General features: G+C 36.3%; 1 protein-coding gene and 1 long non-coding RNA gene across 2 annotated transcripts; one reads left to right on the forward strand and one right to left on the reverse strand.

The window, feature by feature from the left end:
• Nucleotides 1–53,727: 53,727 nt before the first annotated feature.
• LOC147834035 (cholinephosphotransferase 1-like) lies at nucleotides 53,728–121,174 on the reverse strand. Its single transcript, XM_087280957.1, has 4 exons — nucleotides 121,059–121,174; nucleotides 66,298–66,404; nucleotides 54,429–54,585; nucleotides 53,728–53,765 (listed from the first exon to the last, which is right to left on the reverse strand). Exons 1-4 carry the CDS (start codon nucleotides 121,060–121,062, stop codon nucleotides 53,728–53,730), a joined length of 306 nt encoding a protein of 101 aa, XP_087137083.1. The 5' UTR covers nucleotides 121,063–121,174.
• LOC147840900 (uncharacterized) lies at nucleotides 97,536–101,965 on the forward strand. The gene is made up of 2 exons (XR_015508076.1): nucleotides 97,536–99,778; nucleotides 101,237–101,965. It is a non-coding gene; the product is annotated as an uncharacterized LOC147840900 (long non-coding RNA).
• Nucleotides 121,175–131,715: the final 10,541 nt, after the last annotated feature.

The following is a 131,715-nucleotide window of genomic DNA, read 5'->3' on the forward strand; positions in this document are numbered from 1 at the left end:
GCTGAGATGTAGGTGCAAAGTTACTCAGTAAAACTGTTTGTAAGTGTAAATACAAAGTGTTAGCTTATAAATATAACACTTTTATAAGTGGTTTAAACACATTTGTGTGGTGACAGTGTGTGATTTTTAGCCACCCTCTAATTGTTGAAATTAAGTAATTCTATTTTTTATAATCACACTTTATAAAAACTGCAGAAACACTTTGATTGACATTCTCTCTTTGTACATGTCATCAGAGGGGGAAAGCCCTGCCCATTAGTGGCGATTTCTCCCTCATTAGCATAAACAGACCTGAGTGAGAAGACGTCCACCATTTGAGTTTTGAATCTGTTGTGTAGCTCCACCTTCTTTTAAAAAGAGCCCAATCTCATTTAAATTTAAAGCGACTGTCGCCAAAACTATACAATTTGGGCCAAACCCCGAAAGGGGCGGATATTAAAAATGATTTGTGTGGTATATTGAAGACACTGCTCGCTGCAGAGCCACTTAAGCTCCAGCGAGGTTGAGCTTGAGCTCCAACTCCTCCTCCTATAAGCTGTTTTAATGCATACAACCATCCCATCCCTAACCCAAACCCCCAGTGACATCACTTGTAGAAGAAGTGCAAGGAAGGAGGAGCTGGAGCTTAAGCTCCCCCTTGCTGGAGCTCAGCTCTGCCCAAATTGCTCTGCAGTGATCACCACTTAGTATTTTGAGCTGATACATACACACTCTAGGGACATCAGGGAGTTATTTTACATTTTGTGAAAAGGGTTCCCTTTAAAAATGTAGTTCACCCAAAAATGAATATTCTGTCATAAATTTCCCTCATGTCTTTCTTCTTTCGTTCATCATCAGAACACAAATTAAGATATTTTAGATGAACTTTCCATAGGCAGCCAGAATAAAAGAACCAAAAACATTTTCAAAACATTCAATTAAATTGTATGAAGAATGGCAAAAAAAAAAAAAAACTACTTCGTTTTTTGTGTCAGATTAGGGTGTTCAATACTACGGCAATACAATACTTGCCTGTAGCACTACTAATGGCAATATGTCACACTGCTGTGGAAGAAAAGACATGGTCAAACAAAGTCATTTTTTACATTTTTTGTTAGCATATAAATGTGTTCTATAGGAACTTTGTATGTTTGCGGCTGAACCACTAAAGTCACATAGAATATTTAGCTGTCTTTGGAGGATGGGAGATCTCTTAGATTTTATCTAAAATATGTTAATTTATGCTTTTAAGATAAATAAAGGTCTCAGGGGATGGAAACGGCATGAGGATGAGTAATTAATAACAGCATTTTCATTTTTGAGTGAACTAACCCTTTAAGACTTTATTTTAATGACTTCATTTAGACATTTTGTTGCCCTTATGTCACCTAGCAGTCACTAAAGTACAGTTTATGGACTTTCTGCTTAATATCTGCTAAATGATACCTGACATATTGTTGCATAGTTAGTATTAAAATGCATTTTCAGATTCTAATTGTCCACATGGTTCCAGAGGTAATCCTAAACACATTTGCCTGGATTGAATTTGTAAAATATTGCATTTGTTTTTAACAACACCAGTAGCTAATTTAAGTTCCCCAAAAAAGCTGGTCATGCACAAATGACAACACAGGCTTTTTGTAAAAAATGTGCCCTGTATACATTTCTGGAGTTCGCCAGATTTATGTGGCCAGAGCTATGGCTGCATTTTATCTTTAAAATGAATGCTACAGGTTGGTATGACGCTGCCGGAGGCTTCGGTTTCTTTTTGCGCTACCAGCTGACTGCTTACCTTCGTGTGGACGGCTTTTCAGCTGTTGCTAGTTTGCCCAGTAGCTTATTATTTACATCGGCGGACTTGAGACACAGAGAGGAGTTGACCACAGTGAAGGGGTCGAGTTCAATTGGTGCTTTTGCAAACACTATCGGTTGGGTTTAAGGAGAAAGTGGGTGAGCGAATTGGTTGGTCGGTCAGTCAGTCAATTAGTCTCAGTCGAAAGTGGCCTCTGGTGGATTCAGCAGGCGTGAATGGCACTTGTGAAAGAAATATAAGATCTCAAAATGCAGACACATTGGCCACTGGTGGATTCATGAAAACAGAAACTGCAAAAAAAAAAAAAATACCTCCTGGTATGTATTTGGCGCTCTCCAGAAATGTATATAGGAGTGCATATCTATGAGGACCCTGGGTTGACAAAGGAACAAGAGGAGAGGATAATGCAGGTAATCTTACAACACTGAAGCTGGAATTGATCATCGTTTCAGCTCTGAATAAAATAAGATCTGTTTCAGAATGCAATATCTCAATGTATAAGTTAATATGGATAAAAGTTCAGCAATCACCTAACATTCATCATCATCAGAAAAAAAAAATCAAGAGACTAGTTCAATCTACTTGGGTGCAATGTTCATTAATAAAAAAGCACACCAAAATAAGTTATTCATACTATTAGTATTCATGCATTGTAACACTAATTTCAATCACAATTATGGTTGCTTCTGCTTATTTGTAAACTGAAGAGCATCAGTTTGTTTATTTAATAGCATTTCCGCATTGTACTTTCATGCACAATTCATGAAAGTGATATAAAGCATGACGAAATTAGAGGGAAAGGCCTTAATGAAATCCAAACACCAGTGTTCATAAAACATGCATTTGAACATGTTAATACCAGGTGGAAATAAAAAAGCATCTCCGCTGGCCACTTATTATCCAATCACTGAAAATGAATGTTAATCCCAGACAGAAGCGGAGCTTGAATGTCTAAACAGGGGCATAAGAATAAAGTGTAACCAGTGATTCTGTATTATATGGTGAATTTGTCAGCCCTAGAAGCAGGAAAACAAATGCGATGGAAATTATTTGGAGAAAGTCAGTGATGAAAGCTAAACACTGCAAGTTAATTTTGTGAGAAGTGATTAAATGAAAGCCAGACTGACTGTCCTGTAACACGATCTATGCCAGTATAACAAACCCTCCAACATCCAGCAAGTGTTGAAAACTCTGCCACCTACACAGAATTTGCATACGGCTCCCTGTTTCCTTCCTGTCAGAGTCCTTGTGCGCTCTCATGAGATTGTATAGACACAGAAAAAATATATGGATCCTGTGGGAAGTCCAATCTAACCACAAACGGAGCACATTTCAAACTCAATTAGCCATATAACACTCCTTTTAAAGGAGTCTGAGCACAGCAACGGCATTCTGATCATCGGTATAAAGCACTCAAATCTTATAGACCAGAAAAAAGGCGAACATATCCACCCTATGAGAGCAGCAGGTAGGATCTATTTCTCCTGCCCACAGATATAAACACTTGAATCAGCAAAAGAAACGCTGCCATGAATCACCTTAATGTGTGGTCAATTACATAACTGAAGAGCAGAACTCTTCCACCCCCTCCTGTAACCCCGCGAGGCCCATTTCAGCCGTATACGTTTTAATTCGTACGGTGTGCTCTAACGTAATTCACATATCATTACACCCCAGTGGGTTACAACAATCTCATCTTTTGGGTAAAACTGCTTTTTTAATTTGTGTTCATTTGTTCATGAAGTTTGTAGGCCTAATGTATTATTGGAATGGTTATATTACTTTACTCGAGTTCAAAGAATACGTGATGCTGATTGGTCAAACGCTATTGGTGTGATGAAAGCTAAATTGTCTATTTGAATATTTTAACATGCTGGATATACACTCACCGGCCACTTTAATAGGTACACTTGATTTGTACAGGGCTAGTCCCCCTTTTGCCTTCAGAACTGCCTTATTCTTTCGTGACATAGATTCAGTAAGGTACTGGAAATTTTCCTCAGAGATGTTGCTCCATATTAAAATAATAGCATCACGCAGTTGCTGCAGATTTGTCAGCTGCACATCCATGATGTAAATCTTCTGTTCCACCACATCCCAAAGTTGCTCTATTGGATTGAGATCTGGTGACTGTGAAGACCATTTCAGTAAAGTGAACTCATAGTCTTGTTTTAGGCCCATCCGCCTTAAATTTTGAAGTGTTGTGTGTTCAGAGATTGCAGCGCTGCCACATAATTGAGGTATGCTTTCTGTTATGTTCATTAAATGTGTGAATAGGCCTGGCAGTAAAGCATACTCACGGTTCTTAAAGCTCCGAATATACAAATGAGTAATGGACTTTTATTTTAGATTCTTTATTTTGAAGGGATGAGGTGAGGTGAATGTATCGGTGTTCTATTTCCTGTTCTGTTGATCTTTTTCTATATATACACATTCACATAACATACTCACCACAAGGGGGAGATGGAGGGCACCTGGACATTACTCACAGTGTCATCTGAAGAAGTCAGAGGAGCACATGGAGTAAGAGGGTGTTTCTCAATTCCAAGAAAGCAGAGAACGGACTTGCGTTCTTGTGGAGAGCGGTCTTGCCAGGTGTCCTCGGAAAAACGAACTCAGGAGACAGCGAGGGCAGAGAACGCGTTTGCATAAAAACATTATAAATATACTCTGCACAATATAAATAAAACAGATTTTAATACGAATTTTAGCAAACAAACAACCCTTAATGTGTTTATTCCTTTATTAAGATGTCCATGGCAATGTTTACTTTCACCGTTTCATTTAGGGAAACTCCTGAGGTAAATAAGTGATATCTCTGACCTTTAACATTAAATCTAAATAAAATGCTGCGCTTCCCACCTCCAGTCACAATGACTTCTGGGACTTCCAGAGCGAGTTTGGTGCTCAAGTCTGCATCAGTGCGTCCTCGATATCAAGAACACATCCGGGAAGTTTCACGCGTCCTCCGTACTTGCGGTCTTGAGTATTGGAACTGAACTTTGGCAGCTGATGATGACGCTGCACAAGAACACGAGGACGCAAGACCGCTGAAGAACGCATATTGAGAAACAGCCAGAGTTTGCCAAGGTCTACCTTTTTTCTTGTTTTCGTGTGCGAAGGACAATCATTTGTGTGGATTTTTTGCCCTTTTTGGACTTGTTAGTCTTTCAGGTCTGAAGTAAAGACTATCCTAAGAGGACACTTGCAACTTAAGATGGTACAATTATCTGGACTCAAACTTTTCTGGTGAGAACAATCCATTTTGCATATACTGTCATCCACGGACTTTGCACATATAAATACATGCATACACACACACCCTCACTCACCATTTTTGTATTATGTTATTGTATAAATGTTGTTTGTGTTTTTGTTTCATTATTAGGACTTGTTCAGAGACATTTGTGGTTCTATTACATAAAGTATCTCTCAATCCATGATAAAATTTGAATACAGAAACTAGAGATTTGAACCATATCTTTTATTTTTTTCTTGTGTATCCCGTTGATTTAAAGACGAGTGTTACAAGATGCTTTTCTGCATTTATTTGAGTTACTGTTGCCTTTCTATTAGCTCAAAACAGTCTGGCCATTTTCCTCTGACAAGTCATTTCCGCCCACAGAACTGCCGAGCTACATGCCTACATACATGAATACATGCCTAAATGCATTGAGTTGCTGCCATGTGATTGGCTGATTATAAATTAGTGTTAACGAGCAGTTGGACAGGTGTACCTAATAAAGTGGCTGGTAAGTAAACTTTGATGTTGTACTGCTCTGTAGACACATCTTTCATTTTAAAAAACAACGTTTGGTGATTGTTCAAACTATGATAAGCTAAAACAACACAATTCTTGAAGTTTTTTTTGTGGACAACTCGTGTTTTTATGTTCAATTCACTTAAATTTGTAAAATTAATAAGTTAACTTAATTCCTTCACGTTGACTCAACACAAATTGATTGTGTGGAACCCAGTCATTTTTACAGTGTTCAACGCGAGATTTAAAAAATATATATTTTAATATGAACAAATAATAATGATCATTCTGTAGAGACAGGGAATTATAAATACAAGATCTTGAACCATATACAGTAGAAAATTTTGAGAATGCAGTACTGTTAAAAATGAACAATGAAAATGTTTATGGTGTTACAAAGATTTCCATTTGAAATGAATGCTGTGTTCAACTTTGTATTCATCAAAGATTTTTCCAAGATGTTTTAAACAATATTAATACATTTACATCTATGAAATTGGCTGACAGTTTTATCCAAAGCGACTTGCACATATGGAATGCACACATCCAATTTTTTTAAGAATAAATTATACAATTTTAAAAATAAAGTAAAAGATCTTAATGAGGAAGTTCTTAATAATATAGTTATTTAATAAATTATAAAAATATATACAAACACAGAAAATCTATAAAACACGATACAAAAAATTATTCCTAAAAGATTATGTGACTAATATCTAACACATTATAATGCAAGAGGAAATCTGATGATGACAAATATTTCATTTTACCAGTGAAAAATGGTCTTATAATGTTGTCAATGACAAATGACAAGCATTTATCTCAAAAATAATAATTTAACTTCAGAATTATGAATAATTATATTCTGATCATCACTTTACTGTGAATTAACCAGGACATTTTAAAAGTCTATTCAAGTCCACCATTCAAAGTCTATTTAAAATTTAGAATGTTAACCAACAGTAGACCCACACACAGGCCTAATATTAGAATTGTTGTTTAACCATATGTTTGAGAAACAACAGTAATAATAGGCTACCTTTATTTAACATCTACATAATCATGAAAAAATCGTGATCTTGATTTTAAGCAAAAAAAAAAAAAAAAAAAACTGTGATTCTCATTTTAGCCAGGACCCTGAAGCCCTAGTAGCCAGAGGAACGTATTGTGGTATTTCATCTTTAAAACGAACGCTACACGGCGGATTGTCGCCGTTCCTTTTTCGTGCTTACCAGCTGACTGCTTACATCTGTATGTACAGCTTTCCTGCTGTTACTAGTTTGTCCAGTGGCTTGTTGCAAACGTCAGCAGACTTGTGATGTGGATCTGAGTTGACCGTGACTACGGTGTTCGAAAATCAGGTGAGGGCTTTCTTTTTTAGATTGCTTTTTAAAAAACTATGGGTTGGGTTTAGGGTAGTTGGTGGGTCAATCGGAGCTTTTGAAAACACTGTTGGTTGGGTTTAGGGAAGTGGGTGGGCGGGTTCAATAGGTGCTTTTGAAAACACTATAGTTTGGGTTTATGAAAGAGGTGGGTGGGTCAGTCAATCAGTGAGTCAGGAAATGAGTCAGTTGAAAGCGGCCTCTGGTGGATTTACGCAAGAACAATAGGCGTGAATGGAACTTGCCAAAGAAATTTGAAATCTCAAAGAGAGAACCTAGCGGCCTCTGGTGGATTCACGAAAACAAAAACTGCAAAAAAAAGAACCACCTGGGGCATATTTCGTCATCTCTTAAAATAAATACAGCCTGGGTTGGTAATAACTGCTGAATATTTTACCTAAATTGAAGTTATATTTAATTTAAAAAAAATGTAGTAATATTGCTCCGTAATGTTTCCCAGTGATGGGTTGCAGCTGGAAGGGCATCTGTTGCATAAAACATGCTGGATAAGCGTTTCATTCTGCTGTTGCGACCCTAGATTAATAAAGGGACTAAGTGGAAAAGAAATGAATGAATGAATTGTTCTGTATTTGTAGTAATATTTCAATATTGATATTCTACTGTGTTTTGACTAACAAATATAGTCTTGGTGAGTATAAAATCTTATTTCAAACTCTGATTTTACAATTAGGTAAAATGTGAATTTTCTTTCTTCAAGCCTAGTCTTGTAATATTTACAGATATACATTTCACTGACACCTATGCAACCTTTATCCATTTTAACTGTTATACTACATTGTACATTGCGAAAGGATTTAACCTTGTATTTTCTTGACTGTCTAAAGCTTTGTAGCGTAGAGGCATTTCTTTTAAAATCCTTTCAGTATTATTTATTGACTGTCAGACATCTATCACAGCAGGCAGTCTATAAGAACACCTCACAAACAGAAACCACTATTTGTCAGTCTTTATTCCTGAGCCTTTCTTAAAAAAAAGAGAAGAAACACTCAAAGTTTCCTCGTCCCACCTTCATCTCAGAGTCATTGTGTATGGCAGGTGGACTAAAAGCAAATGTCTGTGAAAGTAAGGAACCACGGGCAGGCTTGACACCGTGTCGTTTGTGATTTCTCCTCTACGTTCGCTTCGACATATGCAGGCGCTTCAGCGGGGAGGCACTTTTAAGGTCTGGAAATGCTAAGGACAGCATGCGAGCAAGACCAAAATTATAGTGGTGTTTTTCCGCAGCCAAATTGTGACAGGGATGAATGAAGACAAAAAAGGCCTGGGTAGGGAAAAGGGAAGATTGCGGAGCAGCTGTTACAGGGCACGGGATGCTGCCGGATGAATCCTCTTATCTGTCAGTCGCTCTTTCCAATGGAGATGTGAAACACTCTTGCTGTGCCATTTGTCATCCAAAGCAGCCATTAAATGAGTTTGCATTTGGTGAGTTTTGAGGGCGCGGGCGAGTTGCGGATTGTTTTGGCTAATTGAGTTAACTCTCCTTCTCTGTGTGTGTTTGTATGTGTGTTTTTTTCTCTTTCGCTAGTTCACTCCATTTTGTCCCCCCACCACGCATCCATCATTCGTTCTGCTCACAATGTTGTTTGCCATCACAGCCGAGGATGTTCTGCATCAGCATGTTTACACCCCTCCCCTCCCACAAACACACGCAAGCATGCATACGTCAAATTGTCTATAGACAGAACTTAACAGATATAAAGGGCCCAATCATACAGCGGGCGCAATATGGCACAATTAGTTGATATTTTCAGACCAGCGCAACAGTATTTTTCATGTTTTGTGTCGCATTGTTTAAAAAGCAAATCCATTTACACTGCTTTGTGGACTCATGGGTGTGCTGGTCTGAAAAAGAGGTGTGTTAATGCTAATTGTTGGTTATTTGCTATTTTAATTAACTGAAATAGGTGCCGGTCGGGCGACGCAGTGGCGCAGTAGGTAGTGCTGTCGCCTCACAGCAAGAAGGTCACTGGTTCAAACCTCAGCTGAGTCAGTTTCTGTGTGAAGTCTCCCTGCAGACATGTGGGTTTCCTCCAGGTGCTCCGGTTTCCCCCACAGTCCAAAGACATGCGGTACAGGTGAATTGGTGAGGCTTAATTATCCATAGTGTATGAGTGTTAATGAGTGTGTATGGATGCTTCCCAGAGAAGGGTTGCAGCTGGAAGGGCATCCGCTGCATAAAACATGTGCTAAATAAGTTGACCGTTCATTCTGCTGTGATGACCTCAGATTAATAAAGGGACTAAGTCAATCTCATTGGTATATAAGCTACAATTTCATTCACACACATACACTATGGACAATTTAGCTCACCCATTTCACCTATAGCGCATGTTTTTGGACTTGTGGGGGAAACCGGAGCACTTAGAGGAAACCCAAAACGAACATGGGGAAAACATGCAAACTCCACACAGAAAGGCCAACTGACGCAGTCAGGGCTCAAACCAGCGACTTTCTTGCTGTGAGGTGATTGTGCTACCCACTGCGCCACCGTGCTGCCCTACGGACAATTTAGCTTACCCAATTCTACCTATAGTGCATGTCTTTGGACCCTTGGGGAAACAAGAGCACCCAGAGGAAACCCATGCGAACACAGGAAGAACATGCTATTTTTACACAGAAATGGCTACTGGACCAGCCGAGGCTTGAACCAGCGACCTTCTTGGTGTGAGGCGACAGTGCTACCCACTGTGCCACCACGCTACCATTTTACAGTATTTTATCATTTCTATTTTCTAAAGAAAAAAAAAATTCTGTATTATTTATGAGCCTTTTTAAAAATGTTGACATGGTCAATGTAATACCTATGCCATTCTCATGTCATTATAAAAATGTGTATCCTTATAAGTCACAAAAGCAAGCACGCACACACACACTGAGAACTCCTCTTAGTGTCGAGCCTCTCTTTCTCAACACTGGATATAGCTTAATTATCCCCCCTCTTAATTAATTCAATCGATAATTAATTCAAATATACTTTTAGAATTAATTATTGTTGTATTCATGATAATTAACTCTTTTAATTAACCTAAAATTCTAATTCCTCTGTGCTGATGAGGAGCACTGAGAGCACTGTGGACTTTTGTTTACCACAAACCATCATTAGACCCTCAATGCCACATTATGTGTGAATGTGTGTGCGGCTCAGTGAATCATTGCGTGGTATAGATCACATTTAACTTGCGGAATCTGCATAATGAGAAGATTTAAATGTACAAGTGCACTTTACATTCATTAGCATATATATACATTTACATTATATTAGTGCTGGATTTGATCACAATTAATTCAACCCAGGCTCATTCTGAAAATGTACCGCTATATACATTTTTGGAGAGCATTAAATACATCCCAGGAGGTATGGATTTTTGCAGTTTTCACAAATCCACCAAAAGCCTCTGTGTACACTTTTTAGACCTCAAATTCCTTTCACGAGTGCCGCTTAAATTCACCAGAGGCCGTTATCGACTGACTAATTGACTGACCCACCCTCCTCCTTCCCTAAACCGAACCGATATTGCTTTCAAAAGCAATCCAGAAAAAGAAAAGCCCTCGACTGGTTTTTACCACCTTTTCAGATTTTACCACACTCTCACCCTGTTATTTACGTGTTTATTTTATATTTTGCCTTTTGTATTTGTCTTACCTGCTTTCTGGAACCATTATTTGCTGGATTCAAACCCTGTCATCGCAGTCAACTAAGCTCACTGTCACAAGTCTGCCGACATACACGGCAAGCCACTGGAGAGACTGGTTACAACAGTAAAGCCGTTCATACAGAGATAAGCGGTCAGCTGGTAATCTCAAAAAGGATAGGCCATTTGTACCTCTGGCTACATAATTCATAATCTCCAGAAATGTATGTTGGGCTACGTTTTCAGAATGAACACGCATGCACGCACGCACACACACGCACACACACACACACACACACACACACACACACACACACACATAAAAAAAAACATTTTAGCAAATATATGCATGTACTACCAGAGACTACAGATGTAAATTAGCTTTATAGCTAACTTTGGAACAACATGTCATGTTGTACATTGTCCCTGTATAAATAAATAAATAAATAAATAAATAAATAAATGTAAAAGTGTATTTATATATTCATATTAAATATACACACTACACACAAATTGCAAGTCAAAACAAACTTTTATTCTGGATGTGATTAATGGTGGTAATTTTAAAAAATATAAAAATATATCTAAAATGATTTGTTCATTTTGAAAATCATCTGGATGAAGTGAGTGAGAGAGATCATTTTAGACAGAAAAAATGGCTTGTTTAAACTACACCACTTGGCAAAAGTCTTGTCATCGATCCCAGTTGTAAGAGCAACAAATAATAACTTGACTTCTAGTTGATCATTTGGAAAAGTGTCAGAAGGTAGATTTGTTTGATGAATCATCTATTGAACTGGATCCCAATCATCACAAATATAGCAGAAAACCTACTGGAACCTGCATGCACCCAAAATTCTCTTAGAAACAGTCAAGTTTGGTGAAGGAAAAATCATGGTTTGGAATTACATTCAGTATGGGGATGAATATCAACACCAACAGTCTAAAGTATCAAGACATTTGTGCTGCCCATTAAATTACAATTCACAGGAGAGGGCAAATTCTTCAGCAGGATATAGCGCTCCTCATAGTTCAGCCTCCAAATCAAAGTTTCTGAAAGCAAAAAAGATCAAGGTGCCAGCCCAGTCAACAGACATGAACATTATTGAGCATGTTTGGGGTAAGATGAAGAAAGCATTGAAGATGAATCCAAAGAATCTTGATGAACTCTTGGAGTCCTGCAAGAACCATTTCTACCACTGCTATGCTGATGATACCCAGCTATACCTCTCTTTTCATCCTGATGATCCCTCGGTTCCAGCTCGCATTTCAGCCTGCCTGTTGGATATTTCACACTGGATGAAAGATCATCATCTTCAGCTGAACCTCGCAAAAACGGAAATGCTTGTAGTTTCTGCCAACTCGACTCTACACCATAACTTTTCAATCCAGATGGATGGGGCAACCATTACTGCATCCAAAATGGTGAAAAGCCTTGGAGTAACTATTGATGACCAACTAAACTTCTCTGACCACATCTCTAGAACTGCTCGATCGTGCAGATTCACACTCTATAACATCAGAAAGATCCGACCCTTCTTATCTGAACATGCAGCTCAACTCCTTGATCAAGCTCTTGTTCTCTCCAAACTGGATTACTGTAACTCTCTACTAGCTGGGCTTCCAGCTAACTCTATCAAGCCTCTTCAACTGCTCCAGAATGCAGCAGCACGAGTGGTCTTCAATGAACCTAAACGAGCACATGTCACTCCGCTGCTACTCCGTTTGCACTGGCTGCCAGTTGCTGCTCGCATCAAATTCAAAGCTCTGATGTTTGCCTACAAAGTGACTTCTGGCCTTGCTCCTTCTTATCTGCTCTCGCTTCTGCAGATCTATGTGCCCTCCAGAAACTTGCGTTCTGTGAATGAACGTCGCCTCGTGGTTCCATCCCAAAGGGGGAAGAAATCACTTTTGCGAACGCTCACGCTCAATCTGCCCAGTTGGTGGAATGAACTCCCTAACTGCATCAGAACAGCAGTCACTCGCTATTTTCAAGAAACGACTAAAAACTCAACTATTTAGTCTCCACTACACTTCCTAATCTGTAATTGCCTCTCTGAATATCACACTAACTGTACAAAAAAATAAATAAATAAATAAAAATACTAATACTACTAATACTTCCCTTCTTAGACTTTACAGACCTGAAACTTGCTTATAGCACTTATTCATTGTTGCTCTTGGTTGTGTAAATTGCTTCCTTGTCCTCATTTGTAAGTCGCTTTGGATAAAAGCGTCTGCTAAATGACTAAATGTAAATGTAAACCATTTCTTTGCTATTCCAGATGACTTTATTTATAAGTTATTTAAGTACAATATTAATTCTTTTTTCCACTGCACCATGACTTTATATTCTATACTGTACATTATTTATACTAAGTGACAAGACTTTTGTCTAAGCAAAGTCAGGCCTCACTGTTCTAATTAAATAATTAAGGCATGATCATATTTTATTTGGGTAAAATAAGCATAATCTAGGCATTTTCCTTTCATATAGGCCACTTCTAATACCAAATGATCAACTAGAAGAAGTTATTATTTGTTGGTTCTAAAACTTGGATAAGCAACAAGACTTCTGTCAGGTAGTGTAGTTATTTAAATTAAGTTGAAAAGGGTTCTTTTGTGAAAACATAATTGTTTTGTGTTCAATCCACTTCAATTTGTAAAAACTATTCAGTTAACTCAATCCGATTTGTGTTGGGAAAACATAAAGGAACAGCATTTTTACAGTGTAAATAAATATATATGTAAAAATTGAGATTTTATTTTGTCAATCTGACAATTGCACTGTATTGGTTGAGGCATGCTGTTGTTGGGCTGCTTAAACTAACATTTTCAAAGCGCCACAGACAAAGAGAGTCACTTTTGTAGGATTCAATAAACATGGCTTATTTATTTTTGTATCTGAACATCTAGAAAGGATTTTAATATAAAGAAAATACACAGTTCAGATATCTAACATCGATTCAGTTTCAGCTCATTTAATACAAATCCAAGCATGCATGAACAGACATTTAGGCCTGTTTTTAATGATCTAACTAAATGTTGTGTTCATATGTAAATGTCAAGCACAGCGCAGCGTCTCCGAAACACCGTAAATGCTTTCATCTTTGACCTCTTTTTAATTCCTGAGGTTGTCCATATAATGATGGTGGAGGCACAAACAAACACAGCACCAAAGAAAGAGCAAAGAGCCGCATTAATGAGAGAAAAAAATAATAATTTCTATTAACCTGCCAATTGTCTAAATACACAGGCTGTCCTTCAATATGCGCAGGGTTTGTGTATGCATGTGAGCGCAAGTATCCATGAAGCGTAGCAAAAACCAGGCTGAATTTAATGACATGTATGACAATTAACGTGCCGTCCAAGGAAAGAGACACAAATTTAATAAGCCACTGAGTTTAGTGTGTGCGCGTGTGTGTTCGTTACACTCGTCTCATCACAGTGCCTGTCTCGAGGGCTGCCATTGTAATCTCCGTTTTTTTTTTTTTTTTTTTAGCCTTACGCCATAATAGGAAACATGCTTTTAATTAATTTAATAAGGTCAGAAATTATTACCTCCATACAAGGGATTTCGTCTTGCCAACTGCTCCCATCATATATTTTATTTTTTAATTGTGTGAGTATTTTTAAAGGTATTTCTCTGTAGATGGCTCTGGTGCTCCGGTGGGATGCTTTTTAAATGAAGGTTGGGTCCAGGTGGGGCCCGAGTTAAACTGCTTGGTGGTTCTGCTCCAATTACACATCCACACTTGTTCACACACATATCTGTCAACACACCTGGGATGGAGGCCCAGGGAGAGTCTAAAGCTACTTTTCTCTGAGTGGAGAACATTATTTTCGGATTCAGGAGTCCGGTTTAAATGAACTGAAATCACTCAAGGCGGCTCCACTGCAACTTCTGAAGGTATTTTTAAAACTCTGCAAAGTGGTACTGTTGTTACCTAAAACCAAAACCATGATAAACGTCTTTAACTCTTTATTCATCAATTGATGAGATATTGGTGACACGGTCGTGCAGTGCGTAGCACAGTCGCCTCACAGCAAGAAGGTCGCTGGTTTGAGCCTCGGCTGGGTGAGTTGGCATTTCTGTGTGGAGTTTGCATGCTCTCCCCGTGTTGGCTTGGGTTTCCTCCGGGTGCTCTGGTTTACCCCACAAGTCCAAAGACATGTGTTCTAGGTGAATTGGGTAAGCTGAAATCTGGCCGTAGTGTAAATGTGATTGTGTGTGTATGGGTGTTTCCCAGTGATGGTTTGCAGCTGAAAGGGCATACGCTGCGTAAAACATATGCTGGTGGCGGTTCATTCCACTGTGGCGACCCCAGAAAGGACTAAGCAAAAAAGAAAATTAGTAAATTAATGAATTAATGATGAGATATCGCATCAATTAAGAGACAATGATTTCTTTTTTTATGACTATCCAACACATGCTTACTGGTACTATGTGCTCCGGGCTTCTTATTTGAGAACCACAAAATATGTACATATACACACAGGTTTTCTGTATGTATGGTGAGCAGATTTCTAAGGGTGCTTTCACACATGTGAATCGATTCAGTTGTTCCGATACAGAGATTACAAATTGTTACTTTGTTGCTCTTTGCTCTTGGAGCGGTTCGCTTTCACACTGCAAAGTTTCTTATCGGACCAAAAGAGCTAAAACAAGTCATGTGCGAGTAAACTCTCCTTACATTGGTCAGAGTGTCAGGGTTTATTTTGCAGCGTCCCGCTAAGCTGTCAGGAGAGGTGGTGGTTTGGTGGTGATTGACAGGGTGCGCTCGTGTGATTTGTCTGAGGAGAGACGCGGTGGGGAGAGGTGAGAAGGGTGCGCGACAATGCCTATTTGAGGACCAGGAGGAAGAGACGCGAGATTACCGGGAGATCATCACTCGTTTGCGGGCATCAGGAGGCTCGCGAAACTTCCCACCCTACTCATAATTCTCTCTTCATATAGCCGTAAGCCTATTACATATCCATAAAACACTGTGATATAACCGGATTGGATCGGATCACTTTCTCACTGCAATCGAATCGCTCCAGGGTTCGTTTCAATCGAGCCGAGACCACCTCATTCAAGTGATCTTGGAGCAATTACTTTGGCGCGGAACAGATCGCGATTGCCCTGTTCACATATGCCAAACGAACTGCGCTAACTGGGAAAATGAGATACGTTCCGAAACAAAAGTGTAGGTGTGAAAGCACCCTTAGATTCAGGGACATCATAGTGATAAAAAGTAAACAAATTGAATCATTACAACTATCTAAGAATAGGGACATATTTATATTATTATAGAGGATATTTTTATTTTTAATTAAAAAAAAAATCTCCAGAAGGACAAGATAACAAAAAACGGAACTGTCACAGATAAAGTATTAAAAGTTATAAAAGTTGTTGCTGTTTCACTGCTGTTATTGTGCATTTCAGCTGAAAACGGTTGCAACACAAATGTAGGTAGATGTGTGTAGAAATAGTGAGCATGGCAACTCACTACCTGATCGCTGATGGAAATCTCCAGCCCACACTCTTAAGCTTAACAGGCAATTCCCATTCGAACCCGTGAGAGCTTTATTGACTGCCTCGGCATACACACTGTCACCTGACATTTCCCTAAGCTGCTGTCAAGCACTCAAAGGTGTTGTGTCACCCGTCATGAGCCACAATGTGTCAGAGCGCCAACGATCACGCAAAGTAAATATTGGGGTTTAGATATCGCTCCATAAAGTATCTTAAAAAGTCCAGCTTGATTCTGCCTGTCCGACCGGTGATGAAGATCTGATGTGCTGCTTGGACACGTTGCTGACATTATCATGTCCGGAGGCTGATGAGGAGTGTGAGAGAAACGGTGGACTAACTGTGGCTGAAGCTGTCAGGTTAGTTGATCAGACGTTCTCACTGCGGGCCACTGGAAGCTGAATTAAAGCTGAAGAAATGAGAAGCGACAGAGCGATGAAGTTGTTGGTAATAAATACAGCTGGATTATACAGCTCTCAGGAACGTGTCATGTTTATCTTGATCAAGAACACATTGCCTTGTGCTGTGGTGAATTTGGTTTTTGATACTAAAAGGGACTGTTCATCAAAAATATCTGATCCATTCAAGGATATTTGTGACTCTCTTTGTTTGGAGCAATTGATTAACTCCCCAACCCTGACAAATCAAATAAATCTACGTTAATTAATATTATTTTAACTAATTCTCCTTAAAGATTTACTGCAACAGGGAAACGCAGTGGCGCAGTAGGTAGTGCTGTCGCCTCACAGCAAAAAGGTCGCTGGTTTGAGCCTCAGCTAGGTCAGTTGGCGTTTCTGTGTGGATGTCCCTGCATTCGCGTGGGTTTCCTCCAGGTGAAACTTTTTGTGCTGCCATTTTGGCAGGACCCCCCTGGTAGAAGAGACGCATAAATTAATATGAAATTCCTGTTAAAATAAAAGATAAACAAATAAAAATAAACAACTAAATGAATAAAAGAAGTTCGAATGACACACGGGTGAGGCAGTGGCACAGTAGGTAGTGCTGTCGCCTCACAGCAAGAAGGTCGCTGGGTCGCTGGTTCGAACCTCAGCTCAGTTGGTGTTTCTTTGTGGAGTTTGCATGTTCTCCCTGCCTTCGCATGGGTTTCCTCTGGGTGCTCCGATTTCCCCTACAGTCCAAAGACATGTGGTACAAGTGAATTGGGTAGGCTAAATTGTCCGTAGTGTGTGTGTGGATGTTTCCCAGAGATGGGTTACGGCTGGAAGGGCATCCGCTGCGTAAAAAACTTGCTGGATAAGTTGGCGGTTCATTCCGCTGGGGTGACCCTGGATTAATAAAGGGACTAAGCCGACAAGAAAATGAATGAATGAATGAATGGATGACACACAACCTTAGTTTGCTGTGGATCATAATTCATTGCACGTTTTTCTGTTTTCAGTTTTAATTGTTTTACTAGTTTGTTAGTCTGTTTTCTGGGATGAAAGGCCTTATGAAATGGTAATATATGAAAATATACTGGAGTGCACACTACTCACTAGTTTACTTACCAGAGTAAACAAAACAAAACAAAACAAAACATGGAATTAAATTAAAAAATGTAATAAAAATTCAATAAAATACAATACAATTAATGCAATTTAATACAATTAAATTAAAAAAATAAAATAAAAATATGTATTTTTTGTTATTATTAACATTAAAACAATTATAGAATTATAATGCAATTATTAACATTAAAACAACACAGTATATTATGTAAATATATTCATTTAAATTGAAGAGGAAAGAAGCTGAAGAATATTGTATAGTTATTAAAATAGTTCAGAAGAAAATACAATTTCTTTAATAAAAAAACACATTTAATTCAGCTAAAGTCTGTCTGTCTGTCAATCTATTTGAATATTTATTTAATAAATTCATTCATTTTATTTTATGGTGTAATAAATATATCTAAATACATATAAATAAGCACCATAATCTATAAACTCACTGTGAGAAGAGTATGAGGTTTTACTTGGGATCAGAGTGTGTATTACTGTGTCCTGCTCGTATTCGAGTCTATCAGGGGGTGTGAATATCCAGTCCCACTCATGTCTTGCCAACAGTGTTTCACGCTCGCCTCCTCTAAACACAGACCAAGGTCAAACACAAATGTTATTGAAATGAGAGGTAATCTGCAGTTGGTGTGTCCAGAGGTGTCCAGTGACTTTGCATGTGTATTTGACATTCAAACGCATGGCTGAACCACATCCTAATGGTGTGCGGTCATGGGTTTCACAGCTTCAGCGCTGCTCAAAGCCAAGTATCAGTGCTGTTTTAGAGGAAAGGTGGATGAGATGGAGGAAAAAGGACAATCATTATTATTATTGTTGTTGTTATTTGTTTATTTTTTCATTGTTTACTTTTTGCTATTTCCCATTTATTTAATTATTTATTACATTTGTCATCATAATGTATTATTGAAATTAATAACTGGCTTCTATAGCTTACTATTTCAGAAACAATCTCTCTCTCTCTCTCTCTCTCTCTCTCTCTCTATTATATATATATATATATATATATATATATATATATATATATAATTTTTCTTAGGCAAATAATATTGAAAATATATTTCAAATCGCTATTATTTTTGTTGTTTACAGAAAATGGTTGGTGTTGTGGATCTTCTTAAACAAATGTTTGTTTTATTAATAAATTTTAATATTTAATATTTTACTTCATTCCTATTAAAATTCATTCCTAATAAATTTAGTAAACTATTAATAGTGACAGCTATATATATATTATTTTTTTGTCATCAAAAATAATATTGGAAGTATAATATTTCAAATAACTAATATTTGTTAAAATTTAACGCTAATTTATTTCTTTTCAAAGATAAATCTCACTAATATTAGAAATTTTAAAAGCGAATTATTGAAATTTTTATCATCATTATAATTATTATTACTAATTATGATGATGATGATGATAATAATAATAATAATAATGATTATTATTATTATTATTATTATTATTATTATTATATTTAAAGAGAAACACTATTTGAAGCAAAAATTCAAATTGATAATATTTTTCAATATTGAAATCTAAATTATTATTATTTTTCTTCTCAAAGACAAGTGTCCTTGCATATATTTGAAATAGTAAAAGCGAAATTATTATTATTATTATTATTATTATTATTATTCAACTTTTCCTGTGTTTTTGGACATTTAAACACATTAACCAAATGGTTACGGGTTTCTGCATGGGTTTTGCAGTTCAAGGAAAAGGTCTAAATTATTGGTCAGCCCGATTCACTTGACACCTGTTGTATTTTTGTTTGTTTGTTTCCGCTGTTTGTTGTCAATAGTGCGTAAGTGATAAACAAGGGTGAAGTCTTACGCACATGCTTAATCCATATCCAGCAGTGGCTCTGTGAGTCTGGTCATACAGACAGAGGTGAATGAGTGAGTGACAGACGAGACCCTGCTCCTGCTCCTCCTCAACACCTGTCAATCACTCTAATGACTGTCACTGTCCGGCTCGCACCTGTCATCAAACTGCCATCAGCACATCCAGGGAATAATGCTGGGAATGGGAATTTCATAGAGTGAATGCATTTATTTTTAGTTGACTTTTTCCCTAGTGTTTTATATTTTTGCATGTATGCATTTATTTATTTTTTATTTAAAATTGACCCTGCCTGTTGGCTTTAAAAAAGGATGCACAAAAAACAGGACAAACATGTGACACATCCATGGTCAGTCTATTCATTTTTTTTTAAATGTGTGTCTTCATAATATTTTATCAAAATTGAATAAGTGACTTCTTTTATATGATGTAATGGCTCCAATATCATAAGTGAAATCCATCCATCCTCTGAATTCATTTGGATGAATTAATTATGATTAATTATGGATGAATAATGAATTGTGATTTTAGTATTATTAGTAGTTCTAGTATTTAGTAGTATTAGTAGTATGAAAACCTATTTAATGTATTTGTAAAAAATATAAATAAACTGTTTGCTTTTTAAAATGTTCATGGCTAATCTATTTTTAAATGCTTCCACTTGAAATCACCAAACATCAATATGTATATTTGTAAAATACAGCATACCAGGTTGGACCCCCTATCCTCCAGAACTGCCTTAATCCTTTGATGTACCACCTCTACCAGCCTAAACCAGCCTGTTTTCAGTCTTAAATTGTTTCCTGTTCTTAGCTAACAGGAGTAGCACCCGGTGTGGTCTTCTGCTGCTGTAGCCCATGTGCCTCAAGGTTCGACGAGTTGAACGTTCAGAGATGCTCTTCCGCATACCTCAGTTGTAACGAGTGGCTATTTGGGTTACTGTTACCTTTCTATCAACTCAAAACAGTTTGGCCATTCTCCTCTGACCTCTGGCATCAACAAAAAACTTCCGCTCACTGGATATTTTCTCTTTTTTGGACCATTCTCTGTAAACCCTAGAGATGGTTGTGCGTCAACATTCCAGTAGATCACTAGTTTCTGAAATACTCAGACCAGCCCGTTTGGCACCAACAACCATGCCATGTTCAGTCACTTAAATCGCCTTTCTTCCCCATTCTGCTGCTCAGATTGAACTGCAGCAGTTCGTCTTGACCATGTCTACATGCCGAAATTCATTGAGTTGCTGCTATGTGATTGGCTGATTAGACATTTGCATTGACGAGCAGTTGAAAAGGTGTACCTAATAAAGTGGCCGGTGTATGTACCATCCACTCAATTTATGCTGCTAGCTTAGTAAAGAAAGAAAGAAAGAAAGAAAGAAAGAAAGAAAGAAAGAAAGAAAGAAAAAGAAAGAAGTAGGAGTATGTTTTCAAAGTGATATAGTAGTGTAAATTGTACCGTGTGTGTCTATAAGTGTATGTGTTAGCAATGCACACACAGTGGACAGTGGACTTGGTGGCTCTGGTGAGTTTGTGCATCGCCCAAAATTCTCGCCACTAGTTTATTCACTTTTTAAAAAGTTAAACACTCACCTATAGAAAAAAACAGACACACATACTTGTGTTTCTTTGCTTCTGTGTGCCGAAAGTGTCAAAATGTCACATGCATTAATCAGACATTCTGCTTCCTCTTTCATAGAAAAACACAAAGACAGACACACTGCATCACCTATTAATTAAACTTTACTCCCTGTCACTGCCGTTGACAGTTTTCTCTCTCTCTCTCTCTCTCTCTCTCTCTCTCTCTCTCTCTCTCTCTCTCTCTCTCTCTCTCTCTCTCTTTCTCCTCCTGTGCTGAAGGATGTGGCCTGGTGTAGAGTGAGGGATAAATACTAATTTCCTGGTTGTGTTTTTCCACTCTGGCAGGGTATACAGTATATATGTTCCAACTGCCTCAAACGTGAAACAATGGGGACCAGGTAAATTGAACAGAGAAATAGGCATAATTAATAAAATAATTTATAGTAAGCAAAGGGGTGTAACGGTTCACAAATCTCACGGTTCGGTTCAATACGGCACAGTGATGTTACGGTTCAATATGTTTTCGATACAGCAAAAAATGAAAAAAGACAGAGGATTTCTCTGATTAAATTTTTGTATTAACATTATAAAATTAAAACTAACTTTCTAAAAGTATGACCTTGTTTTTTCTTTTACTTTAAACAGCAGTGATAGAGCTATACTTCTGGGGTTTCTGCTCAGCAGCAAATTAAACAAATCCTTCATTATACACAAAACCAAAAAGCTGCTTATAAAGAAAATAAATATAATATTCAAGTAGTTTAACAAATATAAAGAAAAGAACAATTTAGTTTTTATATAGAACTCAGTTTCAATCAATTATTAAGTTTTTTTATTTTATTTTCAGAAAGATGAGTGTCCACCTTTTCTTCAGACAGCACAGATCTGCCACTTTAGTGGATCTGAAAGCAGGAATTATCTGACTGAAATGCACGTATGAGGGAATAATGTAACCGGACTCTATTACATTTAACATTTTCTTGAAACCCAAAATGTCCACCACCGATTAAGGTCTTATATCCACAGCTATAAATGTACCGATCGCCTCAATGATTTGTTTTGAACTAAAGCCATTATAATCAACAGCAAATCAGCCAGCAGAGTATCAATAACAGACTTTTATTGGTCATTTTTGTAAATTGCATGACTTATACCTGTTAAGTTTCGTGCCAGTAATCTGGTTTGCTCTTAAATGCAGTGAAGTATTGTGTGTATGTGTGTGTGTGTGTGTGTAGGAGGGAAACTGTATTTCTGACAGCAGATACATGAACTAGGAAAAAGTTTTCCTTTGAACTACACCTGACAGTTTATAACGGCTTTAACACACAATTTTCAAAGTTGTGTGTCACAAAACACTCTGTAATCCACTTAAACACTATTGAAACCCATTTTCTGATCGCAAATTACGAGTTGCAAACGCTGTAAACAAAAGTTCTAAACATTCTACTTGAAGACGCTGGTGGCTATGGCGCCCTCCATGCAGCTGCCAAGAAAAAGGTCCATGGGAGGATTATATTAATGTTACTAGCTATTTTGTGAACAAATGCAGCGCGTGCCTGACTGGAGTTGTGTTTGGAGGTGGGCAGGTGTGGTGATACGTGAACAGGTTATTGAGATTGGCTGTTCTGTGTCTGGGTCCAGGGTTGCTGGGATGTATCGTTTCACCCTTAATATATATACAACACATATATATATATATATATATATATATATATATATATATATATATATATATATATATATATATATATATATACACACTCAACAGTTCTGTCTGGTTCTTGAATCTGATTGCCTGATAGCCGTGCAATATTTTGCCAGTAACACCACACAAAGGCACAAAAAGCCCTTGCTCAGTTAGTTCTCTTGAGCACGAAAAATGATAGCCTCGTGTTTTTTAAGGTGGACCGGATAGTCAATAAGAAGCTGCGAATAAGAAGCTGGATTCAGCCTTGTCCCTCCTTATCGCAAACACAACAGCAGTCTTGTGAGAAATCTCAGTAGACGGATGGCATTTCATGTCACATTCAGCATTTTAATCTTAAAATGGGAGCAAAATTTGCTGTTTTGTCATCACCTTAAGGGGGTCACACACCAGAAGTGCCGCTTCTCATTACGCTAGAATCATTCAAATACTAGCTCTAAAGTGACGTTGGTGAATTAGTAACGGCTTCTGCTGTTCTGACGTCAGCTGTAGATGTGAATGAACAGTGGAAGAAAGTAGTTCCTAATACAAAAGGGTTTTAGACTCTCTGTGTTTCTTTTTTATGTACAAGATTGTGCCATCGAACTGTTGTATAAACGCAATATCACACTCGTAGCAGTGTGCTATGTATATCAGCACTTGTGGGGCGCTAAGGCACTCGGCCACACGCCTCCCACCAGTGCTGATATACAGCCATAGCACACTGCTACTCGTGTGATATTGCTCATATCTATCTATCGATCTATCTATCTATCTATCTATCTATCTATCTATCTATCTATCTATCTATCTATCTATCTATCTATCTATCTATCTATCTATCTATCTATCTATCTATCTATCTATCTATCTATCTATCTATCTATCTATCTATCTATCTATACATACATACATACATACATACATACATACATACATACATACATACATACATACATACATATATATATATATATATATATATATATATATATATATATATATATATAATAAACACTATCCTAAAGAAACACTATAAAGCATTGTCATGTTGTTAAAATGCTATCTTGTGTTAATGGTTAACATGCATTGTAGTTAAAAACCATTATTAGATCTTCCTGTGTTGGTTTCTATTGTTTATTTAAGCTGGGATGAAGGTGACAAATGAAGCATTAACCCTTCAGCTCCTCTCATCAACTAATTCCTGAACTATACAACAATGGGCACATGAACCAAAGTAATCAAACATCACCACAGTCACGTATGCTTCCTCAGCTTGGGTTCAACAATTTGCACATGATTTCATTTAGAGATGTGTTTCTTTATCCGCCAATGAGCTATTTGTTTTGGTCTGAGCAGCATCTGTGTGCTGGTGTGAGTGTGTGTCTTTCTGTGTGTGTCGGGAAATGGGGCTCTTATTGCTGCTCGGATGAAGAAAAGCAGTGTTTTAATCGGAGGCTCATTCCCATTACAGAGTTGACGGGATTCATAACAGTTAAGCGGAGAGAGCCTGGGGGCCGGCCGAGGCCTGATGGCTCCTAAATTGGCTCTTTTGTTGGACATGCATTAAGGAGGACGGCTGACCTTGCCTGCGCCGGCTGGAAATAGCGGTGAGAGACACGGCCTTTGTGTTGCGAGTGAGCCCGAAGGTGCAGCACAAATCACACTGTCAAATTCGGCACATGTCAAGAGAAAAGTGGCACACGGAACCACAGACATGCAATTGACACGCACTTACATAGCACTCAAGAAACATGTATAGAAATACACCTCCATAAAGGAGAGCGATCGAGAAGCCAGACATCAGCGCTGTGTAGAAATGAAAGCTGGAACTACAACTAGAAGTGTGTTTCTGGTGGTTAATCAACTGGTGACTTCATTAATAAATGATAATTAATAATTATATTAATGATGCCTTGTGATGATATTTTGTCTGAAAGGGCTGAGAAAATGAAAACGAATGGTAGTACATTTTCTAGAGGATTTGAGATCCTAAAAGTTACAGATGATTGAAGTCAGAACTATTAGCCCTCCAGAATTATTAGCCAGCTGTGGATTATTTTTCACCAGTTTAACGAATAGAAGATTAATTCAACACTTCTCTAAAACATAGCATTTTTAATAACTAATTTCTAATAACTGATATTTTTTATCTTTGCCATGATGGCCGTACATGATATTTGATATTTAAACGCTGAAGTATAAGACCACCTAGTTTTTTTTTGTTTATGTGATCGCTAAATCCAACACAAAACCAACAAAAAGTCCCAAAATTTTAAGATACTGCAAAATTCTTAATTAAATGCAAAACAATGGCAAAAAATGTAGATAATTTCATAAAACATCCAATCCCAAACCATCTAATCAAATTATATTTATTTCAGTTTGCAATTATTTGTTTTACATGAACAAAACCCAGAGAGTGAGGAAAGGATGGAACGTGAGATTGACAGGCGGATCGGTGTAGCGGTAGCAGTAATGCGGTCAATGTACTGGTTCGTTGTGGTAAAGAAGAAGCTGAGCCGAAAGGCAAAGCTCTCGATGTACCGGTCAATCTATGTTCCTACTCTCACCTATGGTCTTGAGCTATGGAACATGACAGAAAGGACAAGATCTTGGATACAAGTGGCCGAAATGAGTTTCCTTCAAAGGGTGGCAGGGCGCACTCTTATGGATAGGGTGAGGAGCTCTGACACCCGGGAAGAGCTCGGAGTAGAGTCGCTGCTCCTCCACATTGAGACAAGTCAGCTGAGGTGGCTTGGGCATCCATTTCGGATGCCTCCTGGACGCCTACCTAGGGAAGTGTTCCAGGCATGTCCCACCGAGAGTAGGCCTCGGGGAAGACCCAGGACATGCTGGAGGGACTATGTCTCTCGGGTGGCCTGGGAATGCCTCGGGATGCCCCCGGAGGAGCTGGAGGAAGTGTCTGCGGAGAGGGAAGTCTGGGGTTCTCTCCTGAGGCCCCGTTTACACTAATGTGTTTTAGTTTGAAAACGCATAAGTTTTGCTACGGTTACGCCAACCGTCCACACTACACCGGAGTTCTCGAGCGCCGAAAATGGAGCGTTTTGGAAACGCTGGAGAGGCCGTTTTCATTCTGAAATGCTGCTGCTCCGTCTCAGTGTGGATGAGCAAAAACGGAGACATCTGCCGACATTCGCCTCTCTGATTGGGGCTTTTCCTCAATATTAAGTAGCCTAACACACACAGTTCAGTCCTGCATCTTCTCCTTGTAAGTTCAGACTTCGCAAGTTTGATCAAGGCTGCAGTCTCTTCTTTTCAGTTTGATATGGAAAACAGACTATACCGAGGACACGGGTAAATCTTCAAAGGGAACAGTGTACTTTATAACTTCATTCATCCTGGCAACGTTGTTTCACTTTCTCAACAATAAAATATAAACATGATTTAATCAACTGCCTATTTTCATTTTAACATTAGCAACTTAACAGACAGCAGAAATGTTGAGGCGTCGAGCTGTTTAATATGAGGGTCATCTTCACTGTGTGGATATTTATAACAAAACGGAGCCGATAACAACTGCCTCCTTTCAATTTCAGTGAAAATACGAAACCCTCTCTTTTGCTGAATATCAGTTTTAATAATCGATAATGGCCATTATAAAAGTATAACATACAATAAGTTTATACATTATAGGAAATAAAGGCAAGCGATCAGTCAATAATACAGAATAGGCTACGTGGTTACATTAATTATTAACTTATCCTTGCGCTCAGCCAAAACACGTTACCTGAGAACAAGTAGGCTAATATATTGCAATGACCAAAGTCAGGGAATATGTCGTTAGATAAAGACAACCAGACGAATGAAATATCCCGTTTAATAAATATAGTGAAATTAGATCCAGCTGGAGATGCTTGATGAGCAGTCCGACTAGCACAGCTCTCATCTGAGTAGATTGGCTCCAGCGCTTGCCCGAGAGTGTGTGTGTGGTCACATGATGTGCGTTTTCAGCGTTTTGGTGTGGACGGAGAGCTGTTCAGAAACGCTGGGTAAAACGCGAGTGTGGACGCGGATCGTTTTCATTCTAAAACGCCGTTTTAAAACTAAAACGCACTAGTGTAAACGGGGCCTAAGACTGCTGCCCCCACGACCCGGCCCCAGAAAAGCAGCAGAAGATGAATGAATGTGTCTATGGATGTTTCCCAGAGATGGGTTGCAGCTGGAAGGGCATCCGCTGCGTAAAACATGTGCTGGATAAGTTGGCGGTTCATTCTGCTGTGGCGAACATGGATTAATAAAGGGACTAAGCCAAAAAGAAAATGAATGAATGAATTCTGAAAGTGCCTCACACAGTTGCGTATGCATGACAAACCACTTGTAAAAAAACACTTTTTTTATCACTCTTAAACTTTAACCGACACTTGCACCAGTCACTTTCTTACAACCACTCCATACAAAAAAAAAAACACCCTTGACAAACCACCTATATGCACACTCGCTCTCTTTCTCTCAACACCACCCACACTTCCATTCCTAACTCTAGCACTTCATTCTCTGAGCACAAACAGTTCATTTGTATAATTATCATTTCTTGTGTGTATTGCCTCTTCTTGTTGAATCACTGAATGCCTCCTCAGTTGAAAGTCACTTTAGACAAAAGCATCTTCTAAATGACTAATAATAAATGTAATATTATTAATAATTCATAGTAAAATACACAGTGTTCTATGTTTTCAGCACTTTGTTTTTTTTTCATTTCTGATTCATTTCAGCGTCAGCTACATATGATTCCATAAAATAATAATAAAGTTGCAAACACAAAACCTGACACAACAAATCTAGAGCACTTTCATTGTAATCAACAAAGCTGTCTCCATTTATATTTCTCCATTTTTATAAGTATGCTATGCCAGTTTTGTCAAATCACTTGCTGGCAGTGTCAGCGTGGTGCTAAGCAAACAAAGCTCTTGTTAGGCTTTTATATTCTGCTCTTGAATATTAATAACTGAAAATTGTGAATACATACAATGAGACTGCATTAAATAAACAAAGTAGATAGAAAATAGCAGATCAAGAGGCTGAATGTGGAGGAAAAAGTATGAGCGAACACAAGATAAAAGATAAAGAAATGGGTTAGTGGAGAGGAAGGATATTAGAGAGGAAGAGGATATGGAGCAATTTGTCATTCAAAAATACGACAAATAGAAGAGAATAGCTCTTAATATAGCTGATTTATAGTGTTTGTCATGCGGTATTTATTTCAGGACTCAACTTTACAAAAGAAAATAGAGAATTACACTGCATTTGGTGTCCACAAATAAAAGGCAAGTGTCTTCTCCACCTTTCTCTTCTTTTTATAAGCTGAAAATTTATTGATTATGTAAGTGTGCTATTGAATTTAAGCAATTTAATAAAAAAAAAAAAATTTAATACTGCTTTTTCAGAGTTTTTTTTTTTTTAGTTTAATTAAATATAAAAATAAATGTAAATATACATATACTCACCTGCCACTTTATTAGGTACACCAAACTTCAAGGGAATCATTCTAAATAAACTTGAAAAATAATTTTGAGTCTTATTTTTACCATACAAAAATGGAATCCATTTCTTTAAAGACAATTTAAGAGAGAAATTGTGGCAGGAGCAATAACTGATTCCTTTAATGGAAAGCAGCAGCTCATTTGCATTTAAAGGTACTTGCTTCCACTGAAAAATTGGCCATAAAGCATGATATAACACTGGGGTTCCCAAACTTTTCAGCCCGCGACCCCAAAAATAATCATATCAGTGGCTCGCAAGTTTTCAAGGTGGTTGTACTGTAAATATGTAAACGTTGCAGACACAACTATAGGCAAATATCAACATGAGCTTATTGACAACACAAAAATGCAACAGTCTATTAGCCATATAATGTTTTTTAAAGTCATTTATGGATTTAATTACATTTTGCTTTTAAAATTAAAGGCTGATGGCTGATTGTTATTTTTATATACTATATTCTGTCGATTATGAATAAAATATGGTAATTCTAATAGTTTAATAAAATTTATTTGAGTTTTGGATATCACCAAGCGACCCCTTGTCATTGTCCCGCGACCCCCTAGGGGGTCCCGACCCCCACTTTGAGAACCACTGCAAATAATTTGTGCGAAATTATGAGCTGAAACTTCACAGACACATTGTACAGACCTGAGGTTCCTATTACATCTTGTCAGAAAGGGATAGAGTGGTTTTAAATATGCAGCACTCCCATTGAAAACGCTTGAAAATGTAAGCTTAAGAAAAAGACTTTAGTGGACTCATGACCCAAGTGTTAAAGAATGTACCACATCATTTATCGATTGAAACACTGGAGCCAGTTCTGTACTGGATATGGATCACAAGTGGCCAAAACTTAGAGTCTTTTTTTTCTTCTTCATTATTTGAGATGTAATTCTACAACTGATGGAAGGCTGACAGGCCTGTGCTGCAGTTCTGTGAATGTTTTGCCCTCCAGGTCTCTGTACCAGTCTCTGAGTGAAAACTGTATGAACTTTATACTTATCTACACATATCGAATGTGGTCACTACAACAGAGCAAAAAAGAAAAAAAAGAAAAGTAAAAAAGGTATAGAAAACTAGCGACTTGAGTTCAACAAGGCCTGTGATGTCAAGTAGATTAGTTTATTTTTGTCTAAAATAATAATAATTAGACAAAAAGAAACTTTAAGGATGAGATATACTAACAATTTGCATCCATGCAAACTCTTTTAAAAGATTACAATTTAAAGAAACACATTCTACAGTAAAACATTAGCAGTCAATAGAAATCCACAAGGATTTTTGTTGCTCCCCTTGTTAAATTGAAACTTTCTCTTTCGGGTGCAAAATGTATGGGAGGACAGTTTTTAAATGAATCACACAACGTAAATTTCTATGGTTGTCAGTCTACCGTACTTGACATTTTCAATAGACATAAATTTAATAGGTAATGTTATTAAATATCTAATAATGCATAAAAAGCATTGCTATAATCAGATTACAAACCTTAAATGCTTTTTAAAAATGGAGTAAATAACTAATAAAATTCAGTTCTATATTTAAACTAATATTAACATAGTAGCTAATAAACCTGGCTTTTTCTTACTGTTGATTTTCATTAATTAATTAACATTTACTAATGAGACTTAATTGTAAGTATTACCTATTCTACGTTATAAGGCTTTTGCAATTTAAATTGGTTGCAAACTGGAAAATGCATGCACATTGAAATACATTAAATATTTTTAATTGAATTTAATTTATTTTTATTTTTTTGCAGCTTAGGTAAATATGACAGTAATACCGTATATAATGATAAACGCTTCAGGAATTAATCCATTATACTTTATTAAAGTAACTTTTTTGCAGCTTAGGTCAATAATACAGTAATATCATATACCTTGTTAAAAGCTTCAGGAATTAATTTATTACACCTGTTAAAGTAACTTTTTCGCAGCCATAGGTCAAAATTACAGTAATATCAAATCCTGTGATAAAGCTTCAGAAACTAATTCATTACACGTTTTAAATTAACTTATTTAGGTCAATACTGCGATAATACCATATACCATGATAAAATCTTCAGGAATCAATCCATTATATCTGATAAAGTTTTTATAATTACTTTGCAGCTCAGGTTAATATTACAGTAATATAATATATCATTATAAAAGTTTCAGGAATTAATCCATTACACCTGTTAAAGTAACTTTTTTGCAGCTTTGGTCAATACCGCAATAATACCGTGTACCATCATAAAATCTTATACCAAATAAAGTTGTTTTTATTGCAGCTTAGGTCAAAATCATGATAAAATTGTAAATCTTGATAAAAGTTTCAGGAATTAATCCATTACACCTGTTAAAGTAACTTTTTTGCAGCTTAGGTCAATATAATGATTACATGGGACAATAACCGTTTTCAAGGTATACTGTGGTTTGGAAAAGTAAAGGTTTTAAAAAAGCCAAATTTTCTGCTGTACCGTTCCTAAGGTATATGTAAGATTTACGTAAATTTTTTTAGTTTTTAAGACAGCATTATCTCTAGCTGAAAATATATCTGAAGATGCCGTTTTAAATGATAAAGAAATCAGTGTTTTTGAAATTAATGAAGACAGCAGGAGTTAATGATTTGTTTGAATTATTTAGCTTGACATGTTTACTGTTACAAAATATTTTGTGTTCAGATGGGAAAAAAAGTTTTACCCCTGGTTTCACAAACAAAATGTTTAAGGCTAATCAAGATTAAATTGCATGTTTGAGCTGTCTCAACTCAAAATAACTTGTATGATATATGCCAGTGTCATTTTTTTGTCTTCAGGTGCACACCAGTAATACTTTTCAAGGCCATTTTTATAAATGTGTCTTTAATGGCCTAATTTAACTAAGGCCTAGTCCGGGCTTAATCTAAGCCCTGTTTGTGAAACTGGGCCTTAGTTTTTACCCAGACATTTAAATGGGATATATTTTAGAGCAGTGAGCACAATACCGTGATATTGATAAGGTTATCATACCGTCAGAATCTTATACCGTCCCATACCTAATAATGATAATATCATATACCATGATAAAATTTTCAGGAGGTAATCTATTACACATGGTAAAGTTATTATTACTTTGCAGCTTAGGTCAAGATCACAATAATATTGTACACCTTGCTAAAAGTTTCAGGAATTAATCCATTACACCCGTGTAAGTAACTTTTTTTGCAGCTTAGGTCAATATCGTGATAATACCATATATCAGTGGTTCTCAAACTGTGGTACATGTACCACTAGTGGTACGTGGGCTTCCTTCTAGTGGTCTGCAGATGAATGAAATATGTCATATGTACATACTACATAAATTTAAATAAATTATTAAAAAGGATTTATATATGAATATTATGACATAAAGCCTATATTTATGAGGTCCAGGTGCTGATAAACATGGTGTTTTTTCCTTTTTTTTTTTCCTTTTTAAGAGCAGTAACCTACCATTTAACTTTTAAAAGCACATTTTAATTTAAATGTTCTTAATATTAGGAACTAATATGCCTCGTTTTTACACTGTACCGAGCTTTAGCTGCTTTACTAGACCTAATACACTATTGTATTTCAATACTACTCATTATGGTGGTACTTGCAAAGACAACTTTTTTCTAAGGTGGTACTTGATGAAAAACGTTTGAGAACCACTGCCATATATCATTGTAAAAGTTTCAAAACTTAATCCCAGCCTGATCTCACGAGGAAACGTAACTATTTTACATTTTGTCAGTCTAGTGGCTAATCCAGTTTAGATGTATGAAAATGTACAATTTTTAAAAAGAAGGCGTGGCATCCAACCCCGCCCCTAAACCCATCATTGAGGGATGAACAAATCAAACTGAATTGTGCGAATGAGATGGTACAAATTAATATGAATTAACCACAAAACCAAAAAGTTACGAATTACCGTAAGATTGTGTTGTAATAGCATATACCAATAAAAGCTTCAGGAATTAATCTATTATATTTGTAAGTATTTATTGTAGCTTATTCATAAGTGTTTTTTGTAGGTTATGTCAATACCGTGATCATACTGTACACCATGATAAATGCTTCAGGAATTAAATGCAACAAACAAATCTGATACAGTCATATGCCTACTTGCAACCTATTTGCACGATGCGTTAGTCATTAAGAAAATGAGTTGCTGATTCGGTGTTCTCTCTAATTAGATCAAGTTGACAAAAAAATGTTCCACTCTCACTGGCACCTTTATAAGACTGGGGACTCGCACTAATTTGCCCTGTTTAGTAAGTCTGGCTGTAAATCTTCAAATTGACCTTTGAGGAGCTTCGAGTTGATCTGTGTATTGTGGTGTTGATCTGGGCAGGGGTTTTTTGTTAGCCGCGTTCACAAGCTGTTGAGAAGCATCATCGGGATGCAGGTCGTTCTCTCTGCACGGCAAACTCTTCTGATGAAGAGCGAATACAAATCTCATCACTCTAGATTCCAATCCCCCTCTGCTGCTCCCAGCATGTTAAATCTATCATTTTCCATCAGGTAAAAGATGAGAGGGGAAAAAGAAAGAAAAGAAAGGAAGGATGGAGAGAGGGGTTGAATGAAACTTGGATTAACCCTTGAATGGCATGCTTTCAATGCAAGTCTGTGCGGAAGCATCATTCATGCAGGGAAATCTTTCTTTCTTTCTTTCTTTCTTTCTTTCTTTCTTTCTTTCTTTCTTTCTTTCTTTCTTTCTTTCTTTCTGTCTATATTTCTTTGTTTGTTTGTTTTCTTTGTTTGTTTCTTTCTTGTCTGTCAATATTTATTTGTTCTTTCTTTTTTAAAACTTTTTTCTTTCATTCTATAGTTCTGTCTGTCTATATTTTCTTGTTCTTTCTTTCTTTTCTTCTTTCTTTAATTCTTTATGTCCTCATTTCTTCTTGCTTTACTTATTTCTTTCTTTCTTCTTTCCATTTTTTTCTTGTTTTTTTTTTTTTATGAAATATGTGACCCCAGACCACAAAACCAGCCATAAGGATCACTTTTATTTATTTTTTATTTATTTATTTTTTTTCATCTGAAAGCTGAATAAATAAGCTCTCCATTGCTTTTATGGTTTGTTTTGATAGGACAATATTTGGTCACGTTACAACAGCTGAAAATGATGAGTCTGAGGGTTCGGTCATATTCCAATTATACACTATTTTATTGCATATAAGACATTCTCCAACTCATAAATGTATTTTTTACTACTCCCACTTATATACCCACAAAATATAAAGCAAGATTTGTGCTTCAGAATCGCATATAATAAAGAGTCAGTTCACCAAAAAAGTTACCTCGTCTTTATTTATTCACCCTCATTTACTTAATATATTCTACGATATTTTTATTAAAAGAAGAACTCTTTTGTTGATTTGATGTGTAGATAAATATACAAATAAACAAAAGCACATAAAATTTACATAATTTAAAATTAATTTATATAATACATAAAATATTTTTCACATGCTTCTTTTGAATAAAGACTAAACAACCTTAAAATAATAATAAACAGTTTTTCTTTAACAAGTGTTCATATTATTATTCATTCATTCATTTTCTTTTCGGCTTTCGACTCTCTCACTCATACACTACGGACAGTTTAGCCTATCCAATTCACCTGTACCGCATGTCTTTGGACTGTGGGGCAAACCGGAGCAACCGGAGGAAACCCACACAAATGAAGGAAGAACATGCAAACTCCACACAGAAACGCCAGCTGACCCATCTGAGGCTCGAACCAGTGACCTTCTTGCTGTGCTGCGCCACCATACATATTATTAATATAATACAAAACATTGACATATTGTGTAACTGACGGATCTTTAAAGACTGAAATATTGTCTACCAACAATTCATCTCTGCCATCATATAAATAAATAGCATTTTAAAACATATGCAAACAGCAAGGATTTACTTTAAATCATAATAATATTTTACAGTAATTTGTTTTACTGTATTTTGGTACAAGCATTCACAGTGAGCATAACAGCATAGAAAAAATGGCTCTATTTTATATTTAATATGCAGAGTACAAAACAGTGGCTCTGACATTCTGCTAATTATCTAATTTCACCAAAATTGCATCATTATTTACTTTCAGCTTTGTTTAGAATATAAAGGAAAATATTTATGCTTGTTCTTGTCAATACAATGAAAGTCAATTAAAACCACAAACAGCTTGGCTACCAACATCCTTGAAACGACGTGAGGGTGAGTCAATTATGAGCGCATTTTCATTCATAGAGTAAATGAACTCTTTCTTTACCCATTGAAAGTAGCTGCAAATAGCAAGGTGTAAAATTATAGCAGAAAACGCATAGAGTGTCAGCGAGGAACACACAGAGAGAGTGTTGCATTGAGATGCTCTGTCACCATGAGGTGAACTCATCTCCACCACAACAAACAACGGGTCATTAACGTCCACAGAAAAATGCTCCAATCTCCCATTACCCAGCCAATCATCACTCTCTCTCTCCCTCTTTCTCTCTATCTCTCTCTGTGTGTTGTGAGGAAGGGAGTCAGTGCGTGATGATGTGAATGAAGAGCCATTGTGTTACTGTCAGACTAACTGCAGCTTTCTGCTAGACAAAGAGACTTTCATTCCCAAACCAAAGGGTAAAAAAACTAAGAAAAAGAAACTGCTCGCCCCAACTTAAGCTACATTTACACTGTTTTCGCTTTAACATGAAAACGATCATTGTCCATACATGTCTTTACACAGCGTTTCAAACAACAATCAATCTCCTAACAATACACAACCAAAAACCCATGTCGGAAACCAAAACACCTGCTATAAAATTATAGTACAAAATTATAGCTATATGCAAATATATTAAACTAAAACAAACTTTTTAGGGGTTTGTTATACCAGAATAAAATTGCACTGTGAAAAAAGTAGATATCATATGTTAAGTTAATATAAGAAAATACAAGTAACCATTTATTTATAGTACAATTGTATAAAACACAAATTCTATTTGTTAAAAAAAAAAAAAAAAAAACGTAGATCTATTATCACTAGTATAATTTCACTGAGAAAAAATGTCTAATATAACCAATATTCAGTAAGATTATTATTATTATTAGTAGTAGTAGTATTATTAGTAGTAGTATTAGTATTAATATTATATTTGTATATGTGTGTGTGTATACAAAATTAATTTCTGGTAAATAAGGTTTGTGGATGCCAGATATAAGCAAGGGTTGTGCAATTAATTATTATTATTTTTTTTAAGAATAAAGATTTCACGTTCACGCAGGTTTCCTCTAGGTGCTCCGGTTTCCCTCACTAGTCCAAAGACATGCACTATGTGAATTGAATGAGCTAAATTGTCCATAGAGTATGTTTGTGAATGGAAGTGTATGGGTGTTTCCCAGTGATGGGTTGCGGCTGGAAGGGCATCTGCTTCGTAAAACATATGCTGGATAAGTTGGCGTTTCATTCTGCTGTGGCGACCCAAGAATAATAAAGGGACTAAGCCGAAAAGAAAATGAACGAATGAATGAACATTTCATTTAGAGGTTTTGTCTTTTATGTATTCCTTCAATCTAATACTGCTTAAAATCAAACACAGACTTAATTTAATGTCATTTTTACGTACTTTAAATAACTACTTAGCATTAATTTTGACCTATTACAGTTAGTTTAATTTAATAATGCTAAAAACAACAAGTGTCTCTCATTTGAAATGAACATGAAGGTTTTCATTATATATGTGTAATCAAATGTAATTTTATTGATTGACTGATTAATATATACTTACTATTTTTACAAATACAAGGCTTTGTACTACATTTGTCTTCCCATCTCCTTTTAAAACATTTGATATCGTTTCAATTGAGCAATGTATCTTTTACAGCAAGGGTTCTCAACCTTTTTCACTTCGGGGCTTTCTCTTTCTCCGGTTAATTTTTGATGGCCCATTTGACTGATATTTTCTCTAAAATGCATGTCTACATAAAATCCTAATTTTAAACCTTTATATATTAACAACAGCAACAACAACAAAAATGCACAGATTCAAGAGAACCACATGTCAACAGGGAGATTGCAAAAGACCAGCTTCTGCTTTAAACTGGACTGCCTGAATATCTACTATAAAATATCTACTATTCACAAATGTACAGACAAATGCAAAATACAGTAAAACACCCAAAATCGGTTGAAGCGCGTTGATCTGATGGTGGTTGTTTGCAGCTGGATATTATTGGAAGATCAATAAAAGGAAAAAATTAAGCAGCTCTGCCTGAGTGCGTCTGAAGCTAATATGCAAGTTTATTTTACATTCTATTGCAGAAACACCACTGAGCCTCACTAGATCCTCCTGTATGAGCACACGTCCATTATAAAACACTCACAGGACATTTATTTGGACAACTATGCTGATATATTAAATTCATTCATTCATTTTCTTGTCGGCTTAGTACCTTTATTAATCCGGGGTTGCCACAGCGGAATGAACCGCCAACTTATCCAGCAAGGATTTACGCAGCAGATGCCCTTCCAGCCGCAACCCTTCTCTGGGAAAATATAATAAATTGTTCACACAAAAACGCACAAAGACAGACTTTCACTTCACACAGTTTGTAAATCATAGGTCGCAGATGCGATCATGAGGCTGTTTATGCACCGAGTTTGAAGTAATCAATCACAGAACACGAAGAAGTCCATTACTTCGATCATTTTAATATAGCATATTAATAATGAAACCAAAAAATTATAGTATACACTGTAAAAAATAAATCCGTAAAATTTACGGTAAAAAAACGGCAGCTGTGGTTGCCAGTACTTTACTGTTAAAAACATGGTACAAACCGTAAAAGTAATTTTACATTTTTATGGTAAATTACCGTATTTTAGTAATTTATAGAGGTAAAATGTCTGTATTTTGACTGATCAACATCTACACATCTTTTGTTACACAGTTAGACACGTTAGCACACCCACATTCAGGTGGTGATGAGAAAGTTACATAATGAGCCAATGCTCATGACAATCAACTTCTCCCACAAATCAGCAAATAGACGGTGCTCAGTGTCACTGACACAGCTACAAAACACCAGTATGGTAACACGCATAAAATTAAAGTCATGAAATAAACATTGTTTATCAACATTAGATGTAACATAAATCTCTAATGAACATAACTGATGGGGAAACAGCTAAAAAGATCCACATTAATGTCAACCAAATGCATAAAAAGTTATTTGCCATGCAGGGATTTCTGGGAAAGTCAATTTACGGTTATTTGCCGTATATATTAAGGAAACATACCGTTAACCAGATTACGGATTTGTACTGTAGCATTTTTACAGTTTTTTACCGTTGAAATCACGGCCATTTTTTACAGTGTAATGTTGAAAGTTCATTTTAAGACTTTAGTTTTCTCGCGACCCACCTGCAGGATTGTGGCCCACTGTTTGAGAATCTCTGTTTTAAAGTAGAGTGGTCTCTCGCTTTAACATAATTCACTTTTTGCGTCCTCCCAGTTTTAGCTGATTTTTTTCATGTGATTTTTCATGCTTTTTTTCTACAGTGCATTGTGTTCTGCGTCCTGATTGGCTGTAGATCATTATCGATCAATCTCCTCCATGTCATGTCTCCTGTACAGTACAGAATGCATTCAGCTTATCAAATTTACATAAATCTTCGATCAATAGCAGTGTGACTCTGAAGTGCTGTACAGTATGTTTGCAAGTTTTCTCCCCAACACACCACATAATGTCGACGAAACGCTCTGTGCTGTCAAAAGGCACTTGCGGTAGCACCCAAAAGGTGGAGGAAGATACTAGCCATCGCACATAAAGTTGAGCTTCTGGACACGCTAAAGGAAGGTAGAAGTTACATGGCTGTAGGAGGCCATTACTGAATAAATAAAGATCAAATGGTTTGTATCTTTGGTTTTATTCTATAGCACTGGACTTATATTTCTTTGAAGTTTGAACTTTGTGAGTGTTAAAACAAGTGAGAAAGGTCTGAAGACATTAATGCCTCTTTGAGAATAGTGTAAAGTGTGTAATGAGTTGTTTTACAGACTTTAAACATCTATAACAATTGTTAAAAATGCGAGCTACTTGAACATGGATTTTGCCTATTGCGGGTAATTTTTAGAACGTAATTCCCACAAATAACGAGGGACCATTGTATATGTTTGTTTATTTGCAAGCTGCTACGATCAAGCAGTGTTCTGATATGTTGCTTGCATGTGATTTTTAACTATAGTGCATTTAACTTCATTTTTATAAACTTGGTATGTGTTTTCCACCATTTCAGTTACTTTAAACTTGAGGTGTTGCCTTGTAAAAATAAAACAACACTCAGGACAATGGTCATATGACAGGAGCTTGACGAATCAGTGAAGGATTTGCAGTGATCCAGAAGGGCCAATGTGCGCATTCATGCCTCCGCTTTCAAAAGCCTCTGTTTTGGCCGATCTACAGTGAAACACTACTCCAGTTTTAGCTAACCCAGTTTGCAACATTATTTGTTGCCATTAAAACAGACTGAAACAGAGCAAGCAGCATTTCCAAAAGGATGTGGATGCCAGGCATAACCAGAGCAAAAGTTGTGCGTTTTAAAATTAAAATGTACTACACTGCACAAAACAACTACACTTGTCTCGTATGTAATATATCTAAAAATTCTTAATTAAAGAAGCACTTTCCAGACAAGTTACAATCAAATCCAGTCTTATTCTGATTATGTACCCCTATATAAATTTCTAGAGAGCAAAATATGTCCTAGGAAGTACGTTTTTTGCAGTTTTTGTTTTGTTTTTTTTTTTTTTTAAATCTACCAGAGGCCGCTGTGTATGCAGATCTCAAATTTGTCTGGCGAGTGCCATTCGCAACTGCTGTTTTCACGTAAATCCACCAGAGGCCGCTGTTGACTAACTGATTGACTGACCAACTGACTGATTTCCCCACCCTGCTCATTCACTAAACCCAACCAATAGTTTTTTTTTAAAAACCACGATTGACCAGCAGCCACTTACTTCCCTAAACCCAACCGACAGCATTTTCAAAAGCAATCCAGAAAAACAAAAGCCCTGGAGGCCGACTGATTTTTGCCACGTTTTCAGATTTTACCACATTCTCACCCTGTTATTTACTTGTTTATTTAACTTTTTTGGCTTTTGTTTTATTCTTACCTGTTTTCTGGAACCGCTCTTCACCAGACTCGAGTCCCATTGTTGCAGTCAACTTCACTTTGCATCTCAAGTCCACTTATGTACATGTATGTGTCGAGCTACCAGACAAATTGGTAACAGCAGAAAAGCCTGTAAGGTAACCGGTCAACTGGTAAGCAAGAAAAGAAACCACGTCTTAGCACCCTGTAGCGTGCATCTTATGTTTCTGGCTACATAATTCACAATCTCCACAAATATATATAGGGCTACGTTTTCAGAATGAGCCTATGTTGTAACAATTATTGTCTTGTTTTCAGAAAAAAAAATTAAAATGATCAAAGTTTCATCTCACAACTAGACAGCAATTTTTTAGGATTATTAAGTGAGTTTGGTTACAATTTGGAATAATGGTCCATTAGTTAATATTAGTTAATATGTTTATTAACATAAACTAAGTATAAATAATCTTGTAAAGCATTTATTGATCATAGTTCAACATTAACCAATCAACATACGCTCATTCTGAAAACATAGCCCTATATACAATTCTGGAGATTGCGAATTATGTAGCCAGAAGTATGAATGGTTGCATTCTGTCTTTAAAACATACGATACGGGGCGGTATGACACCGTTCCTTTTCATGATAGCAGCTGACTGCTTATCTCTGTTTAGACATTTTTTTCACTGTTACCAGTTTGTCAAGTGGCTTGCAGCGTACATCGATCATTGTTGCCAACTATTTCCAATGAAAAATAGCTAAAAAAAAAAAAAAAGTTGCTAGGGTTGTGTTAAAAATTGCAAAAATTAGCAACAAAATTGCTAAGTTGGCAACAGTGACATCGGCGAACTTAAGATACAGAGAAGAGCTGACAACGACGACTGGGTTCAAGCCTGGCGAAGAACAGTTCCAGAAAGCGGGTAAAGACAAGAGCAAAAGCCAAAAAATAAAAACAAAAAAGTAAATAACAAGGTGAGAAAGTGGTCAAATCTGAAAAAGTGGTAAAAATCAGGGGCTTTTGTTTTTCTGGATTGCTTTTGAAAACACAATCGGTTGGGTTTATGGAAGTGGGTGGGTGCTGGTCAATCTGTGCTTTTGAAAACACTATTGGTTGAGTTTAGGGTAGTGGGCAGGTCAATTAGTGCTTTTGAAAACACTATCGGTTCAGTTTAGGGGAGGGGGTGGATGGGTTTAACGGTTGGTTGGTTGGTTGGTCAGTCAGTCAGTCGACAGCAGCCTCTGGTGGATTTATGCAAGAAGAGCAGGTGCGAATGGCAATTTGAGATCTCAAAAAGCGTACACAGCGTCCTTTGGTGGATTTTCGAAAACAAAAACTGCAAAAAAAGTACCTCCTGGGAGGTATTTGGCACTCTCCAGAAATGTATATAGGAGTACGTTTTCAAAATGAGCCTGGGTTGTAACTAATGCATTATTAATATCTAATGTTTTGCTAGTTATAATTAGCTAATGCACTCTGAGTTAACATGATCTAATGGTATTTAACTTAAATAATATTAACCATCATTAACAAAAGTAAATAATTACCACAATAAATGTATTAATAATTATTTGTTCATGTTAGTAAACATATTAATTAACATGAACTAATATACCAATATTTTAAAGTGCAACTGAGAGTTTTTTTAATTATTATTATTAGTATTTATTTATTTTTATTTTTGCATTGCAGCGAAATCATAGCCTTACATGGCAGATTGAAAGAAATATGACGTGAAGCTGAGCTAAAAAAAAAAAAATAATAAATAAATAAAAGAAGTGAGGTTTAGATGACACGAGGCCGGAGTGAAAGGGTAATTTGCTTTTCTTATAGAGGCATTAAAGTCAATGCTTGCCAAATGACATTCTCCTCCATCTACTTCTTTGGATATATCAGAACCCCTTGACTAGAGTTTCACAGAGATAAACAAAGAGAGATAGATAGAAAGAGAGAGTGGGAGCAGTTGGGAGGTGAAGTAAGAGATAAACAAGATAGATTGTGAAACAATAAAAGGGAGCAAGGGACAGACGGCGAAGGGAAAGTGTGCTGGGGACAAAATTAGCTGCTCCATTTGCATTGGTAAAAAAGGTTTACTTATGTGCGTGTGATAACAAGTCTCAGCACAAATAAGTCATCAATTATGTGCAGGAAAAGCACTTGAGAGAAAGGAGGGAGGGGGAAACATTAGCGATAGCATGCTTGTAGCCAAAACACCTACTCATATACTAGCTTTGGCTCACAGTTTTTGAACACATCTCTTAAATTTTCATTTTTTCACAACTAGAAAGGCTCACTATAGAGCAAAGTCTTACAGCTGTGAATCTGTGCTGTCTCAAAGGAAAATGGTGTCATGTCACCATTATCTGTCTCTCCATGTGTGCCTTTGAAGGAAAAAAAAAACAAGCTACTAAACACTAACAAAGGCTGTGTTCTATCTATCTATCTATCTATCTATCTATCTATCTATCTATCTATCTATCTATCTATCTATCTATCTATCTATCTATCTATCTATCTATCTATCTATCTATCTATCTATCTATCTATCTATCTATCTATCTATCTAAATGGGTGTAACAATACATGTATTGATCTGTCTGTCTGTCTTAAATTAGGGTGTAACTGTATTGATCTGTCTGTCTGTCTGTCTGTCTGTCTGTCTGTCTGTCTTACTTAAATTAGGGTGTAACTGTATTGATCTGTCTGTCTGTCTGTCTGTCTTACTTAAATTAGGGTGTAACTGTATTGATCTGTCTGTCTGCCTGTCTGTCTGTCTGTCTGTCTATCAGTCTGTTTATCAAACTGTGGTGTAAAGATACATGTATTGATCTGTCTGTCTGTCTGTCTGTCTGTCTGTCTGTCTATCAAACTGGGGTATAACAGTACTGATATATCAGTACTATATAACACTATAACTATATAACAGTTCTGTATGTCTGTCTGATTATTATTGCAAAATTGTTGCAAACAATTCATATGTGCTATATATATTTGTATATATATATATGTGTGTGTGTGTGTGTGTGTGTGTGTGTGTGTGTGTGTGTGTGTGTGTGTGTGTGTGTTTTGGGGTGGGTGACACGGTGGCGCAGTGGGTATTGCTATCGCTTCAAATCAATACGCTTGTTGGTTCAAGCCCTGGCTGAGTCAGTTGGTGTTTCTGTGTGGAGTTTGCATGTTCTCTCCATTTTGGCGTGGGTTTCCTCTATAGCTCTATAATTATTACAATCTATAATTAATGCTGTTTACACAGTTTTAAAACTGTTTATAGTATCGTTAAATGTGTTATGTAAAATGTGTTTTACTGCCTGGATCTTGTCTGACTCTGCAATTATGGATAATTCCACCAATAGCACCAACTAAAGAAGTAATCTGTAATTTGAGTAGTTTTTATGAAGAGTAATTTGTACTTTTACTTAAGTACTTTTTAACACCAGTACTTTTACTTGTAATTGAGTACAATTTCAGCAATGTAACAGTACTTGTAATTGAGTACACATTTTTGGTACTCTTACCACCACTGGTGCTGAATTAAAAAAAATAAAAATTAGTAAGGCGACACGGTGGCTCAGCGGTTAGCACTTTGGCAAGAAGGTTGCTGGTTTGAGTCATGGCTGGACAGTTGGCATTTCTGTGTGAAGTTTGCATGTTCTTCCCATGTTGGTGTGGGTTTCCTCCGGGTACTTCGTTTTCCCCCACAGTCTAAAGACATGCACTAGGTGAATTGGGTAAGCTACATTGGCCGAGGTGTATGTGTGTGAATCTACAAGTGTATGGGTGTTTCCCAGTATTGGGTTGTGGCTGGAATGGCTGGATAAGTTGCCGGTTTATTCCGCTGTGGCGACCCCTGATGAATAAAGGAACTAAGCCGAAGGAAAGTGAATGAATGAAATTTAGTGATGTTCGACTTATTTTTGTTTGTTTAAATTGAGCTCAAATAAATTGTTTACAACCACTTCACTTAAAAAAAAAGTCAATCCAAGGAATCATTTTTGATTTTTTTTTCAGTGTGATTTATCTGTTTGTCTCTCTCCTTGTGTATTTCACATTACAACAAGAGTCTGTGTACAGCAGATTAACCTGGATAAGAATGAAAACAATAATTGCAGTTTTTCAAAGAAAAGCGCAGTGCACTCCCACTTTGCACGATGCATGTTTTATTGTAAAACCTCACAGTTTGCCATGAACAATGCCTTTTCAAGCATTTGTGTGCATGTGATTGAGAGTTGGTCTCCTGAGACGAGGATGAAAAGAAAGTGAAATAAAACATGGTTATGCTCAATTTTCCTCCCATAGTTATGAAATATTTCATTGTTGTGACAAATGAGATTTATATGAACTCGGCTCTGTGCAGAAAGTACAAATTGACTGAATTGCTTTGGCACTCACACGTATCACATGCACAAAGAGAAATGTTGGAATGAAGAGCCTGGTTTTTCTCCTGAGGGTTGGTTGTGATGAGTTCATATATGTGCATCAGCGCAGATATTGATCACATGTGCCGCTGCGCTCATGATTAGTGGGATCATTGAGGATGAGGGAACCAGCGTAATGTCAAGAATATAGATCAACTATATCTTTCAGATGTATCATTCTGATGCCTCAAAGAACTTGGGGGAGGGGTTATTGACGATATGCAACTACAAGTTGCACTTATATATTTATAGTTTATATATAGAATAAACATACATGTAGTTTATATATAGAATAAGTGAAATTACAATGTATAATGGAAAATATATATATATATATATATATATATATATATATATATATATATATATATATATATATATATATATATATATATATTTAAAAATATTTATTTATTTATTTACTTATTTAATGAATTATTTAATTATTATTTTTTAAAATCTCTTTTGCTCACAGAGCCTGCAGTTATTTAATCAAATGCATGGTAAATTCTTCCAAATATTATTGTAATTTATAATAATAATAATAATAATAATAATAATATTAACAAGTATATTATTATTATTTTTAAATAAATAAATAATAATTATTAATGTCATTATTATTAATTATTACCATTATTATTATGAAATATTATTATTAAAAAAATAACAATTTCTTCTACTAATACTACTACTACTACTACTACCAATAATAATAATAATAATAATAATAATAATAATAATAATAATAATAATAATAATAGTAATAATATTATTAATAATAATAATAATAATAATAATAATAATAATATTGATAATAATAATATTGATAATAATAATAATAATAATAATAATAATAATAATAATAATAATAATAATAATAATAATTTATGTTATTATTAATAATTAATAATACTAATAATAATAATTATAATAATAAAAATAATAATGTTCTATTTTGTACAGTGTACAAAAAAACAAATATGACTTTATTTCTAAAAAAAAGCTGTTTTATTTTTCAGTTTTGACTAATTCTTCATTTTTTTATAATTACTTTTTACTCTTCATGTGACAAAAGGCTTCCATATAGAGTATTTGTTTTGAACATGAACATGTTTACAGAATGTAAAAATGTGTTTTATATAATTTTGTTTACACTAAAATCAACAACAACAATGACAATAATAATAATAATAATAATAATAATAATAATAATAATAATAATAATAATAATAATTATTATTATTATTATTATTTTTATTATTAAAATAAAAATAATTTCTTTAACAATAATAGTATTTTCCTTTTTGGCACAGTGTATAAATTACTGCTGTCACTTTGTATTAAATAAATGTGTATGTGCGGATTAAAATAGCAAATTAAAGATACAAGAATAATATAATATTAAATAAAAATATAAGAATAATATTAAATCAATAATAATAAAAAAAAATAGATGAGGCAAACAACTTACAAAATGTTGCCTTGCATTTACAGTTACAAAAACAAAAGACAAATATGACTTTGTTTCTCATATTTCTGAATATATTGCAAAACAAAAAAAGCGTTTTTTTTTTTTTCAGCCGTGACTAAGTCCCAATCCCAATTCTATTTTTATTTCAAAGGGTATCTAGCCCTTTCCCTTAGTCCTACATCTTCAAGCGGAAGAGAATTAGAACACCCCTACCCTTTCAAGTGAACACGCAAAACAAGGGGTAGGGATAAGGGGAAGGGCTGAGGGGTAGAATTGGGATTGGGCCTAATTCTTACTTTTTTATTTTTCACATTTACTTTATTCTTCAGGTGTCAAAGGGCTTCCATATGCTGTATTTGTTCTGAACATGAACATATTTACAGAATGTAAGACACTTACTGTTTGTATCATTTTGTTTACACTAAAATCAAAACAGTCACACCCAATCAACAAGAATCAAAACATCTTTGTGTGCTTCTAATAAGACCCACATGTCAATAATGACGACAATAATGACAACAATAATGCTGATGACAATCATTTTCATAATTGCCATTGTTGATTACGCATTGTTGATTGTGATTATTTCTCCTAGCGGCAACGGCAAATCATTGATCGCCCAACAATCTTTAACTCTGTTTGTTTTTAAATGATGAAGTGTTCAAAGAAAATGTTCAAACTCACTAGGATACAAAAACATACACTTTTAAATTCATGCAGTATTGCTGTTGGAAAATTGTCCAAATGGAATCATGCCCTATGTGTAATCAGTCTGCAATATCTATTAAGGGCTTTTCATTTTCTGTATAAATCCTAGGACAAGCCCTTTGACATGCACGCTCACACACACACATACACCTCAGCTTTCTATCCTTTTTTTCTTGATGAAACTGAAATCAGTGAAGCTCACAGTTGAATATTTCATCACCGGTCTTTCTCTTCGCCCTCTAAAGTACATGCAGTTTGTGCTGTTTCTCTTTCAGAGCCAGAGTCTTCAGTAAAGCCTGGCGAGATTTTCTATCTGAAGCTGTATGTTTATGTGTCAGAAAGTAAGAGAGGTCAGTGACAGAAGGTTAACCATGGTGACGGTGCTAATAGCTGTCAAACGGCATTTGGGAGCTGTTAACCCTTCACACTTAACTGCACATCACAAAGAGGACAGCTAATCAAGTCAACTTACATACACTGTAAACTGTCTCAAAGCAGCTTTATAAAAGTAACAGGCGATAGTCAAAAATCAGCTATGACATTTCATAAGTGCCAGATTCATTTACAGAATGCAGGTTAGTTTAACTGACTTATTGGTAAACCCCTCGCCTTGAACATGTACCAGTGTGCAGCATCCACCTGGATGACGCGACGGCAGCCGTTTTACGCCAGACCGCACACCACACCAGCTGATTGGTGGAGAGGAGAGACAGAATGATGAAGCCAATTATGATATGGGGATGGTTAGGAGGCCATGATGGACAGAGGTCAGTGGGCAAATTTGGCCAGGATGCCTGCGTGAAACCCCTACTCGTTTTCGAAGGACATCCTGGGATTTTTAACGGCCACAGAGAGTCAAGACCTCAGTTTAACGGCTCTTCCGAAAGACGGCACTCACCGAGCAGCAAAGAGGTCGGGTCGCAGGCTCAAGTTCAAATGCTGGGTCGCAGGTTCAAGCCTCGGCTGGGTCAGTTGGCGTTTCTGTGTGGAGTTTGCATGTTCTCTCTGCGTTCGTGTGGGTTTCCTTTGGGTGCTCCGGTTTCCCCCACAGTCCAAAGACATGTGGTACAGGTGAATTGGGTTGGCTGAATTGTCTGTAGTGTATGAGTGTGTGTGTGTGTATGTGTGTGTGTGTGTGAGTGAGTAAATGTTTCCCAGAGATGGGTTGCGGCTGGAAGGCCATCCGGTGCTAAAAATGTGCTGGATAAGTTGGCGGTTCATTGCACTGTGGAAAGCCCGGATTATTAAAGGGACTAAGCCGACAAGTAAATGAAATGAAATGTACCTAAGCGACTGAGAAAAAACTGTAAGTAAAATCAACTTGTTGCTTTTAAGGCAACATGTTCACACACTTAAAAAAGTACCTAATCATTTTATAACATACATAATAAACAGTATGTGTGTACATAATGTACTCATAAACATCCTTTTAGGACAGAAAATCAGCTTGTATGTTGAAATTAGCAACAGTAACTAAAGACGCTTACTTATTTGCCAATTTGAGGATGTGTTCAGTTCAAAAGAAATCTTATTATTGAAGAGAATTCCACTGTAGGGCAGCTCTACTGACCCTAACTAAACAAGCTAAAGGTGAAACCAAAACTCCACCAACTGAAATGGAGAGGAAGAAAAAAAGCACACAATTCTCCTCTGGCCAAATAAATGAGAGGCAGAGCTGCAGTAAAGTCAGAAGTGGATGACTGCCTAATGGGAAGAAAGCCTGTAGTGTGACGGTGATCTGAGTGTAATTGTCCAATTTCAGGGTTATAGTCGTGTTAGTCACTTCTGTAATGTCATTGGTGTGTGCCACCCAGCTTAGTTAGCCTGACACAACCAAACACAACTGTTCAGATAGGACACAACCCTGTGTTTTTGCCACAGTGGTTTTGAACATTAGCTTGAAACATGGGTATGGGGATGTTTGTGAAATGAGGGGTCAAGGTTTAGCTTAGATAGCCCCTGGTGGTAGACAGCATAAGTACACCATCTGGCTGAAAAGACCATGTGCCCCATCATACACCTGGCACAATGTGGCACCAAGCACGACACAACATTTTTTTCCCATCCTGCGCCACGTTATTTTATTCGCTATTTTAAGGCAACAGAAATAGATTGCACCAAAATCTGGTCAAAAATAAATGAAAGTTAACACCCGCAAACCCGCCAAATGCAGGTAGATTTCTAGCCACTTTGGCAGGTTGGAAATAACTACTGTTAATAACTACTGTTAATAGCGACTGTTTAAAGCGTGCGCGCTCCCGTTTACTTGCGCTTTCTTTCCGTTCACTTGCGATCGGTTCTATTAGGAAAAAGACTTGACAAAAAATGATGCTCGTGTAACCACAGTCCTGCTGCTTTTAAGAGCTCAAGATTGAAATATATATATATATATATATATATTTGTAAGCAACAACAGCAGTCACTGCTTTTGTTTTAATTATTCTCAGGCACGTGATCATCCTTTTATTATCACTTGTATGTTTTTACCTGCTTTCTTTTGCTTTGACAGAGTATTTTTGTTAATATAGATTAATAATCCCTAACAATAACATTTCTTTTGTATAGTAACTGCTGATCTGGGACAGCACAACATCTAAATCAAGTCATTTTAGCGTGTCAAAGTCACATTTATTTATATAAAATATATTTTCCAAACAACAAAATTGTGGCTAGTGAAAATGGCAAGTGGCTAGTAATGTTGGAAATCTACTAGTCACAGTGGCTGGTGATTAAAAAAGTCAATGTAAAGCCCTACTTATATATATATATATATATATATATATATATATATATATATATATATATATATATATATATATATATATAATGAAAGAAAAAAGTAAGTGTACATACACTTAACCATATGAAATTAAGATAAAGGCTCTGTGGTATTTGTTTCACCACTTCTCTTCACATCCTGGCCTTAAGGCGATGGTTAAGCTGAATACTAAAAAAATTAGGCCAATATTAGCCTATATATTCTGTCTACATGATTACTTTCTTTCGATAATTAATTTAATTTCTAAGTTTTATTACGTTATATAAAACATAAACACTTGTTTGATGTCATAGAACACATTTTTACATGCAGTTTTCCCAATCAGGTTGCACGATTTGATTAACATAATGTATCCAAATACTTTATAAATAATGTTATAAAATAATAAAATTATAATATACTCTTCCGTTATTTATTGTTTTTAGGAAATATCTAAAATCTCTTTTTCAGAAAGGCCTTTGTAAAATTAAAGTTATAAATGGCTTAAAACAGTTTCTCATTTATATTATAATGTATATTCCTAAATATTTTTAGCTTTTGTTTGTTTTATATTGGTTTATTTAATGTTTTTATTATATCCAATATTTGTATATCTTTAATTTCAGTATATTTTAATTTCAGTATCACTGAGGCTATTTTATCTAGATCTATAAAAAATTGTGTTGAGCATATAAAAATGTACACGTAATTTGTAAAGTTTTATGCCTGAATCAAGTGCTCTTTTGCCCGGTCTCTCACACACAAATACAGTACATGCATCTAAACATGCATGTTTCATGCACAAACACACCTTTTAAATGTGACAAAAATTATTGACAACTGAGTTAATGGAAAAGCAGTTGTTCCTTGTGCCTCTGGATGGCTATTGCATAAAGCACAAAAATGTTTGATTTTTTTAATGAAAAGGCTGCCTTGGCTGCTGCAGCACTACGCGTAACTGCATGTGACAAATTGCAGCACTGCATGTGAAGAAATTCGCGTTCTCAGTAGCCACATCTGTACATACTCCCAGAGCCATTTATATCGAAGTTTACATTTGGCCGCACCATGTTGGTGTTTTGTAACATCTCATTTTTACAAGGGGGGTCGTTAGCCCAATGCTCAACCCCCCAACCTGGAGGACCAGGGTATACACACATACACTATGAACAATTTTGCTTACCCAATTCACCTTTAACACATATCTTTGGACTTGTTGGGGAGACCAAAGCAGCCCACGCGAACACGGGGTAAACATGCAAACTCCACACAGAAATGCCAACTGACCCAGCCAGGGCTCGAACCAGCGACCTTCTTTCTTCTTGCTACCCACTGCACCACCGTGCTACCTCACACTTTACATGCCATGTGTAAAATTTTAATAACACTGAGGATTACATGCTGAGTAACAAATCATACATCTTTATTAACCAACTCTTGACCAATCTGCATTAACAGCAGCTCTCATTCACTCATCAGGTGTGTAATAATGTAATAATTGTTGGTTAAGGTTATGTTTAATATTAGAAATATCTTTCAACACTACTCATTGACCACTTGATTTCCAACCTGATAAAATACATCCATGGAGCAACATAATAAAACATTACTACTCACGTGGCAACATTGAACATACACTTTACCACCATTACATGCAGAACCTACGTGAAATATTCGAGAAGCAAGGTACTTTAATTTTTGGAAAAATTTCACCACAGTCATTTTTATATAATTGCATGCTTGTTTGAATCTGTATAGTACATGTTTACTGCATTTATTTGTACAGTGTGTGTATTTATAAATGGAGGGAATCGAGCTCTGTTGGATGAGGCTTGGCAGGTAAAGTGATTTGCCTGATTTGTGCATTATTCAAATAGCTCTTGCCACAATTTGCTCAAGTGTGGTTTCTTTTCAAACTAATCAAAGTGTTTGGTAGGAGATAAAGCGAGAGAGGGAGAGCAAAAGGAGAAGAATAGAGGGAGGGATGAGAGGCTTTATGAGAGAGGAGTCATTATGTGTATCCTGCACTTGATCTCAAGTAGGAAATGGTAATTCATCATGTCTGACCTTTGATCTTCAGGTGGTGTGGATGAGGGATTTAAAAGGATGACAGATTGCATTTGCTCAATCTGTTGTTGATTATAATTGACGTTAAGCAAGATTATAGTCATCATTAAACAGTGATACATGAAACACATAGCTAAATACAGAAGAAACAGAGCAGGTTTCCTTTTTTTCCACTTCAACCCATAAATAGAGTCCACGGAACCTCATTATTTTTGTCAGTATTCCTAATAGAAAATGCTATCCGTGCCTTAGTGTAAATGATGATGGTGCTTGCTGCAGGTAATTTTGACTTGCTGTAGACTTCAGATGCTGATCTACTGGATCTAAACTTTTCACCCTGAAATTTCCTGACATCCCACACAGATTTGACTGGAACATGATGTAAAATGCGTTCGCTGTCAACATGTTTCTTGTACATGCTCAATCGCAAACAGCAAATTATGGGTAGAGTTGTTGTTTGTCAGGGAAGGTCAATTTACTGTAACGCAGTCAGATGCAATGCTGGATGTTCAATGGTGACAGCACAGTAGGCAGTGAGAGTTTATTTATATATATTATTTGTTGTTGTTGTTGTTGTTGTTATTTTTAAATATTGCATTAACATATGTACATTAGAATATGCTTTTATTCAAAGTAAGCCATTTACAAATGGGAATAACACTATAGCTTGCAATGTGTGATGAGAGAATAATGGGAAAGAGTAATTATTGTTGTGAAGAAGAAAAGTGTGAGGGAGATGAAGAGCACCGGTGTGTTAATCTACCTGTCTAGTGTCTTTTATATAACAAAAAAGATTGAAAGAAAAACAACACATGAACTGTTTACTTGCCATTTAATGGAAATTAATGCATTAACACATTAACTATAAAAATATACATACTTTCATGTAATAATCCCTTTGCTTGATGATGTTTACTTTAAACTCAGTAGATTGTCTTGACTGCATTTACACTACATGTCTAAATTCATTTAATTGTCATGCGAATGGCAGATTTACATTAACATGCATTTGAGCAGCTACAGTATGTCTGTTGTAATTAAGTGGCTGTAATGTGTCCGTTAATGTAATGTGCTTGCATATTTTGTAACAAAGTGGTCCCCAACCTTTTTATCAATATAGACTGATCAATGTTCAACAATTTTACCAGGGACTGGGAGAAAGGTGGCGGTTCGTAGATTGCTAGGCGACCATTAAAGCACTGGTACCTCTGTAACCGGTATGCATCGGACTGAATCAGCATATGAATTTCAGTGCCTAATTCCGGTGCCACTGGTGCTGCAACAAGAACGTAAGAAGTATCAAGGGGTGCATCAAAGGCACACATAAGTACCCGTTGTGTCACACCATCTCTAAATGTTTAATTCTAAACAGCTTTGAGGGATACGGACACCGTCAGTGATGTCGGGCGTTTGTTCTTGTTGCTTATAGAAGGCAAAGTGTGTAGTACGGTGCATGCGGTGAGCAACTCCCTTAATCAACATGCATGATCCCATTCATCTAATTTGCTTTAACTAAGCATTCTACAGTATGGCTATGCATTCTAAAAGCATTCTAAAGCAAGGATTCTAACACACCAACATGCAGCAGATGCTTTACAAAGTTGCGTGTAAGGGGGGAAACACGTCAAACTTATGAAATTTGAGGGCTTTGACAACTAGTGACATCATCGCATCGTACGTATACATACTCGAGAGGCTGCTGTGCTCGATTTTTTACGTCTCGAACACCTCCCGCGAGTGCGCGCCATTCGCGCCTGCGCTGTTCTTGCTTAAAAAGGCTGCTGTTGAGCGACCGTCTGACTAAATGACCGAACGATTGACTGGGCGGCCGTCCAATCGGCCGACCCAGCCCCCCTCCTCCTCCTAAACCCAAGCGACGATTTAAAAAAGCCGTCCAGAAAAAGAAAAGTCTTGTTCGATTTTGACCGAGTATTCGGATTTCACAACATTCTTGCCCCGTTACAAACTTGTTCGCTTTATTTTTTGGATTCTGTTTTTTGTCTTACCTGATTTCTGGAAACCTCTCTTCCCAGGACTCGAAGCCGGTCATCACCGCGGCCAGCTCCTCCTTCTCCAGGCCTCCGCTCTGGCGATGTAAAATGACGAGCTTACCGGACAAACTGGTTGTGAGCCGTCAACTGGTATACAACAATATAAAATATAATTATATTGTTCAATGATAATGATTAAATTATATATATATATTTATAGAAAGAAAAGATTGACGCAGCTTTTCCTACTGCAGCAAATTCCGTTTTTACTGTTGATGTTTGGCGCCAGTTAATCAGGAAGTGGCGATTTTGCTCGCTTTGACTCGTTGGATGGAAACGCTGCTGTCTTTTATGCAATAATCCAGTTTTGAGCATAAAGTTCATTCACATTTTTGGATGAAAACATAGCTAATAATCCAAAACACAGCCAAGGAAACTCAAATGCTTTAAGAGAAATAAAATCAAGCTGTATCCCAGCCAATCACCTGACCTGAATCCAACAGAAAATACAAATAAAAGATCAGATTTGATAGACAAGTACCACAGAACCATCAAGATTTTTACACTCAAGATTTTTTAAAGTCTGTGATGGAAAATCACATCTGAGCAATTCATACTTCATTCTCCATAAAAGAAGCGTATTTAAGCCGCCATAACAAATAAAGAGTTAAATGTGTTTCAGTAGTTTAGTACTTTCTCCTAGTGTTATTTCATTGTTATTACACAACACATTTTTCAGATTTTTTAAATGTTTGTATTGTTTGGGTTTTTACCAAAATCTGGTTCAATTCCATGTCAACAGCTGCTTTAAAAATATTATTCCCACAAAAACATAACGTGTTCAATACTTATTTTCACCGCTGTATAACTGGATATACCATTTTAATTCTGTGTTTTTGCCAATTTATTCAAACAGTGGGAGTGGAGAAAGGAAGCATCAGGAAAAGGAGTGGGAGGGGTTGAGATCAGAAAATGTCACAAGCCCGATTTTTAAGCGGGTCGCCTGCACATAAGTGTCACAGTGCAAAACAATGGAACACAAGCGCTACCCTCCAGGCTATGTCTCAGATGTCAAATATGCATTTTGTCTGCCTCCACCTGACTTCTGGGGTGCAAATATCTGTGCTTTGTTGGCTGTTCTATTTATGCGTTGGAGCAAATAGTCAAACGAATTGTTTACTCACAACATTATAAGCGCATTCAGTGAAATACAAGGGAGGTATAAGGGATAATCCATCCAATAATGAAAATTGCCCCATCATTTGTTCTTCTCATGAGGTCTTAAAGCTTTATTACCTGTATTAGGGTGGTTTTAAACCTTTATTCATATTAGAATTTCTTTCTTCTGTTAAACACTAAAAGTAGATATTTTGAAGAATGTTGGTTGCTTTTTAAAAATAATTCTCTGGAAGTCAATGGGAACTATTAACAGGCATTTTTCTAAATATCTTCTTTGTGTTCAACAGAAAAAAGCAAAACAATGTCAAATAGGTTTTAAACAAGTGAAGAGTGAGTAAAAAATAATAAATAGGGACTGGACAAGGACTTCCTACTGAAATATACTTAGAGATTAAATATAAACAATATTATTACTGTTGTTATATTAAAAACACTGCAGAAAACTGGTCCAATCTATTTAACGAAAGATTATTTGGTAGTTTCTTACCTTCAGAAACAGCATATGAGCCATGATCAGTGATCTCCCCCAAGAGCTGAGCTTGTATTGGTCCGTCTGGCCTGTTTTCCATCTCTTGCATCCAGTGATTGGTAGATGAGTAGATGAAGAGTCCTAAGGTGCTGAGATAGAAGGACCAACCTGGAACCTAAAAAGGGTAGATATAAATAAAAACTGGTACACAGACATTGATCATGTCTAACTTCTATGAACTAGATGTTTGCACTGAGTTAATATTGTAATTAATTTCAGACTGAAACAGAACATTGGGTAACACTTTACAATAAGAGTCCATGAATAATGATGTGTTAATATGAATGAATTCTTGATATAATTTCTTGTGAATCATGTTGTAGTTAAAGTTAGTTTATTATTAGCTCATGCATTAACTTATCATTAATTTAAGGTAATGTTGAGTTTACATATTATTACGTCTTTATTCATGTACTATTATTGTAAAGTGTTACTGAATATTGTTATTAATATTGCCATATTAATATCTGCAGATAAATGCTTTTTTATGTTATCTTTATTGGTAAAAAAATGTCAATTAAATTAGCAGCGTACACTAGAAAACTATAGTAGATTTTTTTAATCATTATTTCTCTTTAGCAGCTTGCATTTGGAAAAATAAAATATACCCAAGTGGTCATACATACTGCTAAATGTCTTACTATCGCATACTGGCTGTTTTTTAATACCATCTTTCATTCGTATTGCAGTCAGCATAGCGTCGTAATCTTAAAAATAAACAAAGCAAATCAGCAAGTAGCAGAATCATCATGAGCTTTCTTTGGCACTGCTGCGAAAACTCTCTGGTGACCTTTCAGTGACCTTTCTCTAAAGAAAAAACAATTTGGCCAAATTAACAGGCTGCAAATTCTCAAACTGCAGGGCACCAAGCCATGATTTTTCCTGCAGTCTTCTGTTTGGTAGGCACAGCGAGCAGTGACACTGCTGTGAAACGGCATTATTGCTGTTTATTTGCCTATATACTTGTTTATGGAGAAATAGCTCCGCAGTCTCAGGAGATTTCCAACAGACACATCAAGATACAAAACATTTTGTTAGTCACTGAAATGAAATACTCTAAGGAGGAGAACCTGCCATGTGTATGCACTCGCTTCCACAGAGTGGGCAGTAAGATAATATATCTATCTATCTATCCATCCATCCATCCGTCCGTCCGTCCGTCCGTCCGTCTGCCTGTCTGTCTGTCTGTCTGGGCAATTAAATATTTTATATCCATTTACCCATCCATCAATTTATCCATCCATCCATCCATCCATCCATCCATCCATCCATCCATCCATCCATCCATCCATCCATCCATCCATCCATCCATCCATCATTCCATCATTCATTTGTCATCCATTTATTGTATGTCTATCCATCCATCTGTCTTTTTATCATACTGTAGATGCTAGACAATTATATAATTTCCATCTATTCATCCGTCCATCCATTCACCCCATCCATTCACACATCCATCCACTCATTCATCCATCCAGCCAGGCAGCCAGCCAGCCAGTCAGCCATCCATACATCCATTATTTGTCATTCATCCATCCATGCATCCATACAATGGATGGTGGACAATTAAATTTGATTTTTATCCACCCAACCCACCCACTCATCCACCCAAACATCAACCCATCCGTCCATCCATCCATCCATCCATCCATCCATCCATCCATCCATCCATCCATCCATCCATCCATCCATTTGTGAATCTATTGTATCTGTTTATCTGTCTGTCTTTTTTAACATGGGTGCTGAACACCTAAATTATATTTCCATCCATCCATCCATCCATCCATCCATCCATCCATCCATCCATCCATCAATACATTGTTCACTTGCTAACCATGAGTCCTCAAATGTAGCTCACAATTCTGTCATTCTATCTATTAATTCATTCATTCATTCATTTTCTTGTCAGCTTAGTCAAGAAATGACTAAGAATGAACCGCCAACTTATCCAGCAAGTTTTTTACACAACGGATGCCATTCCAGCCGCAACTCATCTCTGGGAAATCTATCTATTTATCTATTGTCAATTTCTTGTTCTTTCATCCATCCATTTATTTCATGTGAAACTGATACTGTATGATGCATGTAAAATGCACTATACAGAAATAGTCAAATAGTCACTTCTATTTCAATCGGCATCAATTCAAAAGTGAGGTGTGTTGCACATATTTAGTCAACATTTAGCCAACAACCCTATATACAGTACATTTCTGGAGATCGCAACTTGTGTAGCCAGAGGTACTTATGGTTGCATTTTGTCTTTAAAACGAATGCTACGAGGAGGTATGACGCCGTTCCTTTTTGTGCTAGCAGCTGACTGCTAGATGACATTACCACTGTTATCAGTTTGTTCAATGGTTTGCCGCATTTGTCGGTGGACTTGAGATGCAGAGAGGAATTGACCACAACGACAGGGTTTGAGTCTGGATAAGAACAGTTCTAGAAAGCAGGTAAGATAAAAAAAAAAGCCAAAAAAATAAAATATAGAAGTAAATAACAGGGTGAGAATGTGGTAAAATCTGAAAAAGTAGTAAAAATCAGGGGTTTCACATTTTTTGGATTGCTTTTCAAAACATTGTTGGTTGGGTTTAGGAAAGTGGGTGGTCTGGGTCAATCGGGGCTTTTGAAAACACTATTGATTGGGTTTAGTCCGTCGTCCTCTAATTCAGTCAGTAAATCAGTCGACAGCAGGATTTATGCGAGAATAGCAGGTGCGAATGGCACTAGTAATAGAAATTTGACATCTCAAAAAGCGTACACAGTGGATTCGCGAAAACCAAAACTCGAAAACTATTTGGTGCTCTTCAGAAATGTATGTAGGGGTAATGTTTTCAGAATAAGCCTGGGCTGTGTTTAGCTTCCTGGATATTAATGACATTATAAGTTGCTAGACAATTAATCAATCAATCAATCAATCAATCAATCAATCAATCAATCAATCAATCATAATTTCCACCTCAAAAGTTGATTATTTTCAAATTATAATCCTAATTTTGTACTTTCCATTTGGAAAACCAATAAAAACATAAATAAATAGATATTTTGCCAATCTCAATTTAGTTTTGAATGTTACGTAAAGTCCATTAGCTTACAAACATGCTAGCAACAAACTTTACAGAGAGTCACATGTTTTTCTCGTAAAGAAAATAGCTTTGGTGCAGTATCAATAAAAAAACTACCAAAAAAAGAGGTATGGTGTATTTTAACAAAGATTTACTAGGAGAAAGTGAGAATGAAAGTTCTTGTCTGCTAATCGCAGTTCCTCATATCTGCCTATTATCCGAGAAAGAAGGATTGTTCTGATGCTGAGTCACATTTGATGAGCTTAACAAATAACATTTATCAGCTGTTTATTATGATTCATTCAATGACACTCTACAGTCAAATGTGCATCTCTCTCACTCTCTGAGTCACATCCAAATTAATTACACAGATCTTTTAGGGCTTCTTATTGTTTGCTCCACTTCCAGTGAATCTTTCATTCAAAGTTCTGCTTCTGCCACCATCCCTTGTTCAATAATGCAGTGTTCTGGCCCACGATGATGCAACTTTTTCTACATGAGGTGACGGACTGGCAGAAAATGAATATATGCACATGACTCTTTTTTTAAACAGCAGCGGCTATACGCACATTGACATATGCTGCTGAGAACACGTGCCACATCTGAAAGAGGGAAAACAGGAGGGAAGGACGGAACAAAGAGAGAGTGGGCAGATGGCATTTCAGATCGAGTTATGGCTACGTGGCATTGCGGAAAGTCCCTGTTGTTGGTCAGGCTCTGTTTGAAAGGGTAGACGGGTCACTCGGGGAGACAGTAAACGGCTTTTTAAGAAGAATGATGCAGATTTGTGCTGACACACAAACGGAAACAAGAGGGTTTTTTGTATGTTTGGAAATAGGACAGTGCCGCGTGGAAGTCCTAAGAGAGGTTTTAATTATGAAGAAAACGAGAGGCTGTTTTTTTTTCCCCTCTCATTTTCATGTATGGCTGTATTTTGTCAAGCAGGGTGCTTTCTTATTTAAAACCATATTCATATTTAAAGGCCAATTGAACCCCAGCTGCTCATCACCATTACTTCAGATGTTCTTCACTACAGATCTCAGACTCCAGAGTGGTTGAATTATGCGGGAGGAAAACAACAACAAAAACATCTCAGAAACGACCAAACTCCAAAAATTAAAGTTAAAAAAAAAATGTATCTATTAACTACCAGTCGCTGGAATATTTAGTAGATATTTAGCAGATCACCTGTATAAACAAAATGGGTAGATCTTATTGGATCTGTTCATAGGACAAAAGCTTATTGACTCAAATGATCCATTCAGAGTGAGTCTGCATGTAATGACTCATTGGTTCATACTATCTGTTCGGAGTGAGTCTACAGTTAACGACTCACTGATTCCATTGATCTGTTCAGAGTGAGTCTATAGGTAACTACTCACTGATTCAATTTCACTTGTCAGAGTGTTTCGTAAAGTCTCGCTGATTCAAATAATCTGTTCAGAGCTACATAGGCTCATTCTGAAAAAAATTCTGAAGATCGCAAATTATGTAGCCTGAGATACGTATAGCTGCATTTCATCTTTAAAATGAACACTATGGGTTGGTATCATGCCGCTCCTTTTCACCCTATATCAGCTGACCATACTTCCGTATGGATGGTTTTCCTGCTGTTACCAGTTTGTCTGGTTAGCTCACTATGTACGTCGGCAGACTTAAAACACAAAGAGAAGTTGACCATGACAACAGGGTTTGAGTTCGGTGAAGAACGGTTCCAGAAAGCCTGAAATCTGAAAACATGGTAAAAATCAGACGAGCGCTTTTCTTTTTCTGTATTGCTTTTTTAAAACTGTCAGTTGGGTTTAGGGAAGGGGGTGATCAGGTTAATCAGTGCTTGAAAACACTATTGATTGGGTTAAGGGAAGGAGGAGGGTGGGTCAGTCTATTGCTCAGTCAGTCGACAGCAGCCTCTGGTGGATTTGTGTGAGAACAGCAGGTGTGAATGGCACTGAATTTGTGAATGGCAAATTTGAAATCTAAAAAAAATGTGGATTCGCAAAAAAAAGAAAAGAAAAAAAAACTTAGCTCCTGGGCCATATTTGGTGCTCTCTAGAAATATGTATAGTGGTACATTTTCAGAAGGAGTCTGAGTTGGTTCAGTGTGAGTTTCTAGATAAAGACCAGCTGATACAAATGATCTGTTCAAAGTGAGTCTACAGCTAATGACTCACTGATTCAGTTGAACTTGTCAGAGTGAGTCTCTAGATAAGAACTCCCTGAAACAAATAATCTGGTCAGAGTTAGTCTGCACTATAAAAATATAATAGTTTTCCATATATTGGGATTTTGGTCTTAATTCTTTCCATAAAGCAATTCTTAACTGTAAATCAAAGTGATCGCACAAAATGGAAACAGTTAACAACTCACTGAATCTTATTATTAGGTCAGATTAAGCTTATATGTAACAGAGGCCAGTTAGTGAAGTGCTGTGCAGGTAAACCTCATCCTCTGAACCCGAAACGCTGCTCTAGCGAAAGATGCTAGAGTCCATGGCCTTCAGCCTCCATGTTACAGCAATAGGCTCCCATGCGGAGAATCGCTAGTTTGATCCTAGCTTGGAGTGGGTTGGGTGGTGTAGGACTGGTGGGTTACATTGGTGCTGTGACCCAGATGGGAGTGAGGTTCAGGGGGGTGAGTGTAACAAAGGCAAGCTAGCGAGGTGCTGTGTGGTTAAACCATACTTCTGTGAACCTAAAAAGGTGCTCTAGAGACAGACGCTAAAGGCCATGATCTTTAGCCTCATTGTTAAAGAAACCGACTCCCATCCAGAGAATCCTCAGTTCGATCCCAGCTCAAAGCAGGTTGGTTGGTGTAGGACCGGTGGGTTACATTGGTGTCGTGACCCGAGTGGGAGTCAGGTTAAGGAGGTTGAATGTAACAGAAGCCAGCTAGTGAAGTGCTGTGCAGGTAAACCTCACTCTTCTGAACCCGAAAAGGGTGGTCAAGAGACAAACGCTAGCCATGGTCTTTAGCCTCCTTGTTAGAACAACCGAATCCCATGTGGAGAGTTGCTGATTCAGAGCGGGTTGGGTGGTACTGGACCATTGGATTACATATAGTTAGACTATATACTAAAGTAATGACAGTTCACAATTACGTTATCACTAGTTATAGTGTAGACTATCCCTATGATTACTAGTGTATGAGAAGTTTTTATTTATAATACAATATTACATTGTTTTGGTATATACAAGCATTAGTAAACATACTAGTATATGCATCAGTACTTTGAAAATCAAGTGTACTTTCCCTTAAAAAAAAAAAAAAAAAAAAAATATATATATATATATATATATATATATATATATATATATATATATATATATATATATATATATATATGTGTGGATGTTTCATCCACTCTATTCTAATTAACTAAGATTAATTAGAATTAGAATAATTAATTAGAATAATTACAATTAATTAGAATTAGAATTAATTAGAATTAATTAGAATAGAGTAAGATATTCTAATTAACGGCTTTAAGAAAGGCCACTCAACTGAGACTGCCCTGCTCTCGGTCGTGGAGGATCTCAGACTGGCTAAAGCAGACTCTAAATCATCAGTCCTCATTTTGCTGGACTTGTCAGCTGCTTTTGACACTGTCAACCACCAGATCCTGCTATCTACGCTTGAGTCACTGGGCGTTGCGGGCACTGTTATACAATGGTTCAGATCTTACCTCTCTGATAGGTCATTCAGGGTGTCTTGGAGGGGAGAGGTGTCCAACCTACAGCATCTAAACACTGGGGTACCTCAAGGCTCTGTTCTTGGGCCACTTCTCTTCTCCATCTACACGTCATCTCTAGGACCAGTCATCCAGAGACATGGATTCTCCTACCACTGCTATGCTGATGATACCCAGCTATACCTCTCTTTTCATCCTGATGATCCCTCCGTTCCAGCTCGCATCTCAGCCTGCCTGTTGGATATTTCACACTGGATGAAAGATCATCATCTTCAGCTGAACCTCGCAAAAACGGAAATGCTTGTAGTTTCTGCCAACCCGACTCTATACCATAACTTTTCAATCCAGATGGATGGGGCAACCATTACTGCATCCAAAATGGTGAAAAGCCTTGGAGTAACGATTGATGACCAACTAAACTTCTCTGACCACATTTCTAGAACTGCTCGATCGTGCAGATTCGCACTCTATAACATCAGAAAGATCCGACCCTTCTTATCTGAACATGCAGCTCAACTCCTTGTTCAAGCTCTTGTTCTCTCCAAACTGGATTACTGCAACTCTCTACTAGCTGGGCTTCCAGCTAACTCTATCAAGCCTCTACAACTGCTCCAGAATGCAGCAGCACGAGTGGTCTTCAATGAACCTAAACGAGCACATGTCACTCCGCTGCTAGTCCGTTTGCACTGGCTGCCAGTTGCTGCTCGCATCAAATTCAAAGCTCTGATGTTTGCCTATAAAGCGACTTCTGGCCTTGCTCCTTCTTACCTGCTCTCACTTCTGCAGATCTATGTGCCCTCCAGAAACTTGCGTTCTGTGAATGAACGTCGCCTCGTGGTTCCATCCCAAAGAGGGAAGAAATCACTTTCCCGAACTCTTGCATTTAATCTGCCCAGTTGGTGGATTGAACTGCCTAACTGCATCAGAACAGCAGAGTCATTCACTATTTTCAAGAAACGACTAAAAACTAAACTATTTAGTCTCCACCACTTCACTTCCTAATATGCAATTGCCTCTCTGGATATCACACTAACTGTACCCAAAAAAAAAAAAAGTACTAATACTTTCCTCCTTAGACTTTACAGACCTGAAACTTGCCTATAGCACTTATTCATTGTTGCTCTTATAGTTGTGTAAGTTGCTTCATTGTCCTCATTTGTAAGTCGCTTTGGATAAAAGCGTCTGCTAAATGACTAAATGTAAATGTAAATGTAACTATGAAATTCAGTTGCAAAGTTACTTATAGTATAGAGGAGCATCAAAATAAAGTGTTACCAAGATTTTTCTCTTAAAAATCCTTGGCTTTAAACATCAAATAACACTGCAATTGCAGTTTGCTCTCCTAATTACTCATTTATTAATTGCTGCAATGTACAATCAGCATTTGCTTTTCACTGCTGTCTGCAAGCCTATCTGAAGTCACCTGTGACCTATTTTTAGGTTAGTGACCTATCATAGATCCAAGTGAGATTTCTGGGCCTTGTTCTCAGGAGAAAAAACACAGATCTCGATAGGCTCTCAGCTTAGTCTCATTACTATCTAGGACAAACATTTGAGATCTCATTTGTGACTTAGCCTTCCTTTGGGAATCTTTTATGTTGCCAGTGCTTGCATTCATAGAGCCAACATATAGCCAGAAAGCGTAAGAAGTATTTTCATGCCCATAATTTTCAGGCCACAGAAACATGAAGATAAACATATGGTGTATGGTTATTTCATAAGTTGCTAATAAGGATTTATGTAGCACGCTCAGGTGTAGTAACACCAGGCGGTACACTCATACATCACAGAGTGATTAAGTGTGTCATCCTCCATCCCCCGACCTTGATGAGGGGAAACTATCAGGCACATGAAGGGGCCACAGTTTGTGTTTGAATGAAATATTAAACGACGCCTCCACGGACGCAGCCTCGCAAAACAACTGTACATTTTTGTCTTCTCTCTGTTGCCTGTGCTTGTTTGTGTGTGAAAGTATCATTCAGATGTTAGTGGCACAGTTTGAGTCTGTTCTCCCTTGCACATGTTGGAAGGAGTTTGTGTTTCTTGTTTGTATCAGATGCTGAAACTTTCGAGTGTGTGTGTGTGTGTTCCCTTACGGGAGGAGCAGTGGAGGGGAGACAGATGGTCTATCTCAGGACCATCCAAATGTAGATTAAATATTAAAGATTTATTTGAAATCTTCATGATGATATAAAAATAGATAGAGGTTGGAATGAGCAAACACCTGTTTATGGCCTGCTTCGCTTTTTCTTCACTGACGTGAGAAAGTCATATGGGAAATAAACTTGCCATGATAAAACGTCACGATTAGGCTTTGATACAATTAGCTAATGCATTAGGTACCGCGAAAAAACATATACCCATTATTATATGTAATTTCTGCATGTTCAATTCTAATATTTAAAATTGTATAAGTAAAAAAAAAAAATAAATCAACAGCAAATAGATATATTAGTCTATGCTATTATAATATAGATGCAACACTTAGCATTTTCTAATCAAGATGTGATTAGCATGATTTCAAGAAAATGTAACTATTTTTACTATATAACTATATGTATATATTATGTCTTTTTTTAAGTCAACAAAAATATGGTGTGTTTTACAACATAGGCTCATTCTGAAAACGTGGCCCTATATACGTTTCTGGAGATTGCGAATTATGTGGCCAGTGGTATGTATGGCTGCATTTCACTTTTAAAATGAATGATAAGGGGTGGTATGATTCTCTTCCTTTTCATGCTTTCCAGCTGACTGATTACCTCCATATTGATGGCTTTCCCACTGTTACCAGTTTGTCCCATTAGCTCGCCATGCATTTTGGTGGATTTGAGACGCAGAGAGGAGTTGACCACGGCGACAGGATTCGAGTCCAGTGGAGAACGATTCCAGAAAGCAGGTAAGACAAAAACAGAATCCCAAACAGTAAATAACAGGGTGAGATTGTGGTAAAAATTGAAAAGGGTGGGCAGGTCAATCAGAACAATTGGTAGGGTTTAGAGAAGGATCTGTCGGGGTCAGCGACCTCTGGTGGGATTACGTGATGACAGCAGATGTGAATGGCACTCATGAAGTATAAATCAGGCTTAAGAAGGTCATTGGTTTGCGTCCTGGCTGAGCCAATTGACATTTCTGTGTGGAGTTTGCATGTGCTCTGATTTCCCCCACAGTCCAAACACATGCGGTATAGGTGAATTGAATTAACTAAATTGGCCGTAGTGTCAGTGTGTGAATGAGTGTGTATGGATGTTTCTCCGTACTTGGTTGCAGCTAAAAGGGCATCTGTTGTGTAAAACATATGCAGGATAAGTAGGCGGTTCATTTCACTGTGACAATTCCTTATAAAAAAAAGGGACTAAGCCAAAGTAAAATGAATGAATGAATGAATGAATGAATGAATGAAAACAATACTGCCATTTCCTCTGCTTAACTATTTCTATTTTAACTTCTTTATATACGTTTCTGGAGATTGCGAATTATATAGCCAGTGGTATGTATTAGGGTTGGGCATCTAAGCTATAATGCCGATCCGATACGCATCTCGATACAAAGAATACGATCCGATATATTAGCGATACATTTGTGACATATTGCGATGCAACACGATACGATTCACACCCATATCACGATACGATGCGATATTTCAGCACTAACTAATTAAATCAAGTTTATGAGATTATGTAAAAGAGGATGCTGTGCCATTGAATGAGTTTGATTATTTATAAACCAAGCAAAACCAAGACTTTTTTTTACAAACTGGCTTTTCTCTCAGAGCCAGAGTGTCAGTTTACAGTAGAGGGCCATTTTAGAACATATAGCACATATTATTTAAGTATTTTCAAGATAAACAGAATGTATAAGTGCAATATATATTAAAAAAATATGTATATATTTGCACTCTTTCAACATAAATAAAATTAGCATTGCACAACAAGAATTGTGATTTAACTTTTCAACTATGAAAACAAGTTTTACAAAGATATATTTTGCCACTGAATATTCAAAACTTAAGGTTGTGAACTAGCAGTGTTATGCTGCTTTGAAACATCACTGTCACTGTAAACAACAGGCTAATAAAAATATAACAAACCAGCAATCTTCTTGCTGTGAGGTGGTCAAACTACCCACTGTGCCACCGTGACACCCAATTATTTTTATCATTATTATTATTAATATTATTATTATTATAATTAAATAAAAATTAACAGGAGGAGGTGTTTAAAACCTTCGTTCTCCGTGACACTAGGCTGAATATCTTTGCAGATGAACAATGCAATAGCATTCGTTATTGGCGTAGAGCGAGCAGAACTGTTGCGCATGGAAAAAAAAAAAAACTTGCAATGCTTTTCTCACCACTTTTGGAGCTGGTTGAAGCAGTGCGAAAGCCGGGGATGCAGAAACACTGGAAGATGCTTCCACAACAACACCGTGGCGCCGCTTCAAGTGAGATATAGTCATACTGCCCGCGTATTTACAGATGGGCGGCACATTTTGCAAATTGCATCTGTCCTGTCATGTCGTCCATCCTTAAATCCATAATGTTGCTGGCCATACTTTAGATTTAAAACTCAGTGGGGAATAAAATGTTTGTTTTGCTTTTCGCGCTTTCTGAGGGCGCACCACTAGCTTCATCCGCACACCTGATACACTGAGTTGTAGTGTGTGCACATCCGCAAATCCGTTGCTAAGGCTTACTTTATGTAGGTCGATTAAATTATGCGCCAAAAACAGGTTGACAACACTTGTTAATAAATAAAAAATACATTCTATATTAAAAATATAAGCTGTATCTCGGAAAAATCGATGCATCTCGCAAAAACCGATGCATCTCGATTTGCTTCCAAAATTTCATTCATCCTCTGCTGCTCAACCGATGCACTCGCATCGTGAACGCGCATAACCGCGTATCGATACATATCGGTTAATCTTCCCATCCCTAGTATGTATGGCTGCATTTCACTTTTAAAATGAATGATAAGGGGTGGTATGATGCTGTTCCTTTTCATGCCTTCCAGCTGACTGATTACCTCCATATTGATGGCTTTTCCACTGTTACCAGTTTGTTCCATTAGCTTACCATGCATGTTGGTGGACTTGAGACGCAGAGAGGAGTTGACCACGGCGACAGGATTCGAGTCCAGTGAAGAACGAATCCAGAAAGCAGGTAAGACAAAAACAGAATCCCTTAAAAACATAAAATAAACAAGTAAATAACAGGGTGAGAATGTGGTAAAAATTGAAAAGGGTGAGCAGGTCAATCAGAACAATTGGTAGGGTTTAGAGAAGGAGGAGAGTGGGTCTGTCGATCAGTCAGTCAGTCTGTCAGTAAGTCGACAGCGACCTCTGGTGGGATTACGTGATAACAGCAGACGTGAATGGCACTCATGAGAGAAATTTGAGATCTAAAAAGCGTACACAGTGGCCTCTGGTGGATTCCCGAAAACAAAAACTGCAAAAAAAACGTCGCTCCTAGGATATATTTGGTGCTCTCTAAAAATGTATATAAGGCTACGTTTTCAGAATGAGCCTGGGTTGGCGTTTTACCTTGCACTTTCAGAAATAAGGGTGTGTTCCACATCCAACATCAAAACCTTCATTATATAAAAGTTGTTTTTAATTTTTTTCATTGCCATAATGGTCTTTTAATTTATAATTTGATTTCTTAACATTTTCAATACTGCCATCCCCTCTGCTTAACTATTTCTGTGATTTTGTGAAAATATTGACATGCACTTATAAAGTAAAATAAAGTATGCACTTTACAGCTCACTTTAGGACTGTGTTAAAGAGTCAAAGACACTGAGTGACATCACCAACTACAAGTCTGGCATGCATAACAGCAAGCATAATGCATAATAAGACTGTTGCCATGTAAACAAACCCTTAGTTTCCAATTAGTTTGACCTGTGCCTGATTTAGTTAACTGTGTTTGCTCTTTTTATAAATATGCATGTGTTTTCAATTGTGTTTGTCAGTACTTGTCATAATACATAACATGTAAAGTATTTTGTTGTATTTTCTGTGCGTGATTATAACAACACAAATGTGACACATAAAGAATTTTGACATGACAGTGATTAGCCACAGCCTTGTGCCTACAACTGAATTACAACACTGTTCATATTCATGTATGCAGACTTCAGACATTATCTAAGTAGATTTCATGATATCTAATAAATGTTAACTGACCAAACTTTATTGCAAAATGTTACTGGCATACTGGCATTTCAGTGGAACAGAATAAAGATTACATTTCTTATCATCCAGAAGGCAGCTATTGCTCATAATAGCCATCTCACATTCTGCTGTCAAAACTTGATGATGAAATTGGGCAGAAAAGTGAATTTTCCATCTGAATATAGTGCAATATCTCTCTTAAAACTGGAAATGTCCAATTATTACGTTAACAGGCTGTTTATATTTGATCAAATATTACTAGAGTGTAAATCAAGTTGATTCAATCATATAAAGAATATAGGGTAACACTTTTAGGGTAATATTGAAGATGGTGTTTATGAGACAGCCGTGAAACCTTTGTAATTATGACATGACACACGACACATGTCATGAATATAAATGAGATTTCACACATGCTTATGACAATTGTCATTAAACTTTCCTGTTTGACAAAGACTTCAACACATGAACTGGGTTTTATTTCAAATTTTTACTGGCTTTTAAGTTTGTAAAAGTTTTTTTTTTATTATTATTTACTTTTTTAAAGTAAATTAAATTAGTATTATTTACTAATTTAATTTCATTACTTTTTTTTCTTTTTTTTTTACTAGTTTTTCCCTTTGACTTATTCTTGTTGTTTGTGGTTTTTAGCAATTGTTAAGCACATTCATCAACCCGGTTTGTTTGTATTTGTGCTCCTGAGACCCTGCCCATTGACTTGTGTCCTCTGTAGTGAACCTTGTGTTTCATGAATTTTCTATGGATTTTTTTAGCTACATTGTCAAGTCCTATTGTACTGTGCAAAGGACATCCTGTTAAATTGTTTGTGGTTCAAAATATCATCCTTTTTTAAATGTCCACTACAGTGGACACCAGGACCATCCTAATGTACTTATTGACTGCATGTTGTAAAGGGCAGAACTGAAGCAGAAAGGATTATTCATAAGATTGTTGAGGAAGACTCTGACTTAAAAGTCTGAAAATGAGACAATTAGAGAATTAGAGACAATTAGAGAATGACAATAAGTTTTAAACCATTTTTATGTTGATTTTGTTTTGGATTTACATCACTTCTTTATTTATTTATTTATTTATTTATTATTTTTTAGTTCGGCTCTCGTTCAGACAAACTTGTTCCAGGAATTTCAATACAAAAGGAAAAAATGCCTTTTGTTTTGTTATTGTTACATTAATGTTTGATTAATATCTCTTTACAGTCATATCCTGTAGAGTTTTGTTGTCTGAGTTTGGCAGTCATTTCGAACTAAAATGGTCCTGCATGTTTTTATAGCATTTTACAGCATGTCCACAACAGTGGACATGCTGTAAAATTAAAAATAAAAACAAAATGTTAAAACTCTAAATTGTAGAGTTTTTTTTAAACGCAAAGAATGTAGGAAATCACACAAAAAACAACAGCAAAAAAAAAAAATAAATAAAAAGTTTTCTTCAGGTGGATATAAATAAACTGTCATTTTCATCAGGTATCCTCTGCTCAGTTATGTCAATTTTAATAAAAAGGTAATGTTGTTTGAGAGAGATTTCTTTGTTTTGACAACTTGACATAATAATACATCATAACATGTCTTTGTCGTGACAAATTGACATTACCAAAACATAATAACTAGTAATAAATCTGTCATGATTGTTAAAAGACTACTATAAATGGATCATGATTTTCACAACAGCATCATTAATAACTTTCTTGACAACAACAGTGGCACACATTTAATGTCATTTAATCTTAATGACACTGTTATAAAACTATTTGACAGAATATAGACACTTACACAACATTTTTAATAATACTTTAAATTGGTTGCATTGAAAAAAGTGATCAGAATTAGATTGGCACTTAAGAATAAAAATCCTTTATAACTAGTTAATAATCCATTAATAAACTTAGTTAATGAGTTAGAAATGACTTGTTTAATAAAAGTTAATAGTTTGTTAATTATGTAAAACTGTGCCTTCTATATGGCCAATAGATAACTTACAAGCGGTTAGTTAACAAGTTCCTAACTTAGTTCTTAACAAGACTTGTTAATGTATTTTATGATGTATAACTATACCTTAAAAAAAAATATTAATAAATCATGATCAAGCTGTTAGTTGTTGTTAAGTATGAGTTAATAGTTTATATATGTAATTGGGACGTTATTCTAGTTGCAACTATTCTTTATTTATTAACTGTTAGTAAACGAGAAATAGTTGCAACTTTAGAATAACGTCCCAATAACATACATAAGCTAATAACTAACACTTAACTAATAAATTTACTAATAACTAACAGTTTATTAATGACCTATTAACTGGCTATAAAAGGATAGTTATTCTAAAATGTTACCAAAATGGCATAACTGAGTGATTGACACATTGGCATGCGCACCATTTTGTCATGGCACGTGACCTACCTGCATCAGTTGCGTTGCTTTACTCCCATTCATGAATTCTGTTGTGGGGCATCATGGGATAGAGCAGCGTGCATGGGATGCGCACTTCAGAATCTCACCGGAAGTAGTAAGTCATGCGGATACTTCTTACATACTGATTTTCAAATTCTATGAATTCAGACATACAGTACAAGCTCACATACTGATTTTAGCATACTATATAGTATAGAAGTATGCGGTTTCAGAAGCAACCTTAATGACAGTTGCCTTAAGCATGTATACAATTCCCTTCATGCAACAGTGCCATGACATGATTATAAAGGTGGCATGATTGTCTTATGAACACCTCAATGTAAAGTGTTATTGAATATGGTATGCTTATTGCAATATGATTTGTGTGATATCCTATACAGACACTAAAATGTGCATGTGAAAAATATTCATGACACAATAAGTGTATGGTCTCATGACATCAAGCTTATGACAGATATATGACTATGGTTATGTTGTCTTGACAAAGACATATTGTGGTTTGTTTATGTCATGTTGTCATAACAAAGACATCTCAAACAAGGGCCCTTTTGCATTTTAAATAACATGACTAAGTGAGTGACACTTAATGGCAGTTGCCTTAAGCATGCATAATATTTCCTTCATGCAACCGGGGCATTGCATGATTATAAATTTGTCATGACAGTCTTATGAACACCTCATTGAAGTAAAGTGTACTGAATATAGTAGACTTAATTTACTGTAATTTGTCAAATATCCAATATAAATCCTAATTTGTGCATATTTATGTTAGACTTAATGTATTAGAACATTAAGTTGAACATTAACATTGACAGTGCATTGGCACGTTTACTGAAAATGTTTTTTTTTTCTATTGAAGAAAAGTGATCAAATTCATTCATTCATTCATTCATTCATTCATTCATTCATTCATTCATTCATTCATTTCCTTCTTGGCTTAGTCCCTTTATTAATCTGGGGTCGCCACAGCGGAATGAACCGCCAACTTATCCAGCAAGTTTTTACGCAGCGGATGCCCTTCCAGCTGCAACCCATCTCTGGGAAACATCCACACACACACTCATACACTACGGACAATTTAGCCTACCCAAATCACCTGTACCACATGTCTTTGGACTGTGGGGGAAACCGGAGCACCCAGAGGAAACCCACGTGAAGACAGGGAGAACATGCAAACTGTACACAGAAATGCCAACTGAGCCAAGGTTCGACCCAGCGACCTTCTTGCTGTGAGGCGACAGCACTACCCACTGCCTCGCCTCAAATTTATTTATTGCATAATATTTCTATTTTCTCATGACATCAAGTTTATGACAGATTTATGACAATAAGCTATGTTGTCTTGACAAAACACTGACATGTTGTGGTTTGTTTGTCAAGTTGTCATAAAGAAATCTCTAAAAATGTCACATTTGTATTGAAATTGACATAACTAAACAGATGACACTTAATGACAGTTGCCTTAAGCAGGGATACAATTTCTTTCTGGCAAACATAAAGGTAACATAAAGGTATCTAATAAATCATAACAGTATTGTAAACACCTCACTTTTATTGTAAACAAAACTTTTTTTTTTTTTGCTCGTTTAAACTACTTATATAAAATAAAGTGAAACAACACATCAATTCTTGAGATTTCATTGGGGCAGCTTAATTTTTTTATGTTCAGTCCACATAAATTTGTTAAAAGTGTTATGTTACCTTAATTTGTGTTAGGACAACATGAATGAACTGTGTGGAACCCTGCATTCTTTACAGTGCTCCTTCAAGTAAAGTGTTACCAAATAGTATGCTTAATGTGATTATTCATTCATTCATTTTCTTTTTGGCTTAGTCCTTTTATTAATATAGGGTCGCCACAGTGGAATGAACCACCATCTTATCCAGCATTACGCTGCGGATGCCCTTCCAGCTGCAACCCATCTCTGGGAAACATTCATACATACTCATTCACACTCATATATGGACAATTAAGCCTACTTAATTCACTTACTGCATGTCTTTGGACTGTTTGGGAAACCGAAGCACCCGGAGGAAACCCACATGAACACAGTGAGAAAATACAAACTCCACACGAATATGCCAACTGACCCAGCCAAGGCTCGAACCAGTGACCTTCTTGCTGTCAGGCGATAGCACTACCTACTGCGCCACTGCGTTTTACTTAATGTGATTATTTAACTAATTTAAAATGAGCTGCAAAAACACAATTCTTGAGGCTTTTTTGGGACAACTTAATTATTTGATGCTCAATACACTTGAATTTGTATAAACTAATAATTTAACTTAATTCTTTCATGTTGTCCCAACACAAATCATTTTTGTGGGACCAAACATTTTTTGCAGTGTATGTTAGACTGGTGTTGGTATGGTATGGTCAATCAAAGTGTCAGTATCATCAAAATGAAAAGTCCTGACACCATTGTTTATGAACAAGATAGTCAAATGGCTTAGTCATGTTTTCATCATGACAGTTTACTCTGTACATTTTTTCAATGCAAAAAAAAGTCAGATTTTGGTGACACTTGCTGAAAATGCTCAAGACAGCACTGTATACTATTTGCACAGCCATTTGAACACTACAGTAAAGTTAGACATCACTGCATTTAGTGAGGTATCTGAGTACAAGACACTGAATATGTATGTTTCACTTTTTACTGCATTTGCTCTATACAATTCTAATTTATTCCCAGCATTGTGCAAAAGAATAAATACACCCTTATTTAAAACAAACATAAACGTCCTTTGAGTAGAGCTGGGCACAACTGAAGACAACATTGCAGTACATATTGAAACTGAACCTACAACACACACAGGTCTGTAAATCATTCATCAAATTGTTCAATTTTTAAGACATTTTCAGTAAAATAAAGATTTATAATTTTTTTTATAAAATTGCTAGACAGATTTTGACAACTAGTTCAACATTTTTGTATGTAATGACTCAAGTAATGAAACAAGGACTATTAGTTTTATATGGGATGACTATTCAGCATTCACAAGTTTAGTTAATTTTGACTGACATGACATACGCAAATGATAATGTTCTAAATAGCACAGAGTTGTATAAAAGCAATTGATGCATGTCCAAAAGCATTTGCAATGTGTTGGAAGGAATGAGAAACTGCTACTAGGATGTGCACAAATGACTAATTGTTTTGAGAAATGCATTACCTGTTGGGCAAATGTAAATAGTGTTGTGAGAAATGCACCAAAGTGACTGAGAAAAACTGTAAGTTGTCTCCCAAAAAACTCAAAGATTGTGTTGTTTCAGCTCATTTTAAACAAGCAGTTTAAACAGAAAGTATTTAATTTATTTCTAACATATTTAAGTTATCTGACAAAACACATATAAGCCCACTTTAAATGTATCAAAAACAATCTCCAAATCGAAACATTAAACAATTTCCAAAGCGCAAAGGTGTCACTGCAAAGTGCAAATATGTAAAGCATGTGCCAGATTGCTAGTTTTCAGCGCTGCTGTTTACAGGGAAATTGCTGGCTGCACATGGAATGCAGACATAAGCTAGCTCCTAGCAGGGGAGCGAAGCAAGCAGTTAGCACATATATCTCACTCACACATAAATATACACATATAAGCGCACACATTTTCATACACACACACACACACACACACACACACACACACACACACACACACACACACACACAATTTCCGATTCACTTAAATGAGATATAACGCACATGATTTATGCATCGGAAAACAATCTGTTGTGTTGATCGTCTTAAGATCCCGTCCACAGTCCCCTGGGACGGATTTCGACATGCGAGGCTGTGATTGACAACGAAACGCATCCATCATCACGAACATGCAAACTTCTCTGAGCTCTACTTACAACAGCGGCGTGTGAGTGTGTTTTCCACAAGGGACCACATCGCTCTGTCACCTTGGGGATGTGGTTTTTCCCAAAGGAGACTAGTTCTCAGATTCTTTGGGATGAAAAACCACACGTCTTATTAGAAACTAGGACAACATCCCATACCCCCACCCGCATCACTGCAACCTTGCTCGGGTTCAACTTTTGTTGCATAGACTGGCGATGTTCATACGAGACGGTAAAACACTGTCAGCTGCAGGTAGGCAACAACTCACCACCCACCCACACACACACACGCACACACGCTTGCTTGCACACACAGCACAACATCCGAATGTCCTCGAGTGAGCAGAAAGGTAATATGTGGTGACAATAGCACCCAGCAGGCCAGCTCGCAGACTTGTCTGTGTGTGAAATCTGAACTAAAAGCGATTAGGAAAAGAGGTACAGGTGCAAGTCTCCCATATGGGAGAAAAATATATGATCAAAATTATTTTCACATATACTGTATATACGAAAAAAGAAAAACTACCAATATATATAGTTTTGATACAAATATTTTGGCCTACATATATATATATATATATATATATATATATATATATATATATATATATATATATATATATATATATATATATATATATATACACAAGTCAGAATTATTAGCCCCCTGAATTATTAAACTGCTTTTTTTCCCCCCAATTTCTGTTTAATGGAGAGAAGATTTCATCAACACATTTCTAAACATGATAGTTTTAATAACTCATTTCTAATAACTGATTTATTTTATCTTTGCCATGATGACATTAAACTGTCATCAAAAATTTTTACTAGATATTTTTCAAGACACTTCTATACAGCTTAAAGTACATTGAAACGTTTGAAACGCTTAACTAGGTTAATTAGGTTAACTAGGCAGGTTAGAGTAGTTAGGCATGTTATTGGTAAAGGATGACTTGTTCTGTAGACTACAGAGAAAAAAAATAGCTTAAAGGGGTAATCATTTTGCCCATAAAATGGTGTTTAAAAAATTAAAAACTGCTTTTATTTTAGCTGGATTAAAACAAAATAAAAATATTATTAGACATACTGTGAAAATTTCCTTGCTTTGTTAAACATCATTTGGTTGGGAAACATTTAAAAAAGGTGAATATATATATATATATATATATATATATATATATATATATATATATATATATATATATATATATATATATATAGTTAAAGTCAGAATTATTATATATTTTTTCTACTTTTTAAAATATTTTTCAAATGATGTTTAACACAGCAAGGAAATTTTCACAGTATGTCTAATAATATTTTTATTTTGTTTTAATCCAGCTAAAATAAAAGCAGTTTTTAATTTTTTAAACACCATTTTAAGGGCAAAATTATTACCCCTTTAAGCTATTTTTTTTCTCTGTAGTCTACAGAACAAATCATCCTTTACCAATAACATGCCTAACTACTCTAACCTGGCTAGTTAACCTAATTAACCTTAATTAACCTTAACCTTAACCTAATTATTTTTTCTTTAAAAAGTCTTATGTGTTTTATTTCGGCTAGAGTAAAAGCAGTTTAAAATTTTTTAAACACCATTTTAAGATCAAAACTATTAACTCCTTTAAGCTACTTTTTTCCGACTTTCTACAGAACAAATCATCATTATACAATAACTTGCCTAATTACCCTAACCTACCTAGTAAACTTTACGAAGCCACTTAAGCCTTTAAATATCACTTTGAGCTGTATAGAAGTGTCTTGAAAATATCTAACTATTATGTTTAGAAATGTGTTAAAAAAATTGTCTGATGAAAAAAAAATCAGGGGGGGCTAATAATTCTGACTTCAACTTCTCATCTATATATATATATATATATATATATATATATATATATATATATATATATATATATATATATATATATATATATATATATATATATAAATACATACATAAATACATACATACATACATACATACATAAATACACACACACACATCCTGTAAAATCAAAAAGGTTAAGGTAACTCAAACTGTTTTAGAAATCCGATTTCAACAAACCATTTAACTTCAAAAAGAAATCCCAATGATACTGTAAACTTAATCCATTTGAGTAAATGAAAAAATTGGAGCACAGTAAAACCCAATTAATTAAGATAACTTAAACCAATAGAGTACTGTAAAACCAATAAGTTAAGGCAACTCAAACCTTCTGAGAATACCGATTGCAACAAACCATTGGAGTTAAACAAGAAAATCTATAGGAGTACTGTGAACTTACTTTATTTAAGTTAAAGTAATGAAGTATTTAATTAAGTTATTACCTTCAACAATGAGTTCAGAATTGATGAACTCTCATCAATTCTACTCATTTGCATCGCCCATATTATATAATTATATAATATATAATTTAATTTAATTAAATTTTTATTTTAAAAAATGCATACTTTAGATCCACATTTTGAAAAACATATTAAATTGGGCTTCAAAGTTAAAAAATATATTTCAACCTTATTATATCTAGAAACTAAACCAAGCAAACAAACAAACAAACAAACAAACAAACAAACAAACAAACAAACAAACAAAATAAACATATTAGGGCTCACTTTAAATATAAATGAAAATAAACTACCTAATATTATGTGATGGAATGATATAGTTTGTTGCTCTGACAGAGAAAGATGGCTTGCTATCGTGACCTTCACAGACAGACACACACACTCGTTTCCTAATGTAGTTTTTTCCTGAGTCCACAGGGAAGCTGGATCTTGTAGCCCACTCATTCTGACTCTCTGGCTATTGCGTTTTTGAGTGTGGATGGTCAGTGGTCATCTGTGACCTTCAAAAGCAAACCCTGAGGCCCTCACAGCTGCCCGAGAGCCACCCGGATCCAGAGCGGGGGCGTCAAAGAGGCTGTCAGTCAAAATGAGAGACTTGGACACAATCAAGCGAAAACGTATGTGACACATTTATGATTAATAATGCAGCTGTGTCTTGCCTCGCTTGGACTCGTATTTCCAGGCTGTGTAAATATTGACAAGGCAGCAGGACAGGTACAAAGGTAATCGGCCTAACTTTGTAAGGCTGAATAATTGATAGCGAGGCATTGGAGGGTCTGAAGCATGTGCCGGCGTGTTAGCATTCGCCGCAGGGCTCATATTAAGTATGCAGATTTGGTTGAAACGCTCCTGGCCAGAAAAACACTGATTTTTAATTGATATATTAAACAGACAAACAGATTGCACAACCCCAGGACATGAACAAAACAGTGGCGGAAAACTCCCCCGCGAGGCACTGGCTTCTCGCTTTTATTTTTTCTTTCCTTCTCACTGTTGCTTAAGTTCATTTTTAGTGTTTTTTATTTAAGATGACAAATAGATTGGGTCTTTAACACTAGACCTGTTATTACAGGTACTGTCACTTTTGTAATAATAATAATATTAATAAAAATGACAATGATAATAATAATAATAATAATAATAATAATAATAATAATAATAATAATAATAATAATAATGATGAGGATGAGGATGATGATGATGATTATAATAACAATAATATTAATAATAATAATAACAGCAACAACAACAACAACAACAACAACAATAATAATAATAATAATAATAATAATAATAATTGTAAAAATAATAATAGATTTAATTTATATGTTTACAAATCTTTTTTATTTTTGTTTACCTGCTTGCGAGTTTTAATCTTAGCTTTGTATTTTATAGTCAGGAACACTTTTATTATATTTTAACTATTTTTAAGAAATTAAATTAGTTTTTCATCTTTACATTTTATTCATTCATTTTCTTTCGGCTTAGTCCCTTTATTCATCAGGGGTCGCCACAGTGGAATGAACCACCGTTTACGTTTTACGTTTTCATTTTAAACTTAGCTAAGATTTTATAAAATGGGCTTTTATTTATTTATTTATTTATTTATTCATTTATTTATTTATTTATTCATTCATTCATTTCAATTTGTTCTAGCATCTGTATTTGTTTGTTAATGTGTGTTTGATCTGCTCTTTGTTGCCCAATTATTTTTCATGAATATTTAATTTTGCTTTTTAATACGACTAGAGGGTCTTGCCTTGAGGCAAGACTAGCACATAACATATGTAACCTGATATAAAAATACATAATAATAATAATAAAATGAATAAATGTTTTAATAAAATAAAATAAAATAAAATAAAAAACAAAAATTAAATTAAATTAAATTAAATAGATAAAAAATTATAACTAAATAAAAATAAATTAATAAATTAATAAAAATAAAATATTTATTTTAGTAAACATTATTTACAAATATATATATTTTATTTACTTAAAAAATGTTTTGTCAGGTCACTTAAAACAGGTACTAAGCTATTAAATGATTAGCTTTATGCTGATGTACCTTATAGCTAAAATGACTGAATTTGATCACATATGGTATTTGCGGGGTCTACTAAAGCAACACTTACTATTTTAGAAAACAGCAATCAAAGCAGGATTTCATGTGCAGGTGAAGACAAGATTATTAGCCCAATTAAATATTTTGAATGTCAAATATTTCAATGTCAAATATTTCTCAAGATCTGTTTAACAGATAGAAAAATATTTTTTCAACACGTTTTTAAACATAATACTTATAATAATTAAGTTGGAATAACTCATTTATTGTGTCCTTGGCATGATCAAGCAGTACATTATATATAATAAATTGTGCTATTTAAAAGCTTAATGTTAATAAGGTAAACTTGGCAAGTAGGGTTAACTAGTCATGGAAAGCAAATTGCAAAAGGCACAAAATAAATTATCATGAATAATTAAAAAAATTCATAGAGAACATTTAAACAAATACTTTTTTAAAGATTTAGGTATATTAACTATTAGTAAAACAGTCTGTTTTTTTTTTTAAATCCTGGAATGATATGTAAAATATTTAATAATCTGGTTTCTGGTTATTTGATGAACTATTCTCAAATGGTGATGCAACAGCATTCATATAGTACTAGGGGTTGGGATTTTAACATTTAATTGTTTAAATTTCGAAATTAAGTGGGGGAAATATGTTTTATATACAAGTGCAATCATGTGGAACTAATTACCAAAACCAATCAAGGAAATAAAAGACTTAAGGAGATTCAAAAAAGCGATCAAAAGATGGTTGCTTGAAGAGGATAGTTAGTGTGCATGGTGGATGATGATGGGTTTTATACGTTATTGCATTGTGAATTATTTTGTTCCTGTTTTTAAATGTGGAGCTACTGTTTGTCACATGCATTAGCTGTATTTTACACCCATATCTAGTTTTTTTTTTTTTTTTTTTTCAGCAAGGACCCCAATAGAAACAAGTCCAGGGCTTTATTGTGTTTTTATCATCGACAGTTTATTTTTTTATTTTTTATTATTTTTTTTTATGTATGGGATACTTGTATTTTTGTACAGTTTGTCTAATATCTAACAGTGGTGTGTTCTGTAGCCAATGCACACACAAAAAATGTAAAAATAAATAAAATAAAAAATAAAATAAAATTGTAGGGGGCCCTGAATATTAAATTTAGTTTTTCATTTGAAATATATTCCAGCTTAAAAAAAATAAAAAATAAATAAAAAAGGAAATACTGTGAAAATCCCCTTACTCTGTTAAACATCACTTGGGAAATATCTGAAAAAGAATGAAAAATTCACCTGTATAGATTTTACAGTGCATGATGTAACATAGAAGCACATTTTAGCACAAGTTCGGGTGCGAATCTGCTGTCAATAAGATAAGTTGCATGTTACACAATAAACCTACTTTAATAAAAAACGTCACACCCAAAACACTCAGCAATTCGTCTGTATCACATATGCCAGATCTCTTGATGAAGCTAATTTGTTTTAAAAGATGTAGGATGTTCTGCGTACCTCAGGTTTTTATTTTTAGACTTGGGGCGCTTTATGCGAGCGTGTCAGCTGCAAACGTACCGTATTTTATTAAATATGAAATCACTTGTCAATTGGCATGGCTCATTAAAGTGATTTATAGTGGCTGGGCTTAAAATCAGAGTCAGGCAACATGGATGCACGCAGATAAAAATGCTACATTAATCTGTCTTTCTCACAGCATAAATAGCTGCCAATCAGTATGAATAATTAAAATGTGGGTCAGTGGTAAGCGCTCGAGTGGCTTTCCCTAGCAGGAGTTTATCCGTCTCGAAACGGAGAGTACAGTTTCCTGTTGCTCAATTCTTCATTATAGAGAAACATAAACGGGCGGCACGTTTACAATACGCTGAGCTCTTATTTACCATTTTCCAGTATCCTATGATGTGAATAATGGGAGTAACTTCTGTTAGACTGTAAACAATCAGTGCATTTAAAAAAAAAAAAAAAGAGAGAACAGTCAAGTGTCTTTATTCTCCTGGAAATTTCTCTATTAAATATTAAAAGAAAACTTATAAGTGAAATCACTTTCAGCAGACCACTAATAACCATAACGTAAGTGAATGGATATGTTGAATATGTTGAATAATCTGGAGGACAAAATAAAAGATATGCAGGTGTGCTTTTTGAACAATATGCTAATGGTCCAATCTGATTCAATGATTTATGCTAAGCTAAGCTAAAAGTGATCCCAACAGATCTTGAGTCCAGCTTAATGGATTACAAAAATGATGAACTCAGCTGTTCAACTTTGAGCCAGGCGCGATGCAGGTGTTTTACCTTTGTTTTAGTCTGGCACAGATATCATTATCATGTCTGGCGCAAGGTTATAATAGTTTTGGATTTTTTAAATTAGTTTTAGTTTTTTATTTCGTTTTGACTTTTGGTTTTCAAATTCAGTTTGTTTTAATTAGTTTTTAGAAGTAGATTTACTAGTTTTTATTAGTTTCTATATTTTGAAATGACTTAGTTTTAGTTTAGTTTTTATTAGTTTTAGTATTAGTTTTCATTTTTTTTTCATAAATAAGGATATTTGTTAGGTGCAAGATTTGAAATCAATAGAACAAATATTAGTAAAAACTCAGACATAAAATTTTTGAAACCTGTCTTTAGAGGCTACTTAAACACTATTATCTACCAATACCATACCTATCCTCAAATCCAAATAAACAGCCCACAAGATAGCAGCCTTAAGTACAATATGTGTGCAAGGCTGCTCTGAGGTTAGATACACAGTAGTGATGGGAAGTTCAGATATTTATTGCGGATGTTAGGACTTATCACACCAAAATTTTGTAGTCAGCAATAGTAATTTCAGTAAGTTAAAACATCAACATGATCTGAAAAATGTCTTACAGTGAAGTTTTGCAACCCAACTGAAGCACAATTCGCTTTTTGAAATTCCATTACGATTTTCTGTTATGAAATAAACTTAAATTTTTTCCCCCAGATCTTCTCGTTTAAGCCCTCAGTTTACCCGCAGTGCTGTTGTTCAAGTTTAGTTCAGTCACAGCAGGCTGTCATGTACTGCTTGTGTTTGGTCACAATGTCACACATCACACATGCACAGTATTATCGGTTCACCGCTTTTCAAATTTGATCTTAGTGTAATGTTGCTGTTCTAATATCTGAATGTGAGTATATACTGGGTTATCTCGAGTCAGAGGGGGGTATTAGGCTTACCAAAAAGTAGTTTGTGGATAAGGGCTTACATGACATGAGAGTTGTTTCAAATACTTCTAAACGGATTACAGTAAAATTATGTATACATTTACAAATATGAAAACGAAGGAGGTTTTTGCTATAATTTTAGTTAGTTTCTGTTTCTTTACACAATACAGTTACAGTTAGTTCTAGTTTTATAAAAAAAACTCTCATTTTTTATTTCAGTTAACAAATATGATTTTAAATGCTAATTTTCGTTTTTCCTTCGTTTTTGTTAATAATAATAATAATAATAATAATAATAATACATTTTATTTAAATTGTGCCTTTCTCAATCTCAAAGCACTAAAAGGAGCATCAATCACACAGAAGAACATGAAATACACAAAAAAAGAAAGAATGATTGTTGCGTGTGGCGTTCACTCCTGCCATTAATAATTACTTTCGATTGATCTTGTTTGTCCTTTTCCCTTTTCAGTTTTCTATTGGTTAACCTGGTGGCGTCAGGCCTTTAAAACAAACGGAAGCGGACTTCTACGGCCCTCATTCCTCCACGTCACCACAGTCTTTGACGGCTTTATTGTTGTGTTCTCCTTTATGCTTTCTTTTTGATATTTGTTTGGAGTGGGGAGCTCCAACCTGCTTTAGGTTTGTTTGGTTGTTCTTTATTATGTTGTTGGGCTCCCCATCTCTTGTCAATTTGGATTGTTTTGTTGGTTATGTTATATTAATAAATAATTTAGCTGGAGAACTTTGGCCGTTGTTTATTATGTTACGTTGTCTTTTGGTCACGAGTCTTATTTAAGTTAGGGACCGTAACATAATTGGGGGCTCGTCCGCTTCTCTTTAAGTTGTTTCACTTTGTTCTCTTTTTGATACCAAACTTGTTTGACTTTACTGAACGATAGATCGTTAGACTATAATGTTTGGCTCTCATGGGGAATTCCTCATGACGTAATTTCGCGTCATAGGGAATCCCGCGTAGCGTGTCACACCGGAGCGTGTGCATGTGTGTGTGAACATCGTGTTTGTTTTGCTTTATCAACGCGGTTGCATGGCAAAGCTTGCTGGAAATGCAGGTAAGTGAAGTGTTTTTGTATACTGTTAATTGCATAGCGGCCTTTACTCCCCTGTTAGGTTGAAGAGGCGTTGTCCTTTGGACTTCGTCTGTTTTTTGTTTTTGTAGTGTCGCAAAGAGGCGGTTAGTGTTATCTGTTAACGCAGATATCTCGGGAGCACGTCCGTAGGATTTTGTGGGGTCGTCTATTATAGATTGTCTCACAATCCTGCTGGTTTTTAGTGCATAATAACCCGCCGCTGAACTGCGTGAAGACTAGGTGAGTTAGACAGGTGAAGTTCCGTTAGGCAGGCGCAGATAGAGGGGTGTATTTGCTCGCATTTGGTATACTTTGTAACGTTTGTTGTCACTTCACTTTCCTTTGCATTATCCTTCTATTTTGTTATTTAGTTAATTTGCGGAAGTTTGTATTTTGCTGTTGGATGAATAAGATTTGACGCAGATTTGATTTTTTTGTATATTTATTATTAATATTTTGACTGCGTGTTTTTCAATCTTATTATGGAGTTTAGTTTAGAGGAATTTGTTGCTCATCCGAGCATAGAGAAACTTGAACAGTGTACTAAAAGTAATCTGTTCTCTATTGCTGCTCACTTTGAAGTACCACTCTCTAAACAAGAGAAAAAACAGAAAATTAAAAATGAATTGCATACAGCCTTATGTGAAATGAGTATCCTTCCTCCTGTTAGTGCTGTCACTTCACATGCTGATGTGCAGCCTGACTCTGAATTGCGTAGACTTGAGTTGCAAGTAGAAATACGGCGATTGGAGCTCAAGGAAAAAGAGCTAAAGCATGAATTTGAGCTGCGTAAATTTGAGATACAGGAAATTGGAAGACGTGAATCTGCTCGTTTGTCTAGGCAGTCAAGGGATTTTGATCCAGAAACAGACTTTGACATTAATAAATGCATTCGTTTAATTCCTCCTTTTTCAGAGAGAGATGTGGACAAATATTTTGTACTTTTTGAACGAGTGGCTACGACATTGAAATGGCCTAAAGAGGTATGGACTCTTCTTTTGCAATGTGTATTCACAGGAAAAGCCCAGGAGGCATATGCTTCTCTTTCACCTGAATTAAGTTTAAAATATGATCAGGTGAAATCTGCTGTTTTAAGGTCTTATGAATTAGTACCCGAGGCCTATAGGCAAAAGTTTAGGCGTTATAAAAAAGCTGAAAGCCAAACTTATGTCGAATTTGGTCGTGAAAAAACTGTACTTTTTGATCGTTGGTGTTCTGCACAAGAAGTGAAAAATTTAGAACAGCTTCGTGATCTAATTCTAATGGAGGAATTCAAAAATTGTCTACCAGACAAAATTGCAACATACTTGAATGAACAGAAAGTCACTAATGTACTAGATGCTGCGGTATTAGCCGATGAATATATTCTGACTCACAGAGAGAACTTTGAAAAGCCATCTTTCTCTCCGTTGCAGCGTAGTCCTGTCACGCACTTTCACACTGAGCACAGTGCTAAAGATGCGGCTAGGCCAAGGCCAGTATGTGCTTATTGCAAAAAACGTGGTCATTTAATCAACAGCTGTTTTTTGTTGAATAAAAAGAAGCCTAAAACTGTGGCACTGGTAGAAAAAGTCTCAACATCAAACCTTTTTCAGTCTGGGTGTGTTGATTTGGAGATTTACTCACCATTTATAATGAAGGGAGTTGTTTCCTTGTCAGACAGTGATGTAAAAGTTCCTGTAACCATCTTGCGTGATACTGCCGCTTCTAGATCTATCATTCTACAAAGTGTGTTGCCTCTTTCTGATAAAACTTCGTTAAACTGCAATGAGATTGTTCAGGGATTTGGAATGAAACTTGTTAACCTGCCAATGCATTCTGTCCAGCTTGAGTCGGATCTGGTGTCTGGTCCAGTAGCAGTTGCAGCATGCACAGCTTTTCCAATAAAAGGAGTGGATTTTCTCTTGGGGAATGATCTTGCTGGGGGCAAAATCTTAGTGAGTCCTGAAGTAACTGCTGTGCCCTTTTTGTCTGAAGGCCCAGATGAACTGCAGGTGAAGTATCCAACAGTGTTTCCTGTATGTGCTGTCACTCGGTCAATGGCTAAAGCTAACTTGATAGACTCTGATGGCTTGGAGGATAGTTTTATGATAGATCTTGACAGAGAACCTAAAGTAGACTCTGATAGTGGCCCTGTTCTGAGTTCTCCATCTTTAGTCTCTGATTTTACAGAGTTGGATGGAAAATGTGAAAACTCATCAGCTGACAATGTGCTAGAACGTTCTGAGCTGTCTGAGAGCTTTAGTGGGGTTCGTATGTCAAAAGAACATCTAATTTCTGAACAACGGAGTGATGATTCGCTCATTTCTCTGTATGAATTGGCTGTCCCTGAAGAAAAGCTTATCGACAATGTGTCTGGTTATTTTGTCAAAAATAACATTTTAATGCGCAAGTGGACGCCATCTTCTGCTTCTGTGCATGATGATTGGAGCACTGTAACACAAATTGTTGTTCCAAAAAAGCTTCGAGGTGAAATACTCAGTTTAGCTCATGACAACCCCTTAGCTGGTCATTTGGGTGTCACCAAAACCTATGATCGTATTTTGCGTAATTTTTTTTGGCCAGGTCTAAAACGGGATGTGAAGTGGCATTGTAGAACATGTCATACTTGTCAAATAGCTGAAAAGTCAAATCCACCGATTCCACCTTACCCTTTATATCCTATTCCAGCTGTAGACTCGCCGTTTGATCATGTCGTGGTGGACTGTGTAGGCCCATTGCCTCGTACCAAATCTGGCAGTAAATTTTTGTTGACCATTATGTGCGCTTCAACACGTTTTCCTGAGGCCATACCCATGCGCAAAATTACGGCCACGTCAGTAGTAAAAGCACTGACCAAGTTCTTCTCACTGTTTGGGCTTCCCAAGGTAATTCAAACGGACCAGGGAACAAATTTTATGTCTCGTGTTTTTAAACAGGTCACCAATCAGCTGAAAATATCCCATAACTTTTCAAGTGCTTACCATCCTGAAAGTCAGGGCACATTAGAGAGATTTCATCAGACCCTTAAATCAATGCTTCGTGCATATTGCCTGGAGTTTGAAAAGGATTGGGATGAGGGTGTGCACTTGCTTTTGTTTGCAGCTCGAGAAGTGGTGCAAGAATCTACTGGCTTCAGCCCAGCAGACTTGGTGTTTGCACATAATATCCGTGGCCCTTTGAAATTGCTGCGAGACAATTGGTTGAATGAATCAGAACAAAAAAATATACTGGATTATGTTAGCTCTTTTCGGCACAAGCTACATTGTGCATGTGAACTGGCTAAACAGAATTTAGCAGTTGCTCAATCCAGGATGAAAAACTGGTTTGATAAGAACAGTGTGGACAGACAGTTTAAGCCGGGGGACAAAGTTTTGGTATTTTTACCGATTCCTGGCTGTAGCCTTCAAGCGAGGTATAGTGGACCTTATGTCATTGAAAAAAGGGTAAGTGATAGGGATTATGTGGTTGCTACCCCCGACCGTGTTCGTCGTAGCAGACTCTGCCACATCAACATGATCAAACCTTATTATGATCGTGGGCAAATGATTTCTCACAGCTCTAAAAAAATAAAAACAGCTCCATCTAAGCCTAACACTGAGTGTTCAACTGTCTCAAGTGTGTTACAGGTACAATCATTTTCCGGGTTGTCATCGGGTGCTGACAGTGTCATTGAGAACTCTGAGTCGCTGTCTGATCTTGAAGCTGGCGGCGACATTGAGAGTCCATCTTTGGCTACAGTTCAAGGATGTTTAAAAAATTCTGAGATGCTTGCTAATCTTGACTCTTGTTTTTTGCATCTTTCTGATTTACAGAGAACAGACATATTTAAATTAATTAAGTGTCATGTTTCCCTGTTTTCAGATGTTCCATCTCAGACTCATGTGCTGCAGCATGACATCGATGTTGGTGCTAATGCTGCGATTAAACAACATCCATACCGCGTCAACCCTGTGAAACGTCAGCGACTACAAAATCAAGTCAATTATATGTTGGCGCATGGTATTGCAGAACCTAGTATTAGCTCATGGAGCTCGCCCTGTCTTTTGGCTATGAAGTCTGATGGATCTGAACGTTTCTGCACGGACTTTAGAAGGGTTAACAGTGTCACAAAACCTGACTGTCACCCTCTTCCTCGTATGGAAGACTGTGTTGACCGTGTGGGGTCGGCTGTGTTTGTGACAAAGTTAGACCTTCTTAAAGGATTTTGGCAGGTGCCATTAACTCAACGTGCAAAGGAAATCTCGGCATTTGTTACACCTGATGCCTTCTTACAGTATACAGTAATGCCTTTTGGGGTACGCAATGCGCCCGCAACATTTCAGCGGTTAGTTAACTGCGTGTTGGGGGGAGTGCCAGGATGTGAGGTGTATTTAGATGACATCGTTGTTCATTCAAAAACGTGGCAAGAACACATCCATCAGTTGACACAGGTTTTTGAGAAACTGACTGATGCCAATTTAACAGTTAATTTGGCCAAATGTGATTTTGCAAAAGCAACGGTAGTTTACTTGGGTAAGATTGTGGGCAGTGGCATGGTAAAACCAGTACACGCCAAGATTGAGGCTATCACGTCATTTCCAGTCCCTTCCACACGTCGCGAATTACAGCGCTTTCTGGGAATGGCGGGATATTACCGTAATTTTTGTAAAAACTTTTCGACAGTAGTTTCTCCTCTCACCGACCTATTAAGTCCGAAGTCGGTTTTTAAATGGTCACCGGAATGTCAACATTCTTTTGAGTCGCTTAAACACCTTTTAATGCATGCACCCGTCTTGGCGGCTCCAGTGTACGACCGTACATTCAAATTGGCTGTTGATGCTAGCGATGTAGGGGCAGGCGCTGTGCTATTGCAGGATGGGCTTGATGGAGTTGAGCACCCAGTGTGCTACTTTTCAAAAAAATTCCAGAAACATCAAAAAGCATACTCCACAATCGAAAAAGAAGCTCTGGCGCTGGTTTTGGCCCTTAACAATTTTGAGGTTTATATTGGATCTTCATCTTATCCAATAACAGTCTACACTGATCACAACCCTCTCATCTTTATTCATAGAATGCGTAATTCTAACCAACGCTTAATGAGATGGGCTTTGTTTGTCCAAGCCTTTAACTTGGACATGAAACATGTTGCCGGTAAAAATAATGTGCTGGCCGATGCGATGTCACGTATTACCATATGGTGATGGGTGGTGTTTATTGTCTTTTTGTTTTGTTTACCAGTCACCATTTTGGGGGTGGAGGTGTTGCGTGTGGCGTTCACTCCTGCCATTAATAATTACTTTCGATTGATCTTGTTTGTCCTTTTCCCTTTTCAGTTTTCTATTGGTTAACCTGGTGGCGTCAGGCCTTTAAAACAAACGGAAGCGGACTTCTACGGCCCTCATTCCTCAACGTCACCACAGTCTTTGACGGCTTTATTGTTGTGTTCTCCTTTATGCTTTCTTTTTGATATTTGTTTGGAGTGGGGAGCTCCAACCTGCTTTAGGTTTGTTTGGTTGTTCTTTATTATGTTGTTGGGCTCCCCATCTCTTGTCAATTTGGATTGTTTTGTTGGTTATGTTATATTAATAAATAATTTAGCTGGAGAACTTTGGCCGTTGTTTATTATGTTACGTTGTCTTTTGGTCACGAGTCTTATTTAAGTTAGGGACCGTAACAATGATAATAATGATAAAAATCTCAAAACAATTATAATAACCTTGGTCTGGCCCCTCTTCTTTTTTTCTTTTTTTTTTAATAGCCAATGCATTTGCAACATTTTGTACACCCATGGTAATGTTGGTCTGAAAGGAGGTGTGTTATGGTGCATTTTTCTGTTGGGGTAACACAAGGCTTTACTTTTCAATACATTGTTATTTCTATAGGGCTTTTACAAAATAGATTAACTAACATGACATAAGCAAATGACAATGTTATAAAGAAGCATGGAGTTGCATGAAAGCAATTGATGCATGTCCAAAAGCATTTTCAATTTTTTGGTAGGGATGAGAAGCTGCTACTATGATGTGCACAAATGACTAATTGTTTTGAGAAATGCATTAACTGCTGTGCAAATGTAAATAGTTTTGTGAGAAATGGACCAAAGCCAATGAGAAAAACTGTAACAAATGTTTTTTGTCCAGTAGTTTAATATTTAGTTTACTTATACAACCTTGTTTGCAGCACAAACTAATTAACTAAAGTTTTGCAAACCTGAAATACAACCCAACTTGAAACACAGTAGACACATGCGGAAAACAAATGTGGATATCCATTCAAGGCTTTGAATGATGATGTAATATTGATCATGTTTTATTCTCAAAAACGTCCATGCTGCTTTTTTATGTCACCTTATGATGGATTAGGGCTTGCTTCTAAGGTTATAAAGAGGAGGAAAGACAAAGACCGAGACAGAGAGGAACCGAAAGCGAGAAGAAGAAAAGAACACTACTGTCTCTATTTGTGGTATTTTGTTTTAATGACAGGGTTTATTCTGCGTTTTCACACTTTGGCTGCAATGTGGAAATTACGCATTGGAAATCTCATTAACTACCTTCGCTGTGTGTTGACATTTCATTTGCATCAGGCAAGCCGCACCACATTGCGGATTTCACACTCCATCCATCTCATTTCCTCCTCAGATATGTCTGTTGGCTCAAAAGGAAATAATGTATAACATTCATTTCCCCAGTCCTTTATTAATGCACAAACAAAACCGCCAATTATAACTGCATCTATTTTTTTTCTCTCCTTTCCCCTCCATCTCTCATTCCATTGGATTCGTCCTCCATCCATGCCATTTTGACGGCACACTTCAGCAAATTAATTATTTGCTTCTGATGTTGTCGTCTACATATTTGACATACAATTCTTGATTAACACCCTAGCTGTGAACACAGCAGAGCTCGCTCGGTAGGGGACAAGCCTTCCAAAACTGCAATGCAAGTTGTTTTTTCTTTTTTGCGTGTGCATGTGCGAGGGAAAAGTTGTGGATGCCTGTGATAAGTGTGTAGGATTCGGCAAGAGTGACACTCAACCTGACATGAGGTGCACTTGTTTATGCCCTGGCTTTCGCTGGCGGTGCCCTAGATGACTTGTAAACAAGCTACGCCGTGGATTCAAATCAGTGGCGCAGACGACGCGCTCATTTGACAATGCAGGTGATGTGTGTCTCTGCTGTTCATGCCTGTTCATTTGATACGAGACAATTACTCCATCCTCACCTCTCCTGTAGCACCACAGTGTATCTGGGCTGAGAACAATATGAACCTCTTACTAATGAACCGAACACCGGTGACACGTACTCACGGCCATGAATAATACACACGTCTCCAGACAAAAAAAATAATAAAAAATACCCAATACTTTAAATTCTGTCATTTAGCAACTATCATGTCATTCTAAACTTGTACAGCCTGTACAGCTGTAGCAGTGAATAACTATTGGTGAAAAACTAAAGTAGCATAAACTTGTGCAATATATATATTTTAAAGTTGTTGTTTTAATTCCTAAAATACCATTGTGTGATAAACATATGGCAGATATCAGCATTTATCTTGATTCTATCCTTTTCTCAAGTTCAAATACGCTGCAGGGTAGCATAAAAGCAAGATAAGGGATTAAGCGGGGCTTTTCAAGCTATCCTGGCTAAATTTAGCCTGGACTCTTTTCTAAAATAAGCTAAATAAAGTTACCTTAAGTAACTCCCCTCCCTAGCCATAGTAAGCTATGGCGACAGTGCATATGAGATAAATGACGTCACTATAATAACTGGTTATGATTATTACAGAACCTTTAGCAGGGCACTAAAGAAACTGTTAATTTTGAATTTATAAAAGTTATTTATATATATATATATATATATATATATAGCAATTTTAGATTTCCATACATGTAGAAAATAGGTAAGAGAGATAAATAATATTTCATTCATTCATTTTTTTTCAGCTTAGTCCCTTTATTAATCCGGGGTTGCCACAGTGGAATGAACCGCCAACTTATCCAGCAAACATTTTATGCTGTGGATGCCCTTTATTTATTTAATAAACAAATATAAATATCCCGCTCACTTTCTGGGCCTTGTCTAGCAAGTTCTTTCTTACACCCCTTTGATTGGTCACGCGCTCAACAGAAAGGGCTGCGATCGGCTCTTAAGCGCTGGCACTCTTCACAGATGAGTGACACTTATAAACGTGAGTGACGATCACAGATGATCCCTGATAGACACGGTGGAGAAAACTCTGCTGGCACGAGCTAATGTCTGTATCCAGAAGTATTACTGTAACAGCTAAGAGGAGTGAAAAAGTCATGCCAGAAGATCAAATGGGCCACAGTAAGAGAGAGAGAGAGAGAGAGAGAGAGAGAGAGAGAGAGAGAGAGAAATGGAGTTTACTTTCATTCTCTCAATCGCAGTGAAATGGGAGCTTCTGCTGTGAGTGTAAGTAAAAGACTGTCCAGCAAACACACACGCAGTGAAATTCTGCACAATTCTGCGTTTTAAAGTAGTTAGAGCATTGTAAATACTCCCTAGCCATAGCAAGCTACGGCGACATAGCGCATATGAGATAAATGATGTCAGTACATAATAACTGGTTATGATTATTACAGAACCTTCAGCAGGGCACTGAAGAAACAGTTCATTTTGACACCCCCATTCACAATGTTTATTTTGTTATTCTTTAGGGGAACAATTAATCCACAAATAGTAATCATAGAATCAATAGAATCAAAGTCTTACATTGAAGTGGCCGCCGTTCTCTATTAATGATACTGTTAGTTTGCTATGAGGGAAGGGTGTCCAAAAACAAAGCCATGCCCCCTGCTCAATATTCCATTTCAGTTGCAAGTACATTGCTCAGCATATGTTAGTACACCCCTCACAAATCTCTCATTTAAATTGATATTTTTTTAAAAGAAGGTTTACAATATTATATTTGCACATATGCATTAGATTATTCAGTGCTGAAGCCAAATCTGGAGCTTATCCAACAAAATAAGTTATGATAATGGTCTATACTATGACACATCAGCTAATAGTGTGTATGACATAACGTGTTGAATTAGTCATAAAAACAAGACTAATGCATCCGGTCAACAATGAGGACACAAAAATAGGGAAAAAACACATTGCAAAAGAATAAGAGGCAGAAGAAGAGAAAGAAAGAATGAAAAGTCGTAATTAAACTGACAAAATAAGTAAGACAATTCTGAAAGGAGAAAGAGAGAGAGTAAGAGAGAGAGAGAGAGAGAGAGTGAGTGAGTGGGCTAAATTGAAATGGAGAAAGTAAGATAACATTAAAGAGTGAAAGAGCGCAGGATAAGCACCCTGTTCTCTCTATATTCTGCCCTCTTTTTTCGAGGTGGTAGCGCTCATATCTGCTCCCACCATCTGGGAGTCACTGATCCAGAATTCCGTTTTTCTCTTTCGGCACGTAACCAAATCTCTCTCACACTCTCTCTCAAAGCATGTGGATCCCATTCGGAGTGGAACGAATGGGATTTCAGTAGTCTTTGATCTTTATTTTCAGATGATGCCATCTGTGTGCGCGGGCACTGGTTGGTGAGCATGCATGTCAACAAGCACCAGGCATTAAACCTGAAATGAGAGTAATTACTCGCTGGGACAACATAAACACATGCCATGTGCAACTGTGTCCATGAAGGTTATATTTAAAAAAGAGACGAGGACCTTTGAGGAAGAAGGCTGTCATTATTAAAAGGCTTTTATTATGTTGGAATTTTGAGACCTGTTTTAGCTTGATGGTCACGTTTAAATGTGATGATATTATATTTGCCATATAGAATCTCTTCTTCCACATGTTAGAAATATTCAGCTTTTAAATGTCGATTTAAGACTTTTCATTTACATAGTTATTTCAGGGCATCTGCATGCGTAAAACATATGCTGGATAAATTGGCGGTTCATTCCGCTGATGCGACTCCTGTTGAATAAAGGGATTAAGCCGGAAAAAAAAAAGAATGAATATTTTTAAACAATCATTTTAATAACTTATTTCTAATAACCAATTTCATGTCTTTGCAATAGGGCGTCACGGTAGCGCAGTGGGCAGCATGATCGCCTTACAGCAAGAAGGTCGCTGGGTCGAGTCCCAGCAGGGTCAGTTGGCATTTCTGTGTGGATATTGCATGTTCTCTCCCAGTTCGTGTGGGTTTCTTGTGGGTGCTCTGATTTTCCCCATAGTCCAAAGACATGCGCTATAGGTGAATTGGATAAAACTAAATTGGCCATAGTGTATGTGTGTGAATGAGTGTGTATGGATGTTTCCCAGTACTGGGTTGCAGCTGAAAGGACATCCGCTGCATAAAACATATGCTGGATAAGATGGTGGTTCATTCCGGTGTGGCGAGCCCTGGTAATAAAGAGAATAAACCAAAAGATAAGGAATGAATGAATGAATGAATGAATGAATGAATGAATGAATGAATGAATGAATGACAGGCTTTATTTGCATGCTGTTTTTTTAATGTACCTATTAACTTCTGTAGATTATGGATATATGATAATTACTACTACCTAATTCTAATAGTTTAATAAAACGAATTTAAGTTTTGGAAGTCACCTAGCGATCTCCACTCATTGTCCTGTGACCTCCACATATTTTGTGAACCACTGAATTAGACAAGTCATTGGACAACAGTGGTGTGTTCTGTAGCCAATATATATCTGATCTCGTATCTCTCGAGAGCTGTTTACCTATACTTTGTTTAATAAGGTGTTTCTATAAGAATCCATTCAGTATGTATGCGTTAAGTGCTTGTAACTGTTATTACAATTCGCTTATGTCACATGTTTTTAGACTGTAGGAGGAAACCTGAGTACCCGGGGAAAACCCTTGCGAACATGGGAAGAACATGCAAACTCCACACAGAGAGTGCTAACTGACTCAATTAGAACTTGAATCATTGGCCCTCCCACTGAGAGGCAGCAGCACCAGCCACAGAGCTGCCATGTCGCCCAATCCTAGAATTGAGGCGGAGGGAGAATGGAAGGATAGAGGAGGGATTTTCCAAAACGAAGATAGGGAATGAAGTTTAGGCAGGATATTTATAGTCATTTTGGAATCATCCGATATGCTAGCCAATGATTAGGAAAAAGGACCATCTGTAATCGATCACATCACGTGCTTCTCTCTAAATTAGTTTGTGAAACTTCACTTAAATGTATTATCTCTCTATTTCTATTTATGCTCTGTGATTAAAATGTTACTGAGCAATTCCAGCATTATGGATGTGACGTTTGCTGTAAAAACTCAAAACAAATTCACAGAGAAAGTATATGTTAACATTATATTGAAAAATCTATTTATATTTTCCAAAACAACTAACCACAGAAGTATGGGACCAGAAAATGATCAATCTGTAAACACGTTTTGTACTTTAAATGAAGAAAATAAACATGTGTTATGGATGTGCCCAAAAAAGTCTGCTTATAACATACTTTCTATAGTTTTTGTGAAGTAAACTGCACAACCCAAAATAAATAATGATAATCAAAGGGAAAAGTGTTGGCTCTCTATAGAACCACAATTTCAGATTTTTTTTTTATTTAGTATTTTTGCATTTATGAGGAAACGTTGTTATGGATGTGACAGAGAAATTGCCACATGATGGAAATTGCCACTTGTGTGACTTTGGTAAATCAAAAATAGTTTGAAAACATTAACAGAGACATCTTTAAGTATTTCTAAAGTACTGCAAAATACTTGTTTACACAAAAAACATAGAAACAGTTTCTGCATTTTAGTGAAAACTTACATGGAATTGCTTCATTTTAATAAATATATATGTTTAATAAATCTGTTTTGTTCAAATGCACCAAAAGACATTACCGATATTCATTGAGAAATGCAGAAAATATTATCCATTATATCAAATACAGCCCTTTTTGAAAAATTCATTTTCAAAAAGGGCTGTACTCATACACTGCAACAAGCCGTTTATTTGGCCTAATTGCTGCACAGCCAAACATAAGAAATCTATTTTGCATTTCCAGCAACGTTCAAAAACTGGGTTGATTAAGTGCCAATTTTATTTTATTCATTAATTTTGAGTAAAGCAAGTTAAATAATAAATTAATTTGACAAAATCAAAGGCTTGTATTATAACTGGCAATGGGCATGAACAAAGTGAGCTTGGATCAAGCATGAGATAAGAAATATCAAACTAGCCTAAGATAAGTCCAAGACTGTATTGATGCAATCTGCTGCAACGGTTTGTGTGGGTAATATGCATTTTTCATTACTGCTTTTCAGATACTGCTCACTGCGCCATTCAACAAGTATATCAATACCAAATCTGCAGGGTTAATGCCTAAAGAAAGAGAGTTAGTTTCTTTGGTGCATCATTTGCATGTCATTCTGATATATTTCAATTGGTTTTCTCATCTCAAGTGTCTTTTAGGATGTCCTCTTTTTCTTTGCAGTGTCTCCTTCTCCCACTTGTTCTTTCACTCCCCTGTTGGGCCGCTCTGTTTCCTGTGTCCCACTTATTCAATCACCATAGCGGTTTGCGTCCTTGCGCTCAATAAGGGTATCTTGGGGATTCAGATACACATCAAGAGATCTGTTATGAGGTGGATTTGAGATTAATTCTCGTAACGACAAACTACGTTATTAAGTGTGATTCTGTCAGCAAATGACTTCTCAAGACCCTGGAGAACAATCAGTGTTGCATTTCTATTAATAGAGATTTTTAGCAATTTGTGGACTTTTTCGTGTGTGAGTTGGAGAGAATGTGACCTTGACGAGATCAAAAGCCATAGTCAGGATTTTTGTAAAATAAGAGATTAAGTTTTGGGTTGTTTCTCACCAAACCATGTTGTTATAATATACAGAACAAACCATTGTTATACAATAACTTGCCTAATTACCCTAACATGCGTAATTAAAGTTAAGCCTTTAAATGTCACTTTAAGCTCTATAGAAGTGTCTTGAAAAATATCTAGTCAAATATTATGAGCTGTCATCATAGCAAAGATAAAATAAATCCGTTATTAGAAATTAATTATTAAAACTATTATGTTTAGAAATGTGTTGAAAAAAATCTTCTCACAGAAACAAAAAATGGGGAAAAAATAAACAAGCGGTCTAATAATTCTGAGGGGCTAATAATTCTGACTTCAACTGTGTATACAAACACACACACACACACACACACACAATTTGTAGTTTTTTATCAAAATTGAATTTGCATGTTTTTTTTATCTCATAATGTGCCATTAAAACCACACCAGAGTGAATAAATGATTACTTTTCATTTTATTAATTCACAATAATAATAATAATAATCATAATAATTATCAAAATTTAAATAATAATATTTCCCAGAGATGGGTTGCGGCTGGAAGGACATCCGCTGCATAAAAACGTGCTGGATAAGCTTGCAGTTCATTCCGCTGTGGCGACCCCGGATTAATAAAGGGACTAAGCCAACAAGAAAAAGAATGAATGAATGAATAATAATAATATTAATACATGATTAATACATTGATTTGCATAGTAGTAGGTAGTGCTGTCGCCTCACAGCAAGAAGGTCGCTGGGTCGCTGGTTCGAACCTCGGCTCAGTTGGCGTTTCTGTGAGGAGTTTGCATGTTCTCTCTGCGTTCGCATAGGTTTCCTCCGGGTGCTCCCGTTTCCCCCACTGTCCAAAGACATGCGGTACAGGTGAATTGGGTAGGCTAAATTGTCCATAGTGTATGAGTTTGTGTGGGAATGTGTGTGTGGATGTTTCCCAGAGATGGGTTGTGGCTGGAAGGGCATCCGCTGCGTAAAAACTTGCTGGATAAGTTTTAATGGTTTAAATATTTAATGGTTCTTGTTCCTCTGCACTCAACATTGCTGTACCAGGTGAGGAACCTAGTAAATTTACAACATCGGAAAAACTATACATATGGAGATATATCAAAGTGTAGCATTTAACATACACATAAAACACAGTGTTGTGCAAGAAACTGTGTGAAAGCATCTTTATTAACTGATAATCTGCCTCATAACCATAATTAACATTCAAATTAATTAAATTGTAGATATGTCACGGACATCATGATTTTACCAAGTATGATGTGATCCTGGATTGACATCTATGTTGATCCTGGAACATTATTTTTGTTTGAAAATAATAAACGGTAAGCCTAAACTTAGCATAAAAGGTAAATATTTCCCTTAATTCTGATTGGAATGTTGTTCCAGGATCAACATAGATGTTAATCCAGGAACATGCCCCTGGTGAAATCAGGTTGGAACTGTGCTTCCAAAATGTACTGAATTGTACTGTATGTTAAAGTACCTACATATTGTGTGAGGCATATTTTTCAAAGCAAAATCAAAATATCAGTAACTGACAGATTCATGCACAAACTTGAATAAACAACCATTAATCCAGTATTGTACTGTAATCACTAATTTACGTGTCCTGTCAAATAGATTAGCTTGTGCGTTAAACTCCTGATGTGGTTCGACTCAGAGCACCCAGAGAAAGCATGATGATGGCCAATATGAAACAATAGCTGGAACGGTGCATCCCTGCTCATCAGGTTAAAGTCCCTCAACATTTGTTGGAGTGGAGGCTGAAATGGAGTGTCTGTGATTTGCCCAGAGTGGAGTTTTTTGGATGTCTGGTGTTAAATTCACTAAAGTGGTGCTTTAGATCAGGAGAGGCAGAGGAGAGAATCTGTGCAGAAGAGAAGGGGCGCAGAAATTCAGACCACCCCCATGCTTAATTGGGCCTGCCTTCGTTTGACACACATCAAGTATTAGGTTAAGTACCTTTTATGGATAATTGGAAAGTGTAAATTGACTGTAATTGTGCCTGCCATGGCTATTATGCACATTTGTAACCTCACTTAAGCAAATTAATTCAAAAGAGACTCCTGATTGTTCTTTTTTCCCCTTCACTTCATACATCCTGGAAAGAAAGAAAAATAATGGTTGTGTTTGCAGATGCATAGCATATAGATTGAAGGAGTGTATTTACAGTCGAAGTAAAATTTTTAGCCCTCCTGTGAATTATTTTTTCCTTTTTCAAATATTTCCTAAATGATGTTTAACAGAGCAAGGGTTTCTTTTTCACAGTACTTCCTATAATATATATATATATATATATATATATATATATATATATATATATATATATATATATATATATATATATATATATATATATATATAATTTTTTTTTTTTTTATTTTATTATTATTATTTCGGGTAAAATAAAAACAATTTTTAAAATAATTTTAAGGTCAATATTATTACAATTTTTTCGATTGTCTACAGAACAAACAATTGTTATACAATGGGTTTTATTTTAACGATTTAGGCATAAGGTCTAAAGTGCATAGCGCAAAAGCATTAAGAGCCTGTCTGAATCCACTTTTGCTATTTTAAGGATGGAAAATATGAACTGAACTTAAACACTAAAACCTGAACCACACTGTTCCAGTTACTATGACCATTTATGTGAAGCTGCTTTGACACAATCTACATTGTAAAAGCGCTATACAAATAAAGCTGAATTGAATTGAATTGAATGGTTTGTCCCCCGGCACATGATCTTACAGGGTTGTGCTTATTCCCCTAATGAATCATGGGTGTGTTTTGAGTATAACGTGCATTAAACCAATTAAAGACTCATCTCTCATTCTCTTTAAGAGTTAGTTGTGTCCTGCAACAGCGCATTTGCTATTTACATGGTGGACCTTGTGAGTTGAAAACCTGAATGCTTCACTAGCAAGAAAACAGATAAACAGACCATCTGCAGTGCAAGAATAAAGCCTGAGCCTCCTCCATTCAGCCTTTTTACTTTCTCTTTACTTTACTTTTACTCTTTACTTTACTCCTTTACTTTCATGGAGAAAGCAAACAGTGTTGTAAGCACTCCACTGAAGACACCCATCAGCCTCCATATGTAATTTTGCTTGGTAAGTGCAAAGATTTGTTTCAAAACTATTTCTAAATTTCAGTTCTTATTTCCAGCAAACAAATAAATTAACAATGGTAACGAAGTGTGGTTAAAAATCTTCCAAATCTTATGGCCCATAAGGTGATGCAAACATCTCCAAAACCCAACAGGTGGACAAATATAAACTTATTTTTATTAAAACAAATATAAATATGCATGTAGTAAATAATACTGTTAATACCAATAACATTGTCAAAAATAAACTGAAAAAAAGCAAGCAAACAAACAAACAAACAAACAAAAAACTCGGACACAAAAAAGGCATTTTAATATATATATATATATATTTTTTTTTTTATATGTAAAGATGTTTCTTTATTGATGTACATCTTGTGTGTTTTAAGTAATGTGTAAGTGTTTTAGACCTGCATAGGTGCAAACTATTTCGCTCTGCGCTGGACTTAAGATCAGCTCTTAGTTGATCAATGGCACAGTCTATTTCAGTTTATAAATATAGCAACACGCCAACAATGCACCTTAACACACCTCCCTTTTAGACCAGAAAATGTATTTTTTTATTTAAACAACGTGGCACAAAACGTGAAAATTACAGTTGAGCTGGTCTGCCATACACATCTTGCATTGGGTTTATGATATAAATTGCCTACATAGTTAACCAAATTAATCTAGTTAAGCCTTTAAATGTCACTTTAGGCTAAATACTAGTATCTTGAAAAAATATCTAGTAAAATATTACGTATGTGCTGTCATCATGGCAAAGGTAAATAAATCAGTTATCAGAAATGAGTTATTAAACTTATTATGTTTAGAAATTTGTTAAAAAAAAAAAAAATCCGTCAAGGAGAAATTGGGGAAAATTATACAGGAGGGTTAATAATTCTGACTTCAACAATATGTGTGAGAAAGAGTGTATTTGTGTGTGTTAGAAAATCTCTGGATAATTTGCAATAAACAGCCATTGCCTGAGTGGCTCCAGGTAATAGTTGTCAGATGAATTAACTTCTACCTGTCAGATCCTTGGAAAAGTACTCATCGTTTCTGTGAACTAAAGTGGAAGTGAATTAGTCCCTCTTCAACACAACCACAAGAAACTTGTGCCTTTCTTCTCCAATAATAGGCCTCAGGAGGCAAAAATAGATAAGGGACATTATATTGTGTGAAGTTTTCCAGCTTCACGTCAGGCTTTATAAAACAGATTCCTAAAACGAATGTCTGCATCTGCGTGATCTCTGAATTAGTACTTCTTATAAATAAATTATATTTTTAACTTATACCTTACTATAAAGCACACAGGGTTAAAAAAAAAAACTGCACTGCTAAGAGAGAAAGACAGAGAGAGAGAGAGAAAAATAGAGAGAGAGAGAGAGAGAGAGAGAGAGAGAGAGAGAGAGAGAGTCATACTGTTGTATAACATACAACATACCATTTAATTGATACTTGTTTTAGCTATAGCAGCATTAAAAATAACTTTTTTTTTTACAAACATAAGTCACCAATCTTTATCAAATATTTTACGTTTAAAGGGGTGGTCCACTACGATATTATATTTTAAACTTCAGTTGATGTGTAATGTAGCTGTGTGAACATAAACAGCATCTCTGAATGTAAAATATTCAAAGTTTAATGCAAAGGGAGACCTTGATTTGTACAGAGTTAGCTTAGCAACGCCTACAATTAACGAATTTTGGGGACTACAAAAAATACTTCCGCCCCCTGTGAGATCACAAAAGTTCGTTATTGCGCATCCCACACTGCGCAGGTAAAGGCCGTGGCCAGAGGCGCTGTAACGTTACTGCAGAGAGAGAAATGCCATCCTGCTGTTTCCACAGAGCTGTTCTGTTTCTGTTGTTGGGCTTCCAAATGACACGACCCAAACACAGAAGTGCTTACAGTTCAATATTAATTATGTTCCAGAGAACTATAAAATACATAGCAAGCATGATTTGACAAAACACAGCTTCCAGAATCTCTCCCAGTTCAGTGCTGGATTCAGTTAAAATCTCCTCAAAGATGGAGCAAGGAGACGCTGTGAACTCTGAGTCATGACCTGTAAGTGTTTTTATTTGTTAAAATTGATCATGACATGTACAGTGTCTAACTTTAACGGTGTGTTGTAGCAAAGATGTAAACAACGGGAAATTATGGTAACCGCTAACGACTTAGCTAACGTTACAAATCCATATTTATCAAACGGCTGTAAACGCACACACACACATACACATACACGCACTCTTGGCCAGCACCTGTGTCTCTCTGTGTGAGACGGCAGAATTTCTCTCTATAGGCAGCTATGCTATGCGTTTTACAACTCGGACAATAAAGTCGCAAAAGATATGTGAACGATTCATGTTACTTACACAGGCATATTCCCCATATGCATGAAAGACGTCCTGTAACGCATTGATTTAAAAAAAATACAGCAATGATTTCCCAACTGGAGTGTAACATCAAAAACAAATCAATCCAGGCTCACAAAGGTCTCATCTCACATCTTGTGCTTTATTCTGTCACCACAGAAAATAACTTAATCCGAGCATGAGAGAAAAAGAACAATAAAAATCTCTCCCGCGCACATGCGCTTCTCGTGTTACAAATACTTCATCGTATACACGCATAAACACACTAAAAGGCACAGAAACAGTTAAAGGAGCCGCATCCCATTTTCACTCGTTACAGACACGTGTTGACTGACTGACTGTTTACACAAAACACGCGTGCTTGTCAGGGCGTGACGTGAAGCCGATCGGCGTATCACAGCATATTATGATGATGACCAATCAGAGTCACTTGAGGGTGGGCCTTTTAGAGGAACTAGGAAATATGACAGTCGTTTTCATGTTAGCTGAGTAGCTGTGTATAATCAAAGTGAGATTTATGAAAAAATAACACGATTTCCTTCAAGTTAAACATGAGCACACATTGCTTTGCATCTTATTAACACAACCAAGCCTTAAAAATAACATTCTGGACCACCCCTTTAAAGGATCAGTTCATACAAAAATGTAAATTTTGCTATTAATTACCCTCATATTGTTCCAATTCTCTGAGACTTTTGTTCATTTTTAGAACACAAATTAAGATATTTTAGATTAAATTCGACAGCTCTTTGACCCTCAATAAACAGCAACGGTCTCAAAACACTCAAATGTAATCAAACGAAGCTCCAAGAACTTTTTTGCGCACCAAAACAAACAGTAAACCAACTCCAGCTATGTTTTTGGCATCAGATAAGGGTGCATGTTTACTATGGCCAATCAGGCCCGGATTGGCTAATCGGGAGGACCGGGATAATTCCCGGTGGGCCAGTCTGTTTTTTGGTCGCGAGGGCCGGTGTCCCTAGCTCTAGAATCTGTTGTTCTCAGCAGTCACACTTTTTGAATTTATTTATTTATTTACTTCACAGCCTTCTTATTCATTATTTTACCGCAGCTCTGCTATTTTTATCTATTTTCTCGCAGCCTCGTGAGCAAGATGCAGCCTGCAGGTTAATGATGATATAACTCAGATTTGTCACCTCTCAATGTATAGCTGTTGTGGTCCAGTGGTTAGCACGTTAAGTTATGATGTTACTGACCTGGGTTTGATCCTTGTCTGAGTATTTTATTTTATCTTTTCATTTTTATTGATAAGACATATAATACTGTTAGGGTTGTTAAACATTTGAAGTTCTAAAGCAGCTGTTTTCTCAAAAAAAAAAAAAAAAAAAAAAAGACGTGATAGTGTAATTAGAAACTGAATTGGAAATGACCTTATTTTAATATAGTCAGTCGTGAACTGAGGTGGGTCGGTCTGAGGCTTGAAACTCCAGAGCTGAAAAGGAGTCCCACTCCGGCCCTGTGGCCAATGAACCCTTTTCACATTTCTGGGTTTCTCAGTAGCAGAAGCCGTAATAGTTGGGTAAACTTAGAGCACAGTGACTGAGAGAGTACAACAAATCATTATTTTACAATGCCATTTGTTAGAATAATAAGAGAAAAACTCCACTATGGTATTATTAAGACTTTCATAAAATAGAGAACAACGTCAAATTTACTGTCTCAACCATAGATACTGCATTTCAAAAACCTCACAAAATCTGTAATTTATTGTTTTGTAATTTAAAAGATGATATGATAACTACATAAATGCATATAAATGTGTCTTTTTAAAATTAAAATATTAAAAACTTTCAAGGATTTGAGAGGATGATGGTCGTTAAATGCGTAATTAAAGTATTGTGAAAAGGGTCCAAATGATGCTTGCATATAACGCTGATGACTCTAATGGCAAATTTGTCATACTGCCAGAAGTAAACAAACACACATTGACATTACACAGGAGAAAAAAATAGGCAAATAAAGTCATTTTTACAGTTTTTTTTTGGTGCACAAAACTGTTCTTGGAGGTGACTGCCGTTGAACCACTAAAGTCACAGGGGATGTTTTGACAATGTTTTGTTTCTTTTCTGGACTTTGAAACCTCTTGTAACCACATTGTTGTATATGGAGGATGAGAGAGCTCTCTGGTTTCATCCAAAACAGGAATGTCCAAACTTTTTCATATGAAGGGCCAAAAACCAAATATCATTGTGAGTCATAGGCCGAAGACACATTTACCAAACTATTTTACATTAAAGTCGCCATGGGTAATTTTCTAATTTATTTCATAATATTTAAAAATGTTGCCCTATTTACATTTCTGGAGATCGCAAATTATGAGGAATGTAAATTTAAAACACTAGGGGGCGGTATGACGGTGTTCTTTTTTGAGCTTACCAGCTGATCGCTTACCTCCATTTGGAAGGCTTTTCCGCTGTTACCAGTTTGCCCAGTGGCTCATCACATACATTGGAAGATTTGTGACGCAGGGCAGAGTTGATGACGAGGTTTGAGTTTGGCGAAGAACAGTTGCAGAAAGAACGTAACACAAAAACAAAAGCCAAAAAATAAAATAAACAAGTACATAACAGGGCAATAATGTGGTAAAATCTGAAAATGTGGTAGAAGTGATGGCTTTTCTTTTTCTGGATTGCTTTTGAAAACATTGTCAGTTGGGTTTAGGGAAGTGAGTAGGTGCTGGTCAATTGGTGCTTTTGAAAACACTATTGGTTGGGTTTAGGGAAGGAGAAGAGTGGAGAGATTGCTCAGTCAGTCAGTCAGACGACAGCAGCCTCTGGTGGATTTATGCGAGAACAGCAGGTGTGAATGACACTCGCGAGAGAAATTTGAGATCTCAAAAAGCCTAAACAGCGACCTCTGGTGGGTTCGCGAAAACAAAAACTGCAAAAAAAAAAAAAAAAAGATCCTGGGATGCATTTGATGTTCTCTAGAAATGTATACAGGTGTACGTAATCAGAATGAGCCTTGGTTGTACTTCAACCTATTGTTTTTTTTTCAATTTATACACATTTAATCATTTCAGCCATGCAACTATTTCCACATGCTATTTTTATCTTACTGTATAGCATGTGATTATGCATGCGTTTAATTCAGATCTTTTCAAAGGATCATTTCACAATATCTGATGTGTTATTTACCATAACCGTTTCATAACAGCATGAGGGTGAGTAAATGACAGCATAATTTCTTTTTTTGGCTGAACTATCTCCTTAAAGGCCGCATTATAAAATAAAACACGTCTCTGAGATTAAAGGCGGCGGTGGCGTTGATAAGCAATAACCAGCTCAAATTGTTTGCATAAAGCCTTAGACATATTTATGTGTTATGGGTAATGACTCCTCTGTCCACTACGGAATTAGCCACGATGTTTTTCCACAGGCGGGTTTTTGACCTTGCTCTCCATTTTTCCCGCATCTTCATTCTCAGCTCAAGATAAACAACGGAGGAAAAAAAACTCTTTCAGCTCCGTGCAGATCTGAATCAACAGGAGATTAAAAAATAATCAGAGAGGGGAGTTATTACTGCGTACCCATCAGCGTTTTTGAGGGCCGCATCAGCCTCCTGCCTCAAAGGAGTCCGCAGCCGCAATTAAGCTAGGTCAAAAAACACACAACAAACAACAGCCATCCAACGCCCGGCGAGTCCGCCTGTGAAGGACGCTAAGAAACGCACTGTCCACATTTTCTAGGTGTAATATTGTGTTTGATGTCAGCTTCACTGCAACAAATGCATTTGTTGTTTCTTTACAACCTGTGAACAGTGCCTTACTTATACCCAGACTTCTTGTTTGAAGGTTAAACTCGCTCACACAGTGTGAACAGTGTGCTAAAGATGAAATGTCAAATTGGTGATGGCTGATGCTCAAGAAGGCACTGAGAAGCTTTTATATTGGGATCACAACAGAGAAAGGTGAAAAATAAAATGCTATGCTGTTTTTATACTTAACTTGGAAAGCTTGCTTTTGCCATTAGATAGAAAATTAAATGAATTGGGATTTTTATTTTTACATTGTTTTAAAATTTTATCTCACAATTCAGACTTTTTACTCTGTATTGTGAATTTTGACTTTCAATTATAAGTTAAAACATGCAAATTCTGTGAACATTCAAAAAAACTACATTTTGCAAGGTTAAAAAATGCAGTATAAGATGTTTTATCTATACACTTGGAAAAAAATGTAATATTCAATTTCAATTCAAATTCCCATATGTTTGACAACCCTTATTATCATATTTCTCTGCTATAAATGTACTTCCTGGGGTCTAATGTGACTTATCTTGCATGTAACTGTATGTATGTAACTTGCATGTTCCCTTTTTTCTTTCACGCTTTGACCTTCACGCTAACGCCCCATTCACACAGGGCGTCAGCCCCATAATGCCCCATTCACTTTGAATAGGTGATGTCAAGCTTTGCCCCACTGCGCCACTTCAAAGGCGATGCTCGCTGCAGATGTTGGGACTTGCTCAACTTTCAATCGCCAACGGAAGTGTCAGCCAATCAGATCGCTGTATGCAAATACACCAATTCAGACATTGGCCTAATGCTGACTAATTTCATTAGCTGATGCTGCTATGAGGTTCGCGTCAGACCCAACTTCAGACACGCCCTCTTTCAAGTGTTGATGCTGAAGCCTTGCGTGAATGGGCCGTTAGTGTGCTAGACTAGGCCACCACAGCACTATCACTGATTGTAACACCCATTATCGTTGTGTGTGTATATATACACATACTTTTTGGCCATATATATATATGATCTCTCTGTAGTGACATCTGTACTTGGCATAAAAATAAAGGACAAAAAATGCTGTATATAAAACAATAACTTTTTTGCAATTTCAAGTTTATACTGCACAATTTTTATTTCAGAATTTGTATCCTGCAAGTTTAAATTCATTAACTCAAAATTCTGAAGAATATCATCAGTGTTACAAGTAAAGCGAGTAACATAATAATATTACTTTTCCAAGTTACCAGTAAAGTAACGCATTACTTTAAAGAAATTATGTAATCATAGTTGAGTTACTTATTTAAAAATGTATTGCGAGTAATTTTTTATATTAATTAATTAGCTTTTTAAAAAAAAATAAATAAATAAATTGCTAAATTAAAACTAGTGTAATTACATTGAACCACACTCAATGAGAGAATGAGCTTCCCACGGGAACAGACTGAAACCAAAATGGCAGAGCCTTACATTTCTGAGATGGAGGTTTTCTCATTATTTAAAACACATGGAAGAAAAGGGGATTATAGTCTTTTTGGACAGTGATTTTACTGAACTAATAAGACAAAAATTCAAAGCTGCAAACAAATTGCTTTCAACTTTCATTAATCTGTATATACACCATATATACCATCAGGAAGTTTTTTGAAGGTAACATTATTACATTTTGAATTAGTTTTTTTTTAAAGGTAAATGAAGTTAAAAGTTATACAGTTTGTTGTTAAATGCAGAACTCCTTTATTAAAAAAAGAAAAATACCCTGCAAGATCTTCAAGAAATCAAACCCACAGGCAGGTATGAAAAAGTAACACAAAACTCACTCAAAAGTAATGCAAGTAACACTTTCCATAAAAAGTAACTATGTAACACAATATTTACTTTTTTAGGGGGTATCTCAGAATTGTAATGCATTGCTTTTAAAAGTAACTTTCCCCCAACACTGTAAATTTATGTAGAATTATGACTTTTTATTGTGCAATTTGCATTGTGCCTAAAAACTTGCAATTTGTTTTCAAATAGGTAGAATTAAAATCTATGAATGCAAGAATTGCTAGAAAGCCTACTGATTTTATAATTGTGAGAAATTGTATTCCTGGCCATTTTCTTTATCAAAATTGTGACATTTTCTCACATTTGCAGGTTTGCAAAATTACAAGAAAAACAATTACGATAGTTTGGTTTTGAGTTCATATTTTTAAAATTATGACCCTTTTTTCGAAAACCATGAAGTGAAAATGTCTATCTACCTTTAATGTTTTAAAACACTTTTTGTAATTTATTTATTATTTACTTCCAATTATGAGTTAAAAACCTGCAAATTCAATGAAATTTTGATTAAAAAACTACAAATTGCATATATATCAAAACATTCTGAGGCAGAATTATTAGCCCCCTTTTGATATTTTTTTCTTTTTAAAATATATTTCAAATGATGTTTAACAGAGCAACAATTTCACAGTATGTCTGAGTATATTTTTTCTTCTGAAGAAAGTCGTTTTATTTTATTTTGACTAATAAATGCAGTTTTTAATTTTAAAACTCCATTTTAAGGACACAATTATTAGCCTCTTTAAGCTATATTTTTTTGATAGTCTCCAGAACAAACTGTCGTTATACAATAACGCCTAATTACCCTTGCCTGCCTAGTTAACCTAATTTATCTAGTTAAGCCTTTAAATGTCACTTTAAGTTATATAGTAGTTTCTTGAAAAAGATCTAGTCAAATATTATTTAATGTCATCATGGCAAAGATAAAATAAGTGAGTTATTAGAAATGAGTAATTAAACTTATTATGTTTAGAAATATGTTGAAAAAAATGTCTCTCCGATAAACAGAAATTGTGTGTGTGTGTGTGTGTGTGTGTGTGTGTGTGTGTGTGTGTGTGTATATATATATATATATATATATATATATATATATATATATATATATATATATATATATATAATTTTCTGTGGCAAAAAGTGGACTTCCATATAGCACAAATGCAAAATCTCATTCACACTCATTCACACAATCTCACAAACACACACTGCAATGGACTTGAAGAACGTAGATATCCAGACGAAAATTAAATCCCCACACATTTTGATATGGTAACACACACACACACACACACACACACACACACACACACACACACACACACACACACACACACACACACACACACACACACACACACACACACACACACACACACAAGCAAGTATACACATTATTGTTATCCAGCCTCACCAGACGAGCATGTCTTGCCAAACACCTGATACTCACAGATACTGGCTGACTTTCTAGAGAATTTGAGATAAATCCTCAAATATAAACAGTAACGCTTTGATTCTTTGGCTCAGATGAACCCGCATCTACAACTCCCACAGAGCTAAAGCTGGAAATGTGTAAGTTAATGTATTTATATTGATCGCGATCATGCTGCCAGAATCAGTCATTATTGACTTTTGCTCTTCTTTCACAAGACACGGAATCATTCACTCGATCTATAATGAGTAAGCATGTATGTAATTCAACCATCATCTGAAGATCAAAGCTGCTTCAGTCTATACTATTTGTGTGTGTGTGTGTGTGTGTGTGTGTGTTCTTTTTATACTGTTAATATTACATCACTGACATTTTTATGGAAAGTCAGTATTTTAATTCAGAGAAATCAATTATCAGTTTTCCAAATAATTAATTTAGTAAATTATTTATACAATACATTTGTACTTTATTTTGTATCTTATATTTACCCAAATAAATCTAAATAGAAAGCCAAAATGAAGACTTTACTAGCCTTACTAATACCTACATGTATTGCATGCATAATATATACTTATGCTTTCTAAATTGTTTAGCTCTTACTTCATAACATTTCTAGGTAAATTAGATAATGGTGCAAATATAGGAATTTTGTAATATCTTTCAGAAACACTTCAGCATTTATCTGCAACATGTATCTTACTAAAGCCTATTTTTTAGAACACCTTTTTTTCCTCATCACTTGATGAATTCTGGCTGCCAAGATTGCTAGAAAATATATATAAATAAATAAATAAATAAACAAATATAGGGCGGCACAATGGCTCAGTGTTTAGCACTGTATCCTCACAGCAAGAACGTCGCTGGTTTGAGTCCTGGCTAGACCAGCTAACTTTTCTGTGTGGAGTTCATATTTTCTTGGCGTGGGTTTCCTCCGGGTGCTCCGGTTTCCTTCACAGTCCAAAGACATGTGCTATAAGTGAATTAGGTAAACAAAATTGGCCATAGTGTATGTGTGTGTGTGTGTGTGTGTGTATGTGTGTGTGTGTGTGTGTGTGTGTGTGTGTGTGTGTGTGTGTGTGTGTGAGTGAGTGAATGCGAGTGTATAGTGCTTCCCAGTACTGGGTTGCAGCTGGAAGGGCAACCCCTGCATAAAACTTTTGGAAATAGTTGGAATAGTTGGTTCATTCTGCTGTTATAAATCAGGGACTAAGACAAGGAAAATTAATTGATGAATAATTAAACAAACATGCAATAGTATTTGAAAGGTGGTGTAAATAAATCTCAACTCATTATATTTAGTTTTTTTATTTCATGGGATCACTAAGGGTGCACTCACACTAGGCTATCCGAACCATGCCCGGGCACATTTCCTGGTTTGGTTGATGAGTGTGAGTGCTCTGAATCACTCCGAGTTCAGTTGGCCGGCCCTGGCCAAGTTGGAAGAGATGTGCCAGAGTGGTTCAGTTGGCTTTGGCACAGTACGCTTGTAGTAAGTTCTCTTTATTCTTTTTATTCTCCATTTCCACCTGGGGATACTTATCTCGAGGTCCTCAGATTATGCGGAGTCACTGATTGGACCCAAGACCAGCGACGAGATGATCCCAAAGTGTCCATATCCGGGACCAGGCCGTATCCTGAGCTGCTGCTGCTGCGCTGTTGGTCATAGGGGAGTGAAGAGCATGAGACTGATTCCAGTGGTGCTCCAGGGACAGACGAGTCTTCGCTGAGGCCAGCTTCCAGCCTCCACTGCTGAGACTGCAGCTCTGCACAAGACTTTTGGCCAGCGGAGAAATTAAAATGGTCGTGCCGAACTGAGTCTGGTACTCTCAAGGTTTTTTTCTTCACTCTCCTATTGGTGAAGTTTTTTTCCCTCTCCGCTGTCGCCACTGGCTTGCATGGTTCAGGATCTGAAAAGCTACTCAACGATGAATTTGCTCTTCAGTGTTTGGACTCTCAATATTGACTTCAAACCACACTGAACTGAGCTAAACTAAACTGAACTTAAACACTAAAAACTGAACTACCCTGATCCAGTTACTATGACCATTTATGTGAAACTGCTTTGACACAATCTACATTGTAAAAGCGCTATACAAATAAAGCTGAATTGAATTGAATTGAATTAAGTGCAAAGCACTGAGCACAAAACTAAGTTGGCAACACTGGTTGTAAATCGGTCAGATTTGACCCGAACATGAAAGAAAGGTTAAATAATGATTTAATTAAAGTATGTCCCTGTAAGAAAACATCATAAATAATTGAAAACCCAGCGACTACAATAATCAAAACTTTGGGAACAACTGTGGTCGGAACCAAAGTTCACAGAACTGTGATCTTTGGACTCCTCTCAAGCAGTGGACTTCTACATTCCGATTGCTTGCTGCCAAACCGTGGCATAGCCCATTACCACCAATTTGACTTTATTCCAACTCTCCTTGACACCCAGACTGGCGAAGACGCACCGTGCCGCTCCTCACCGCGGGCTCCTATTGAAAATGAACAACTTCAGGCTACATTGACGCCCTCGCCACTTTCAGTGTGAACGCACAGTAAGTGTATTTATGCACACACACATTATAACCGGCTATTTTCATAGAACTCCATATAAAAGCCAGACACTTTTTATTTGCACAGGCCTATCTACAGGGTTAATGTTGCCAACTGATGATCAACAGTAAAAATTACACATTTTAACTTATCCTAACAGGGAAAACCATTCATTAAATGCTGTCATGGCTTTGCATTAAAAAAAAAAAAAAAGTGATTATAATTGAAGTCAATGGGGAAAAACAGTTACATACATTACACAAGAGTAATCAATTTGAGCAGTATGCAAGGGTTAAGAAAATCTGCTCTGAATGCCCACCCTGTATTGACCAAAATGCATCTTAAAACTGGCTGTAAACAAGACCCTATGCAATGAATATGTTAAGGGTGACATGTTTATGTGCGTCACACAGATGACGCGGGCCAGATGTTTTCTAGCCCCTCAGACCAGTCAAAGTAATCGCATTTGACACTTGATGCACAAACAGTTTTCGCACATACGACGCATTTATATTCATGCGATGCTCACACACCTCAGTAACTTATGAGCAAGCTCAGCATCCCATGCTTTTATCAGATAAGACAAATCACCATGAGGAGTCCGCTCGGCACGACAGAACGCGTCAGTAGGCCTTTACTCTACTGGCCCAATGCATGGCTGTCTCAGCGAGCACCAAACTGCCCATTCAATGTGCACAAAAGCAATAACACAACAAATAACAGCACAAATGCACTTGAGCGCCTTAGGCAAAGGGAGCTTATCTGAGTCTTCTGCAGAAAGGAGTTAACTTTGTCTGCTGTTAGGAGGAGCCCGGCTACTTTATCTCTCTTATGCATTCGTCTCCCCATGTCGCTTCAACAAGCATCGTTTTAAGATAATTACCGACAGTTAATTCGATATGTGCTTTTGCATGCTCCGCCAGTCTGAGGACCCTTATCTAGCTGTACCGCCAGGAAGAGTGAGGGGGGGTGGATTTATGGAGAGGCTCCGACTGTGATCGTAATACAATGAGCTAGATATGTGAATATGTGTATTTATAGGGCCTCCCGAAAAATATCTTTGGACATTTCAGCCGCACTTAAAGTAATAGCTTACCCAAAATGAAAATGACCACATCATTGGTCAACATAGGCTTATTTTAAAAATGTAGGCCTATATACATTTTTGGAGATTGTAAATTATGTAGCCAGAAGTACCTATGGCTGCATTTCATCTTTAAAATTAATGCTACATGGTGATGTGACGCTGCTCCTTTTCACGCTAGCAGCTGACTGTTTAGCTCCATATGGACTGCTTTCCCGCTGTTACCAGTTTGTCCAGTGGCTTGCAGCGTACGTCAGTGGACTTGAGATGCAGAGAAGAATTGACCGCGATGAGAGGGTTCGAGTCTGATGAAGAATAGTTCCAGAAAGCAAGTAAGACAAAAGCAAAAAAACATAAAATAAACAAGTAAATAACACAGTGAGTATGTGGTTTGAAAACATTGTCGGTTGGGTTTAGGAAGTGGGTGCGTGGGCAGGTCAGTTTGTGCTTTTGAGAACGGTATGACTGTTTCTCAATATGCATTCTTCAGTTATCTTGTGTCCTTAAGTTCTCATATAACATCATCATCAACCGCCAAAGTTCAGTACCAAAACTCAAGACCGCAAGAACGGAGGACGTGTCAAAGTTCCCGGATGCGTTCTTGGTATCGATGATGCACTGAACTCACTCTAGAAGTCCCAGAAGTCATTGTGACTGAATCAGTGGTGGATTTAGGCATGGGCAATGTGGGTGATTGCCCAGGGTGGCATCTTGCTAGGGGTGGTATGTGGACACCCCCCGGTCATCTCTTTTGTCCGCAACCCCCCCTGCTCTTCACTTTTATCCATGACACATCACCACCCCTGCTGTTCACTTTTGTCCTTGGCAAACAACTTACACCCTGCAACAACTGCCCCTGCTCTTCTCTTTAATCCGTGAAAGGCTGGCACAAACATTGTGAGGGTTGCATGACTGTCATTTGCCTAGAGGGCCAATTACGCATGCGCCGCTACTAGACTGAATAAAGAGCAAACAGGTCAGTGGATAATGCAGTCAATATGGGACTGCATTATGTTCTGCAACACCTAGACAGACCAGGGACCTTTGTGAGGATCTTGTTTGTTGACTTCAGCTCGGCTTTTAACACTATCATCCTAAAACTTCTCCTGCCCAAATTGAACTCAGCTCTCTGTGCCCATCTCTGTCTGTCAGTGGATCAACAGCTTCCTAACGGACAGGCAGCAGCTGGTGAAGCTGGGAAAATTCTCATCCAGTACCCGCACAATCAGCACTGGTGCCCCCCGGGGGTGTGTCCTCTCCCCACTGCTCTTCTCCCTGTACACAAATGACTGCACTTCAAAGGACTCCTCTGTCAAACTCTTGAAGTTTGCAGACGACACCACACTTACCGGCCTCATTCAGGATGGTGATAAGTCTGCTTACAGGCAAGAGGTTAAGGAGCTGGCTGTCTGGTGCAGTCACTACAACCTGGAGCTCAACACGCTCAAAACAGTGGAGATGATAGTGGACTTGAAGAGAAAACCCCCTGCTGTTGAGCATCATGGACAGCATTGTGGCAGCAGTGGAGTCATTCAGGTTCCTGGGCACCATCATCTCTCAGGACCTGAAGTAGGACACTCACATTGACTCCATTGTCAAAAAAGCAGAGGCTGTACTTTCTTCATCAGCTGAGGAAGTTCAACCTCCCAATGGAGCTGGTGAAACAGTTCTACACCTCCATCATTGAATCAGTCATCTGCACATTAATAACTGTCTGGTTTAGCTCAGCAACCAAATATGACCTCCAAAGACTTCGCTGAATAGTTTGGACTGTTGAGCGAATCACCGGTACAAACGAAACACCCTCCCTACTTCCCAAGAACTGTACTTATCCAGAGCGAGCAAAAGGGCTGCCAAAATCACTCTGGACGGCTCACACCCAGCACACAGCCTCTTTGAACTTTTACCTTCTGGTCGAAGCTACAGAGCACTGTGCACCAGAACAGCCCGACACAGAAACAGTTTCTTCCCTCAGGCAATCCATCTCATGAACACTTGATAATAATAATTGTGGAACCAACATCACTACTTGCCATACACTTTTATACACATATACACTTATTTAACAACACTTTACATTTTGCACATAACAACACAATTTGCACATAACAGTTGCACATATAATGTTGTTTATAATAATATAGCTCTACATACACTTGTCTATTTGTATATTTGCATTTACTACTTACTGCTTTTTTTATATATTTATTATCTGTTTATTGTCCTGTCTCTGTTGCACTGAAGAAGCTCTGTCACGATAACAAATTCCTTGTATGTGCGAACACACCTAGTAATAAAGCTCTTTATAATTCTGATTCTGAAAGAAGGTGGGAAGAACAGCATTTTACATCAATTTCTCACTAATGTTCAGAGATATAACTTAGCATGAAAATCACAATAAAGGATGTTAATTTGCTGAAATTCATAATAAAATCTGTTTTATTTGTATTGTACAAAATACATGTGTAAGAATTTTGTGCATATTACATTGATTGAAAAGGGGAAAACGATAAATTGTTGCATGACTGCAATAAATTAATGTTTAAATTATTGAAGGTTGTGTGACCATCAGAAAGACCACAGGATCTTATTTCTCAGAGGAAGTGCTCTGTTCTCTTTGTTCTTTCAAGGTGACCTGGCAAGAATGGTCTTAACAAAAATGCAAGTACGTTCTCTGCTTTCTTGGAATTGAGAAACAGCCTATCTGTTGGATTTAGGGAAGTGGGTTGGTGGGTCATTCGTTGCTTTTGAAAACACTATAGGTTTGGTTTAGGGAAGGAGGAAGTGTGGGTCAGTCGATCGGTCAGTCAGTCAGTCAATCAATCAGTCAATCCGGTCTCTGGTAGATTTGTAAAAACAAAAACTGCCAAAAAAAAAAAAAAAATTTATTTGGTGCTCTCCAGAAATGTATGTATTGGTGTGTTTTTAAAATAAGTCTGGGTTATCATTGGTGCTTCTTTATGTGGTTTTAAACCTTTATGAGTTTCTTCTGTTGAGCAATAAAAGAAGATATTTTGAAGAATTGTGATTGCTCCTCTTTCATAGTAGAAAAGAAACATTACTATGGATTGAGTGCTTTTAATTTTTGTGTGAACTATCCCTTTAATGTCTGAATTTGGTTGCATTATATAAGTAAATATCAAACAGGCTCAATTTTTTTTCTATACTAATATAACTATTTAGGGTGTTTTGTTATTATTATAAAACCAACTGGGTCCCACATGAATGAAATCAGTTATTCTACAGTTCATAGAAAGGTCCTAACAGTTCATTAACTATGGACATTTCCCCCTAATCTTTGACAAAAGGAAACTTGCTTTGATCGATGTGATTAATATTTTACTATAGGAAATTTGCTTGCTTGTTTTATATCTTGAAAATAGCTGCCATGGCTTGATGTTTTGTTATATAATTGAAAGACATTCATATATTTTTAAAACATGGCTTAAGGGTCTAAATCATTTTTGAGGACACTTTATGTTTGTTGTTGAACATATCTTTCACATTAGCTTTCCAATACGGGTTAGAACTAAATTGTGTAAATCTACTAATCTTATAGAGTGCACTTATTGTGTAGATCTTACATTTTGAAATCATGACATGTCAGTACATTTGGATTTACATTGTGCAAGCAACTAAATATAAACTACCTTTAAACATACAATATGTGCTCATACCACTAAACCAATCCCTTACGTTAACATTTGCAATCCAACATTAATATTAGTACATCGTGCCTACCAATTAATACATTTTTGATGTAAGTACATAGGCAACATAGGCTCACTGGAAATAAGTGCTTCAACATAGATTTTATGAAACTGCAAAAGCGTACTTTATCATATGTACGATTGCAGATTAAAGTTAAAAATAAATGTAACAAGGCAATATTACTCCACCATCCTTAGTTCCTTTTCACACTAATGATATTTAAAGGGACATATTATTGACAAATAAAGAATTAGTTTCATGCAGTTCTTTGCACAACACCAAATCAATGCAAATTTGAAACATGAATCTTTAATCGAATACATTTGCCTCACCTGTTCCCTCTGTATAGTGAACTTTTCTGATGCGGTCAGTGTGCTCAGAAGCTCATTTTGTATGGTGTTAAATTTGATGCATAGTGCTCAGGTACAGGTCCTGTGAAGCACGGTTCCACAAAAGAGACAAAAGCAAAGTAAAACTACGGGGTTACACTGCATTCTTCATTTTTTATTACCCATACTTAAAATTGACCAATTTGACTAATTGACTAATTCAACTTATCCAAGTGCACACTCCTCCCATGTCTAATTCCTGCTGTGAATCAAACCTGCAATCTTTTGATTACAAATCCCATTCCATCATTAGGGCACAACCCCCCCCCCCCCCCCTTCTTTTACAATGTATTTTATATTTCACAAAAAAAATGTAGGCTAAGGCAAGTTTTTTTTTTTTTTTTTTTTTTTTTTTTTTGTTTAACCCGGTGTTTTACAAAGAAGTCACCAAATATAGAGGCACAAGAACAACATGATAAACTCCCACTAGTAAAACTTTATTCTACCAATGAAAGGATGGATTACACAATCAAATAAGAGATTAAATTAAAACACGAAAATAAATCAAAACGCATGAGGAAAATTAGGAAAAATCAAAGAATATTATGCAGTGGTTATTAATGCCTGCAGCTAACAGGTGTGTGCTTGTGCGTGTGTGTATAAAAGTAGTTGTGTTTGGCTTTCTTATAATTTATTTTTTCTCTGCTGGACGGTGTAGGGGTCTCAGCTTTGGGCTGAGTAAATCAAACACCTGCTGTTCTTCACTAGCACATGATGAAGACGAAAAAAAAAACACAAATACACACTGTTACACACTTAAAACGATCTTATCCAATTGCACCACACGAACAAACAGTTTTCGTTTTTTTTACACAATAACACAGACACACAAACTGGTTTTATGTGATTTATGAGGACTCTTCATAGGCTTAATGTATTTTATAATGTAAACACCATTCATTATATGGCCTTACTCTATTCCTACCCCTAAACCCAACTCTCATAGGACTGTAATTTTTTTATTACTGTTATTTTTGTTGTTGATGTGATTTATGAGGACTTTCTATGGATGTAATGCATTTATACTTTATTATTAGTATTTATATTTACTTTACCCGAAACCCAATCCTGACCGGACGTCTGATGTGGCAAACATTTGATGTGTAAAAACTCTGTTAAGTATGATTTTAAACCATTTTAAATTATGGGGACACAATGCATGTCCTCATAAATCACCTCTACATTATAATACCTGTCATGTCCATGCCATTATACTGTACAGATATGTGTATTCATAAATTACAAACAAGTACACACACAATGGCTCGTTTTTTGTGATTTATGAGGACTCTCCATAGGCATAATGCATTTTATACTCTAAAAACTGATTAATATACGGCCTGGCCCCACATCTAGAGTCAACACTCACAAAAAACCTGATGTGGCAAATGTTCAATGTGTAAAAACCTTGTTAAGTATGATTTTAAACTATTTTAAATTACGTGGACACAAGGCATGTCCTTATAAATCACCTGTACATTGTAATACCCATCCTACCCATGTCATTTGACAAATCTGTGTCCTCATATATCACACAAATAAGTACACACAACGGTTGGTTTTTGAGATTTATGAGGACTCGACATAGGCGTAATGCATTTTATACTCTAAAAACTGTTTAATATATGCCCTTACCCTACCCCTAAACCCAACACTCACAGGAAAAAAGCCTAATGGGGCAAATGTTTAATGTGTAAAAACCCTGTTAAGGATGATTTGAAACCATTTTAAATTATGAGGACACAAGGTATGTCCTCATAAATCACCTCTTCATTGTAATATCTAAGTCATAATTATGTAATTATACAAATCTGTGTCCTCAAAAATCACACAAATAAGTACACACACAATGGTTAGTTTTTTGTGATTTATGAGGACTTTCCATAGGCGTTGTGTATTTTATACTCTAAAAACTATTTAATATATAGCCTTACTCTACCCTTAAACCCAACACTCACAGAAAACCTGATGGGGGAAATGTTTAATGTATAAAAACCTTGTTAAGTATGATTTCAAGCCATTTTACATTAAAAGGACACAAGACCTGTCCTCATAAATCACCTCTACATTGTAATACCTGTCATGTCCATGCTGTTATACAAATTTGTGTCCTCATAAATCCCATAAACAAGTATACAAACACAATGGTTGGTTTTTGTGATTTATGAGCACTCTCCATAGGCGTAATGCATTTTATATTTTAAAAACTGATTAATATATGGCCTTACTCTACCCCTAAACCCAACACTCTCAGGAAACCTGATGTGGAACATTTTGAATGTGTAACAACCCTGTTGAATATATTTTAAACCCAAGGCATGTCCTCATAAATCACTTCAACATTTTAATACCAAAGTCATGCCCATCTGTGTCCTCACAAATCCCACCAACAAGTACAAACACACACATAGACTTTTGGTTTGGAGAGAAGTTGACTATCTTGAGGGATCAAACAGTGAGACCTGGTCTCATTCCTGCAGCACTGGCCAAATGCCCAGTCACACACTCACCACTGCCAACTCCTCTAATGAAGTTCGGTAATTAAGCGAGACCCTGAGACCCGAGGGTCTGTGTGTGGGTTGAATTTTTGGACTCAGAAATCTTCCTTTCGTCCCCTTCTCCTCCCAAAAAGCGGCAAGTTCTGTGATATTCCCAGAATCTCAAAAAACTCGAAAACACTTCAAACTCTTCCACTCATCTCCCACCTCAGTCTGAGGCTGCAGTACCTCTACATTGTCTAAACCTGCGGTGAAATCATCAGCTCCACAGGGCCTTTGTCTTCAATCCGGCTTTCACTCAAGCCTGCTTCTTGATTACAGTCAGACTTCACCCTGCAGTCCTCGGCGCGCTGGTACTGCATGATTGCGAAGCGCGTGCATGTCATATATGATCTGATGTAAGGAGTTTGACTGCGAGGCTGTCGGTGCTGAGCATTTTCCTCGGCTCGACGGGGGCTTCGGGGGGACTCTCGCTGCTCCGTCCGCCTGTAATGAGCCAGTGCTAATTATCCTCAAGAGACGCGGTGCTAACCTTGGGCTCGCTAGCCAAGGACTTCTATTAAACCCCTGCCAAGATTTACCACAGAGGAATTTATGCGTATTAATGAGACGATAACAGTACATTTTGGTTGAATGATATGTGGGAGCGCCGCTAACAAACAACAACTCTGTAATCAAATGTGGAAAGATATAAACAAGTCCAGGAGGTGCATGAACATGTTGTAAAGGCTGACGCAGGTCAAGTGATTGTTAACTTGATTTAACAGCTATTGGGAAAATACTTCCTCTCTAAACTCTTTCCCCCCACTAAAGTACTGTTGATTAAAGTAATGTGAATTGGTAGAGAGTGGTGTCATTGTTGATCATATATACATATCTTTCAAGGCCTCAGAATGTTTTGATGTAAACAGTGAATCTGTCAGAAGAGTCTTCATTTTATTAAAACTTTGTTGTGAATAAAAAGCAGAATAAACACTTGCATTCACACACACTCTTATACAATTCAGTTTATTCAATTCACCTATACGGCATATCTTTGGACTGTGGAGGAAACTGGAACACCTGGAGGAAACCCACACCAACACAGGAAGAGCATGCAAACTTCACATAGACTGCTTTTAGGTAGGACTTAAAGCAGTCACCTTCTTGCTGTGAGGGGAAGTGCTAACCCCTGAGCCACCGTGCCACATATTTTACTGTTCATTACCATTATATTATTTATAACATTTTTAAAAATGTTTTTCTTTTCTCTTCTTTTTTTTTTTTTTTTGACTTAAGATCTGTGGCAATTAATTATTTGTTCTGTTAGCTATTTGTTAAGTGAGATGGGAATGTTGAAGAATAGATGTATCTGTTTTTATCCAAATCCTACTGAGAATGCATAATATTTTTGTCAGGCCACCTGTTGAAAATGTCAGTATGAGTCACGTGAATTTATTGTGACAATAGCACCATTCATGTAACTGATATTGTATCACAAAATAAATGGATTTAAAACAGTGGTTGTTATGTATTTTATGTTATCATACCTTAATCAATCAATCAATCAATCAATCAATAAATAAATAAATAAATAAATAAATGGATTTAAAACAGTGGTTGTTATGTATTTTATGTTATCATACCTCAAAAAATAAATAAATAAATAAAATAAATAAATAAATAATAAAAATAATAATAAAATAATAATAAAATAACATAAAATAAAAATTGACAGTTTCTTCCCATAAAGTTCGATAAATTAATTTAAATTAATCTAAATTAAATTAAATTAAATTATGATTTATTTCAAATCAGGTACAAAGCCGAAAATAAAATAAAATAAAATAAAATAAAAAAATTAAATTTACATTTTAAAGTAATAATTTGTTGGTAATTTGATCATAAGTGGACATACAAACATGTAATTTTTTTAAAGAAACTTTCAATAATTTTTATACAAATCACATGAATAACAAAAAAGACTTCACTGTATCTTAAACAATTCAAATGGCAAAAATTCGCCTCACTCATGAAAGAGTTAATGAGGAATATTGAATGCGATGAATAGGATGACAGGCTAGTTCTGTAAATGTAGTCAAGTCAGAGAAGACAAGAACTATTCATAATATATAGCTTATCTTATAATGTAAAAGAGCACGGAGGCAATTTGAAGAAGCTCTTATTAAATTTACACATTTCCGCAGAAATATTAAATCTCGGCATACTTCCCCACAACCTCCTCATCTTGGCTTCTAATCAAGGAAATATTGACGAGCAGTTGGTAAATGCCCAGAAGGTCACCGAGACAGAGGAAAAAGATGTCAGGCATTTATGACTGTACAAGGAGTAGATTTTATCCAAGCATCTGACACAGGGAGAACACTGCAATTTAATGAAGACCATATTCAGTGCGCTGAATATAAAAAATGCACATATAAATAACCAATCTCTGGAATCTACAAACTACTATTTCTTTTAAAAGTTCTGCAGATGAACCCAAAGTCTTAAGCCACCAATGCGCAATGTAGATTTGTTAGATTTAAAACTGTGGTTTTGTTAAATATTTTTAAACTTCAGTTGATGTGTAATGTAGCTGTGTGAACATAAACAACATCTCTGAATGTAATTTACACAAAGTTCAATACGAAGGGAGATAAAAAAAAAAAAAAGTTGCAAACATTTTTAGAGGAAGCTAAAATGCCGTCCAAACACTGCTATTTCCACAGAGTTCATTCTGTTTCTGTATTTGGGCTTCCCAAAGACACAACACAAAGAGCAAAATGCTTACAATTTAATTTTAATTATGTTCCAGAAAATTATAAAAAGATATAGCCCTAGCATTTGACAAAGGACAGCTTCCAGAATCTCTCTCAGTTCGTTGCTGGATTCAGCTAAAAACTCCTCAAAGAACGTACAGCTCTGACCAAAATAGCAGAAGCTGTGGATTGTGAGCCACAACCTGTATTTTTATTTGTTAAAATTGATCAAACACATGCAGTTTCTAGCGTAAATGGTATGTCGTGGCAAGGACATAAACGAAGATGTAAACAACAGGAAATGCTGTTTGGCACCGCTAACAATTTAGCTACAAATTAATATTTATCCGTCAAACCGCTGTAAACACCTACAATCTTCACCAGTGCTGCAGTGTCTTTCTATGCGGCTGCTTTCTGTGCATTCTACATCTCAAATAATGAACTCGTAAAAGATATGTGAACGTTTCATATTACTTACCCATGCTTATAACCTAAATATATGTGAAGGACACTTGTCAGATTTTATTTAAGAGAGCAGGCATGAGGTTCAGCTGCGTCCTTTTCATTTTCTGTCTGATTCAGGTTCAAACTGCACTGTAAAAAAAAAAAAGAAAGTATTTTACAATTAATTTCCAGCAGCTGGGGTGGAGATGATTACGGATATTAAATTTTAAAAAATTACCAGAATTTTAAATATAAGGAAATTTATTTTATGGTAAACTTCTGTAATTTAACTGCCATTATTTTACTTTTTTTTTTTTTTAATTACGTAAAAAAACATAAAATTACAGATTTAACAGTTAAGGCCCGTACACACAGAGACGTTTTTTGCTCGCGTTTTCCATCAACGTTTAACGCCTCGCGATTAAATAACGGGCGTCAATGTGATCGTGCACACCAACGCGCAAAACGGCAGCCACAAAAGCATCATTTTGAAAAAAACGCCTCATGCTCGTTTTTTTGTTTTGACGCGCCGCGTCAAAATCTTCTCCACCAATCAGATCGGCACTTTTGCTCACGTGCACGGAGCTTCTGAAGTTACAATAAACAGCACTTGGAGGCACTCAAGCACTAAACTTTCAGTGCGAGCGCTCATAGAAGAAGATGCCTAGAGGCGATATGGAGCTGCTTATTGCTCTGGTGAACAATCATTTCTTCATCGCTAGAGCTGGAGCTGCTGCTTGAACTATCCATACTTGTTCGAGTCACCAGTAACTTTAACAACAAACGTGTAAACTTCCTCTCCTCCTCTTCTTCTGTGTTATAAGCAGGTGTCAGAAGCTTAAAGTTGTGTAGCGCCATCTAACGTCAAAAGAGTGATTTTGCATACTCTTCAGCTTGACGCCAGTGAAAAGCGCTTTGGTTAGAATACTGAAAAACATCTCGTAAAACGCTGACGATAAACGCAAACGAAAAGCGTCCCGGTGTGTAGGAGCCTTTACTCTAATTGACAGTAATTACACAGCAGAGACATAGCGCGTACGTTCCTTAAAATGAAATGAAATTAAATTAAATTAACAAAAATAAATTAAAATAAAATAAAATACATTTTAAAGTGTTAATTAATGTCAGTAAAAAACACACAAAATTTTTACATTTTTAAAAGAAGTGTATCTTAAATGCCAGAAGGTCACTGAGATGGAGGAAAAATATGTCAGACATAACTGTACAATAACTGTATTAACTGTATAATAACTGTACTATAACTGTTCAAGAAGTGGATTCTATCCAAGCAACTGACACAGGAATTTAACACTGCAATTTAATGAAGGCCATATTCAGTGTGCTGAATATAAAAAAATGCAAATATAAATAACCAGTCTCTGGAATATACAAACTACTATTCCTTTTAAAAGTTCTGCACATGAACCCAAAGTCTTAAGCCACCAATGTAAAACGATGCACTAATTAGCAACGAATACCATGTTATTTTGAAACAAAGTTGCAATGATACACATGAACTCATTTTAAAGTGTTGAAGAGAAGCAGAAAAGAGTGTAAAAAGTTAGCAAAAAGGTTTGTTCGTTTGCATTTGTGTTTGCTGTAGCTTTCTGTCCTTTTGTTATATCGATAATAGCGCCGAGCTTCCACCCTTCTGGCTTGATTCTCAAATAGAGATAATCCAGATTTCCGTTTTCCTCCCCAACCCACTTATTTGTTTGGACTTCCTGTGGCCTCCTTCCAATCCCCAGCGCAATATCACATCAATATATAACCAATTTTCAGCTCCAGGACCAATGCACAATTACGGCGACTGCCCTCAGTGGATCTCTGGAGCTCGGATAAGGGAATCCATATTGAGAAGATTTAATACAAATCAACACTCTGACCCACTTACTCGCTTCCAGAGCGTAACACTCTCACCCCTTTTTGGATATTTACATCAATTTCACAATTACTTCACATAAACAGCGCACTTAAAATTAAATCATATCAGTATGCATTTGTGTCAGACGACGAGGAGAGGAAGGGAGAGGGAAGACATATTTAAATTGGTTATCACACAGCACTTACAGCAATTATTAAAACTCAGATCATTACATAAATTTCCATGTTTTTCATCCTCAAATTGCTGATCGCATCAAGCATGTTGCGGTGTTTTATGTGTGTGATTTACCCTTCAAAACACTCACACACACAAACACAGTGTGTGCACATCACACATGCACAGTTCATTCTGGAGTCATTATGCCAGTTGTCAGTTCACATGTTTCATCCGATGGTAATCTGTAAGACTTATGCAAGGAAAAAGGGGTGGTTTGAATCAAATCGCATGAAAATAAATTTAGCAGACTTTCATTACACAAAGCATTCATGTGGTTTGAACTGCACTGTTTTGCCACAAATATTTACTGCAAAACAGCCAGTAAAATACCACATACGCCCTTTAAAGATCATTACTGTAATATGCACTGCATTGTGGGATTTTAAAACTTTTACAGTGACTTACTGCATATTAGGAATTAACAGTATTCTACTGTAATCAAAGTAATCAAGTAGCGCTACTGTAGTTGAAGACAAATGAGATCTTGTATCACAAAATGTATAGGTAAATAGATTGATGAATGAAAATTACCTTTAGAAAACCATCTAAAATGGATATAATACCAAAGAATAATAAAAATACTGTTGTACATGATCTTGTCACTTGTTTGGAATGTATTAAACTCATTAATAAATACTATAAAAGTTTTGTAGTGCCATAGGTTAAAATTTAAATACATTACAGTAAAAATACTGTAAACAATGTCATACTGTATGACATTCATAAGTGGTAAAAGGCAAATTCTTATAAAAATAAGTTGTGGTAAGCCTATTTTACTATAAAATGAAATGGCAGGGAACTGCTACTGTAAAACACATTGAAGGGCACCTATGGTGAAAAATTCAGTTTTCAATTCACTTTTAAAGCTGAGACAGACATGTGTGTAGGTGTAGTGTATAGATTGTCATATTAGGGTGATATAAACATAGCCAGTCTTTTTTTTTTTTTTTTTTTAATTTAACAACATAAAAATAGTGGACCAATTGGAGTGGTTTTCAGACTGACTGCAACTTGACGTAGGAGTGCGGTCCCCCCGCCAACCAATATTGATTGACAGGCGCGCATTAACATGTCTCCGTAGTAACGCATATAATCGTATCAACGAGACAGGATATGCGCAAAGCAACGGGAATAAAAGGTCTGTTCAGTTTTCTAGGATCATCAATCATCATCAAACATGATCAAGAGTGAGTTTTACAAGTTCAAAATGTTTTAAAACAGTGTATGTGTGTAATAAATTACTGCAATTCACTTCAGAATTACTTCATCAGCAAAGCCGCGTGTCAGAACAATTATAAAAAAAAGACGCTTCAATCCCGGTTTGTGGACGTTAAATCAGGATTATTTTATTATTCATACAGCAGTAGATATTTACCTGTATCCTGTCACATATGGGTGCACATATGTCCCGGTCTAAAAAAGAGGTGTATTAAGGCGCATTGTTGGCACGTTGCTATTTTGAGAAACTGAAATAGATCACGCCACTGACCAACTAAAAGCTGGTCTAAAGTTGTGTAGAATAGGACATGTGTATGGATATAACTCGTTTGTTGTTGTTTTTTTAACCACACATCATTATTATTGTTCATTTATTCATTTGCTGGTAATTATAGCTGAATTCAGAAATAGTTTTGAAACAAATCTTTATGATTAACAATCATAAATATGTTGGCTTATGATGTCTTCAGTGGAGTGCGTAAAACATTGTTTTCTTAATTAAGAAAGTAAAGGATTAAAGTGAAGAGTAAAAGTAAATAAAAGAGAAAGTAAAGAGGCTGAATGGAGGAGGCTCATTCTTTATCCTCCCACAGCAGATGGACTGTTTAACTGTTTACTCGCTAGTTAAGTGTTCAGTTTTTCCACTTGCAAAGTCCGCCATGTAAATAGCAAATGCGCCATGGCCCAATACAACTGACTCATAAATATAAGATGAGACTCTGATTGGTTTAATGCATGTTATGCTCAAAAAACTCACTTAACTCATTAAGGGAATAGGTGCAACCCTGTTAGACCATGCGCTGGGGCGCAGAGAATAGGTCTGTCCTTAAAAAAAGCAAAAGGGGATTCGGAAACACTTTTAATGCTTTTGCATTATGCGCTTTAGACTTTGTGCCTAGATCATTAAAATGGACCCCAAAAACTTTAAAACACTGTTAATGCGTAAAAAGCTCAGCAGATATTCTGACTCTGATTGGCTGCTGTCATTTTCCTCTCTTGTGTCAACTCCCGCCATTATTGTTTATTTTCAGCTCTGGGTTCACCTTTGGGCCGCTCCGGCCATAGCAGTACAGGTGGCGATAAAGATGGCCCCATTTGACTGGTCAAATTTAGATAAACAACCAATGCATAAAATAAATGTCATATGTACGTTGCATTTACTATTATAACAATAATTCTGCAATATATTGTGCAGCCTTAGTTTGAACAATTCCAGACTCACTTCATCTGTGTATTTGTCTTCATATCTGGTAAATTAAAGAGCACTAAATGCCTGTCTGATGAATTGGTCTCTTGTAGAGAGCATGTTTTCCCATCTGGACTAACCATTGCTGAGGTGGCTAAAAATACACATCTGTTTATACCAGCCATAAATGCGCAGTTCCTCTCTTGCACGCACTTAAATGCCCACATTAAGCATGAATATGTTGATTATTTCCTCCATATATTTTGAAGACGTTTCATTAGGTGTTGAAACTGTGCTTGTGAAGTTATGGTTATCTCTCTGGAGAGAAATCATAATCTGTTAATGCTGGATGACAACTGGGGATTATTGCTATTCACCAGCCTATTTCTAAAGCAAAGAAACAAACAAATCCGCATAATGCTGCTAATTTGAGAGCTCAAGGAGTCTGTAAGAGTTACGATGTGTGGATGAATAATGTTATGCATTAGGGATTGGGATAGGAGTCATTGTTGAGAATTAGATCTTTTGAATAGTTTGATTTAAATAGTTTGATTCTATCTATCTATCTATCTATCCATCCATCCATCCATCCATCCATCCATCCATCCATCCATCCATCCATCCATCCATCCATCCATCCATCCATCCATCCATCCATCCATCCATCCATCCATCCATCCATCCATCCATCCATCTATCTATCTATCTATCTATCTATCTATCTATCTATCTATCTATCTATCTATCTATCTATCTATCTATCTATCTATCTATCTATCTATCTATCTAAACGCCCACCCTCTATATATATATAAACATACATACAGAAGTAAAAGCATTCGTTCTAATTACTACTCATGGTATGAGTAAAAAGTAGTCTTTCTTAAAGTACTCAAAATAGTAGGTAGTGAGTATTACATTGTGAAAATGATTCCACCAAATTGGCACCCTAAACCTAGATAAATAGAATACATGCAATTCAGTCATGTTATTTTTTCTATCCATGATTTAATTAGACAGCAATCATGGGACTGAGTAATCTGCTTGGTAATCCAATGGTGAGACATGCACGTGCAGACATGGACTCTCAGACAAATGCAAGTGTGGCTGAGCAAGTGACATAATTGTGAGGGGATGCGGTTAGAGGCGGGGTTAGGTGTAGTAGTTTCTGAGAGTGCACATATGTGCATGTCTACAACCAGAAACTATTGGATTCCTTCGTAGAATAATCAGTCTCATGATTCCTGTTTAATGGGTCAGCAGCCAGACCATCCTGTACCTGTAGCCATATGGCAACAACAAATGAATCTCATTTATTAAGATTTTTGTTTGATTACGTTAAACAACAGGTGCCACTTTAAAAATGCACACATCTAACATTTTAATGACTGCTTTCCTAACTTTTCATGCTCATTCATGACAAAATGAGTTGTGTTTAAAAAAAAACAAAAAAAAAACATGATTGACATCTTTAGATGTCAATCATCTTGACATCTTGACATCTTTAGATTGACATCTTTAGATGTCAATATTATTAATTATGTGTATTTGTCTGTTCAAACATGCACTCAAAACCCAGACTTTCGCTCCACTTCAAATCATTGTACAGAATCCGTTTGGGAAACAGTGTCCATTTATCAGTCTTGAGCGTGTCAGCTGACAGTTACGCACTGCTATACGAAGATTTCATCTTTAATGAAAAGGAAAAGGAATCCCACCATTTTTATATTTATTTTACGGTGTTTTCATGCCTAAATAAACCGAAAGCACATAGTAACTCACATTTAAGAGCAAGGGGCGGCCCCTGGTGGTTCAGCAGTATGGATTGTGTATAGGAAGGATCGGCTCTTTAATGTTTATTGCCACCCTTCAAAGAAAGACTAAAAATACAGGTGAAATAAGGGAAAATACCTTTACGGGATAATATTGGGATAGAACTGTAAATTACGGGAGAATCCCGGGAAAAACGGGATGGTTGACAGGTATGAGTCAGACTCTTATAGACTTCACCACAGACCAAAAAAAAATAAAAATAAATAAATAACATTAACATATAAAGTATATACTGCATGTTTAAGAAAAATAATGCAGTAAAAGTACCAGTAGTAAAAATAGCAGTAAAATTGTACGAGTAAAAGTGAAAGTACTTAAGCCACATAGTAAAGTACAATTCCTCAGGGAAAACTACTCTCAGTTACAGTAATTTGAGTATTTGTAATGTGGTACTTTACACCAGTACTCATTCATTAATTTTCCTCTGGCTTAGTCCCTTATTTTTCAGGGGTCGCCACAGCGGAACGAACCGCCAACTATTCCTGCATATGTTTTACACAGCAGACGCCCTTTCAGCTGCAACCCAGCACTGGGAAAAACCACTACTCATTACTTGTCAAAAATAAATTAATTGATTGGACTTAATTAACCCCAATTCAAAAAAAGTTATTAGACCAGTTTTATGAACTAAATCCATTCAATTAAAATACTTATAAAAATTCATAATAATTATAATAATTCACAAACAGATACTGCTACACATTTCAGTAGCAATTGGAGTAATGCATAAATGTATATAGCAAACATTTTACACATAAAATCTTCAGGAGATTAGAAAACTGTGAGTTCAGGGCACCGTCAAGGACAGGAGCTTAAACCAGTGCCATTGTACTCTAAATGCCTCCTAAAGGCTTTCATTTTGTGCTTTTATGGCGAAATAAAATGCAATAATCAGCAACCCTGAACGCAAGCAAAGAACAATAAGGTCACATGAGCCATGACAGAAAACCATATTTAGCCTGGCTCTTTAATAAGCAATGAATGTATGCAGATAAAAAAAGCCAAGTCCCAACTCAATCTAAATCAAAACACAACTTAGAGATAATTGGATGGTTTTGAAATAAAAACTCCTATATTATATCTTCTTTTCTCTTTCTCTAACGCACCAATTTATAATCCGGTCGCTTAAGTTTTATGCTAATGAGAAATATGTGACCTCTCAACCTCAACAAATTATAATTAAGATAATCAGTGAGGTTGGCTGTCTGACTACAAATGAATAAAGCCTTCCATTCCACAGGCTTTGCCTTCTTTTTTTTTTCCTTGCCATTTTCTTTTCTGCCTCTGTTTCACTCTGTCTGATTCTGCCGGTGACATATTCTCTCCCTACCTGCTGCAGGCAGTAATTTCTTCCACAGGGCTGAATGGATGTTGCATTGTTGAAGGAGATAAGACCTAAACACACACACACACAAACACTCACACATCCCTCTCTCTTTTCTCTCCATTTCGCCTCTCTCTCTCTCTCTCTCTCTCTCTCTCTCTCATAGAATGCATAGATCCTAGCGGAAGTGCGGCACAATCGTCCAGAATTTAATTAGCCCAACTAATGTCATTTCAAACTCAATGCATTTCTAATCCTCCACAATTACCAAAGACATCAGCACACTCATTCTGCCTTACCACCGAGGCGTATTATCTAGCCAACTGAGAGGCCTGATTTCTGTGAAAAGTCAGATTCTGATCGCACAGTAGTCTAGAAGTGAACTTTGCCGTGTCAGAATACATGAACTTCTCATTTAAAAGCTCGTCAGCGGTGTCGGTTTTCAATCGCGCAATTTTAGATTTTAATTACGCCCTAAATTGATGCATAATCTCTTCCTGAGCTACAAGTGAGCGCGATGATTTTATGGACTTCGCTTTGCTTGACTGTCCTTGGCGAGTTAATTGTCTCCAAATTACAGTCCAAGAAACAGATCATAGTTGGCAACGAGGAAGATGATTTGGATCTGCGTTTTTTTTTTTTTTTTTTTTATGGCTCGAGAGGTGAAATCACTCAGGCACGCTGTCATGACTAAATAGTTTTTGATTCATAAACATCTGGCTATTTGGCTAGTTGTGTTTTGAAAAGGTGGCCCGCTTGAAGCTTTGTCAGCTGTTTTGGCTCTAGTGCATACATCCTCCTTTGGGACACCGCCACTAATATTTGGCCATTTTGAGTCTTTCTCCAACAAAGATGTTTTGCACCCTGGAATTTTGGCCATATTGGCTTTAAGGGCATCCATGTGGGTATGCTGCCCATGGGATGCAGCCATTTTGGCTCCAGGGTAGCCCTATGGGTATATTCTCCTGAGAGCCGGCCATGTTGGTTTCAGAGCCAGGCGATTCTCAGCGTTTGCCCTGTCACAGGAACCAGCCTGTGGGAATTTTTATATGGCAGGCTACAGATGACCAATGTGGGTAGAAAGCCTTCTGGACAGTACTCCGTGTGTACATATGTTCAAGCAAATATGTCCCAGAGCATTACGGATGGCACAAAAAAATCCACACAGCAATAGTTACACAGTTATCTTTGAAGTGTCAGAGCAAAATGTCATCTATGCTTTTCATTCGTGCTGCAAAAGTTCCAAATAGTCACCAATTGTTGAAGATTCCCAAAGCCTCGGGCTGTGAAAGAGTAACAGATGTTCTGAAGTCAATAGGTGCGTTACTTCTCAGACCCTAAGGAAACAAATGGGAAGGCGAAAAAGAGAGTTTCTTGCTTTAAGGATTGTTAACTTTTTTTTTATTTTGGCCCATGCTGTTAATCAGTAGAATGTGTGCTTCTCATTGGCAGATTTGTATTCCCTGGCGTGTCTGTTTTGGTGGTGGCACAGGATAGAGTCAGTCTGGTCTTGCCGTTCCTCATCACTTTACTGCCATTCCTCTTGGACTCCTTGAGACGATAACATGCCAAGGTCTTTTCAAATCAATTATTTCTCAGTGAAAAGATTCAACTTCAACTAAGGCCTTAAAGTGACTGTTAATAGATTATTTTTTTACTGTATACAGTATATAAATATAAATTCCTCAATTGCTCTTATATAAATATATAATTCCTCAATTACTCTTCTATACATAAGTTTAAATTAGAGTATTTCATTTACTTATTCTAATCTCAAGGTTATGTTATGATACAAAGGGAAACTTTGTTGCTAGAAAACTTTTTGGCAATGATGCCATTATTGGGCGACTAACTGAGACACAGGGCAACTAATTTTCACAACCAAATGGGCTATATGTACACAGACTTTTAATTTCAGTCAGCCAGCTGCAGGGCTTCCAGAGAATTGTCATTCTATAAAAAAATCACCTTGTTTAAGATCTGATTTCTTAAAAAAAAAATAGCAATTTTCACAATCTGGCTGAGATGTGATATAAAGTGGGTATCAGACCAAACAAGAAGCATTATATTATATTTTTACGTGCCATGTCTTTAAAATGTGGAAATTAATTTTACCCCAGTATTTTCAAGGGAATTTCTGCACTAGACAGCATCTGCGTTGAAACGGCCTTTCATCTCCTTTTACACTTCAAATAATAAATTAATGTTTCTGTTTTTTTAACAGAAAGTATTGAAATTACATTACAACATCTTTGCTGTAAAAGGAGCCTCAAAAAATTGAAAATAGTCACATAAAGCTTTCACCAGAAGTTCATCATTGGCTGAAAAACACTAGCTGTGCAAATATCCATTGTCGCTGATGTAACAATTGTACAGATACAACTTTGTAGCCCATTCTCAATAGAAATGAAGCCAAGCAACATCACTCTAAGCAACATTAATAAAAACAAAAATAAGAATTCAAACTGTTACTCAAAAAAATGCAATGATGCAAAAACACTTATTTTGTGAACAAAATGACATTCATTCATTTTATTATTTTATCCATCCATCCATCCATCCATCCATCCATCCATCCATCCATCCATCCATTTATTTATTTACTTATTAATTCGTTCATTTTTTCGATCAGTCATTCATTCATTCATTCATCTATTTTTTCATTCACTCATTTACTCATCCATTCATTCATTCATTATTTTATTTTATTCATTTATTAATTTATTTATTCATACATTCATTTATTTATTCATTCATCTATTTGTTATTTCATTCATTCATTCATTCATTCATTCATTCATTCATTCATTTTATTCTTTCATCTATCCATCCATCCATCCATCCATCCATCCATCCATCCATCCATCCATCCATCCATCCATCCATCCATCCATCCATCCATCTATCTATCTATCTATCTATCTATCTATCTATCTATCTATCTATCTATCTATCTATCTATCTATCTATCTATCTATCTATCTATCTATCTATCTATCTATCTATCTATCCATTTATTTATTTATTTA

Source organism: Danio rerio, chromosome 14, assembly GCF_052040795.2.
Source record: "Danio rerio strain M-AB ecotype USA chromosome 14, GRCz13ab, whole genome shotgun sequence".
NCBI classification, from domain to species: Eukaryota; Metazoa; Chordata; class Actinopteri; order Cypriniformes; family Danionidae; genus Danio; species Danio rerio.

What these genes read in the sequence shown, in the direction of transcription:
- LOC147834035 (XM_087280957.1), bottom strand. An exon ending in CAAGTCCACCAACATGCATG is followed by an intron (nt 54,586 to 66,297) that starts GTAAGCTAATGG and finishes TACCCTTTTTAG; the next exon opens with GTTCCAGGTTGGTCCTTCTA. An exon ending in CTCATATGCTGTTTCTGAAG is followed by an intron (nt 53,766 to 54,428) that starts GTAAGAAACTAC and finishes ACTTATGTGCAG; the next exon opens with GCGACCCGCTTAAAAATCGG.